Below are 140,155 nucleotides of genomic sequence, written 5' to 3' on the forward strand. Positions count from 1 at the left end.
ATACAGATATTCATATATTTATACAGTATATATATGTGCCACTGCAGTCAGACAAACTGATCATATTTAATAAGGAACAAAAATAAAGAGAAATAGAATAAGAGAAACTTCAGAGGAATACAGTGAAGCATGTTGTCGTGGTAACAATGAGCAACAGGAATGACGAGGTAAACAGCCAGGCAGAGAAACTAAACAAAAACAAACGGGAAGTTCTACAGAGAGGCAGCACAGTGGCATGGACCTTTTACGTGTCAACTACATGGAGAGGTACGTGTGGACACCCAAATCTAAACACACACACGATCAGAAGCACTAAAATACAGTATCATACACACACACACTCAACGCAGGTACATACCAACGCCAGGAATCATACAGATAGACACGTTCCTGCGCACACACCAGCTGAAGGACATTCAGAGCTAGAGAGATGCAATGGGTGTGTGCTGGACCAGTGGGAATGGAGTATAAAGAGAGGACAGAAGGGCAAGAGCGCTAAAGGAGAGATGGAGGGCAGTGCTACAACTGTCAGCGTGGTTGTCCCCCCCTGCTGGTCACTCTGAGTCTCGCTGGACCTCGGAGGCATCAGCCCTACAGATGGGACACGTCCTGTTAGCCTGGAGAGAGACAATGTCAGTTAACCCGCAGGGATGACTTGATCATTACAGGGAAACAACTCCAGATTTGAGGGAACTAAGAATGAAGACGTTTCACAGCATCTAGGAAAGTATGTTTGCCAACTAGTTGATCCTGAATTGTGAAATACTGGAGCGAGAGAAACTCACCCTGAGCCACTTGTCCACACACTTTCCATGGAACTCATGACTGCAGGGTAGAACCCGCAGCAGCTGACGAGACTCAAAGTCACTCATACACACCACACACCTGCAAATCAACAGTACAATGTTATTACAACAGAAACACCAACAGTATGATCCGATTGATAAATGCGGAGGATAATATCCTCATATTCCATTCTGATAGGGGAAGTACTCACAGCGTCTGTTCTGATTGGTGGTTGTTGGGGTTGAACCTATAGGAAGGCAGCTGTTCAATGTCTCCCTTGGTCAGTCCTCTGAGTTTGGCCTCTCCAAGACGCTCAGCCAGGTTGAGAAGGGCCTCATAGTTCTCCACCTCTCCGTCATCTACGTCCAGCTCCAGGCTGATGGCAGGGCCTGTTGGCTGGACTGGCAGCATGGAGCTGACAGAGGGAGAGAAACCCACTTACCTACAGACACTGTGTGCCTACACAGCGCATTAGAACTGAGGAGAGTGGCAGATACATGCTGTACATGAAAGCTCAGCAGTATTTACACATATATGCTGTGCCACAAGGGTAGGTTTCTTCCACACAATATGGCAGCGTCTCCAGATTCTCTAAACTACAACTCCCATGATGTCGAGCTAGAGGCGGATGGTGGACTTACAGGAAGTAAGGCAGGAAACTGGGGTGGTAAGGCGAGGGTGGCAGTGGCTGCTGGGAGCGGTAGCGTCGTCCTGGGATACGTCGTGGCATGAAGCTGGGATACGACTGAGAGAAGAGATGTGGCATCGTCAACGTCGCTGGCAATTCCAGATTTTAAAATAAAGCCAACAGGCTTTTAAAATGGCTTAAAAGATAATGATGCAACCATCACCCTGATGTGTGATAAAGGTGGTTTGAAGAGAATGGCAGCGAGAGACACTCACCACACCAAAGAACTCCTGTGGCAGTGGATCATGGGAAAGGAAGTGGAGCTGTGTGGAGTGGGGGGGCAGGCCGGGGTGGGCTGCGGGGGGGTAGTGGAGACCCGCCCCTAAGGACAAGTGTTCCCCCAACAGCTCCACGTCATTCTCTATCCTCTGTAACGGCTAGGAGAGAGGGAGAGAGGGGGGGTTGATTACATGAGAGCAAGTGGAGCTACCCAAATAGTTAAATGATTACCTACAGCTTCAATTACTAACTGAAATACTGCTTTAAGTTGCTAATGGAGGTTCAAATTGCTAATGCCACTCACCGATCTGGCCTGCTGTGTGGGGTAGGGTCCAAACTGTCCAGGCTGGGGGAGGTGAGGGGGATGGTGGGGGAGGTGAGGGGGATGGTGGGGGAGGTGGGGAGGGGGCAGGAGAAAGGTGGGGTCACTGGACAGCAGGGAGGGGAATGGGTAGGGCATGGGCAGGTGCTGCACAGAGCATGTCTGCAGAACCTGAGACCGAGATGGAGCCATTTAAAATACACGATTCTATTACAATATAGATTACAGATAATGACGCATTATATACACATGAAAATACATGCTGATGGAAAACGGAGGGAATTAGACCCATATGAAGTAGGCATACCGTGCAAACTATATCAGACAAACACAGGGTAGTTGAACTCACCGATGGAGGAACACTGCAGACAGGGTAGTGTTGTCCACTGAAGACCACCGAGCATGCTGGGAGCTGCGGGGGGGCAGAGCGGGGAGACAGGCCAGGGGGTGCACCAGGGGGAGAGACCGGGTACGACACCTGAGAAGAACCCTGGGAGCAGAAGTCAAAAGGTCAGAATTCAAACCACCACGTCCCCCGAACGCCCACAGAAGGATAAAGATGCCTCTAATCACATTCAATAATGTTTGATTGGCAACTATAGAAACAATATGGCTTCTTGTTGCCCCACTGACCTGGTCATGAAGGTCCAGCACCACACTGCTCTGCTGCTGAGGGGGGTGCTGGGGGTGGGCGGCAGGGTGCATCAGCCTGGGGGACAGGTTAGGAGGGTGGTGGAGGGGGCGTGGGGATAGGTTGGGGGGGTGGTAGGGGCGCTCCTCTGGCCCCCGGGGGGGTTGCTGGTTGTAGGGGTAACTCTGAGGGGGGACGGGGTGGCGGTAGTTCTCATCCTGAGGCCCTGCTGAGAGGCCGTGGTGGGGGTGAGAATGATGATGGTGCGGGTTGTGGTGATGGTGGTGGTAGTGGTGATGATGATGTTGTTGTTGTTGTTGGGGGTGAGAGTTGTGATGAGGGTGGGAGGTGAGACGGTCACGGCGGCCACGCTGGCGTCTCATTGGAGGACTGGGGAGAGAGGACACTTGACTTTATCACATCACAATTTATACCAAACATCCTCATCCTATCATAACAGATAATGCCCCAAGGAAAAATTACTACACACGGATTCTGTGTCATTGACACACACACACACACACACAAACATACCTGCGGCGGTTGCGAACAGGAGTGTGGCATCGCTCTGGCAGGTAGTGGGGGTGTGGCCTGCGACTGGGTGGGGGTGTGGCCCAGGTAGTGGGGGTGTGGGGTAGCTCCCAGGGACGAATGGGAGAGGATGGGGTGGAGGGAGGGGCAGAGCTCAGATCTAACATAGACTGCTGGGAAAGACGCTGTCGCTTTGGGCTAGGACTGTCCTCCATCTATAGATGAGACAGAGAGAGAGAGACAGCCACAGAAAGAGATAAGGGAGTAGAAAGACAGCATGGTGTTAAATAAGGCTACAGCATTCCTACTGCTGTGTTGGTACAACAGGGAGAGGTTAATATCCTCACCTTGTCCCGCTCATCACTGCAGATGTTATCAGGGTGGAAGTGCAGGACACCTACAGGCCACAGAGAATAACAGGAGGGTCAAGCCAGGCTATAGGCCCCACAAAACCTCAAAGCTCAGACTTGGGTGGGCCTGGCTAACAGGTACACACCAGTAGTCATGCTCCTTTAAACCATGTCTGCAAGTACCATTTGTAGAGAAAGTAGCAGCCCAAATTGTCTACAAATATGCACGTATTATAGCTGGATAAAGTCTGCTCTGTCTAGGGCAGGGTTTCCCCAAACTCATGTTTTTTCTCTAGCACTACACAGATGCTTCAAATCTACACGTTTTGATCATTTGAATCAGCTGCGTAGTGCTAGGGAAAAAAACAAAAAGTGCACCCCTTGGGGACCCGAGGATGAGTATGGGAAACTGGTGTAGGGCTTCAAATTGCCTGGTTCAGTCAGTGTCTGCCACTGACAAGAGGGAGAACCACTAAGACGTAACAATAATCTTGCTGTTCTCAAATATAAAAACTACCCGCTCTGCTACCTCAATCTTACACAGACACAATCCCCTCCAATCACCAACAGGCAGAGATGCCCTTGAACTGTGCGGATGGAGTTTGCTTTAAAACAGTCCTCTGAAAACACCTCCCTCCCCAGCCTCCCATCTCCAAACTAGCCCCCTCCCTCCCTCCCTCAGTCGCTTCAGAAACAACAGATCTGAGAGCAATCCCATCGCTCCTCTCTGCTGCTCTGTGAAGTCAGGAGAGAGTGACAGCTCAAAGACGCCCCGCCAGCAAAACAGAACAGAGCAGCCAGGCGACTGGCGCTCAGCTCCGACAGGGAGGGACAGAGATCCAGACATTGGGCTGGGTGAGGATTGCCAGGTTATAAGGCGTAGTCCTAGTATCTGGGCCTCAGCACAGAGCCAGCAGCTGCATACAACCCTGGTTCCAGGATTGAGCCACTAGTCTAAGCTGCTCTTCCACGAGCCCAAAACACACAGTTTATCTGTTTGAGCTCAGAGAGGGAGAGAAACTGTGGAAAAATGCACAGACATATTTTCAACACCTCCAAATCCAGTCCTAACACATTCCCCTGAAAGTGATGTTCAGAGGCGTGACATGCTGAGAGCTCTGCTCACAGAACACACAGACCAAAAATCACACACAGGGTATTCAAGTAGAGGCCTCTGCAGCTGCTTAGAGCAGGGAGTGTGTGCAGCTGCTTAGAGCAGGGAGTGTGTGCCACACAAGCATGTTCAAAAGTGTGCGTATGCGCAAGTGTTATTTTCGGTCTGGATGGCAAACATGCTATTACAAAAGCTCTCCATTAAAAGCTTGCATTCATAGGCCTTTCTGCCTCTAGGGAATCCACTCTTATAACTTTAACCCGTTTCTTTAGAGGTTAGTGGAAGCCACGAAAGACTACTGGGTAAACACAGACCGACGTCACTGTTGAAAGCATGACAGAGTAACCATTACTGTTTGAACATGCCATTATGGCTCACATGGGAATCTCTTCAGTGTGTGTTCCATCCCACCATAGGTGGCAGTATTCTCATAGCTCATTGACATCTGCCTCAGTGGTTGGCGATATCCAGATGTTCATAGTCATACCATTTCTGTACCACACCAGTGTATATGGTATTACCGAATGTGCACACAAGGGGCACCATTTTAAAAAAATGAAATGCAAATGCAGGCACAAAATAATTTAGGCAACAGGGATGTTGATCCAGGTGGTGCTTGAATGTCTCTGCTGTAACCAAGAAGCTTGATCTAGACATCTAGCCACTTCGCTAGCAAACTAAATGCATAGCTGGAACCCTGAGCTGGATATCATCTGACACGTCTTAGATTTCTTATATAATTACTGAAATTATAAAACGCAACAAGTAACAATTTCAAAGACTTTGCTGAGTTAGAGTTCATAAGGAAATCAGTCAATTGAAATATATTAATTAGGCCCTAATCTATGGATTTCACATGCCTGGGCAGGGGTGCAGGCATTGGTGGGCCTGGGATGACATAGGCCCACCCACTTGGCAGCCAGGCCCACCCACTGGGGGTAAAACATGGGACCAACACTTTACATTGAACAAAAATATAAAACACAACATAGGCAGTATTATGAAAAACCCTGGTGTACAGTATATCTCCCAGGCCTACTGCCTCAGACGTATATTACTACAACATAGAAATTGTGTAGCACAAACCATGAGTATTTTATTTTCTGGAAAACAATTTAGGTTATCAAGCCATAACACATTCTGCACACCTCCATATGCTAATTTACCTTGTCCACAACTGTCCTGTCCAGCTCCCTCACTCGCCATTTGTTCAAAGCTCCCTTAAATGCTCTGAGAATGTGTTCATGTTGTTTGGAAATCTAAGCAATTTATAGGTCAGGCAGACTGGATGGACGGGCCATTCGCATAAAGCAGTGAGGAAACTACTAACTGAGTCACAGCCCATTCCTTGCATAGCCACCTGACTACAGACAACACTAGAGGTTCAAATATGGTTGTTGGCATCTTATCTTTTTAGACAAAAAGCTAGAACATTGCACTGACGAGGAGGAAGACTGCACTGTTTACATGTCAAGCCTGGCACATGCTAAATCACAAAAGGTACACTAATGTATGCACGGGGTGTGCTACATCTAGATTCGTATGGAAAGGGAGCCTTGAAGCTTACCGGTGCCGGGGTGTCTGTGTGCTCCGTGGGAAGGGTGGCGTTGCGCCCCACCGGTCAGGTAGTTCCCCTGGGTGTGCTGGTTCTCCGAATAGCTACCGCGCGCTCCGTGCGGAACCCAGCCGGGGTTGTTCTGTTGAGGGTAATTCACCCCGATCCCTCCGCTGGCATTCATCATGTTCCCATTGTTGATTGTGTTATTGCCGTTGCCACCACCGTTCATGCCATAATGAAAGAAACCTGAACGTGACCGAGTCCTCGGCGGATCCATGGCTGAAGGAGGCGGTGGTAGGTGGGCGTAATGGAGGTATATCTGGGAGAGATGGTTTGCCGTAGCCTCCCTCTCGCCTGGCCGCCACTCCTTGCTATCTTCCTAATCGGCCTGTTCTAGAGAGTATCTTCCTTCGCATGAACCGCTTGGTTTGGGGCGAAGGTAAAACGGAAAGCGGCGGGTGTACTACGAGTAGTCCTCTACTGTCGTTCGTACACCATCAGCAGCGATGGGTATTTCCTGCCAGCTCCCCCCTCTGCCGGTGTTGCGCGTCACTGTCAGTCAACACTCCAAAAACGTCTTTATTTGTATCCCTAGAGGTCGATTTGGTATGTTAGTTTGTTCTGTCATTGCAATACACCGTGTGCAATCGAAACAAAACAAACAATACAGATAGGTACATAACAAAAACTTTAGTGAATGTATCTGGGCTGTACCCCTTCGGGTTTTTTCTATTGTCTCATCAGCTATGAAGCTTGGTTGGCGACTAACGTTACTGGCTTTCTACTTTTCCTGGTGAAATGGCACGCAAGCTAGCCAGAGTTCACATTCAGTTAGCTAGTTAGAGTATTTGCTAGTTTGATAACGTTAACACACAGCTGGCGTTGTAATAATATTAACTGTCGCTAGCTAGTCAAAACTTAGCTTGCTGCTGTTTAGCATATTATAGCTAGCTGGATCGCGGGCTAGCTTACGTAAGCTAACAAAACCACGGTTCAGAAGTGCTAAATTCCTACATAAAACCTTCCTGTAATATTTCTGATTCTACATTACTAACTACGCTTTGTTACTACTAAGATTTTAACTCAACCCGTCGTTAACGAATTTATTGCTAACATGAAAGCTATCTTGGCTAGCAGGAGGAAAACAATTTCGCTGCCGACATTACCAAGCCTTACAGAGAGTTAGCAAGAATGTCTGCTCATTGGCATGCATGCTGCTAACCTTTTTAGACGATGTTGGTTGATCCGAGATAGGCGCGGTCGAATGCCTTGCCTGATCTTCAAATAATGTTGTTCTTCATACGATTTAAATCCCCACCACGAAATGTACATTCACGGCTGAAGCTAGTGGTGTTTTCTCTGGAGATGTCAGTGGGGAGCGTAAATGGAGATCAATCATTGGGATTTTCAGATCTCTGGTCAGACCGATCTAATCGAGTACATACATCTCTGACGACACATTTGTTACATTGTGCAAAAATCCTCAAAGACATACCACACCTAGAATATATTTATTAGTGCATTTGTTTTATTTAAAACCAGTGGTGTCTTTTTCAGGACATATTGTTGATTATCCCGATAACAAAAGATCACTGCATTGATTCGCTCTGTCTGGTAAACGACTGGGAAGAATCAACCTAATTAATAATTCAGTAGTCTTGTTTCAGTACTAAGGAATTGGGTTTGGCATCAGCCAGTCAAAAGTTTGGACACACCTACTGTAAGGCCTTTTCTTTATTTGTACTATTTTCTACATTGTAGAATAGTGAAGACATCAAAACTATGAAATAACACATATGGAATCATGTAGAAAGCAAAAAAGTGTTAAACAAATCAAAATATATTTTATATTTGAGATTCTTCAAAGTAGCCACCCTTTGCCTTGACAGATTTGCGCACTCTTGGCATTCTCTCAACCAGCTTCATGAGGTCACCTGGAATGCATTTCAATTAACAGATGTGCCTTGTTAAGTCAATGTGTGGAATTTCTTTCCTTCTTAATGCGTTTGAGCCAATCAAATCAAATTTATTTATATAGCCCTTCGTACATCAGCTGATATCTCAAAGTGCTGTACAGAAACCCAGCCTAAAACCCCAAACAGCAAGCAATGCAGGTGTAGAAGCACGGTGGCTAGGAAAAACTCCCTAGAAAGGCCAAAACCTATGAAGAAACCTAGAGAGGAACCAGGCTATGTGGGGTGGCCAGTCCTCTTCTGGCTGTGCCGGGTGGAGATTATAACAGAACATGGCCAAGATGTTCAAGTGTTCATAAATGACCAGCATGGTCGAATAATAATAAGGCAGAACAGTTGAAACTGGAGCAGCAGCACGGTCAGGTGGACTGGGGACAGCAAGGAGTCATCATGTCAGGTAGTCTTGGGGCATGGTCCTAGGGCTCAGGTCCTCCGAGAGAGAGAAAGAAAGAGAGAAGGAGAGGATTAGAGAACGCACACTTAGATTCACACAGGACACCGAATAGGACAGGAGAAGTACTCCAGATATAACAAACTGGCCCTAGCCCCCCGACACAAACTACTGCAGCATAAATACTGGAGGCTGAGACAGGAGGGGTCAGGAGACACTGTGGCCCCATCCGAGGACACCCCCGGACAGGGCCAAACAGGAAGGATATAACCCCACCCACTTTGCCAAAGCACAGCCCCCACACCACTAGAGGGATATCTTCAACCACCAACTTACCATCCTGAGACAAGGCTGAGTATAGCCCACAAAGACCTCCGCCACGGCACAACCCAAGGGGGGGGGGGGGGGGGGCGCCAACCCAGACAGGATGACCACATCAGTGAATCAACCCACTCAGGTGACGCACCCCCTCCAGGGACGGCATGAGAGAGCCCCAGTAAGCCAGTGACTCAGCCCCTGTAATAGGGTTAGAGGCAGAGAATCCCAGTGGAAAGAGGGGAACCGGCCAGGCAGAGACAGCAAGGGCGGTTCGTTGCTCCAGAGCCTTTCCGTTCACCTTCCCACTCCTGGGCCAGACTACACTCAATCATATGACCCACTGAAGAGATGAGTCTTCAGTAGAGACTTAAAGGTTGAGACCGAGTTTGCGTCTCTGACATGGGTAGGCAGACCGTTCCATAAAAATGGAGCTCTATAGGAGAAAGCCCTGCCTCCAGCTGTTTGCTTAGAAATTCTAGGGACAATTAGGAGGCCTGCGTCTGGTGACCGTAGCGTACGTGTAGGTATGTACGGCAGGACCAAATCAGAGAGATAGGTAGGAGCAAGCCCATGTAATGCTTTGTAGGTTAGCAGTAAAACCTTGAAATCAGCCCTTGCTTTGACAGGAAGCCAGTGTAGAGAGGCTAGCACTGGAGTAATATGATAAATTTTTTTGGTTCTAGTCAGGATTCTAGCAGCCGTATTTAGCACTAACTGAAGTTTATTTAGTGCTTTATCCGGGTAGCCGGAAAGTAGAGCATTGCAGTAGTCCAACCTAGAAGTGACAAAAGCATGGATAAATTTTTCTGCATCATTTTTGGACAGAAAGTTTCTGATTTTTGCAATGTTACGTAGATGGAAAAAAAGCTGTCCTTGAAATGGTCTTGATATGTTCTTCAAAAGAGAGATCAGGGTCCAGAGTAACGCCGAGGTCCTTCACAGTTTTATTTGAGACGACTGTACAACCATTAAGATTAATTGTCAGATTCAACAGAAGATCTGTTTCTTGGGACCTAGAACAAGCATCTCTGTTTTGTCCGAGTTTAAAAGTAGAAAGTTTGCAGCCATCCACTTCCTTATGTCTGAAACACATGCTTCTAGCAAGGGCTATTTTGGGGCTTCACCATGTTTCATTGAAATGTACAGCTGTGTGTCATCCGCATAGCAGTGAAAGTTAACATTATGTTTTCGAATAACATCCCCAAGAGGTAAAATATATAGTGAAAACAATAGTGGTCCTAAAACGGAACCTTGAGGAACACCGAAATTTACAGTTGATTTGTCAGAGGACAAACCATTCACAGAGACAAACTGATATCTTTCCGACAGATAAGATCTAAACCAGGCCAGAACTTGTCCGTGTAGACCAATTTGGGTTTCCAATCTCTCCAAAAGAATGTGGTGATCGATGGTATCAAAAGCAGCACTAAGGTCTAGGAGCACGAGGACAGATGCAGAGCCTCGGTCCGATGCCATTAAAATGTCATTTACCACCTTCACAAGTGCCGTCTCAGTGCTATGATGGGGTCTAAAACCAGACTGAAGCATTTCGTATACATTGTTTGTCTTCAGGAAGGCAGAGAGTTGTTGCGCAACAGCCTTTTCTAAAATTTTTGAGAGGAATGGAAGATTCGATATAGGCCGATAGTTTTTTATATTTTCTGGGTCAAGGTTTGGCTTTTTCAAGAGAGGCTTAATTACTGCCACCTTTAGTGAGTTTGGTACACATCCGGTGGATAGAGAGCCGTTTATTATGTTCAACATAGGAGGGCCAAGCACAGGAAGCAGCTCTTTCAGTAGTTTAGTTGGAATAGGGTCCAGTATGCAGCTTGAAGGTTTAGAGGCCTTGATTATTTTCATCATTGTGTCAAGAGATATAGTACTAAAACACTTGAGCGTCTCTCTTGATCCTAGGTCCTGGCAGAGTTGTGCAGACTCAGGACAACTGAGCTTTGAAGGAATACACAGATTTAAGGAGGAGTCCGTAATTTGCTTTCTAATAATCATAATCTTTTCCTCAAAGAAGTTCATGAATTTATCACTGCTAAAGTGAAAGTCATCCTCTCTTGGGGAATGCTGCTTTTTAGTTAGCTTTGCGACAGTATCAAAAAGGAATTTCGGATTGTTCTTATTTTCCTCAATTAAGTTAGAAAAATAGGATGATCGAGCAGCAGTAAGGGCTCTTCGGTACTGCACAGTACTGTCTTTCCAAGCTAGTCGGAAGACTTCCAGTTTGGTGTGGCGCCATTTCCGTTCCAATTTTCTGGAAGCTTGCTTCAGAGCTTGGGTATTTTCTGTGTACCAGGGAGCTAGTTTCTTATGAGAAATGTTTTTAGTTTTTAGGGGTGCAACTGCATCTAGGGTATTGCGCAAGGTTAAATTGAGTTCCTCAGTTAGGTGGTTAACTGATTTTTGTCCTCTGGCGTCCTTGGGTAGACAGAGGGAATCTAGAAGGACATCAAGGAATCTTTGTGTTGTCTGTGAATTTATAGCACAACTTTTGATGATCCTTGGTTGTGGTCTGAGCAGATTATTTGTTGCAATTGCAAACGTAATAAAATGGTGGTCCGATAGTCCAGGATTATGAGGAAAAACATTAAGATCCACAACATTTATTCCATGGGACAAAACTAGGTCCAGCGTATGACTGTGACAGTGAATGGGTCCAGAGACATGTTGGACAAAACCCACTGAGTCGATGATGGCTCCGAAAGCCTTTTGGAGTGGGTCTGTGGACTTTTCCATGTGAATATTAAAGTCACCAAAGATTAGAATATTATCTGCTATGACTACAAGGTCCGATAGGAATTCAGGGAACTCAGTGAGGAACACTGTATATGGCCCAGGATGCCTGTAAACAGTAGCTATAAAAAGTGATTGAGTAGGCTGCATAGATTTCATGACTAGAAGCTCAAAAGACGAAAACGTCATTTTTTTTTTGTAAATTGAAATTTGCTATCATAAATGTTAGCAACACCTCCGCCTTTGCGGGATGCACGGGGGATATGGTCACTAGTGTAGCCAGGAGGTGAGGCCTCATTTAACACAGTGAATTCATCAGGCTTAAGCCATGTTTCAGTCAGGCCAATCACATCAAGATTATGATCAGTGATTAGTTAATTGACTATGATTGCCTTTGAAGTAAGGGATCTAACATTAAGAAGCCCTATTTTGAGATGTGAGGTATCATGATCTCTTTCAATAATGACAGGAATGGATGTGGTCTTTATCCTAGTGAGATTGCTAAGGCGAACACCGCCATGTTTAGTTTTGCCCAACCTAGGTCGAGGCACAGACACGGTCTCAATGGTGATAGCTGAGCTGACTACACTGACTGTGCTAGTGGCAGACTCCACTATGCTGGCAGGCTGGGTAACAGCCTGCTGCCTGGCCTGCACCCTATTTCATTGTGGAGCTAGAGGAGTTAGAGCCCTGTCTATGTTGGTAGATAAAATGAGAGCACCCCTCCAGCTAGGATGCAGTCCGTCATTCCTCAGCAGGTCAGGCTTGGTCCTGTTTGTGGGTGAGTCCCAGAAAGAGGGCCAATTATCTACAAATTCTATCTTTTGGGAGGGGCAGAAAACAGTTTTCAACCAGCGATTGAGTTGTGAGACTGCTGTAGAGCTCATCACTCCCCCTAACTGGGAGGGGGCCAGAGACAATTACTCGATGCCGACACATCTTTCTAGCTGATTTATACGCAGAAGCTATGTTGCGCTTGGTGATCTCTGACTGTTTTATCCTAACATCGTTGGTGCCGACGTGGATAACAATATCTCTATACTCTCTACACTCGCCAGTTTTAGCTTTAGCCAGCACCATCTTCAGATTAGCCTTAACGTCGGTAGCCCTGCCCCCCGGTAAACAGTGTATGATCGCTGGATGATTCGTTTTAAGTCTAATACTGCGGGTAATGGAGTCGCCAATGACTAGAGTTTTCAATTTGTCAGAGCTAATGGTGGGAAGCTTCGGCGTCTCAGACCCCGTAACGGGAGGAGTAGAGAACAGAGAAGACTCGGCCTCTGACTCCGACCCGCTACTTAATGGGGAAAACCGGTTGGAAGTTTGTCGGCTGAATGAGCGACACCGGTTGAGCGTTCCTACAGCATTTCCTTCCAGAAACCGTGAGAAAGTTGTCCGGCTGCGGGGACTGTGCCAGGGGATTTATACTACTATCTGTACTTACTGGTGGCACAGACGCTGTTTCATCCTTTCCTACACTGAAATTACCCTTGCCTAGCGATTGCGTCTGAAGCTGGGCTTGTAGCACAGCTATCCTCGCCGTAAGGCGAATACAGCGACTGCAATTAGAAGGCATCATGTTAATGTTACTACTTAGCTTCGGCTGTTGGAGGTCCTGACGAATCGTGTCCAGATAAAGCGTCCGGAGTGAAAAAGTTGAGGAAAAAAAACAAAAATATAAACGGTAATTAAAAAGTAAAAACCGTAAATTTGTCAGGGAGCAAAACAGGTTGGCAACAAAACGCACAGCAACTCAAAAACAAGTCTGCAAGTTGTGACCGGACCAATACAGTAGACCGGACCTGACTCTCCGCCAATAATTACATATAGAGGATTCTAAATTCAAACCAAAAGCCACCTCATGGGTGGCGGCCTGCACGGGTATCGAACCTGCCAATCAGTTGTGTTGTGATAATGTAGGGGTGGTATACAGAAGATAGCCCTATTTGGTAAAATACCATATTATGGCAAGCTTTGCACACTCTTCACATTCTCTCAACCAGCTTCACCTGGAATTATTTTCAACATTCTTGTAGGAGTTCCCAGATATGTATATTTATTATGGATCCCCATTAGCTCTTCCTGGGGTCCGGCTAAATTAAGGCAGTTATACAATTACAATACATTCATTACAGAATTCACAACACACTAAGTGTGTTCCCTCAGGCCCATACTCCACATCTACAACGCAAAATCCATGTGTATGTGTGTGTATGTTATTGTTACGTACACCTCTAGGAAGAGGGAACGCAACACTCTGCTACAACTCAACTCCCCCTGGAGTGAAAGAGGTATGGGACTGTAGGTGCGAGTAAGGATGACAAAGGCAGACAAGGATACCGTTTACAGGGAATTTATTCCGTCACACAGTAATTTTGGGGAAAGGGGGCTGGACGGAACCAAATCAAAGAAAGTAAGTGTCAAAGCCCCCTCTCCTACCTTACCTGCCTATCCACTACTTACCTATCTTAGCACCACCTGGTGCGCTAACCAAAATACAGGGGGTGGTCCGCCCAGGTCTTACCTAGTGTGCATAGACAGTAAATACTACGGGTTATGTATGCCCACAGGCCTCTTGCCTAAGCACTCCCTAGGTGCCTTCCTTTTCCCGCCTGGGAACAAAAACAGAATAACAAGAATTGAAATAATCAAAACACTGTGTCCTATTTACACACAGGACATACTAACCACTCTCTCTGCAACAACCAACATAGGACATACAAATCAGCTCTCTCAACAACAACCAACTCAGGACACACTCATCTCCTTTCTGAGCAACAGAACACTGGCTTATATAGCTTCAGAAAGAGTTGGTAATTGAAGACAGCTGCATCCTCTGATGAGAGGGCGGGGTCAGCTCCAATTTGCCATGGAGTCGACAAATCAGTTGCTTGGGGGATTTCAGGAAGCCATTTCCTGAAATACATACATACGAATACACAAACCACAACACAGAAACTGTGAAACGTAACAGTTATCATGTGTTTGTATGCATGTGTCTATGTTTGTGTTCCTTCACAGTCCCGCTGTTCTGTGGTTTTTACATCTGATTCTACTGCTTGCGTCAGTTACCTGATGTAGAATAGTGTTCCATGTAGTCATGGCTCAATGAAGTACTGTGCACCTCCCATAGTCTGTTCTGGACTTGGGGACTGTGAAGAGACCTCTGTTGGAATGTCTTGTGGGGTATGCATGGGTGTCCGAGCTGTGTGCTAGTATTTTAAACAGATAACTTGGTACCTTCAGCTTGCCAACAACTCTTACAAAAACAAGTAATGAGGAAGTCAGTCTCTCTTCTACTTTGAGCAATGAGAGATTGACATGCATGTCATTAATGTTAGCTCTCTGTGTACTTTTAAGGGCCAGCAGTTCTGCCATGTTTTGAGCCAACCTCAATTTTCCCAAGTCCCTCTTTGCACCTGACCACCCGACTGAACAGTAATCCAGGTGCGACAAAACCAGGGCCTGTAGGACCTGCCTTGTTGATAGTGTTGTTAAGAAGGCAGACAGCGCTTTATTATGGACATACTTCTCCCCATCTTAGCTACTGTTGTATCAAAATGTTTTGACCATGACAGTTTACAATCCAGGGTTACTCTAAACAGTCTAGTCACCTCAACTTGCTCAATGTCTACATTATTCATTATGATATGGAGTTAAGGTTTAGGGTTTAGTGAATAATTTGTCTCAAATACAATGCTTTTACTTTTGGAAATATTTAGGACTAACTTATTCCTTGCTACCCATTCTGGAACTAACTGCAGCTCTTTAAGTGTTTTCATCATTTCAACTGCTGTAGTAGCTGACATGTATAGTGTTGAGTCATCAGCATACATAGACACACTGGCCTTACTCAAAGCCAGTGACATGTCATTAAAGATTGAAAAAAGCAAGGGGCCTAAACAGCTACCCTGGGGAATTCCTGCTTCTACTTGGATTATGTTTGAAAGGTTTCCATTAAAGAACACCCTCTGTGTTCTGTTAGACAAGTAACTCTTTATCCACATTATAGCAGGGGTGGTGTAAAGCCATAACACATACGTTTTTACAGCTGCAGACCATGACTGATAATGTCAAAACCTGCACTGAAGTCTCTAACAAGACAGCCCCCACAATAATTGTATCATCAATTTCTCTCAGCCAAATATCAGTCATTTGTGTAAGTGCCATGCTTGTTGAGTGTCATTCCCTATATGTGTGCTGAAAGTCTGTGTTGAGCACTTGTTGGCTGCTTTTCCTTCCCTCTAAGGTCCATCTCATCCCAAACCATCTCAATTGGGTTGAGCTCCGATGATTGTGGAGGTCTGGTCATCTGATACAGCACTACATCACTCTCCTTCTTGGTAAAATATCCCTTACACAGCCTGGAGGTGTGTTGGGTCATTGTCCTGTTGAAAAACAAATGATAGTCCCACTAAGAGCTAACCAGATGGGATGGTGTATTCCTGCAGAATGCTGGTTAAGTGTGCCTTGAATTCTAAATAAATCACAGACAGTGTCACCAGTAAAGCACCATCACACTTCCTCCTCCATGCTTCACAGTGGGAATCACATATGCAGAGATCATCCGTTCACCTACTCTGTGATATCTCACAAAAACATGGCATAGACATAAACATAGAAATAACACATTCTATATTGTTACCTCAATCAAAAGTGTACAACATTGGGCAGCTAAAACCATGATTTGGTAAACCAGTAAGTGCATTATTCTCATGATTCCTGTAATGAAAGTATGTGCCTGCTGCTGTAATGAGCGAACCACTCTCCTCTCCCCCATGCGCTCAAGAGAAAAATGTGTTCTGATAGTATATAATTCAAATATGCAATTGTGGAAAAAAACACAGCTTTGGAGGCATCGTCCACTTGTCGCTGTTGAAGAGGAGGGACTTAGCTTCATGTAGGTATTACACTGAACAAAAATATAAACAGAATATGTAAAGTGTTGGTCTCATATTTCATGAGCTGAAATGAAAAATCCCAGACATTTTCCATATGCACAAAAATATAATTTCTCTCAAATTGTGCACACATTTGTTTACATCCCTGTTAATGAGCATTTCTCCTTTGCCAAGATAATCATCCACCTGAGAGTTGTGGAATATCAAGAAGCTCATTAAACAGCATGATCCTTACACAGGTGCACCTTGTGCTGGGGACAATTAAAGCACACTCTAAAATGTGCAGTTTTGTCACACAACAACACAATGCCACAGATGTCTCAAGTTTTGAGGGAGCGTGCAATTGGCATGCTGACTGCAGGAATGTCCACTACAGTTGTTGCCTGAGAATTGAATGTTAATTTCTCTACCATAAGCTGCCTCCAACGTTGTTTTAGAGAATTTGGCAGTATGTCCAACCGGCCTCACAACCACAGGAGTAACCACGCCAGCCCAGGACCTCAACAACCGGCTTCTTCACCTGTGGGATCGTCTGGGTGCTAAGGAGTATTTGTGTCTGTAATAAAGCCCTTATGTGGGGAAAAACTGGCTCCACAGTGAGTAGGCCTGGCTGCCAAGTGGGTGGGCCTATGCCCCCCCAGGCACACCCAAGGCTGCGCCCATGCCCAGTCATGTGAAATCCATAAATTATGGCCTAAATTATTTATTTCAATTGACTGATTTCTTCATCTGAACTGTGACTCAGCAAAATCTTTGCGTTTATATTTCTCAGTGTATTTCTCAACTCTCAATTTTCAGCTCAATAGCAACTATTTTACAACCAATATATTTGATAAGGCTGTGAGATATGGAGCGACGCACGTGCAAAATGCTTACTGGCCATTGCGAGACATATTTGTTTCCATGTGTAGTAGCCTACAACTACATGTTTTTTTTTAGGACATTACATTTATTGTTGGATGATTACATGGCTACTAGAAGTGGATCATTTTTGTTGCCATATATAAAAAATTAAAAAATAAACTCAGCAAAAAAAGAAACGTCCTCTCACTGTCAACTGCGTTTATTTTCAACAAACTTAACATGTGTAAATATTTGTATGAACATCACAAGATTCAACAACTGAGATATAAACTGAACAAGTTCCACAGACATGTGACTAACAGAAATTGAATAATGTGTCCCTGAACAAGGGGGGGGTCAAAAGTAATAGCCCTCTCCCTCTGATCCAACAGGTCCCAGACATGCTCAATGGGAGTAAGATCCAGGCTCTTCGCTGGCCATGGCAGAACACTGACATTCCTGTCTTGCAGGAAATCACGCACAGAAAGAGCAGTATGGCTGGTGGCATTGTCATGCTGGAGTGTCATGTCAGGATGAGCCTGCAGGAAGGGTTCCACATGAGGGAGGAGGATGTCTTCCCTGTAACTCACAGCGATTGATTGATTGATAGATTGCCTGCAATGACAACAAGCTCAGTCTGATGATGCTGTGACACACTGCCCCAGACCATGATGGACCCTCCACCTCCAAATCGATCCTGCTCCAGAGTACAGGCCTCGGTGTAACGCTCATTCCTTCGACAATAAACGCGAATATGACCATCACCCCTGGTGAGACAAAACCGCAACTTGTCAGCGAAGAGCACTTTTTGCAAGTCCTGACTGGTCCAGCGACAGTGGGTTTGTGCCCATAGGCGACGTTGTTGCCGGTGATGTCTGGTGAGGACCTGCCTTACAAAAGGCCTACAAGCCCTCAGTCCAGCCTCTCTCAGCCTATTGCGGACAGTCTGAGCACTGATGGAGGGATTGTGCGTTCCTGGTGAAACTCGGGCAGTTGTTGTTGCCATCCTGTACCTGTCCCGCAGGTGTGATGTTCGGATGTACCGATCCTGTGCAGGTGTTGTTACACATGGTCTGCCACTGTGAGGACGATCAGCTGCCTGTCCTGTCTCCCTGTAGCGCTGTCTTAGGCGTCTCACAGTATGGATGTTGCAATTTATTGCCCTGGCCATATCTGCAGTCCTCATGCCTCCTTGCAGCATGCCTAAGGCACTTTCACGCAGATGAGCAGGGACCCTGGGCATCTTTCTTTTGGTGTTTTTCAGAGTCAGTAGAAAGGCCTCTTTAGTGTCCTAAGTTTTCATAACTGTGACCTCAATTGCATACCGTCTGTAAGCTGTTAGTGTCTTAGCGACCGTTCCACAGGTGCATGTTCATTAATTGTTTATGGATCTGTAACGGCTGTCCTCTTCATCTGAGGAGGAGTAGGAAGGATCGGACCAATATGCAGCGTGGTATTTATTAAACTCAGAACACTAAGACCAAAATAACAAAAATCTGGTGAAGACACAGAGACAGAAAACAACTACCCACACCCATAGTGGGAAAACAGGCTGACTGAGTATGGTTCTCAATCAGAAACAACGATTGACAGGAACCATACCAGGCCTAAACATAGAAACCCAACACTTAGACATACAACATAGAATACCCACCCACATCACACCCTGACCAAACGAAAAATACAGTGCCTTGCGAAAGTATTCGGCCCCCTTGAACTTTGCGACCTTTTGCCACATTTCAGGCTTCAAACATAAAGATATAAAACTGTATTGTTATTCAGCCCCTTTACTTTCAGTGCAGCAAACTCTCTCCAGAAGTTCAGTGAGGATCTCTGAATGATCCAATGTTGACCTAAATGACTAATGATGATAAATACAATCCACCTGTGTGTAATCAAGTCTCCGTATAAATGCACCTGCACTGTGATAGTCTCAGAGGTCCGTTAAAAGCGCAGAGAGCATCATGAAGAACAAGGAACACACCAGGCAGGTCCGAGATACTGTTGTGAAGAAGTTTAAAGCCGGATTTGGATACAAAAAGATTTCCCAAGCTTTAAACATCCCAAGGAGCACTGTGCAAGCGATAATATTGAAATGGAAGGAGTATCAGACCACTGCAAATCTACCAAGACCTGGCCGTCCCTCTAAACTTTCAGCTCATACAAGGAGAAGACTGATCAGAGATGCAGCCAAGAGGCCCATGATCACTCTGGATGAACTGCAGAGATCTACAGCTGAGGTGGGAGACTCTGTCCATAGGACAACAATCAGTCGTATATTGCACACATCTGGCCTTTATGGAAGAGTGGCAAGAAGAAAGCCATTTCTTAAAGATATCCATAAAAAGTGTTGTTTAAAGTTTGCCACAAGCCACCTGGGAGACACACCAAACATGTGGAAGAAGGTGCTCTGGTCAGATGAAACCAAAATTGAACTTTTTGGCAACAATACAAAATGTTATGTTTGGCGTAAAAGCAACACAGCTCATCACCCTGAACACACCATCCCCACTGTCAAACATGGTGGTGGCAGCATCATGGTTTGAGCCTGCTTTTCTTCAGCAGGGACAGGGAAGATGGTTAAAATTGATGGGAAGATGGATGGAGCCAAGTACAGGACCATTCTGGAAGAAAACCTGATGGAGTCTGCAAAAGACCTGAGACTGGGACGGAGATTTGTCTTCCAACAAGACAATGATCCAAAACATAAAGCAAAATCTACAATGAAATGGTTCAAAAATAAACATATCCAGGTGTTAGAATGGCCAAGTCAAAGTCCAGACCTGAATCCAATCGAGAATCTGTGGAAAGAACTGAAAACTGCTGTTCACAAATGCTCTCCATCCAACCTCACTGAGCTCGAGCAGTTTTGCAAGGAGGAATGGGAAAAAATTTCAGTCTCTCGATGTGCAAAACTGATAGAGACATACCCCAAGCAACTTACAGCTGTAATCGCAGCAAAAGGTGGCGCTACAAAGTATTAACTTAAGGGGGCTGAATAATTTTGCACGCCCAATTTTTCAGTTTTTGATTTGTTAAAAAAGTTTGAAATATCCAATAAATGTCGTTCCACTTCATGATTGTGTCCCACTTGTTGTTGATTCTTCACAAAAAAATACAGTTTCATATCTTTATGTTTGAAGCCTGAAATGTGGCAAAAGGTCGCAAAGTTCAAGGGGGCCGAATACTTTCGCAAGGCACTGTAGAAACATACAAAGCAATCTAGGGTCAGGGCGTGACAGGATCATTGAACAAGCATGGGAAACAGTGTTTAAACCCTTAACAATGAAGATCTGTGAAGTTATTTGGATTTTTACTAATTATCTTTGAAAAACAGGGTACTGAAAAAGGGACGTTTGTTTTTTTGCTGAGTTTATTCAGAACCCGTGACTTTTTCCACATTATGTTACAGTCTTATTCTAAAATGGATTTAATTGTTTTTTTCTTCATCAATCTACACACAATACCCCATAATGACAAAGCAAAAACTGTTTTTTCAAAATCTTTGCCAATTAATATTTTTAAAAACAAGCTTGGCACACCTGTATTTGGGAAGTTCTCCCATTCTTTTCAGGTCTCTCCAGAGATGTTCGATCAAGTCTGGGCTCTGGCTGGACCACTCAAGGATATTCAGAGACTTGTCCTGAAGCCAATCCTGTGTTGTCTTGGCTGTGTGCTTAAGGTCGTTGTCCTGTTGGAAGGTGAACCTTTGTCCCAGTCTGAGGTCCTGAGAGCTCTAGAGCAGGTTTTCATCAAGTATCTCTCTTTACTTTGCTCCGTTCATCTTTCCCTCGATCCTGACTAGTCTCCCAGTCCCTTCCTCACAGCATGATGCTGCCAACACCATGCTTCACCGTAAGCATGGTGCCAGGTTTCTTCCAGATGTGACACTTGGCATTCAGACCAGTGAGTTAAATCTTGGTTTCATCAGACCAGAGAATCTTGTTTCTCATGGTCAGAGTCCTTTAGGTGCCTTTTGGCAAACTCCAAGTGGGCTGTCATGTGCCTTTTACTGAGGAGTGGCTTCTGTCTGGCCACTCTACCATAAAGGCCTGATTGGTGTTGTGTTGCAGAGATGGTTGTCCTTTTGGAAGGTTCTCCCATCTCCACAGAGGAACTCTGGAGCTCTGTCAGAGTGACCATCGGGTTCTTAGTCACCTCCCTGACCAAGGCCCTTCTCCCCCGATTGATCAGTTTGGCCGAGCTGCCAGCTCTAGGATGAGTGGTTCCAAACTTCTTCCATTTAAGAATGATGGAGACCACTGTGTTCTTGGGGACCTTCAATGCTGCCGACATTTTTTGGTACCCTTCCCCAGATCTGTGCCTTGACACAAACCTGTCTCGGAACTCTACGTACAATTCCTTCGACCTCATGGCTTGGTTTTTGCACTGACATGCACTGTCAGCTGTGGGACCTTACATAGATAGACAGGTGTGTGCCTTTCCAAATCATGTCCAATCAAATAAATTTACCACAGGTGGACTCAAACCAAGTCATAGAAACCTCTCAAGGATGATCAATGGAAACAGGATGCACCTGAGCTCAATTTCGAATCTCATAGTAAACAGTCTGAATACTTATGGTATTATGGTATAAGGTATTTCAGTTTTTTGTAGTGTAGAAAATAGTAAAAAATAGTAAATATAAAGAAAAACCTGTGAATTAGTAGGTGTCCAAACTTTTTGACTGGTACTGTATATATTTATTTATTTACATCTTTCAAAATCTTCCTTGACCCAAATTTTGGTCAGTAGTGGAGTATCGCTGGATTAAAGCATTCTGTGGGCTACTTTTCATGTTAGGATACTTCACGTAGGCCTACCCTCCCTACCATGCCTGGTGTCAACAAACAAATTCAGAATGCAAACAATACCACAAACATACACAAGGACATTGAATGTAAAACATGTAGCATTGCATAACCAAGCAAAAACCTGTAAGAGGCAAGACATGATAAACTCCACACACAAACATATCAGCCACAATAGTGTGGAGGCAAACCACCACAACACCCATAGGGGGAGCCAAAGGATCTGGAGGAGCAGGGAGAGTAGTGTCCAGATCACTCTTGGCAGAAAGAGACCATCATGCTGGGTAACCTTGAAGAGAAACAAAGATAGGATTATGAAACAACCAAGACATACTTCCATTCTTTTGTTATTTTCGTTCTCTCTGAACCCAAAACACACAGTGTAACACAGCAACAAAAAAGTGTTTTTTACTGCTCTGGACTGAATGTGGTATGTGGCTGGAGAGGGGACCAAACCTGGTTTGGGAGGTCTGAAGGGTGGACTTCCAGCTGCATCTGATAATCTTCGTCTGCGATCTTCCAAAGGGAGTACACTTTTACTGGGGAAAGAGTACGAAGAACAGAGTAAAGAGTACAGTCAGTACTGTGCTCTTACATCTACATAATAATTTATCTATCTTTCCATTTGTATATTTCCCCCAACTGTTTAAATACTATTCTTCGCTGTGGGGAGTATTGGAAACCATCATATCTTTGGTATTGGTTATTGTGTACTCACAGAGGGCAATAATTGTTAGGAGTATGATCATCAGCTGTAACCAGCTCACATCAGACGTCTGATAGGAAAGAGGGAGAAGTTCAGCAAACTACTGTTGGATACCAACATTTAAGAATTATTCATTGGAATTTTCATACAAATAAAATAAACCTGACTTTCAAGGCAACTCTCTCTGTCACATCACACCAGATATTCTTGAGTCCCGCATGTAAAGAAAGAGCAACCAAAGGTTTGGTGTCACCTCAGACCCGGACTCACCTCAGAGGCCCCTGTAACAGTTTTACCCTCAGTCCTCTGTTGATGTTTGCGGAATGTGTTGGCAATGTTAGCCAGCCTATAGTTTCTGACGATATCACTGTTGTCTGTGAATTCTCTTCGACATTCAGGACAGCTGTAATTGTTGTGGCGCCTCATGCTGTGGATGCAGGGCAGGCAGTAGCTGTGTCCACATGGGAACTGGTGGGGATCATTTAGTATCTCAAGGCAGACAAGACAAGTCAACTCTGGCAGAACACTGTCCATTTTGACAGAGTCAAGTATCTAATCCAACACCGACTTTAACACTTCACACAGCAATTTGACAGAGAAAAGATGCACATAAAGAAGCAAGAGCAACTACTGCAAGCAGTCTTAAAAAACGAAAGCAAAAGGAAAGTTATTGAGTTATTTCCTGTGTGGGAGTGGCCTGTGTGCGCCTGTGTGTGTGTGTGTTTAGGATTTAAGCAGATTCCAAGTCAACCTAATACAGGGACGGGCAACTTTTATGAGGGGGGGGGGACAACAAAAAAAACAGAATTCATTATGAGGGGCCGCAGTGGCTCGTGGGTCTGCGTAAAACCATTATAGTAAAACCACTATATTAAAAACCATTATAGTAAAACCATTATAGTTAAACCATTATAGTAAAACCATTATAGTTAAACCATTATAGTAAAACCATGTGCAATCATGTAATTGTCATGAGAAGGGAATGCAAAACGCAATAATTATTTAATAACTTTGTCCAATGAACGCTGCAATGCTTAAGTTACAAATGTTTAACAAGCATTACAATGTATTATTCTAGACATGATCAGAGGGAGAGAGAAAGCATAGCCTGAAAGGCCACGCCCCAAGAGTCCCTGGGGAGGAGAGAAACAGAAAGAGAGAGAGTATATCTCACCAGTGTCAGGAGCCAAATAGAAAGAGACAATTAATCTACGAGCATTTTATAGGCATCTGACATGTTTGGATTCAAAATCTGACTTGTTGACTAATGGCATTACTACTGAGTTAATCCGTTTTGCATGGGCTGCATCTCAATCGGTGGAAAGTGGCAGAGCTACAGCACTGCTTGTCAGACTAGGAGACATCACAAAAATCGGTCTTTTCCCGAAAAAGTATGTAGCATCTGACCGGTTTGGCCTACAAAACTAATATAATTATATGGAAAGATGAGACTCTCACGAACAAGATGGTCTTCTCCGTTTTGCTCCACGTTCCCCAGGGGGAACCCACGGGACTTTTCGGTACCGCCAATGTGTCAACTTCTGTCTGTAGCGTCTGAACCGTTTGGGCTACCAACCACACTGAACTAAAATATAAACACAACATGGAAAGTGTTGGTCCCATGTTTCATGAGCTGAAATGAAATCTCAGAAATGTTTTACACGCACAAAAAGCTTATTTATGTCAAATTTGTGCACAAATTTGTTTACACCCTTGTTACACAGGTGCACCTTGTGCTGGGGGCAATAAAGGGCCAGTCTAAAATGTGCAGTTTTGTCACACAACACAATACCACAGATGTCTCAGGTTGAGGGAGCGTGCAATTGTCATGCTGACTGCAAGAATGTCCACCAGAGCTGTTGCCAGAGAATTGAATGTTAATATCTCTACCATCGTTTTAGAGAATTTGGCAGTACGACCAACCGGACTCACAATCGCAGACCATGTGTAACCACTCCAGCCAAGGACCTTCACATCCAGCTTCTTCATCTGGGGAATGGTTTGAGATCAGCCACCCGGACAGCTGATGAAGCCGTAGGATTGCTCTACCAAAACATTTCTGCACAAACTGTCAGAAACCGTCTCATGGAAGCTCATCTGCGTGCTCGTCGTCCTCACCTGGGTCTTGACCTGACTGCAGTTCGGCGTCATAATCTACTTCAGTAGGCAAAAGTTCACCTTCCATGGCCACTGGCAACTGTACCAGACAGATGGCATTGTGTGGGCGAGAGGTTTGCTGATATCAACGTTGTGAACAGAGTGCCCCATGGTGGCGGTGGGGTTATGGTATGGACAGGCTTAAGCTACGAACAACAAACACAATTGCATTTTATCAATGGCAATTTGAATGCACAGAAATACAAGGATGAGCCCCTGAGGCCCATTGTCGTGCCATTCATCCGCCGCCGCCACCACCTCATGTTTCAGCATGATAATACATGTCACAAGGAAATGTACACAACTCCTAGAAGCTGAAAATGTCCCAATTCCTCCATGGCCTGCATACTCACCAGACATGTCACGGATTGAGCATGTTTGGGGCGCAATTTTTTTTTTCCCTTCCTATATATTTATATGACCAAAATTATATGGACACCTGCTCGTCGATCATCTCATTCCAAAATCATATGCATTAATATGGAGTTGGTCGCCCCTTTGCTGCTATAACAACCTCCACTCTTCTGGGAAGGCTTACCACTAGATGTTGGAACATTGCTGCCGGGACTTGCATCCATTCAGCCACAAGAGCATTAGTGAGGTCGGGCGCTGATGTTGGGCGAATAGGCCTGGCTCGCAGTCGACGTTCCAATTCACCCCAAAGGTGTTCGATGGGGTTGAGGTCAGGGCTCTGTGCAAGCCACAGAGCCCTGACTAAGGGGCATTCGTCAAACCCAGATTTGTCTGTCGGACTGCCAAGCCTGACGCTTGGCATTGCACATGGTGATCTTAGGCTTTTGCGCGGCTGCTCGGCCATGGAAACCCATTTCATGAAGCTACTAGCTTCAGCACTCGCCGGTCCCGTTCTGTGATCTTGTGTGGCCTACCACATTGCGGCCAAGCTGTTGTTGCTCCTAGATGTTTCCACTTCACAATAACAGCACTTACAGTTGACGAGTGCAGCTCTAGCAGGGCGAAAATTGTACGAAAAATTGTACGAATATATTGAAAGTCACTGAGCTCTTCAATAAGGCCATTCTACTGCCAATGCTTGTGTATGGAGATTACATGGCTGTGTGCTCGATGTTATACACCTGTCAGCAATGGGTGTGGCTGAAATAGCCAAATCCACTCATTGGAAGGGGTGTCCATATACTTTTGTATATATAGTGTCTCCCCTTGATATGAGAGACACTTCAAAACCCTATTCTTTATGATTACAATTTCTTTACTTGCGGTTTTGCCATTAATTAACGTGTTATTCTATTACATTTTTTATATATTGTATTTTATACCTACAGGTGTCCTAAAATTACAAATAAAATCACTAAATGATACACGGTATGGCCATTTAAAACAATTCCAAATGTTAGTTTAGTAGAACCCCCCTCGCAAAGGCTAGACAGTGTGGCTAGACGGTATGGCTAGATGGTACACTGACCCTCTCTCAGCACATATCAAATCTGCAGGCTAAAGTTAAATCTAATCTATCTTAATTTCCTCTATCGTAATCGCTACTCTTTCACCCCAGCTGCCAAACTAACCCTGATTCAGATGACCATCCTACCCGTGCTAGATTACGGAGACATAATTTATAGATCGGCAGGTAAGGGTCTCGGAGTGCTCTCGGAGTGCCTAGATGTTCTTTACCAATCGGCCATCAGATTTGCCACCAATGCTCCTTATATGACACATCACTGCACTCTATACTCCTCTGTAAACTGGTCATCTCTGTATACCCGTCGCAAGACCCTCTGGTTGATGCTTATTTATTAAACCCTCTAAGGACTCAGTCCTACCTGTCTGAGATATCTACTGCAGCCCTCATCCTCAACATACAACCCCCATTCTGCCAGTCACATTCTGCTAAAGGTCCCCAAAGCATACACATCCTTGGGTCGCTCTTCTTTTCAGTTTGCTGCAGCTAGCGACAGGAATGAGCTGCAACAAGCACTCAAACTGGACACTTTTATCTCAATCTCTTCATTCAAAGACTCAATCATGGACACTCTTACTGACAGTTGTGTCTGCTTTGTGTGATGTACACACTGTACATAGATTTTTCTATTTTTCTTTTCTTTTGTGTTATTGACTCAACGTTTGTTTATGTGTAACTCTGTGTTGTTGTTTTTGTCGCACTGCTTTGCTTTATCTTGGCCAGGTCGCAGTTGTAAATGAGAACTTGTTCTCAACTGGCCTATCTGGTTAAATTAAGGTTAAAGAAAATAAATAAAAAATAAAAAGGCTTAAACTTTTCGGGGTTAACTTCCAATCAGATACAGTATCAGACCTACAGGATGTAAAGACAACAGGGCCTCTGCTACCCAGACGTGTGACAAAAAAATGGATGTTGGAGAGATAATGCAGCATTCCTGAGACAACACAAAGGAAAACCTTCCATACAGTTGATAAGAGTCACTTCGGAGGTTGGTCACAGTACCGAGTCATGTGAAGGTGGCAGTTGTGCCAGTTCCAGGTCTAAAGTGCTAAAGGACGCCCTAGTACCTCGAGGTTCTACTTTACACTCTGTAAATCACTGCACTGCTTCCTCATTCCCTAAGTTCAACCAGCCTTATACTGACCAAGGACTGAGAAGACGATAAGCTAAGTCAATGACTCACACAGACAGATAAAACAACACTAAAAGTTCTGAGGTAATTAGATCAAGTGGTGGACAGAGCCACAGGGATCTGGATCTATATATATAGTGGTTTAAACTTAAGTCAAACTTAAAGTTTATGTGAACTGAATTGGGCTAAACAACACAGAGTTGAGCTAAGCAGGACCAGGACAAAGTGGAAACATGACAGCAACCACTAGACGGGTTTACAAGAGGAGGGAGACCATCACAGCCCTTCCTCTGTATTACTCAGGACAGCTGCTGAAGAAATACACTGGAGAGAAGGTAACGAACAGGAGACAGAGAATGGGGGATAGGCCAATAAGGACTGGCAGAGAGAAAATTACAGAGTGACCCTTACGAAAATAAAGTCAAAAATCAATATATTTAACATCACGTAATACATGTAAATGCAATTAGCATTTTTGTAATGCCTGACAATATTCCTGAAATGCATGGCTATGACATCTAGTCTACCTGGTGGCCAAAGTGGTTCCTAATGCAGCTTCTTCAATTACTCTTTACGTATTGATCAATGGAGACATGAATTTAAACGTTTTATTTAACCTTTATTTAACTATGCAATTCAGTTAAGAACAAAAATCTTATTTACAATGAGGCTACCAGAAAGCAAAAGGCCTCCTGCGGGTACGGGTGTCAAGCCGACCTTAGAGAGCCGTTTTATTTCTCTATTTGGTTAGGTCAGGGTGTGATTTGGGGTGGGCATTCTATGTTATGTTTCTTTGTTTTTGGCCGAGTGGGGTTCCCAATCAGAGGCAGCTGTCCATCGTTGTCTCGGATTGGGAATCATACTTAGGCAGTCCTTTTTCCCTCTTTCATTTGTATAATCTTATTTTTGCATTGGTTGTTATTTTGCCCTGCAAAACGTCACGTTCGTATTTTGTTTTGTTGTTGTCGGCGTTCATTATAAAATAAATAGAATGAACACGTACCACGCTGCGCTTTGGTCCACTTCTTCCCTTGATGATCGTGACAACGGGGGGCTTGGTTTAAAAATTAAAAATAAATAAAAATATAGGACAAAACACACATCACGACAAGAGAGACTCCACAACACTACATAAAGAGACCTAAAACAACAACATAGCATGGCAGCAACACATGAAAACACAGCATGGTAGCAACACAACACGATAGCAACATGGTAGCAACACAACATGTCAGCAGCACAACATGGTAGCAGCACAAAAATAATGTGCAAACATTATTGGGCACAGACAACAGCACAAAAGGCAAGAAGGTAAAGACAACAATACATCACACAAAGCAGCCACAGCTGTCAGTAAGAGTGTCCATGATTAAGTCGTTGAATTAAGATATTGAGATAAAACTGTTCAGTTTGAGTGTTTGTTGCAGCTCGTTCCTGCGCTAGCTGCAGCGAACTGAAAAGAGGAGTGACCCAGGGATGTGTGTGCTTTGGCAACCTTTAGCAGAATGTGACTGGCAGAACGGGTGTTGTATGTGGAGGATGAGGGCTGCAGTAGGTATCTTAGATAGGAGGGAGTGAGGCCTAAGAGTATTTTATAAATAAGCATCAACCAGTGGAGATAATTGTTTTGCCCACCAAACAAAACTTTGGCAGTGATATAATTTAAATTGTACGTTTTTAGGGGGAGATTTCAACTAATTTAAACATTCTGTCATAAAGAGCACATGTTTAACTTCATAAAAAACATCTTGAGAGGGGAAAAATATTATAGTAAGTGCCTCTCCAGTTTAATGAAGTAATGAAATCGGGCATTAGGCTGTTTAAAAAGTATATATAAAAATATATTTTTATGGATTTAGGCTGTTTAAAAAATATATATAAAAATATATTTTTATGGATTTAAACATGAACTATACATTGTACAACACTTCACAATAAAGTGCCTTCAGAAAGTATTCACACCAGTTGACTTTTTCCACATTTTTCTTTGTTGCGAAATGGGATTAAAATTGATTTGATTGTTTGTTTTTTCAACGATATACACAAAGTACTCTGTCAAAGTGGAAGAAAAAAAAATTATATTTTGAAAAATATTAATGAAAAATAAAACACAAATATATGCTGATTAGATAACTATTCAACCCCCTCGGTCAATACATGCAAGATCACCTTTTGCCAGCGATTACAGAAAAAAAAGAGTATTTTTGAGTAAGTCTCCAGAGCTTTGCACACCTGGATTGTACAATGCTTGCCAATTATCATTTTTACGCTCTTCAAGCTCTATCAAGATGGTTGGTGATCATTACTAGACAGCCATTTTCAAGTCTTTCCATAGATTTTCAAGCCGATTTAAGTCCGAACTGTAACTAGGCCACACAGGAACATTTAATGTCGTCTTGGTAAGCAACTCCAGTGTATATTTGGCCCTGAATTTAACTTCTTGTCCTGCTGAAAGGTGAATTTGTCTCCCAGTGCTGGAAAGCATACTGAACCAGGTTTTCCTCCAGAATTTTGCATGTGCTTAGCTCTATTCCGTTTCTTTTTATCATCAACAAAAAACTCCCTAGTCCTTGCCGATGACGAGCATATCCATAACATGATGCAGCCACCACCATCCTTGAAAATATGAAGACTGATACTCAGTGATGTGTTGTGTTGTATTTGCCCTAAACAACACTTTCTATTCAGGACAAAAAGTTAATTTCTTTGACATTTTTTGGGCAGTATTACTTTAGTGCTTTATTGCAAACAGAATGCATGTTTTTGATTTTTTAAATTCTGTACAGACTTCCTCCTTTTCACTCTGTTAATTAGGTTAGTAGTGTGGAGTAGCTACAATATGGTTGAGCCATCCTCAGTTTTCTCTTATCACAGCCATTAAACTCTGTAACTGTTGGCCTAATGGTGAAATCACTGAGCGGTTTCCTTCCTCTCCAGCAACTGAGTTAGGAAGGACACCTGTATCTTTGTAGTGACTGGGTGTATTGATATACCATCCAGAGTGTAATTAATAACTTCACCATGCTCAACTGGATATTCAGTGTCTGTTTTTTTTTTTTTACCCATCTACCAATAGGTGCCTTCTTCTTTGCGAAGCATTGGACAACCTCACTGGTCTTTCTGGTGAATCTGTGCTTGAAATTCACTACTCGGCTGATGTGTGGGGTACAGAGATGGGGCAATGATTTTAAAAAAATGTCATCGATATTATTGCACACAGAGTGAGTCCATGCAACTTATGTGACTTGTTAAGAAAATGTTTACGTTTGGATGTATTTAGTCTTCCATAACAAAGGAGTTAAATAGTTATTGTGGCAGGTAGCCTCTAGTGGTTAGAGCGTTGGGCCAGTAACCGAAAGAGTTGCTAGAGCGAATCCCTGAGCTGACAAGGTATAAATCTGTCTTTCTGCCCCTGAACAAGGCAGTTAACCCACTGTTCCTAGGCTGTCATTGTAAACAATAATTTGTTCTTAACTGAATTGCCTAGTTACAATTTTTTTTTAATAGACAAGATATTTCAGCTTTAAATGTGTATAAATTTCAACAACAAAAAATATAAATTTAAATTCAGGTTGTAACAACAAAGTGTGGAAAAAGTTAAGGGGTGCGAATACTTTCTGAAGGCACTGTATTTCAAAGTGTAGGTCTAGGTTTTGTGCATCCAATGAGCGGTATGATACGGCTCTACAGTGTTGGGTTAGCAGTGTTATGGTGCTGGGTTAGCAGTGTTATGGTGCGTTAGTAACCAAGTGAGAAGTGGGAATTTACCACATCTGGGAAAAATCCACTTGGGCGGCCCTCCAACTGGTAATTACTAGTTAAATCAGCCATGAATCCTCATGACAAGGAGAATGGAAGGTTGTTGTGTATTACAGGGAGGGGCAATTGAATGCAAGTTTCACAAAAAACTTGCATTCAATTGTCTTCAACTGTCTATCTATGCGTGACAGGTCACACATCCTGAGTGTTATGCTGTACCTGCTCAGTTTTTCCCCACAAAACACCAGAAAATGCCCTAAAAGAGTAGAACCAGCTCACCTGGTTTTATACTATGATTTCACTATTAGATGTTCAATGTTTCTTTTGAAATAAATGTTTAAAAAGGAATAGTTTCACCATATTAAAATGAGAGTTCAGTTCACATAACATAACTGGGTTGACCTTCAAATGAGGGACAGAAGTAAATTAATCATTAAATCACATAATCTTTCATAAATAACTTTGTCAAAGCAACAAAATAACTAGGGTTTTACAGTGATGGTGAAAACTTGGACACACATATTCAATCAATGGATTTTCTTTATTCTTACTATTTTCTACATTGTGACTACATCGAGACTATGAAAAAACGCATATGGAATCATGTAGTAACCAAAAATGTGTTAAACAAATTAAAATAGATTTTATCTTTGAGACTCTTCAAAGTAGCCACCCTTTGCCCTGATGACAACTTTACACATTCTTGGCATTCTCTCAACCAGCTTCACCTGGAACGCTTTTGAAACAGTTTTGAAGGAGTTCCCACATATGCTTTTTTCACCTTTATTTAACAAGGTAGGCTAGTTGAGAACAAGTTCTCATTTACAACTGCAACCTGGCCAAGATAAAGCAAAGCAGTTCGACACATACAACAACACAGATTTACACATGGAATAAACAAACATGCAGATAATAATACAGTAGAAAAAGTATATATACAGTGTGTGCAAATAAGGTAAGATAAGGGAGTTAAGGCAATAAATAGGCCATGGTGGAGAAGTAATTATAACATAGCAATTAAACACTGGAGTGATAGATGTGCAAAAGATGAATGTGCAAGTAGAGATACTGGGGTGTAAAGGAGCTAGATAAATAAATAAAAATACAGTATGGGGATGCGGTAGTTGGATGGGCTATTTACAGATGGGCTATGTACAGGTGCAGTGATCTGTGAGCTGCTCTGACAGCTGGTGCTTAAAGCTAGAGAGGGAGATACGAGTCTCCAGCTTGCAGTTTGTTCCAGTCATTTGCAGTGGAGAACTGGAAGGAATGGTGGCCAAAGGAAGAATCGGCTTTGGGGGTGACCAGTGAAATATATCTGCTGGAGCGCGTGCTACGGGTGGGTGCTGCTATGGTGACCAGTGAGCTGAGAAAAGGTGGGGTTTTACCTAGCAGAGACCTGTAGATGACCTGGAGCCAGTGGGTTTGGCGACGAGTCTGAAGCGAGGGCCAGCCAACGAGAGCGTACAGGTCGCAGTGGTGATTAGTGTATGGGGCTTTGGTGACAAAACGGATGGCACTGTGATAGACTGCATCCAGTTTGTTGAGTAGAGTGTCGGAGGCTATTTTGTAAATGACATCGCCAAAGTCGAGGATCGGTAGGATGGTCAGTTTTACAATGCTATGTTTGGCAGCATGAGTGAAGGATGCTTTGTTGCGAATTAGGAAGCCGATTCTAGATTTAATTTTGGATTGGAGATGCTTAATGTGAGTCTTGAAGGAGAGTTTACAGTCTAACCAGACACCTAGGTATTTGTAGTTGTCCACATATTCTATGTCAGAACGGTCCAAAGTAGTGATGCTGGACGGGCGGGCAGGTGTGGGCAGCAATCAGTTGAAGAGCATGCATTTTGTTTAACTTGCATTTAAGAGCAGTTGGAGGCCACGGAACGAGAGCTGTATGGCATTGAAGCTCATCTGGAGGTCAGTTAACACAGTGTCCAAAGAAGGGCCAGATGTATACAGAATGGTGTCGTTTGCATAGAGGTGGATCAGAGAATCACCAGCAGCAAGAGCGACATCATTGATAAAAACAGAGAAAAGTGTCGGCCCAAGAATTGAACTCTGTGGCACCCCCATAGAGACTGCCAGAGGTCCGGACAACAGGCCCTCCGATTTGACACACTGAACTCTATCAGAGAAGTAGTTGGTAAACCAGGCGAGGCAGTCATCTGAGAAACCAAGGCTGTTGAGCCTGCCGATAAGAATGTGGTGATTGACAGAGTCGAAAGCCTTGAACAGATCGATGAATACGGTTGCACAGTAGTCTCTTATCAATGGTGGTTATGATATCGTTTAGGACCTTGAGCGTGGCTGAGGTACACCCATGACCAGCTCTGAAACCAGATTGCATAGTGGAGAAGGTGCGGTGGGATTCGAAATGGTCGGTAATCTGTTTGTTAACTTGGCTTTCGAAGACCTTAGAAGGCAGGGTAGGATAGATACAGGTCTGTAGCAGTTTGGGTCTAGAGTGTCTCCCCCTTTGAAGAGGGGGATGACCGCAACAGCTTTCCAATCTCAGACGATACGAAAGAGAGGTTCAACAGGTTAGTAATAGGGGTTGCAACAATTTTGTCAGATAATTTTAGAAAGAGAAGGTCCAGATTGTCTAGCCCGGCTAATTTGTAGGGGTCCAGATTTTGCAGCTCTTTCAGAACATCAGCTATCTGGATTTGGGTGAAGGAAAAATGGGGGAGGCTTGGGCGAGATGCTGTGGGGGGTGCAGGTCTGTTGACCGGGGTAGGGGTAACCAGGTGGAAAGCATGGCCAGCCGTTGAAAAATGCTTATTGAAATTCTCAATTATAATGGATTTATCAGTGGTGACAGTGTTGCCTAGCCTCAGTGCAGTGGACAGCTGGGAGAAGGTGTTCTTATTCTTCATGGACTTTAATGTCCAATAACCTTTTTGAGTTTGTGCTAGAGGATGCAAATTTCTGTTTGAAAAATAGTCTTAGCTTTCCTAACTGCCTGTGTACTGTATATTGGTTCCTAACTTCCCTGAAAAGATAATGCTAATGAAGTACGCCACAGGATGTTTTTGTGCTGGTCAAGGGCAGTCAGGTCTGGAGTGAACCAAGGGCTATATCTGTTCCTGGTTCCTGTTCCTGTTCCTGGTTCTACATTTTTTGAATGTGGCATGCTTATTTAAGATGGTGAGGAAGGCACTTTTAAAGAATAACCAGGCGTCCTCTACTGACGGGATGAGGTCAATATCCTTCCAGGATATCCGGAAGGAAAGGCCTGTTCGCTGAAGTGTTTTGGGGAGCGTTTGACAGTGCTGAGCACTTGTTGGCTGCTTTTCCTTCACTCTGCGGTCTAGCTCATCCCAAACCATCTCAATTGGGTTGAGGTTGGGTGATTGTGGAAGGCAGGTCATCTGATGCAGCACCATCACTCTCCTTCTTGGTCAAATAGCCCTTACACAGCCTGGAGATGTGTTGGGTCATTGTCCTGTTGAAAAACAAATGGTAATCCCACTAAGCACAAACCAGATGTGATGGCGTATCGCTGCTGAATGCTGTGGTAGCCTTGTTAAGTGTGCCTTGAATTCTAAATAAATCGGTCTAATGTCCATTGCTTGTGTTTCTTGACCCAAGCAAGTCTCTTCTTGTTATTGGTGTCCTTTAGTAGTGGTTTCTTGTCAGCAGTTCGACCATGAAGACCTGATTCACTCACTCTTCTGAACAGTTGATGTTGAGATGTGTCTGTTACTTGAACACTGTGAAGCTGTATATAGACTTTTGTTTCTACTGTGTTATTAACTGTATGTTTGTTTATTCCATGTGTAACTCTGTGTTGTTGTTTGTGTCGCACTGCTTTGCTTTATCTTGGCCAGGTCGCAGTTGTAAATGAAAGCTTGTTCTCAACTATCTTACCTTGTTAAATAAAGGTGAAATAAAAAATAAATAAAATAATTTATTTGGACTGCAATCTGAGTTGCAGTTAACTCCAATGAATGTATCCTCTGTAGCAGAGGTAACTCTGGGTCTTCCTTTCCTGTGGCGGTCCCCGTGAGAGCCAGTTTCATCATAGCGCTTGATGGTTTTTGCGACTGCACTTGAAGAAACTTCTTGAAAGTTCTTGAAATGTTCCTGATTGACTGACCTTCATGTCTTAAAGTAATGATGGATAATCCTTTCTCTTTGATTATTTGAGCTGTTCTTGCCATAATATGGACTTGGTCTTTCACCAAATAAGGCTATCGTCTGTACACCACCCCTACCTTGTCACAACACAGCTGATTGGCTCAAATGCATAAAAGAAGGAAATCAATTCCACAAATTAACTTTTAAACTTCTTAGGGCTGAAATCCCGTTAACGGGATCGATATGACAACAGCCAGTGAGAGTGCAGGGCGTCAAATTCAAAACAACAGAACTCTCATAATTAAAATTCCTCAAACATACAAGTACCTTATACCATTTTAAAGGTAATATTGTTGTTAATCCCACCACAGTGTCCGATTTCAAATAGGCTTTACAGCGAAAGCACCACAAACAAGGTCAGAGCCAAGCCACAGAAAAACACAGCCATTTTTTCAGTCAAAGATAGGAGTCACAAAAAGCAGAAATAGAGATAGAATTAATCACTAACCTTTGATGATCTTCATCAGATGACACTCATAGGACTTCATGTTACACAATACATGTATGTTTTGTTTGATAAAGTTCCTATATAAAAAAAATCTCAGTATACATTGGGCGCTTTATGTTCAGTAGTTCCAAAAACATCCAGTGATTTTGCAGAGCCACATAAATTTACAGAAATACTCATTATAAATGTTGAGTGAAAATACAAGTGTTCTGCATGGAATTAAAGATATACTTCTCCTTAATGCAACCGCTGTGTCAGATTTCAAAAAAGCTTTACGGAAAAAGCAAACCATGCAATTATCTGAGTACTGCAATCCGACAACAAATACATATATCCGTCATGTTGGAGTCAACAGAAGTCAGAAATAACATTATAAATATTCAGTTACATTTGATGATCTTCATCAGAATGCACTCCCAGGAAACTCAGTTCCACAATAAATGTTTGATTTGTTCGACAATGTCCATCATTTATGTCCAAATAGCTACTTTTGTTAGCGCATTTGGTAAACAAATCAAAACTCACGAAGCGCGTTCACTAGTTGCAGACGAAATGTCAAAAATCTTCAGAAAAGCAAAGGAACGGGAGATACCTCTCATGTGAAATGTGCGTGACCAGCATGTGACTGCTGGCAGACCTCTGACTCATTCAGCCCCCCTTCATAGTAGAAGCATCAATCAAGTTTCTAAAGATGGTTGACATCTAGTGGAAGCCTTAGGAAGTGCAAGATGACCAATATCCAACTGTATCTTCTATAGGGGCTAAGTTGAAAATCGACCAACTTCAGATTTCCCACTTCCTGGTTGGACTTTTTCTCAGGTTTTTGCCTGCCATATGAGTTCTGTTACACTCACAGACATAATTCAAACAGTTTAAGAAACGTTAGAGTGTTTTCTATCCAAATGTACTAATAATATGCATATATTAGCAACTGGGACTGAGGAGCAGGCAGTTTACTCTGGGCACCTCAGTCATATTGCCCCCCAGCCATAAGAAGTGTTTAACAAGACACCTGTTAATTGAAATGCATTCAAAGCTACAAAGCTATGTACAAAGCTGTCATAAACACAAAGGGTGGCTACTTTGAAGAATCTCAAAGTTAAAATATATTTTGATTTGTTTAACACTTTTTTTGGTTACAACATGATTCCGAATGTGTTATTTCACAGTATTGATGTCTTCAGTATTATTCTACAATGTTGAACCTTTTGACTGGTAAAGTATACTTATCAAAGTAAATCAATTAATTTGGGCATGTTTCTGCAAGTGTAGAGCAATGGACTTCATGTTGAATCTGGTTTGGCCTTTTCCAGGAATTTAAGAACTTTTATGCAGAGCTCCGTGGATCAACACTCTTTCTGTACCCAGACGAGATGCATGACACAGTAAGAGAAAGGCTGCACTCATCTAATCTCTTGGTTGTATTGTATCAAGATTTTTTATCTATCTATGGCTTGACTAATCAGATACGTAATTTCCTATCAGTACTCAGAGAAACTGGACCTTCAGATGTGGAAGTCGATGTCGATGGATTCTCCTTATCAAAACAACAGGTCAACCATCTACACTCTCACCCTGACCAATGAGGAAGTGCAGCTAAAGGTCATTTATGTTACATTCAGTCAAGTTATTGCCACTCCTAATCAGAACGTGTTACTGGCAAATAGCCATAAAGTGGTTGCACAATCCTGCAGATTTACGAGACAGGTATCTGTTGATATCTGATCTAGGTGGATAACCCCAACACAGGAGAGGAGTGGAGAGGCTTCATCATGACTGTGGCCACTGTATGTAACACACTCATACACATTGGGCTGTCAGGGTTAAATACTCATTCTGACTCATTTTCCTGAGAGTTAAGTGACAACAGAGAACTTCTAGATTAAACTAAAGAGCAAAGTAAATATAAGCTTGCAATTTCTTTGACGATGTGCCCTGTAGAAGGAGATCCCCAGTAAACTGCAGCTGCTCCCAGGTCAGATGCTGAGGCTGGAAGAGGTTCTGTCTGAGGAGAAGAAGAGACAGGCCCCATGTCCTCCCCTGCCTTACACCCCCTACCATATCCATCCCTCCTCAGACGACACATATGACGATGCCCTCTCTGGAACCCCCCTGTGAGAATTGCCATGTTTCTATTCATTATTTTGATACAAAATGTATTTCTATCTCGTCTCCTCTCACCCTCCTTTTCTTCTCCTCTCTCCAGCTGTTTCTTTCCTGTGTCTCGACAGAAGGCAGAGAAGATGTTGAAGGAGAACACAGAGTACGGCAGCATCATTCTCCGCCCCTCGACTGACAACACTAACTACGCCATCACCTTGAGACAGGACTACCCCAGGTCTTGAACTTAAACATCTCACCCCTGACCTTTAACCCTGAACTCCAACACCCTGTAACTTACACGCCTCAAGTTTCTCCCCCCTTCACAAAACAAGCCTTTATTGACAACAGCACCCTAGCCCTATCATGCAAGTGTCTCTGGCTGAGGGAGTAGAGAGGAGACCGAGTACTCTTGAGATTTACCAGACTCTATCTTTCAGTGGCCCAGTGATGAAGAACTACAAAGTGCTTTCCATAGACACAGGCTTCGTCATTGAACTAGATGCCCCGGTGAGTCCTGCTCCTGCAGCCTGATTCCTGTACTGAATGTCTGACTCTCATCCCATCAGAATGGACTCAAAACACAGCACTGATATGAGACGACACTCTGTATATGCTTAGTGTCTTGACAGCCCTTCAAGTTTGTCCGATATCTGCTTTTGATAGGAGGTAACATCCTAATGTCTGTCCGTTTCATCAGGTGACTGTCCCTTCCCTGGGGGCAGTGCTAGATCACTTCCTGAAGGCAACAGAGTTCCGTCTGCACCCATACCTGGTTCCCCAGACCTACGACACCTGCATTGGTGAGAGAGCGTCACACCACCACAAATAAGTTGACTCACCACTGAAGGCTAAACTTATCCCCATAACAATCATATCATTACTCCTGTATCGTACAAGGTGTGTAACTTATGACCTGTGCCAATCAGATTTACCACTCCCATTGCCCTGTTTTCCCCCGAAAACGGTCCCCCGGGCGAGAGTGGCACCGATGATCCACACAAAGTCCCCGAAAGGGAGCACCCCTCCCTCCTTTCCCAAACTCCCAATCAAAGACACAGATACAGGAAAAGAATATCAAGACGCAGATGAAGTATTAAACCCAGGTGTGTGGGTCACAATCAACTTCAGAGCATCAGTGTGTTTACAATAGACGTGGGTGAAGTCTCAGGCTTGTAAGTTCTCTTCAGTCCGTCTACTCTGTTTTCGTCTCTCCAGACCGCAGACCTGAAGACCTGAATTAGGAGCTCCGCACAGCAGTACCGAAAGGGGATGAAACAGACCTACACAGGGGAACAGTTCACACACTACACAAATCACACACACACACAGAGCAACAATGTCACGAATGAACACACTTGATCTATAGCATCTATAGCATTTTTTACCCAAATGTCACGTTGGCGAGGAAACATCCTGTCAATCATCCTTGTAAAGATGTGTACACTATAGTAAATGCACTTTTTTTTTTTTGAGCTCATGCTTGGCTCCAGTTAAAAATTTGCCAATGAGATGTAGATTTGAAATAATACAATGGTGCATAAAGATTACTACTGGCCTAGATATCTGAATTGTCCGCTTCTGACCTTTGCACACACACACACACACACGGAAATAAACTACCACACAAATGCTTCAGGATACATTTATTTTCCAAGTCACACGCAGGAGTCAACCAGCATAATATATTTTTTATCAATAATTATCTTATATATATCAGTATTTTATAAATCATATCACTATTATCAGTTTGTATCATAGGTGAAAGGTTAAAGGACTTATCACTCAATGACAGCTGGGTTGTGAAAAATAAAGCAAAATAAAAGTGTTCTCTCCATCCATTCAGGGCCTGAAGAGCGCTCTTACAGCAGCACTGCTAGTTTGACCATCTTTCCCTCCCAGTACCCCTCATCTCTCAAAACAACCCTTCCCACTGGACAGGTGACAACAAATACAGCAGGTGCCCACTGGTGAATGGAAAGTAGTTTCCAACATATTGCTTTTACCCACCTTGAGGACAGTACCATCTCTACCTCCCTCCCTGCAGTCTGGTCCCATACTCTAATGCCCCATTATTAAGACATCATAAATTAAAACTAAATAATAATAATTTAACATTGCAGGATAAAAAAACTAAAACAATAAGTTAACATGTTTGTTACCCAATCAAGACACGTGGCTACTTCTCTAAAAGTGACAGCTGAAGGATCCTTTCCAGCTCATCCTCTTCCTCCTGCCTTGCCCTGTAACAGGAAACATAATTAAGTCATTAGATCCCAAAAACTGGCAATCAAGCTCCCCAAATCCTTTCCTCATCCATCCTTATAATCCCACTCTGCATGGCTGTGTTCAAATACTCTAGAACGGGTTCCTCTCCTCATCCCTTTCCCTGGTCAGAAAACAATGGATGAGTCACAAGAAGGACTTCAGATCAAACTCTACGTTGAGACCAAAGGGAGCAAGGGCTTTCAAACTCGATATAAACGAGTGACCCACCGTGTTTGTCATTATACCCTGATGAAGACCGCTTGGCTGTCGAAACGTTGTTACATTATTGCGTCTGAGTGTGCGGCTCTCATTTTTTAACATTTTTAATTTGACTGCTGAACAGAGAAAGAAACCCTACAAGCACTCATCCCTCTCACACCTGTCCATCTCTTCCTGTTCCCTGCACGAGAGGTCCATGGCGATGCGTAGCTGCTCGTCAAAGCTGTTTCCCCCGGGAAATGGCCCCGGCAACCGCGGCTCAGCCACTGAGCTGTAGGAGGGAGGGGAGTAGGCTCCGGGGTGCGACGGCGAGACTGACAGGGGAAGGGCAGGATCTGCAGGCTCTCCTTCCTTACCACCAGCCAATGAGATCGACAGGGACTCCTGGATGGCCCTATCAGAGAGAGGTAGCGGGATGACGGTTTAAAAGCTAATGCCAGAGAGTGAAAGCCTTATAATATATTATCCGACATGAACAAGGTGAAAAGGATGGACGCTTCTCACCTCTCCAGCTGAGAGTCGTCCTCATACAGGGGTGACTGTATTTGCCCAGAAACAGGACGACTGTTAGTCAGAGCCTCCCATATAGTCACCTACAGAGAGATAGATTTTACTGAACTTCCGTGGCAATCGTCATGAAAACCTAAAGCTGATAAATATTTAATTTGTGGATCAATGACTTCTATTAAGAGTAAACCATGATTATTTCCTGTCTCACCTGGTCGCTCTCTGTCCCTGCGTCCAATAGGCTCTGCTGGATGGCAAACTGCAGCAAGTTATCATCCTCATCTCTCATTGGCTCGCTGCGGCCTGGACCAAGCGTGGTGTAGTCTGGGGGTGGTTCAAATACGGAGGGGTCCACCTCGCAGTTAAATGGATGCAGGGCCTGCCCTGGGAGCAGAGGGACAGGGAGATACGTTTCCACACCTTTTGGTAACACGATACCTCACCCATCCAGACTCCCAAATAGCAACATTCACAAGGGGGCAACAGAAGTTCTTGTCTTCTCATTTGTTGTGAAAGCAAAAGAAGAGTCTTGTCTTCCCTAGCTAGCAAGTTGGCGAAACACTGCAAGATAGCTAGCCTTTTAGCTCCCCACATTGTTTCACATGGCATTTGATGTAATAATAAATCTGATTGACCTGGCAAATACTCTCAAAACTTGCCGGTGTAACCTACAACGTTATCGAAATGTCCTATGCTGCTCCTATGTATTCACTCAGCTAAAAATAGAATGTCGTGTTTTGGTCACAGAGAAAATAGTTATTACTTCTAAACAAAATACATTCTAATTAAGGCTACAATGTTGTTTGGTTAATTGTCTGAACAGTTGCTGAGATTATATACACAACACTTCCCCCATGGCTACGCAAGGAATGATACGGCACGTTAAAAGCATTCATGGGGCACAGGACTACGTAGAACATCGGCGCGCACTACAAGGAGCTGCCCTTTTTGGGGACGATAAACGTCACTTTGACAGTGCACTACACTCCGTAGGGTCCGTCTCCGGAGGGTATATATAGCCCTTTAGTATCTGTTGCGTGTGGTTACCAGCCTCGGGGGCCTCCTCAGGTGTGTGTACAGTAACCGAGCTGACAGGCTCATCACAGCCACACAGGTTACTGAAGGTCACTCTGGCATTCAACACATGGAACAGAGGGATCTCTGAGAAAGAGAGAGAGAGAAAGGGGAGATCTTCAAACTCTTGTCACTTTGTTTAAGCTTAAATTGTAAAGCGTGTCCTTTTTCTTCTGAAAGCACCTGCTCATCTCCATGTCTTCAGACCCTGCCTAGAAGGTAGGGACTAGGGGTCAGTTTGGGATTAAGCCTCACCTATTTTGACCGGGAAGCCGGGGGGCAGGCTCAGAGTGATGAAGTCACGTAGTTTGGCAAAATGGGCGTTGGAGATGGCCATGAGGTCAATGATGGGCGTGACCTGCTCAGCCAATGACAGAGGGTGAGCCTCACTCAACCACAGATGGGCCTTAAACCTAGAGAGAGCGAGAGAGCGAGAGAGAGAGAGAGCGAGCGAGAGACAGAGACAGAGAGAGCAAGAGAGAAAAATAAAGACACTTGCATTAAACATGGCAGTGATCTTGTGCTTCTCCAAGCTTGACTTTGCGTTGCTACGGTGATCCCGGCTATATGTTGCCATGGCAACAGCGGTACCTCTGGACTTTGCTGGTGAGCTCCACGGGGCGTCCGATGTCTCGCTCATTGAGTTGGAACTCTGGGTCAAAGTATTCCTCAGCTGTGATGGCTGTGGGGTTATGGGGGCTGGCACACTGAGAAACATTACTCTGAGAGACATGGGAAGAGAGACACATCATTGACCACATCCAGTCAGTCAGTCCATCAAAGCATCTATCCACCACATATAATATGAGGTGGAGGTGTCTTTCTGAAACTCACCCCATTAGGAGCTGTATGCTGCTCAGCTATCCCCAGGAAGGACTGAAGAGGAGTCTTGGTGCCTGGGAGGACAGGAGGGATTGAACCATGCTGTGCCTGTACGTACACTATAACCAAATAAAACATAAGTGTTCTGTGTGTACCTTTGCTCTTTGACTTGTCCTGGTCCGACAGGTGCTCTGTTCTTGATCGAGTCACCAGCTCCACATTAGTGGCGCTGTACACCTGAAAACAAACCAAAGGGAAAAAAACATGATTCAATAAAAAAATAATACAAAAATTAAACGCCAAGAAACACTTTCTATTAGAAACATTTTCCAAGTCCAATGGTGCCTCTGGGCACACCTTTGCCTCGTAGCCACTGACTGCCTCACTCTTCTCAGAGCGCCAGCCCCAAATGCCAGACTTGTTCCTGTGCAGCAAAGAGCAGGAGAGAAGAATTAGAAGACAGACCAGGTAGGTGAGTATGTTGTGTGTGAAGTAGCTACCTTTCGAAGGCGAAGTTGAGTGTGTTGAGGTGTGGGAAGACGATGCGTGTGTGGGTTACCTCTCGAAGGCGATGTTGCGTGTGTTGAGGTGTGTGGAGACGATAGGGGAGGTGAGTCTCTGGGCGGTGTTCTCCTGGGTGGGCAGCATGGCAGCCAGGAGAGACGGAGCGTCCCGCAGGGAGAGAGACAGAGGCTCTGTGTACACCACCTGCTTGTCATGGTCCACCTCCATCACCACAGCGCCATTCTCTATAGAAACACACACATTACCATGGAGACAACACACATTCACCATTCAACCACTCTATGGAAACCATACCACCAGTTATACCTTCGCCCTTAAAGATGTAGCTGCGACGGCCCTTGAGCCAGGTCATGTGCTCAAATCCCAGTAGAGTGGTGTCCACCCGCAGACACGAGCCACTCTTCCACACGCGGTACACATCACTGGGACACACCTTGGAGACCAGGGGGACTGAGAGTTTGGGGGGGGGGGGGGTTAACCACCATAAACACTTCAGTGCATCACAGTGACAGTATAACTGGGAGCTGTTCATCTGGTGCTGAAACCGACCACAGTGAGCAGATATGATCCCTTCACGATCACACACACACTCACCCCAACTGGTGAACTCCCATTTCATCTCCACGTAAAAATCCCGGGCCTGAAAGAGGTGACACAGCATCGTGAGTTTCAGATATGTGATTGACAGGTGTGCTACCGGTGTTTGTTATATGGCTGAAGCGAAGGCTGCAAAGCGTTACCTTACCCGTCTTAGCTTGCTGAGCAGTTCTGGGATGCCGGCCAGTCTCTCTGTGGCTCGCTTGAAGTCTCTATACTGCAGCACCAGCTGACAAAGCTCAGGGTCCCCTGTGCTCACTGCCTCCTGCAAAACTGGACATAGACATGCCATCAACCCACACACAGTGCCTATAGAAAGTCTGCACTCAATTGAAATTCTCTCACATTTTGTTACATTACAAAGTGGGAGTGAAATATTTGAATTGTAATGTTTTGTCATTGACCTACACAAAATACTCCATAATAACAAAGTGAAAATACATTTGACAAAATAATAAAAATGTTACAAAATAATTAGTTGCATAAGTATTCACCCGCTTTGTTTTGGGATGTTCAGCAGTCAAATTAAACATTTAAAAAAATGAGAGCCGCACACTCAGACGCAATAATGTAACAACGTTTCGACAGCCAAGCGGTCTTCATCAGGGTATAATGACAAACACGGTGGGTCACTCGTTTATATCGAGTTTAAAAGCCCTTGCTCCCTTTGATCTCAACGTAGAGTTTGATCTGAAGTCCTTCTTGTGACTGTTTTCGCTATCCATAGTAAATAATGTTGTAGGCCTACGTAGCCACATTGGATAGGATCATAGATACATTCATGCTTTTTTCCCCGTTCTATATATATATATATCTGAAAATCGACCAATGAAGTCAAGCCACAGCTGGCCATGAGTTTTAACCGCCTCCAGATTGAACACAGAAGTCAAATTTGGCGGCAGGGTAGCCTAGTGGAAGGTTGTGAGTTCAAACCCCCGAGCTGACAAGGTACAAATCTGTCGTTCTGCCCCTGAACAGGCAGTTAACCCACTGTTCCCAGGCCGTCATTGAAAATAAGAATTTGTTCTTAACTGACTTGCCTGGTTAAATAAAGGTAAAATAAAAAATAAAAAAATAAAAATAACAAATCAGATAAATTATATGGAAATAATAAGAGTTGGCATGATTTTTCAATGACTACCCCCTTCCTCTGTCGTCCATACAAACAGTGCCTTCGGAAAGTTGTCACACCCCTAGACTTTATCCACATTTTGTTGTCAGACTGAATTTAAAATGGATTACATTTAGATGTCAATGGCCTACACACAATAACCTATAATAACAGTGGAATTATGTTTTTAGTAATACCTTAATAATGAAAAGGCTAAATGTCTTGAATCAATAAGTATTCAATCCGTTTGTTACGGTAAGCCTAAATAAGTTCAGGAGTAAAAATGTGCTTAAAAAGCCACATAAGTTACATGGACTCACTCTGTGCAATAATAGTGTTTAACATGATTTTTGAATGATTACCTCATCGCTTTACCCCACAAGTAAAATTATCTTTAAGTTCCTTCAGACGAACAGTGAATTTCAAACACAATTTCAACCAAAGACCAGGGAGGAAGGAAATCGCTCAGGGATTTCACCATGAGGCCAATGGCGACTTTAAAACAGTTACAGAGTTGAATGGCTGTGACAGGAGAAAATTGAGGATGGATCAACATTGTAGTTACTCCACAATACTAAGCTAAATGACAGCATTAAAGCAAGGAAGCCTGTACAGAATAACAAATATTCCAAAACATGCATCCTGTTTGCAATAAGGCACTAAAGTAAAACTGCAAATTATGTAGCAAGGAAGCTTTATAAACGGTATGTCCTGAATACAAAAGTGATATGTTTGGGGCAAATCTAACACAACGTTACTGAGTACCACTCTTCACATTTTCAAGCATGGTGGTGGCTGCATCATGTTATGGGTATGCTTGTCATCAGCATGGACTAGGGAGTTTTTTAGGATAGAAAGAAACGGAAGAGCTTAGCACAGTCAAAATCCTAGAGGAAAACCTGGTTCAACTTCAGTCTGCTTTCCAACAGACACAGAGACAAAGTCACCTTTCAGTAGGAAAATAACCTAAAACACAAGGCCAAATAGTGGTTAGAGCGTTGGGTCGGTAACCGAAAGGTTGCTGGATCGAATCCCCGAGCTGACAAGGTAAAAATCTGTCGTTCTGCCCGAGCAAGGCAGTTAACTCACTGTTCTCTGGGAGCCGAAGACGCGGATGTCGATTAAGGCAGCCCCCCGCACCTCTCTAATTCAGAGGGGTTGGGTTAAATGTGGAAGACACATTTCAATTGAAGACATTCAGTTGTACAGCTGACTAAGTATCCCCCTTTCCCTTATATACATTGGAGTTTCTTACCAAGACGACATTGAATGTTCCTTTAGTGGGCTCATTACAGTTTTGACCTTAATTGCCTTAAAATCGATGGCAAGACTTGAAAATGGTATTGATCAACAACCAACTTGACACAGCTTGAATAATATTTTAAAGAATAATGTGCAAATATTGCACAATACAGTTGTGCAAAGCACTTATGAGATGTACCCAAGAAGACGCCAAAGGTGTTTCTAACATGTATTGACTCGGGTGGGGTGAATACTAATCTAATCAAGGTTTACAATGCATTTGGAAAGTTTTCAGACTTTTTACCGCATTTTGTTACGTTACAGCCTTATTTTAAAACGGATCAATTAAAAATGTTTCCTCATCAACCTACACACAATACCTTATAATGACGTAGTAAAAACAGGTTTAAATGTTTGCAAATGTTTATAAATAAATAACATTTACATAAGTATTCAGACTCTTTACTCAGTTGACAGTTCATGTCAGCTCAAAAACCAAGCCATGAGGTCGAAGGAATTGTTCGAAGAGCTCCGAGACAGGATTGTGTTGAGGCATAGATCTGCAGCATTGAAGGTCCCCAAGAAAACAGCGGCCTCCATCATTCTTAAATGGAGGAAGTTTTGGAACCACCAACACTCTTCCTAGAGCTGGCAGCCTGGCCAAACTGAGCAATCGGGGGACAAGGGCATAGGTCAGGGAGGTGACCAAAACCCGATGGTCACTGACAGAGCTCCAGAGTTCCTCTGTGGAGATGGGAAAACTTTCCAGAAGGACAAAAATCCTGCAGCACTCCACCAATCAGACCTCTAAAGTAGTGGCCAGACGGAAGCCACTGCTCAGTAAAAAACACGACAGCTAGCTTGGAGTTTTCCGAAAGGCACCTAAAGGACTCTCAGACCATGAGAAATAAGTTCCTTTAGTCTGATGAAACCAATATTGAACTCTTGACCTGAATGACAAGCATCACGTCTGGAGGAAACCTGGCACCATCCCTACGTTGAGCCATGGTAGTGTTAGCATCATGCTGTGGCAATGTTTTTCAGCAGCAGGGATTGGGAGACACGTCAGGATCGAGGGAAAGAGAAACAGAGCAAAGTACAAAGTGATCCTTGATGAAAACCTGCTCCAGAGCACACATGGACCTCAGACTGGGGCGAAGGTTCACCTTTCAACAGGACAAAGACCTTAAGCTCACAGCCAAGACAACACAGAAGTGGCTTCGGGACAAGTCTCTGAATGTCCTTGAGTGGCCCTGCCAGAGCCTGGACTTGAATCTGATCGAACATCTCAGGAAAGACCTGAAAATAGCTGTGCAGCAACGCTCCCCATCCAACCTGACAGAGTTTAAGAGGATTTGCAGAGAAGAGTGGGAGAAACTCCACCATAACGATAAAGCTGGGTATTGTGTGTAGATTGATGAGGGGGGAAAAACTATTTAATCAATTTTAGAATAAGGCTGTAACATAACAAAATATGGAAAAGGTCAAGGGGTCTGAATACTTTCCGAATGCTCCGTATTAGAGTTTTATTCTTCATTAATCTTAACATTAAAAAAAAATCCACTGAGTTGTGTGTAGGTAGATCCTTGACAAAAGAAATTAAAAAATGCATTTGAATTCCACTTTGTAACTTATGAAAATATTCAAGGGGGTGTGGACTTTCTACAGGCACTGTATCCTTCAAAACATTTACAACAATATGTTTTAGGAAACAGGTGATTTGTATTCTTCCCATCCATTCCTCTGTGTATCCACTCACCAGTCCAGCTCTGAGCGTTGCAGTGCGTTGGGTCTGCGGAGTGTCTGAGCAGCACACGGGTTGATTCCAGGTGGCCCAGACACACAGCCAGCTCTAGCGGGGTGCGCCCCCGCGGGTCCAAGCGATCCACATTCTCCTGTGGAAGAACAGCACTGGTGTGTCATGAAAGCCGGGGCGCGCCTTCTGAGCGATGCGGTATGGGACGCAAAGCTGTCAAACTCAAAACGTGAACGGTTGAAAAGAGAGAAACGTATGTTGCTACCCCAGGTTGACCTACCTCGTTTTTCTGTAGTTGCCGTTCAAGCTCAAGGTATTGGTTGTTCCAAACCAGAAAATGAAAAGGAAACGCCTCTTGAGCCATTGTTTATCAAATGTAGCAGCTTTCACCGTTTATCTTCCAGCAGCAGCAAAAATGTTCTCTCTCAAGAGACGTGTGAGGACGCGTGCACAAAAAAATCCCGCAAGGTAGCAAGATTCTACTTTATAAAACGGGTAATAGTTAGCAAAGTAATTAGCAATAGGATAGGTGTAGGTGCCGATTAAAATACATAGCTAGCTAGCCCTCGTCTACCCATTAGCCAGGAAAGCGGCTAACTGGCTAAGAACATATGACCGCACTTATTTTCCATTCCATCTTGCTTGTTAGCTAGCTGGCTAACATTGCACGTCTAACCATGTCCATTTCTAGTCTAGCAATGCCGTTTGTTTAACTAACGACGGTATCATGTCCTGCTGATGTGCTAACAAGCAAACAACTCCCTATCATCACCCACTCGCTTTCGCGATGTTTTTTTTTCTGATCCTGTGCAGTCAAAATAATAGACCGAGATACGGCCTATTTCGAATACACATCCAGGTCACTCGAGTATATAATACGTCCGATGATAGCGATGTCAATTCGGATGCTGTCAATATACCTTGTCGGTGTTCATATTCCAATCACCAACATTCTGGAAACAACAAACCACTATTACACAGTCCGGTATTCTTAACAATAACAGACTGCAGCAGCTGAGACAATTTACACACCCCAGTTTGCATTATTTATTTATATTTCACGTCATTTTCAGCGTCGCTTTAGTTCCAGGTTATTGCTAGCAGCTGGAGTGGGTGAGGAAGATAGGGCGCGTAATGCATGTTGCCATACAATCATTGATGGGTAAACAACTGTTCTATCCCCACTTCTAATGCCAATGTCAAGTAGAGTTGTGGGGCAATGGTGAGAATCTCCAGTTTATGACCACGGGCTCTTTGCGCCCAAAAAAAAAAAAAAGGTATTACATGTACACAGCGAATCACCTGACACCGTAACAAAAGCCTGCACAACCCGTAGATAAGATCCCAAGGATCAGATTTGTAAAACACTGGGCTAAGACAAGAAGCCGAGTACCATATTACTCAATTATTCTTTATCAATTAATCAATTGTGAAATTAGGTTCTGCAGAGTGCACATTTGTGGTCCCGTTCTCACAATCTCAGCACTCAGCAGTCAAACAACCCAAAAAACACATACATCTGGAACAGTTAACCTTTCATTTTCTCTTTTTAATTTATTTAATAACAAATTAAGTGAAAAAGCTTCTGAAAATAATTACAATGCTACAGGATTTTTTTTTTGTCATCTAAAAGAGGGAAACACATTTACACAAAAGTATATATTTATATTATTTTTTAGATGTGGCAAGGTGGGAAGGAAAGAAGGATCCCTCAGAAGCACTAGACCGAAGGGTAACAGGACAGAATAATGACAGCAAATTTTACATTTATACACTGAGTCTTATCAAGTAAAAATAAACTGTAAAGGGAACTCACATTTTATCCATGGGAAACAGAAAATGCATCAAAGTAGGCTGAAGGGTATTTCCTAGAATAGAGACGGTTGTCATAGATTGATATTTGTACAAAACAGGGAGTTTTGGGAGTGATAGCACCTGAATTCTAACGGTTGTTTGAGATCGCGCCATTTACCCTGTCTCCACCCCTTCCACCCCATTTCATTCATACCCCGTCCTTATTTAGGAGTGGTCTGGTCACCATGTCGATTGCCCTCGCACCTTCCCCGAATCCCTTGTCTGCGCCCCTCTGTCTCAGGGTGGGGCGACCTGACCAGAGTACTCCTGGAGGAGTTAGTTAGTCCACAGCCAACACCTTTGGTTAAAGACAGCCTTAGAACTCCCAGGGTGAAGAGAAGAACCCAATCTGGGATGACTGACCCACTCCACAATCTCCTGCCACCCTCACAAGAACCCGTCTAACCTCTCCCCTCCACATATCATGGAGTCCACTTCCCACTCCAACTAAATCATGCAGCGTAGGCGCCTAAACTCAAACTCCTGAGTCTCTTGTCTGGTTTAGTAAAATATATATATATATATATATTTACACACACACACACACACACACACACACGCAACTGGAAAGAAATCCCGCTCCCACTAAGTGCGCAGTAACTAAGTGCTTTCCATTCCTGCTCCCTTCAGAGGCAGCAGGTGCTTTTAAGCCTCCCTGTCCTACAGTCTTTTGTCACACAGATGTCCCCAACCTCTCCCTGTATCCCCTGTCCCAGACAGAGGAGGCGGGCTCTAGGATATCCTCTGGATCAGTTTGTCTTCAGATAGGCAGTAGAGAGTGTTGACAGACAGCTCAGAGATGAAGGCCTCGCAGGCTTTGCGGGACACACTCTTGCATTCCCGCAGGTCCAGCAGGGAGAGGCAGGAAAGCCGGCGGAGGTACCGCAGACACGAGTCTGTCAGCTTACTGCAGCCTGGGAGATAGAGAGACCGGGGCTCAACACTAACAACAACTCAATATCAAGTACTAGTCACAATCGTGTGTGCACACTGCTCCAAGTCTCAGCTATGGCTGTGTATGCGTGAGTTAAAGTCTTACCCCCCAGGTTGAGCTCGGTGAGTGTGTTGCGTGTGGAGGAGCCCACAGCAGTGAGCAGGTTGATGGACTGGTCAGTGAGGCCTCCACAGTGGGACAGGTCCAGACGGGTCAGCAGGGGCATGTGTCTGATCACCAGCCTCAGAGTAGAGTCACTGATCTCCAGCCCCGCCAGACGGAAAGACTGCATGTTCCTCAGCTGACTGCGGTTATCACAACCTAGAGAGAGATGGGGTAAACAGTAATTAGGGCGAGAAGAGGGGGGAGAGGCAGAGGAGAAAGAGAGGTGACAGGAGGAAGGCGGTGGAAGGGAAAAAAAATAGAAAATATCTGTCTGCTGTGGACTCCAGCGGGACGCCGCTAATTCATTTGGTATGACAAGGGATTTATCCAAACAGTATTTAACTCAAAACAGAAAACGGTGGAGGAAAGGGGCAGGATGTGTTGTCTCACCTGGTGGGTTGAGCAGGTCCCTGATCTGTCCATCTTTGATCCCGTCGGCCCATCGAAGGTCCAGCGTGCGCAGGAGGGGGCAACCGGGCGAGCTAAGAGCCGAAATTGAAGACCAGGAACAGCCAGACAACATGAGATCCTTCAACCCTGAGTCGGAGAGAGAATAAGTTACATCTCCAGAGTGAGTAGTTGTCCAAGTGTGTGAGGACATGTTTGGTGGCATGACTGTGTGTGTGTGTATTGTGTGTACCAGGCAGGCGGTTGATGAGCCAGGTGAGTTGTTTCTTGGAGATGGAGGTCCAGGAGAGGTCCAGGGTGACTGGTTGGCGTTTGATGATACCTGACAGAGCTTGAGGACTGATGGATTTAGACACGCTCAGATCGACCCGCATCCACAGCCTCTTATCCAAGCTCCTACACGAGAACACACACACACACGTTTTAATTGGTTATCGAGCTCCTATACACTCTTGTGCATGCAGACACGTTCATAGTGTGTGTGTGTATAAAATGCATTCTAAATAGTTGTCTCTTACCATTTGTGCCAGTTCTTGCAGACGGCCATGCAGACACAGAGCTCGGCACGAGTCAGGTAACGGAAGACAGATACCCACACCTCCCTCTCACAGCCCGGCTCGCTCCCTCCATTCGCCACTTCCCTCCCCCCATCCTGTAAAGCCGACAGAGGGAGGCGTAGAGGAGGAACAGGAGAGGAGGAGGAAGCGCTGTTGTCTGTTCTCTCTGGTCTGCCTGGCCTCATTCTCCTCTCGTCTGGATGGGAGCCCCGTGTGTGTGTGCTGCTGCCCCGGGTGTGTGTGTCTGAGTGCGAGGGTGCAGTGTAAGGGTCTGGGGCGTGGTTCCTGAGGGGTGGTCGGGCCAGGTTCTTACGTTGGATGCAACTCTGGCCGGGAGGGGCAGGGCGGGGGGCGACTGCAGCCTCCAGTTTTGGGACAATGGCCCCCGGATCACGTTTGGCCCTCGACGGCTGTAGGGTTACTGTGAGATACGAGCCCTTCATGAGCTCGTCGCTAAGGTCCGACACTACGAGGACTGGTGGCTCCGTCTGTGCCTGTCCTCCTTCCCCCCCGTCTTCATCCATCTCTTCTTCTCCGTTTTGGTTGGACTCCTCACTCTGTTCCTCTTCCTCATCTTCTTTGGCTGCTCCTCTTCCTCGTCTCTGTGGTCGGTTCTCTTTGTTCCGTCTGGCCCGCACGCCGTTCTCCCTCTCCTCATCACTACCACTACTACTACTACTACTACTGCTGCTGGTGCTGCTGCTGCTGCTACTACTGCTGCTATCACTCTCTTCCTCTGCTCCTCCGTGTCTCTGTCCTCTTCTTCCTCTCCCTGCTGCTCCTCCTCTGAGCCGTACTCCTCTCCCACTCCCTCGCTCCCTGTTACCCTCACCCCTGCCTGCAGGGGCCAGGCTGAGGGAGGGTTGGTGGGGCTGGAGGCGAGCCCCTGTAGGGGAGCGGAAAGGGGAGCCTCTGAAGGACCCACGGCCCCGGGACAGTCTGCCAACAGGGGAGCGGAGGCGAGAGGACACCCCTCTCTGGAGGTGGGCTAGACCCTGGGAGCACAGGAGCTTAGGAGAACGCTCCAGAGACAACGTCTGCTTCTGTAGAGGATAATGGGTAAATGGATTACACAGTGCTTTGGTTTGAATAATCATGCACTGGTTTGGAGAATTACTGTGCTTTATAATAGGACTGCATGTGCTTACCGATTGTAAGATTTTGCTGCGCTCCAGTTTGATCTGCAACAAAGAGTAGGAAGAGATTTAAGAGATTACTTTGTGGTGAGGAATGATTGTACAATAGATGTAGAGCTTTAACACAGACCTCTAACCAAAAAGCACTCTAGCAACCCCCCCTCACCCTCTTCCTGAGTCGTAGCTCCAGCGCTCCGGCTCTCTTCCTGTTTTGTTGTTGCTGCAGTAACAGCCTCTGAGAGGGAGGGGGCGCTCTCCGCTGGGACAGAGAGGATGTCAGGGGGGGTCTGCCACGTCGTCCTTTCCTCACCCCACTGCCTGCCTCCCCATCTCCTATCCCCTCTCGGTGGGCATGATTTGACGTAGAGAGAGAACCTGTAGACGCCGTGCTGTCCTCACTGCTGGACGACTGAGACCGAGAGGGAGAGTGATCACTAAACGGGTATCAATAGAGTAGATGGGTATTGTCTTATAGGGACATAGAGGAAGAGAGAGAGAGACACAGACCGAGAAATGGAGAGGAAGAGTAAGAGTTGGGGTACCTCCGATGAGGAGCCTTCTTTGCCCTGGTAACATTTGGGACACTCCCAGCAGCTGGGCAGGTCCTTGTTGATCCTGCCCTCCCCAGGAACCTGAGAGAGAATTAACAACAGTTATAACACCTGCCATACACACAGAGGACTATTATATACAGCCATAACACCTCAAATCATCACATCAGTAAGGGCCATTTGAGTTTTGTGGGATACATACATTGTTAAGAAAATGTGTAATGGAAGTATGTTGCTATACATGTATCTGCTAGTGCGAGGCCTGGTCACCTTGATGCAGTCGGGGTGGGCGATCTGAGCACAGTTGGAGCATTCCATGAGGGTTGTGGAGGAGGGGCTTTCGTCTGAACACTCCTGTTTCCCCTGGCCCGCTCCACACAGAGCACACACCGCTGAGTTAGGCAGGCCAGGCTGGAGACGGGGAGAGACCAGGGTCAATATACTACACACACCTCTCTCTGAGTAGGAAGGTACTGCACTGGCTACTCACAGCGAGACACTGCCTCATCATGCAGCCCTTCTTCATACGCCCGGGTCCTCCGAACCTCCTCATATCTTTGCAGAAGTTGCATTCGCCGCACTCCTTCCTCTGGCAGGCTGCACAGTGTTTGCAGCGCACGCGCCTCCGTCTCAGAGCCGAGATAGAGGTGGGCTTGGCAGGGCGCGGGACCACGGCCTTGTGGGGCATGGCGAGACGAGGACGGTATACCACTGAGGGGGGAGGGGGCTGGTACCACGAGGGCTGTGGAGGGGGGAGAGGAGACTGGAAAGTTAGTCTGTCTCTGTGTTGTTGAGACGTTGACTCTGGTGAGTAAATGTATGACACCTGTATGTTAGGTGGATATTTGAATGTGTGTATGAGAGGCATGTGCTCTCTGGCTCACCCTCTTGGGCCACTTGACAATGGGCTTTCCGGTGTAAGACAGCATGGGGTCATCGTTGCAGTGTTCCTCCAGAAGAGCCTGAAAACAGCAGAACATTAGCCATGTCAGGATCATGTCTCACTGTATCACAACCAGCCATGATCGGGAGTCCCATTGGATGGCGCACATTTGGCCCAGTGTCGTCCGGGTTAGGGGAGAGTTTGGCCGGGGTAGGCCGTCATTGTAAAATCAGAATTTATTCTTAACCGACTTGCCTAGTTAAATAAAAAAACATGCAAGACTTGACTGAGCAGATTACAAATGGATGCAGACAGCTGGATACTAATAGGTACCATTCCAAAATCTACAGTAGCATACCATTTAGAATGAAGCTATTGGCCATGCACAGGAAGTTGTATGCTAGTGTGGATATTGAAACGTAGCAATAGACTGATGTAAATAGCTAGTGCAGCCATAGACACATCCTGTGTAGCTCAGTTGGTAACGCATGGCTCTTGCAACCTCAGGATCATGGGTTTGATTCCTGCTGGGGCTAAGCATACAATGTATGCATGCACTACTGAAAGTGGCTATAGATGAAAGCAACTGCTAAATAATATATTATTAATATATTCTAGACGGGTGTATTGTACCCACCCGTATGTCATGGAGCAGGGCGGGGGCATTACGGATGCCTGCGGGGACACACTTTTTGTGGGTCGGCAGCTCCTCCAGCTTCCCCAGCAGGTTCCACAGCCCCTCCAGCTCCAGGGGAGTCAGGTTTACTCTCACCCCCGGCTTAGTGGCACCAGGAAGGGGGAAGGAATCGTCATCAGACTCTTCCATTTTGACCTTGGTCTCACTTTCCTCCTTTTCTTCCTTATCATTGTCTCCCTCTTTCTTTTCCTCTGTGCCATTTTTCACGTGGCCGTTGAGTTTGTTCTCAGAGTCTTCACGGGTCAGACCTGACAGAAGGATAAACTCACAGGAATTAATATTGAGAGAAAAGATAAGGAGGGGAAACAAATGGTGTACTCACCAACACCAAGTGAGTGCTTCTGGAAGTCGGGGGTGAGGTGGGAGGTGTTGGTCAGGCAGTAGAGGTATCTTTCCAACACGTACCAGCACATCTCATAGTAGAAGGGGTATCGGAACTTAGCCGGGACCTGGAGAGGGGACAAGGACAGCAGTACACATGAGATATTGGAAGTCAACAATTCCTTTTCCCCCTATTCAAGTAGTACTCATCCAAACTCATGGATCTGCAATACAGTAGTGCGTTACCATACGGTACAGTAGTGCGGTACGGTAGTGTTACAGTGTGCAGTAGGGTACAGTACTCACTCGTGTGCGGTCCTCAATGTTGTAGATGTTGAGCTGCATGGGGATGTTGAAGCTGTGGAGGAAGTTTCCTCCAAACACCAGTGTGTCCTCGGGGGTGTACACAGCATGGATCCAGCCTAGACAGTTGGGGAGGTTAGATTATGTTTGTGTTGGAATGTCTGTGTCCGGGTGTGTCTGAGGGTACGTCTCAGTGTGTGTGTGTACATACCGGAGGGGATCATGAAGGTGTATCCCTGCTTCAGTTCTATCCTCTGACAGTCCTGGGCCTTGTCCCCGAGGAAAATGTCTCCCTGTTTCCCTGACAACACCCAGTTCTCATACAGCTCCAAGTTCTGGGGTGTGGGCGGGATAAGCCAAAACACCTATAGGAGGTCAGAGTTGAAGAGTGAGATAGACAGAGATACAATAAAATACTAAATTGGCATATGTCTTAAACATTCATAACTCTAGAATGTGCTGATAATGGCAGCCATCTTGGTCAGGGATAAATTATGTTCTATTAAATTCTGTGGTGATTCAAATGTGACACATCAAGGCTCTACTTCTCCTGGGTGTTGTCTCACCTTTCCCCCCCGCAGGATGTGGTACCAGACCGACGTACCGCCAAAGTCAACGTGGAAGTCTGTGAAGCAGCCCTGAACACTCATCAGACAGTACCTGAAAGAGAGAGATAGAGGGAAGAAAATACATCTTTACATCCAACATCAACCAGCACTGAAACAATGTAATAAAGATATTATATTCAATCAACTCATGCTTCCACCCACAAACACTGCATGGGGTAGAATTAATCAGTGTGGTTGAGTACATGAGGAAGGAAGGCCATGTAAAGGCACGGGACTCACTTCTGCACTTTGGGATACTGCATTTCTATTATGGAGTTGGTTGAGTCTCTCTGTCTCTCCTTTAGGTGCCTTGGCCACATGTTGTCCACCCAGTCTATCAAATCCACCTGGGGAGAAAAGGTCAGTAAAGACATACATCACTGACTGTCCAGGGCTCTGTGGAAGTGATAGCCCAGAGTTTACAATGGTCAGACTCCCAAGCTTGCCATGTGATAGTTTGGTGTTATGTGTGTATATCTTCCAAGCTGAGGTGTCTGACAAGGTTTTCTGGTTTGCGTGTGTGTCTTACCGAGGCGGGTCGTTTCACCAGGTTCTCCAGCTTGGTGTGACTGAACTCCAGGCTGATGACGTTATAGAGCTTATCTCGCTCCGAGGGCGGGGTCTCGTAGTACCGCCGCCATTGGGCCATGGACATCTCGATGCCCTTCTGAGTGGTCACATCCATAACGTCAACCATCCTCCGACTGCCTATGAGAGAGGGAGACAGGCAAGGGGCAGGGAATATTGTTCACAGGGGCTGCAGCACTGTTAAATCAGTTGAAATCAGCAACTGAGTTCATAGTGTTCATAGTTTGGACCTTACCTACAAACAGCTTGACATCACTCACACTGAAATCGGAGTCTGGCATCCTGAAAGAATGAGAGCGAGAGGGCGTGAGAGAGCGAAAGAGAGAGGTTATTAAATACATCTGGAAAATCAGAGTGAACCAACTGTTATATTTCTATCCAGGCACAGATATGCAGTGAGGAAGGTCAGTTAGATAATTAGAAAGAAGCGTGACCTACTCTAATCCGAGGCCGTCTTTTTTCTCAAAGACGATAGGGTCTCTCAGCCCCTCCCTCTGGATGTACTCGAATGTGAAGTCTACAGAGAAACACGTTATAGACAATGCAGGGTAGGCACACCAAGAGTAATCAAAAAAATAGAATACACCATAATTAGGGATATGATTTTTTGCCCAGATAAAAAAAACTACATTTTTCCAGATCAAGATCATCACAACATAAGAGAAACATGGTTAATGCCTCTTAGGGATATTACAGCGTGGTTTGACCTGACCTTTTCCATCCATGTGTTTAACCAGGTAAGAGTTGAACCTGTCACTCTGCAGCTTCTCATCCAGGTCAAACGTCCTCTTCCCCTCAATCTCATCGTCCGAGATCCCGTCATCCTGGTAGCGCCGCCGCGTCCCTGTACGCTAGTGACACAAGGCAGAAACTCAACTTGTTGTATCATTTTGAATTAGTTTTCTCCTGAGACCATGCATATGTAAAATCTTGCAGTTTTTTGACCGTTCACTCTTTGGTCTGCATGGTCAATGCAGCAGATGCAACAATATGCAGGGTTTTTTCTGGATCAAAAAAGGGCTTAGGTGGTGGGCGAGCAATGGACCCAATCAGTCCAGCTGGACTTTAGAGACAATTTTAGAGGTCCCCATCTTGGTGGTGTAGAGACATTTTTAATACTTATGCAAATGTCCTTAAATTCTACAAATTTCTCCATGTAACAGAGAAATTGATTCAGTTTGAAAGCGAATTTCCTGTATTCTACACATTTTGCCATAGAGCTGAGAGAAAATCTTGCAGTTTTTAAGCTAATATTCTGCAATTGTAAATATGTCATTGAAGCTGAGAGAACTTAGCAGTTTTTAAGCTAATTTCAAGGAATTCTATGCATGTGGCCATGGCTAATGCTGTGTTATTTTGCTGTGTTATAATGTTCAAACATTATTTTGTTCAAACATTGTTCAAACGAGACAATATTCCATTATTATCTATAATTCTATGGATTGTTTTTAATGACAGCAGATGTTATTTTGTTAAAACATAATAACAAAAATACTGCTAAATTAATTGTTTTGGGAAGTTTCGATTCTCCCCGACTTTCTTAGCTTTTATTTAGCTGATTGTTCATTTCATTGTTCAGTTCATTTCCACTCTGTACTTAATATAAATCCACAAAGGTTCTATAATTACACTATTAGTTTGTGTATCTTTCTGTCTCCAAGCAGCTAGTTGACCTTTTCTTAGCAAGTTGTGACTAAAATAAAATGTGTTAGCTAGCTAATAAATTTAGTCAGTCAGCGCAAACATAGCTAGCTAATACACCCCAATACCAGTGCTGGTGTAGGCCTATATCAGCATGTTGTTTGTACAACAGTATCTTCTAAATCTGATACGAATAAGTGAAGAGAAAACATTTAATGTAGCCAAAGATTATAGGGTGCCACCCCTCTGGTAAACACTTTGGTTCCTACCCTGTCACAATTACACCTCCATAGAGATCCTGATAGTATTATAATTCTTAATCATACAAACGCCTCCCTGGCTTTTTCATTTGTCAAACACTGTATTCGAAGTGCCCACTATTACATTCTAACTATAGAATTAGAATAATCCTTCTAGTTCCATGATTTCAACAGTTCACCCAAGTGTTTTGATTTAAACAGCAATTGCAATATTTGGTTAAAAATAAGGCCTCATTTTTTGCCCATATCATGCAGCCCAACATGGCAGTGTGGAAATTAACTCAAATGAGATCAACTTTTGGTTGAAGTTTGATTGAACAGCATAACCCAATCAGAATGGTGAAAGCCCCATTGAAATCACTTACAATGTATGTGTTGCCAACCTAAGTTGGGTCATGCACAACTCGAAGCAAATTTTGAACTTTTATTATTCAAAAACATTTAAAAAATGTGTAACATTGTGATATTTTTTGCCCATATCACCCAGCCCTATATAGATTCATAACAGAAAGATTTGCAGATGAGTCATTCGGTCACTTAATGGTCCGTGTGCGCATCACAGGAGGGGCTTATCCTACTACGACCCCATTCCCCCTATGCTCTCATAGTTTGGCTTGACAGATGGGTCCAGCACAACAACCCCAACAACCCCAACCCCCCCCCCCCCCCCCCCCCCCTCCCAACCATATCTCTACTCAAAACACCAAGCATGCTGTTTCCTACTCAGCTGGACTGATCCATTCTCATATATTGATTTAACCACAGTTTGAAAGACACAAGACAACATTCCATTATCTATAATTCTATGGATTGTTTTTAATGACAGCAGATAAAACAAAATCACACCCCTTAGAATGGCCTAATGGTACTACAAAGGATAGCTGTGTCTGTGGGTTGTCACAATTGAATACATGTCCTTGGCCCTTGGGGTTTTATGCTGGGCATCTGGATAAGCACTTTGTGACAACTGCGGATGTAAAAAGGATTTATAAAATACATTTTACTGAATTATGTCCTCTGCTCTAAATTAGTCACTGCACGAGGACAAAAAAGTTAAACGTAATTTAAGGTACACGAGTAAGCATTTTCAAGTAGGACAACACTAACGAACTTGAACCTACTGACACACATTCAGTATTTCGTCATGCCAACAAATAAGCATCACTATCTATTGATTGAGCTAGTTAACGATGCAAATGTGGTTTTGATTAAGGAAACTATCATTTTCTTATTGTACACTTGCAAAATAATGCAACTTGGCCAACTCCAGAAGGATATTGGTTAAGTAAGTATGCCTAAACATATCTGGTAAAACGAACGTTAACTACTTACCAAGCGCTTGCTGTAACGAGGGTTTTGGTCTTCCATAACCTAGGTATGCAATGAGACAGGTTTAGGAATATGAAGATAAAATACCGGTAAGAGTTCTGGCACTTGGATTGACAGTTTGCCAGATAATATAGGACCAATAATGATATAGTTCTATAGTTGGCGACAAAATTATCGATGAATAGCGTAACTCCTAACTAGCTGGTTATCAGCTACTAACGTTCATTTGGCTACATTGCTAATATAGGCTAGCTAGGGTTTTTGTATTTCACTAGGCAAGTCAGTTAAAAACAAATTCTTATTTACAATGACGGCCTACTGGGGACCAGTGGGTTAACTGCCTTGTTCAAGGGCAGAACGACATATGTTTACCTTGTCAGCTCAGGGATTCGATCCAGCAAACTTTAGGTAACTGGCCCAAAGCACTAACCTACCTAACCCTAAGAACAACCGATAACGTTGATAGCCAACTAACGTTATTATTTTACCTAAAACAGCTAAAAATATTTAGCAACAAATTTGAATTTTATTTGCAACAAAACCAGTGAGTTCGATGGTTGTGCTTGGCTTATGGTACAGAAACTGACCGACTTGCAGCAGACGCTGTTGTTAGCTGGCTGGCTAGCTAGTGAATCTTAGCTGCCAGAACGTTGCTGGCTAACGTTAACTAGCTAACTGTCGCGAATACATGTGTGTCTGGTTGTCTCCTGTTCGAACGCAATAGCCATGTTAGGCTACATTTATGTGGGGCATTTCTTTAAAATATGTACAATAACTAGCCACTTCATTCACGGAACGTTAGCCCGCTAGCTAGCTACCGTTAGCTAGCCATGTAACTTACATTATCTAGCTTACTATTGGGAAAATGCTATTATTTTCACTGTACCACTGAAATAACTCCTGGGGTTGTTGTGGTCTATACGTTGTCCTGTAGAACTGCTTTTATGGGTTATCCTTGAAGTTGGTATCCATTTTATATAATTTTAGCTGTGTAGTTTGTTATCCGTGTTATTGTGCGATAAGTTAAAGCGATCGCTTCGGGACGCCATTTTCATCTGAGCACAAAACACACAGGGCGGATTCTATTAATCTGAGCGGCTGGGCACCGGTCTATGGCCGGTGACGTCAACGGGCAAAAGCGGTGAAGGGAGGAGCGCAATTCAACTCGAACAGTAATCTGAGCTGCTCAGTCATGTTGTCAACCAGGCAGCATGGTGCTTCGTTCAGAAACATACCACATATCCTTTCCATTAAATATATGTTAGAATGTTGTTTGGGAAAGAAGATAAAGCGTTTTTATCTAAATCAATCCTACTCATTACTCCACGTCCTAATTACGTGACGTGAGTTTTGAGACGATTTTGAACGGGGCTCCTTGCTCATGCCCGGTTCCAAAAAGAATGTAATCAACGTTCATCCATTCAAAACACGTCTACCCTGACGCCCGGGACAAATTGATCGAATCCCCTCACACGCACACCCCTTCCCGATCGAGAACGATCCGCCTCCAATTTACACTGACCTCCAATAGTAAATTGATAAATCAACATACGAATGTTGTAATTGGGCAAACGTTATGTAATTCCGTGAAGCAGGAGGAGACCACGTGGTGTGTAAACCTATGGCCGTAGAGACCACTTGACGTAGGCAAAACATCTATTCGCTGGAGTGTCCAAATTGGGTCAACAAGAGAGCCTATCATCAGACCAGTATGGGGAACAATTTACGTACATAAACCAATCATATCGGACTCGGACTTTATTGAGACTGAAAACTCCCAGTAAAGACCGATAGATTCAAGGACAAGGGGACAATAGTTGCCCCATTCAACTCGTCTGAATAGCACCTGCCAACGGAAAAAAATCCATATTATTTCAGATGAGTACAAAGAAAGAATCAAAGACAAAGACAAGAGGCGCACTAATACGATGCACACACAATATTTTATTACGTAACAGATTTTACTAGGCTGACCCACAACCACACTGACTGAAACCCCTCATCACCGAAAATACCATCACTAACAATTCAGCACAATACATGACACAGCATACCGTGAAAAATTGTATGACTGACAACCTTACGAAACAAATACACATTCAATAAAAGATATGCCTGGAGAAATGAAGGATTTTGACCATGAATCACGGCTATAACTGTATTTAAAACTTGGAATTTTGTGCTAAAATATAATATAATCTATATTTTATTATGCACATATTTCATTGATACCTTTAATTGCATCATTGATACCTTTAACCAAATATACCCCCAACATATGTTGCATACAGATGATACTCCTACAACGTCCTACTGTCATGGCCAGGGGCGAAAATCTCAGTTCATAGGTCTACGGGATTTTCATTTGAGTCCTAGGATGGAATATCACACTGACCCTATGTCATCTGAATGAGAAATTGAAGCAGTGAGCTAAATAAATACACATTTAAATAACAATAAGACATTTTACTACAGCAAGAGGACAGAGAGAACCAGGTCAGGGCGCATGGGAGGCAGAGTTAAGTAAAGGTTATTTTTACATTTATTTTTTGATTTCGAGTAATAAGGAAGAAACGGACACCAGTCAAAAAGGTTCTATGGGAAACGCAGGCCATTCTTCTATTCATCTGAAAGCAAGGGAAAGGAAATATAATGAAAAAAAAGTGGAAACAGAGTTTTCCATTGATAGTCATGTGGACCATAATCTAAATGATGCTAGATGGATAACCATGTGTGTCCTTTACCTGCTGTAAACCTCTATGAGAAGAAACTATACAAATAGGAAAACCCAACGATCCCGATAATGGCACAGCACAATGTGATCATCATCTTCTTCTGTAGATTAAAAAAACCAACAGAGCAAAAGAAGTGAGAAACAAAAAAAAAGAGGATAGGAACCCATCATAGCACAGTTAAAATATAACAGAACGGATTGCTGGTCCCTATTGGACTTAATCAAAAACACTTAAAGTATTTAACAAATTCGTTATGTACAACCTACAGTATACGCTACCGGTCAAAAGTTTGAGAACACCTACTCATTCAAGGGTTTATCTTTATTTTTACTATTTTCTACATTTTAGAATAATAGTGAAGACATCAAAACTGTGAAATAACACTTATGGAATCATGTAGTAACCAAAAAAAGTGTTAAACAAATATATTTTATATTTGAGATTCTTCAAATAGCCACACTTTGCCTTGATGACAGATTTGCGCACTCTTGGCATTCTCTCAACCAGCTTCACGAGGTAGTCACCTGGAATGCATTTCAATTAACAGGTGTGCCTTCTTAAAAGTTCATTTGTGGAATTTTTTTCCTTAATGCGTTTGAGCCAATCAGTTGTGTTGTGACAAGTTAGGGGGGTATACAGAAGGTAGCCATACTTGGTACCTTCTGTATACCCCCCATACCCCCCGTTTTCTAAAATAAGCAAAGAGAAACGACAGTCCATCATTACTAACACATAAAGGTCAGTCAATGTGGAACATTTCTAGAACTTTGAAAGTTTCTTCAAGTGCAGTTGCAAAAACCATCAAGCACTATGATTAAACTGGCTCTCATGAGGACCGCCACAGGAATGGAAGACATAGAGTTACCTCTGCTGCAGAGGATAAGTTCATTAGAGTTACAAGCCTCAGAAATTGCAGCCCAAATAAATGCTTCACCGAGTTCAATTAACAGACATCTCAACATCAACTGTTCAGAGAAGACTGTGTGAATCAGGCCTTCATGGTCAAATTGCTGCAAAGAAACCACTACTAAAGGATACTAATAAGAAGAGACTTGCTTGGGCCAAGAAACACAAGCAATGGACATTAGACTGGTGGAAATTTGTCCTTTGGTCTGTAGTCCAAGTTGGAGATTTTTGGCTCCAATCGCTGTGTCTTTGTGAGACGCGGTGTGGGTGAACGGATGATCTCCGCATGTGTATTTCCCACCGTTAAGCATGGAGGTGGTGTTATGGTGTGGGGGTGCTTTGCTGGTGACACGGTCTGCGATTTATTTAGAATTCAAGGGACACTTAACCAGCATGGCTACCACAGCATTCTGCAGCAATACAAGATCCCATCTGGTTTGGGCTTAGCGGGACTATAATTTGTTTTTCAACAGGACAATGACCCAACACACCTCCAGGCTGTGTAAGGGATATTTTACCAAGAAGGAGAGTGATGGAGTGCTGTATCAGATGACCAGACCTCCACAATCACCCGACCTCAACCAAATTGAGATGGTTTGGGATGAGTCTGACCACAGAGTGAAGGAAAAGCAGCCAACAAGTGCTCAGCATATGTGGGAACTCCTTCAAGACTGTTGGAAAAGCATTCCAGGTGAAGCTGGTTGAGAGAATGCCAAGAGTGTGCAAAGCTGTCATCAAGGCAAAGGCTGGCTATTATAAGATTCTCAAATATAAAATATATTTTGATTTGTTTAACACTTCTTTGGTTAAAAGATGTCTTTACTATTATTCTACAACACAAAAATAATGTAAAACCCTTGAATGAGTCTGTTCTAAAACTTTTGACCGGTAGTGTATCATTTTGAAAATGTGAAATTTTATCATCAGTAATAGACATTCTGTGCAAAACAAGGTAGATAGGACTGTAAACATCTCATCAAAACTCCAATGGAAGGAGACAGTAACCCATAGGAGGATGACATACGAAGGACCATGCTAACATGGGAGAGCAGGGGGGAGGGTGTGTGTCTGGGTCAGTATGGCCTGTTTTTGTGTGTGTGTGTGTGTGTGTGTGTGTGTGTGTGTGTGTGTGTGTGTGTGTGTGTGTGTGTGTGTGTGTGTGTGTGAGAGAGAGAGAGAGAGTGAGTGAGACAGAGAGAGAGAGACACACACATACCTGCTCTTGATTGCTTCGATCACGTGGACTGGGATATGTTCCGCATTGCGTCAAACATTGACGAATACGCTGAGTCGGTGAGCGAGTTTATTAGCAAGTGCATCGGACATGTCGTACCCACAGCAACTATTAAAACATTCCCAAACCAGAAACCGTGGATTGATGGCAGCATTCGCGCAAACCACTGTTTTTAATCAGAGCAAGGTGACCGGAAACATGACCGAATACAAACAGTGTAGCTATTCCCTCTGCAAGGCAATCAAACCAGCTAAGCGTTAGTATAGAGACAAAGTAGAGTCGCAATTCAACGGCTCAGACACAAGAGGTATGTGGCAGGGTCTACAGTCAATCACGCATTACAAAAAGAAAACCAGCACCGTCGCGGAACAGGATGTCTTGCTCCCAGACAGACTAAACAACTTCTTTGCTCGCTTTGAGGACAATACAGTGCCACTGACGCGGCCCGCTACCAAAACCTGCGGACTCTCCTTTACTGCAGCCGACGTGAGTAAAACATTTAAACGTGCTAACCCTCGCAAGGCTGCAGGCCCAGACGGCATCCCCAGCCGCTTCCTCAGAGCATGCGCAGACCAGCTGGCTGGCTGGTGTTTACGGACATATTCAATCAATCCTTATCCCAGTCTGCTGTTCCCACATGCTTCAAGAGGGCCACCATAGGTTTCTTGGGTACAGGAACAAAGGTAACTGAGCTAAACAACTACCGCCCCGTAGCACTCACTTCCGTCATCATGAAGTGCTTTGAGAGACTAGTCAAGGACCATATCACCTCCACCCTACCTGACACCCTAGACCCACTACAATTTGCTTACCGCCCCCAATAGGTCCACAGACGACGCAATCGCAACCACACTGCCCTAACCCATCTGGACAAGAGGAATACCTATGTGAGAATGCTGTTCATCGACTACAGCTCAGCATTTAACACCATAGTACCCTCCAAACTCATCATCAAGCTCAAGACCCTGGGTCTCGATCTCGCCTTGTGCAACTGGGTACTGGACTTCCTGACGGGCCGCCCCCAGGTGGTGAGGGTAGGTAACAACATCTCCACCCCGCTGATCCTCAACACTGGGGCATCACAAGGGTGCGTTCTGAGCCCTCTCCTGCACTCCCTGTTCACCCACGACTGCATGGCCATGCATGCCTCCAACTCAATCATCAAGTTTTCAGACGACACTACAATGGTAGGCTTGATTACCAACAACGAGGAGACGGCCTACAGGGAGGAGGTGAGGGCCCTCGGAGTGTGGTGTCAGGAAAATAACCTCACACTCAACAAAACAAAGGAGATGATTGTGGACTTCAGGAAACAGCAGAGGGAGCACCCCCCTATCCACATCGACGGGACAGTAGAGGGTAGTAAGTTAAGTTCCTCGGCGTACACATCACGGACAAACTGAATTGGTCCACCCACAGACAGCATGGTGAAGAAGGCGCAGTAGCGCCTCTACAACCTCAGGAGGCTGAAAAAATTCAGCTTGTCACCAAAAGCACTCACAAACTTCTACAGATGCACAATCGAGAGCATCCTGTCAGGCTGTATCACCGCCTGGTATGGCAACTGCTCCGCCCACAATCGTAAGGCTCTCCAGAGGGAAGTGAGGTCTGCACAACGCATCACCGGGGGCAAACTATGTATATACTGTACCCGATACCATCTACTGCATCTTGCCTATGCCGTTCTGTACCATCACTCATTCATATATTTTTTATGTACATATTCTTCATTCCTTTACACTTGTGTGTATAAGGTAGTTGTTGTGAAATTGTTAGGTTAGATTACTCATTGGTTATTACTGCATTGTCGGAACTAGAAGCACAAGCATTTCGCTACACTCGCATTAACATCTGCTAACCATGTGTATGTGACAAATCAAATGTAATTTGACTTCACAGTACCTTTAACCCAGACTCTAGGTTAGGGTTCCCCAACTAGCAGCCCCCTGGCCAAATTTGGCCTGCGGGTGATTTTATTTGGCCCCCAATGTTCAGAGAAAAAAACCTGTTTAGGCTTCTTGCATTCCATTTGCAGTCTACAAATTATGTTACTGCTCCATGACCATCCGCTCAAGAAAAACAGCCCACAGCTAATTCTAGTTGATGATCCCTGCTCTAGGTGCAGCCATTGCCGTAAGAGATCTCATTCGCCACTTGCTGTATTACAATACAGCAGATTGATAATTACCTATCACCATCAATACACATTTCTTCAGAGAAACACATGCACTTAGTCAAACAAGATTCCCTCTGCTAACTCAGTATTGCACAGCGCAAATTTCAGCAGCATAAATCACAAAACATAGAAAAACAAAGCAGTCTCAACCAAACCATTAAAAAACGAAATATTTTATTCCTTCATTAAAATCTCTGGAATCCATCATAATACTACAGTGAAGATTACATTTAAAATGTTCAGCTTGAAATGTCCAGACCCTCAATGTCCCATTTAGAGCCTCGTCATTGGCTACTGCATCTGAGGTGCATGAAATGAATTTTATTGGACAGATTGTAAAGGAAGGCATAAGAAGCAAATCAGATGTTCGACGAAGATCTCTCCCAAACGCTCAGAGGTAAGGTGTGCTTTAGGAATTTTTTTAAACTATTCAAGTGGCACCAAACATGCACAGAGTCATTGCTTTCACATAGACTGAAGTGAAATCCACTCGTGTCCCTCAATACAAGAATCATAGGGGAGTTAAACAATGCACCATTCCTCTGTGGGCTGGAGGAGGCTACTTTTCAGCTTGGAGGTTCAGAATGGCAAGACAACAAGGCAAGGGTGGTGGCGGGGGTCATTAGGTTTCTGTAACGGGGAAAGGAGTGTCAGGTTCCCTTAAGTGCGGATCAAGATCAATCAAATTATTAACATTATTGGAAAAATAGAAAGCAGTTCAGAGAATTTAAATGAAATGTTGCACGGTGTCCATTTAGTTGTGTGTGAGGGTGAAGATTTCCACTTCTTCAGATTCCCTTTTTTTGTTTAGCTTTATCAGGGGCTAATAACCAGTCTCAGCTTTGGTCCCCTTGTTTCTCTCCCACCTGGTGCTCATCCTCTCAGCCACCCCAAGGGGAATACCAGCCTGCTCCAACTAGGAAGTCCCACTGGCTGGGCCTTTTTCTATAGTTACAGTAAGAGAGGGGGAGTGTCCAAGGGCAAGGGAAGGGATAGGTTAAGTCTTCATCCCCCTCTTTGGCTTCACAGCTCGAGGAGGGCAAGATTGAGTGATGAAGATGAATGAAGAGGGTGAGGTTAGGGGGCGTGGTCCCTCTATTACCCTACTGTCTGTGATAGGATGATGGCGAGGATGAGGACAGCGAGCACAGCACAGACCACTGCTATAATGATTGTCTTCTACAGAGGGGGAGAAAAAAAGGGGAGAACAAATACATGTATTTACGGTAACAAATGAGATGGTGTTAGACAGACAGAGGTACTGAGGGAAATGAAGCTCTTAACATGATGGGCGGGAATCTCATGCACTGTTAGCCATCATCAGGTCATTCTGACCAATGGAGGCTCTTTGATGCAGAGTATGCAGAGCTTTTATTGTCCGATACGGGTCAGTGATTGACAGCAAATGAAGATCCCGCCCATCATAACACAGTGAATCATCATCACATGTATAGTCAAACAGGACACACTACACAGCCCAAAGACCCCAATGAGAAACTGAAACCCGCATATACAATCCCACACATCCCAAAGACACCATTGAGACGGACACACACCGTGCCAATCAGTGACCAGGCCATAGAGCTAAATAATATAATTTCTATGGACCCAGCCCTTAACATAAGCAACAAGAGCACTTGTGTTATGCTTAGCAGGAACTCCTGATAAGACATGCAGTACCCAGAGATAGTCCAAACGCACCCCATAAACAGACCAAGGAGCATGAACACATACACATTTTACCACCACCACACACACACACAGCCGAAGGCAAGGAAAATGTAAAACGTTGCCAAAGTTCCAGATCCCACTACACCCACTAACACTCCAGAGTCCCTCCAACTTTACTCACCCTTTACACAACTCTTAATCGCACATGTCTCATTTCTCCTTCAATCCCACCGACAACCCAATAATCAGAGCCACTATAGCCAGCACGATAACCAGAACTGCCACTATTATCACCATTTTCTGTGGGGAACAATTAAGTGTCTGCTATGAAGACCATTTATTGTGGGCAACAACCTTAATAACAATTGAAAAGGACAAAGCAACAACAAACATCTCTTTCGAACATTTTTAAACATCCTAAAACATACATGCATGCATGACTCAGAGCAAAATGTTACATAAAGTGACCATAAATCACTCTAAAACACGCAAATCTACAGTCAACCACCAAATCAAGGGGTCCCGAGTGGCGCAGCAATTTCAGGCACTGCATCTCAGTGCTAGAGGAGTCACTACAGACCCTGGCTCGATTCTAGGCTGTATCACACAACCGGCCGTGATTAGGAGTCCCATAGGTAAGCGCACAATTGGCCCAGCATCATTAGGGTTTGGCCAGGGTAGGCCGTCATTGTAAATAAAAATTTGTTCTTAACTGACTTAACTAGTTAAATAAAACTAGAAAGGAAGCGGAAAATGAAGAGAGAGAAGGAGAAAGAGGTGTGTGTGTGTGTGTCCTCTGTTGAGGGGTATTGGTCCAGATCTGGAGAAGGAGGGTTCAAGGTTTGGGATGGGGATCGTTGGGTACCAGGGTGCCAGCCCAATAGATGCTGGTCAACGGATCAGGAGGAAAGGCCAGGGGGTGGGACTTGGGCCTTTTTATTGCCACTCACACGACGGGCCTCCTGCTGAAACTTGGCGGCTTTCTTAGTGTCAGCTACCGCCCGCTCCACGAAGCCCACCGATTGGTCCATGTTGCTCTCAATCCTTTCAATCATTCCACCCTGGCAGAGGGCAGGACATTGTAGGAAAGAGATGTGCAGAGGAAGTGACAGAGAGAGACGGGTGCAGAGAAAAGCAGAAAAGACGACAAACGTAGATTGTTTTACGGTGGCGTGTGTGTGATCAACAGTGTGTGAGGGGAGTGTATACAGTCCTTAGAGTGCACGTGGTTTACTAATGTGAAGGTGTGTGAAAATGTTGATGTGCTTCAGAAATTGCTGCATACTGTACAGAAGCTTCCTAGAAACAGGGACAGTTACCTCAGTAGATTCAGGTTAAGGTAGTTAGTAAGACGGGTGTACTTGATGATTCATATCAGGGTGTTGGATGGAGTGCAGTACCTTGCGTGCTTTGCTCTGGTACCTGATGGCTTTTTTGGTCTCAGTCTTAGCCACTGCTATGTGGTCCTGCGCTTTACACACTTGAGCTTCTATATTGTTTACAATGTCACCCTGAAACAAACAAAACACACACAGTGAGTATACAGACAAAGAAAAAAACAATAAGAAAGCAGGAGTATCTATTCAACTCCATGGTAACAGAGAGAATCAGACAAAAAACAAAGAGGAATATGTTAGGAAGTGGTAAGATGCTTACCTCGCACACGACTTCCCCTCAGACAGCATAGGATAACCAACAAGATACATGTGGTTACATAGAGTATATGTAGCTGTGGTGACTATACAGTATGGGGTTGTGTCGATTCCAATGTGGCTACGTTAAATGTGACTCTTACTAAGAATGGAGACTCGCACTGAAGATGAATGAGTTATGGGAGGGAGAGAGATGGACACAGAAACAAGGGGAACTCTGTCCCAAAACATGGGGAAAGGAAAGCACAGCAGAAGAAGCGGGGGAAGGAACAGAGAACGACCAGGAGAAAGTGAGAGGTTACTGGGAAAGAGAAGGTAAAAACAGCACGGTTGACAGACAAAGAGGGAGCGAACAGGAGAAAACAACGTTAGACACAGTGGGGTTAAAATGTAGGGTAGAGATCTGAGATAATGATGGATGGATGACTGAATAGATGGCTGAGACAGAGGAGGAGTGTACCTGGCTCTCCACTAGCATGGCGATGTCCACGAACATGTCATGTAGCTCTTTGATGCTGCTCTCCAGACGCACAATGTCTTTGTGTCGCGCCTCGATCTCACTGAGAGCCTGCTTCGAGATCCCAGAGTCCATGATCTAAAGAAAGGAGACCCTTAGTACACGCACTCGCGCGCACACACACACACAATTTCTTACCCCTGAAGTGAAAACGGCTGAGTTTCCACCCTCTAACATCTCTTCAAGCTCCTCGTCTGTCGTAGCTTTACCAGCTGAGAAACAGAGAATCATTTTAGTACATACATGAGGTTATGGTCCACTTGTGTGCATATAAAACAGTGTGTAAGACTGTGGGTAACTCACTGATCTCTAGTTGTCTCTGGATGCGTCCTTTACTCCTCTCCCTGAAGTCCAGCTGGGCCTCGTTGTACTTGGTCATCACGTCTACAAACTTCCTGGACAGCACTGCATGCTGGGAGGACATGAAACAGACAGGGCCACAAGCTTTAACAATCCAATAGTTATTCATTTCTATAGTAACATTGACGGTTAGGCACCGGGTTACGTAAACGGTTAGGGGAGAATTTTCAGAAGCTGACCTGTGATTTGCGTATCCGCATGTCGGCTGAAATCCTCTCCTCTTCCTCAGACTCCAGATTCCTCTCGATGGCTGAGAACCAATCAACATGATTCACCAATCAGTATTCACCCATACCCGAATTAACCAATCAGCATTTAGTCTGTCTGTGATTCGTATCATGTGTGAGGGTCTTACTTTTGAGTTTGTTGCGGGCGTTGTTAGCCATCTTCTTGATGTCGTTGGTGACAGCCTCCAAGTCATCCTGCGTTTCTGGAGGAAAAAACACAAATGAAAACAGACACACTGACAGTAACAGGCAAAAGGTAGAAAAGATGGGTGGGGAGGGGTTCATAGAGAGTAGCAGAGGCAGTATGTTTTACTCTGGTCTGATGTGGGGGCAGACAGTATGACTGAGTAGAGCTTCTTGACTTCAGAGACATTCTCATCAATTTTATCAATACTGTTCCTGATGTCCTCGATCTGAAACAGAGTAAAAAAATTGTTACACACACACACACACCACCACCACCCCCCCCCCACCCCCCACCACCCATTTCAAAAACACTCACCTGAGAGAAGAACTCATCCATAAAAGCTGCATTGTCAATAGCAATTTCCACTTCCTCATCGTCATTGTCGCATGTCTATGAGGAAAAGCAGAAGGCAGCATGAGTAGATTACGTAATGTATTCAAACACAGTGGATCAACCGCATATGTACACTGACGTCATAACTGTAAATAGAGAGCATAAGTACAGAGACCACAAGGCTTGGTGATACCGACACTGAGAAGGGCGAGGAGGGCTGAGGAAACAGAACCAGTTTTTAGCTGACCACTCCTGCATGAATAAACGTCAGACAAAACGAGTAAAACAGACAACACCACCATGTCTGTATTGTCAGCTGACCTGAAAGGGGGGAAGGGGGGGGGGGGGCAAGACATAATATTTAAGTGCCTTTGAACAGGGTATGGTAGTAGGTGCCAGGAGTACTGGTTTGAGTGTGTCAAGAACTGCAACACTGCTGTTTTTTTGAACGCTCAACAATTCCCTGTGTCTATCTACCTGTGCCCATCACCCAAAGGGTCTATCCAGTCAACTTGACACAAAAGTGGGAAGCATTGGAGTCAACACGGGCCAGCGTCCCTGTGGAACGCTTTCGACACCTTGTGGAGTCCATGACCCAACGAATTGAGGCTTTTCTGAGGGCAAAAGGGGGTGCAATTCAATATTAGGAAGGTGTTTTGTACATGCAGAGTATGTACACACACTTATTACATACATACATACACGCTCAAAAGTTTGGGGTCACTTAGAAATGTCTTTGTTTTTGAAAGAAAAAACACCAGAGTGTAGATTAAAATACCAGAGTGTAGATTAAAATACCAGAGTGTAGATTAAAATACCAGAGTGTAGATTAAAATACCAGAGTGTAGATTAAAATACCAGAGTGTAGACATTGTTAATGTTGTAAATTACTATTGTAGCTGGAAACGGCTGATTTTTAATCGAATATCTACATAGGGGTACAGAGGCCCATTATCAGCAACCATCACTCCTGTGTTCCAATGGCATGTTGTGTTACTAATCCAAGTTTATCATTTTAAAAGGCAAATTGATCATTAGAAAACCCTTTTGCAATTATGATAGCACAGCTGAAAACTGTTGTTCTTATTAAATAAGCAATAAAACTGGCCTTCTTTAGACTAGTTGAGTATCTGGAGCATCAGCATTTGTGAGTTCGATTACAGGCTCAATATGGCCTGAAAAAAAAAGCACTTTCTTCTGAAACTCGTCAGTCTATTCTTGTTCTGAGTAATGATGGCTATTCCATATGACAAATTGCCAAGAAACTGAAGATCTCGTACAACGCTGTGTACTACTCCCTTCACAGAACAGTGCAAACTGTCTTTAACCAGAATAGAAAGAGGAGTGGGAGGCCCTGGTGCACAACTGAACAAGAGGACAAGTACATTAGAGTGTCTAGTATGAGAAACAGACGCCTCACAAGTCCTCAACTGGCAGCTTCATTCAATAGTACCCGTAAAACACCAGCCTCAACGTCAACAGGTAACTTCGGGATGCTGGCCTTCTAGGCAGAGTTGCAAAGAAAAATCCATCTCTCAGACTGGCCAATAAAAATAAGAGATTAAGATGGACAAAAGAACACAGACACTGGACAGAGGAACTCTGCCTAGAAGGCAAGCATCCCAGAGTTGCCTCATCACTGTTGACATTGGGACTGGTGTTTTGCGGGTACTGTTGTGAGCATGCCTGCTCCATTCTGTGCTCTCGATGACAACAGGCCATGAATTGTATCAACATTGCGCGCTGCTCCAATGTAACAAATGTACAAATTTAACTGAACAGAAGACTCATCAGGGTCACTGCTAAATTCTATATATTTTTTTAACTGATGTTGGTAGTATCGTATGAGACGTTTTGGTACCAGTACACCGTGCAACACTACTCTGTACCGGACATTATTACTAAGTAGCATTAGTCTGAAGTCCACTCAGTGTTCTCCTTGTTCAATGTAAAAGGGTTATCCATTTCATGTCAACCAACATCTGTTATGATGCATGTAAATGTAATTCAGAATGACTATTTAGTCTTGTGATTCAGGAAGGCTATTAGCTTTTGCTCTATAGGCCTTTGCCTTTAATCCAACATGCCTTTTAGGCATTTTGCTCTTTAGCCACCATGCTTTCAGCCGCTGTTAGCCACTAGGGCTAAAACACCAGCATGTTTAGCCTCTGGTGCTATTAGCCTTTTCATTTTGACATGATTAGCTACCTGTAGACTGGAAGCTCTTTTTACTTCAAATTTGACTCAAGTCTTGTCTCCTCTTTACCTTTAAAAATAGTCAACTATGCCATTGCAGAATTCAATCTACACCTCTCTGCATGTTGTCTTTTTTTCCCCCTCAGCTAACAACTAAAATCTCAAACTGAATGTCAGTGTTTGTCTTAGAGTGCTACTGTATGACTTGAGTCCAAAGTCCGAGTGCTTTACGTTCCTTGTCAAAAAGCAAGATCAAAGTCGAGACAAAGATGTGGCACGGCACCTCTTGTTTTTCTCCTCATTCCCAGTCCCTCCCTCCCCCTTGCTCACTCATTCCACAAATGCATCAGCTGAGTTCAAGGTCTCGGAGTCAGCTGATTCCCCTGTCAGTCACACTGCATACAGGTTGGACACACCAATACAGTACTTTTTAAATCATAAAACTGGAAAGGAGAGCACTTCCAAGATAAGGATTGTTGGTGGGGAATTAAATTCACCAGGATATATTTTCTCATCATGAGACTAAGGGGGGTATAAAGATTTACTCATGATTTACACTAGCAAAAGCTCTATACATGTAAAGACATACCTATGGACACTCACATGCCTAGTTAGACACAGACACACAAACAGTCTCACTCTCTTACAGTGGTAATGCTGCGGCAGTGAGATGAGACTATGCACTCTTTTCCTTCCTGTGTACTCACTCAAGTCTCTCAACAAAAACGAGGGAGGGGGAATAAAATATGTGAAAGAGTTGGGTTTGTGATGAAGTGTGTCAATTTAACACGGAGACCACTCGGTTACAAGGGTGGCTCAATCTCTCTCTTTAGTCATCTGTCGGTTATAGAACCTTCTCAACCAGGCTCACAAATGTAGCTAACTCATCTTGTGATTTATGACTCCACTGCCCTTGAGAGGATTCTGAACATGCAACTCGAGACATACAATACCAGTCAAAAGTTTGGACACACCTACTCATTCAAGGGTTTTTCTTTATTTTTACTATTTTCTACATTGTAGAATAATAGTGAAGATATCAAAACTATGAAATAACCCATGTAATGTAGTAACCAAAAAAATAGTGTTAAACAAATCAAAATATATTTCATATTTGAGATTCTTCAAAGTAGCCACCCGTTGCCTTGACGCTTGGCATTCTCTCAACCAGCTTCATGAGGTCACCTGTAATGCATTTTAATTAACAGGTGTGCCTTCTTAAAAGTTAATTTGTGGAATTTCTTTCCTTCTTAATTAGTTTGAGCCGATCAGTTGTGTCGTGACAAGGTAGGGGTGGTACACATGAAAACATTTGATGAAGATGGTGAATAATCACTGCAAGACGAATAGGTAGAGGAGAGCCTCATTCTGGTCCAAATATGAAAAATCAGGACCCTCAAGAAAACCAGGCATTAAAATAAAATTCAACAATATTCAGAAATGTATTGACCTTAGCTGGGAATCAAATAAATATTTTAAAAAACGAACGAATTTGCCCATGTTTATCATATTTCCAGCAACGTTCTGTGGAGGCAATGAGAATACCCATCTGTGTGTGTGTGCGGTGCGCACGTCTAGCACTTTGTGTGGCCGTTAGCAATGATGCTTATTCTTCTGGTAGATGGAAAGGAGTCCCCAAAACCCAGCATGTTAACGACAAAGTAGCCTGTTTCCCTGGCAGAATGATATCACGATTATTCATCAATCCAGTGGGTATTTGTTTTGCAAACTCTACCATCACATGTACGATACAAAAACACAGCTAAAGAGAAGCCTCTTGCTAGGTGTGCACAAAATATCTCAGATTATTCCCAGACATCTAAAGTCGTCTCCTGATGTGGTTTAAGCATTGTGGACTTGAAAACAACAAAATAGGATGTTCAATTTTTTTTAACTATGATTTTGAGAGCAAATACCTGAATAAAAAAATGATAATCTGGGCTATTTACTTCATGTTTCAGTTTGAATAAAACACATCATTTGAAGAACAAACATGGCGGCATAGCAATTAATATATTGCAGTAAATCTGTAAATAAAACTTTAATATTCAAGAGTTAAAAGATGCTCAAAGTTTGTTCATACCTCACCATGAGACATCCATGTCTTTCTCATTGGAAAAGATAAACGGTTGAGATATAATTCTAAAGCTTAGAAACAGGGTTATCAAACTTTTATAATTTCAGGAATAAAATAAGTATAATATATTCTGTCTTTCTTCCCCCATCTTAAACAGCAATGATATAAAAACACGTAATGTTGATATCATTTTCAAAGCTTAGACCTTATTTTACATTATGTCGAGGTGTGCGTTGTGCCTGCCATCAGCTGAGACACAACATGGTCTTGAATACAGACATGGTGGGTTGGGTTGGGCGATATCCAAAATGTGGGAGCCAGATTTTTATACAGTTACTGTACCACACACACAAGGGGCCCTACTAAAATATATATATATACACAGTGGGGCAAAAAAGTATTTAGTCAGCCACCAATTGTGCAAGTTCTCCTACTTAAAAAGATGAGGCCTGTAATTTTCATCATATGTACACTTCAACTATGACAGACAAAATGAGAAAAAAAATCCAGAAAATCACATTGTAGGATTTTTAATGAATTTATTTGCAAATTAAGGTGGAAATAAGTATTTGGTCACCTACAAACAAGCAAGATTTCTGGCTCTCACAGACCTGTAACTTCTTTAAGAGGCTCCTCTGTCATCCACTCGTTACCTGTATTAATGGCACCTGTTTGAACTTGTTATCAGTATAAAAGACACCTGTCCACAACCTCAAACAGTCACACTCCGAACTCCACTATGGCCAAGACCAAAGAGTTGTCAAAGGACACCAGAAACAAAATTGTAGACCTGCACAAGGCTGGGAAGACTGAATCTGCAATAGGTAAGCAGCTTGGTTTGAAGAAATCAACTGTGGGAGCAATTATTAGGAAATGGAAGACATACAAGACCACTGATAATCTCCCTCGATCTGGGGCTCCATGCAAGATCTCACCCCGTGGGGTCAAAATGATCACAATAACGGTGAGCAAAAATCACAGAACCACACGGGGGGACCTAGTGAATGACCTGCAGAGATCTGGGACCAAAGGAACAAAGCCTACCATCAGTAACACACTACGCCGCCAGGGACTCAAATCCTGCAGTGCCAGACGTGTCCCCCTGCTTAAGCCAGTACATGTCCAGGCCCGTCTGAAGTTTGCTAGAGAGCATTTGGATGATCCAGAAGAAGATTGGGAGAATGTCATATGGTCAGATGAAACCAAAATAGACCTTCTTGGTAAAAACTAAACTCGTCGTGTTTGGAGGACAAATAATGCTGAGTTGCATCCAAAGAACACCATACCTACTGTGAAGCATAGGGGTGGAAACATCATGCTTTGGGGCTGTTTTTCTGCAAAGGGACCAGGACGACTGATCCATGTAAAGGAAAGAATGAATGGGGCCATGTATCGTGAGATTTTGAGTGAAAACCTCCTTCCATCAGCAAGGGCATTGAAGATGAAACGTGGCTGGGTCTTTCAGCATGACAATGATCCCAAACACACCGCCCGGGCAACGAAGAAGTGGCTTCGTAAGAAGCATTTCAAGGTCCTGGAGTGGCCTAGCCAGTCTCCAGATCTCAACCCCATAGAAAATCTTTGGAGGGAGTTGAAAGTCTGTGTTGCCCAGCAACAGCCCCAAAACATCACTGCTCTAGAGGAGATCTGCGTGGAGGAATGGGCCAAAATACCAGCAACAGTGTGCGAAAACCTTGTGAAGACTTACAGAAAACGTTTGACCTCTGTTATATACCCTTTGTTGGCAATGACAAAGTATTGAGAAACTTTTGTTATTGATCAAATACTTATTTTCCACCATAATTTGCAAATAGGTCCCTACAATGTGATTTTCTGGATTTTTTTTTCTCATTTTGTCTGTCATAGTTGAAGTGTACCTATGATGAAAATTACAGGCCTCTCATCTTTTTAAGTGGGAGAACTTACACAATTGGTGGCTGACTAAATACTTTTTTTTGCCCCACTGTACACACACACACACATATTTTATAGGTACAAAACAAATTTAGGCAACAGGAATCTTGATCCAGGAGGCAATTCAATGTCTCTGCTGTAACCTAGAAACTTGATTCTGACATCTAGTCCCTTAGATAGCACGTTAACAAACAAATTGCATAGCTGGAGCCCTGAGCTGGATATAATTTTAGATTTGATAGTTATACTTAACATGCAGTTAGTTATAAGCAGTGGCGTAGAACTTACCCACAAACACCTCCCATCAGTATTTTCAAAATACCCCGGTATACCACAGGAGGCTGGTGGTACCTTAATTGGGGAGGATGGGCTCGTAGTAATGGCTGGAGAGGAATAGGTGGATTGTTATCAAATACATCAAAGACATGGTTTCCATGTGTTTGGTGACATTCCATTCACTACATTTCAGCCATTATTCTGAGCCGTTCTTCCCTCAGCAGCCTCCTGTGCGTTAATACAGTATAAATTGTTATATCGCCTAAGGGTGGGTGTCATGTTTTGGCAGATAAATGTATTAAAATTGACATTTCAACTTTCAAATGGTATCACAAAGATGGTTGGAGGGTCCACACATCAGAAAAATGTTGACTTGAATGGGAAATTATACTGCCAAGCCTCCATAGGAAACCTATTGAAATCATAGAGATAAACGGTTAGACAATCATTTAAGTTCACATTTGAAAAGGTGGTTGAACCGGTGGCCATATTTATGGTATTTCAATTCAAAATTGCAGTGGTCTGAAGGGATAGGCTAATTCTATGAATTAAACTGAACAAAAATATAAAAATGCAACATGTAAAGTGTTGGGCCCATGTTTCCTGAGCTGAAATAAAATATCCCAGAAATGTTCCATATGCACAAAATGTTCTCTCAAATTTTGTGCACACATTTGTTTCCATCCCTGTTAGTGAGCATTTCTCTTTTGTCAAGATAACCCATCCATATGACAGATGTGACATATCAAGAAGCTGATTAAACAACATGATCATTACACAGGTGCACCTTGTGCTGGGGACATTAAAAGGCCACTAAAATGTGCAGTTGTGTCACAACACAATGCCACAGATGTCTCAAGTTGAGGGAGCATGCAAATTGGAATGCTGACTGCAGGAATGTCCACTAGACCTGTTACAAGGGAATTTAAATGTTAATTTCTCTACCATAAGCTGCTTCCAACGTTGTTTTAGAGAATTTGGCAGTACGTCCAACTGGCTTCATAACCCCAGACCATGTGTAACCACACTAAGGTCCTCCAAATCAGTCTTCACCTGCAGGATGGTCTGAGACCAGCCACCCAGACAGCTGATGAAACTGTGGGTTTGCACAACCCAAAAATGTCTGCAAACTGTCAAACTTCTCAGGGAATATCATCTGCATGCTCACCGTCCTCACCGGGGTATTGACCTGACTGCAGTTTGGCGTTGTGACTGACTTCAGTGGGCAAATGCTCACCTTCAATGGCCACTTACACACCGGAGAAGTGTGCTCTTCACAGATGAATCCTGGTTTCAACTGTACCGGGCAGATGTAGGACAGCTTGTGTGGGCGAGCGATTGGCTGATATCAACGTTGTGAAGAGAGTGCCCCATGGTGGCAGTGGGGTTATGGTATGTGCATGCATAAGCAACGGACAACAAAGAGAATTTAATTTTATAGATGGCAATTTGAATGCAGAGATACCGTGGCAAGATCCTGAGGGCCACTGTCGTGCCATTCATCCGCCACCATCACCTCATGTTTCAGCATGATCATGCATGGCCCCATGTCACAAGGAAGCTTAAAAATGTCCCAGTTCTTCCATGGCTTGCATACTCAGACATATCACCCATTAAAGCTGTTTGGGGGTGCTCTGGATTGACTTGTACGACAGCGTGTTCCAGTTCCCCCCAAATGTCCAGCAACTTCGCACAGCCATTGAAGAGGAGTGGAACAACATTCCACAATCATCAGCCTGATCAACTATGTGAATGACATCGCTGCATGAGGCAAATGGTGGTCACACCAGATACTGACTAGTTTTCTGATCCACACCCTTACATTTTTATTTTAAAAGGGTACCTGTGACCAACTGATGCATATCTGTATTCCCAGTCATATGAAATCCATAGATTAGGGCCTAATGAATATTTCAATTGACTGATTTCCTTATATGAACTGTAAATTATTGCATGTTGCGTTTATATATATATATATATATATTGATATTTCTATGATTGAAATGACACCCACCCTGTATTCAAGAGCATGCGTCTCAACCGATGGCAGCACAACACTAACACCTCATACACTCAGTGGCATGTTTATGTGTGCCAAGAAAACATTCCCCCACCAGCCTGTACTGTTGACGCGAGGCAGGATGGGGCCATTTTTAGATAATTGATGTTAAAGATATTTTTAAAAGTCAATCTTTAGAAATGTAAAATAATCAAGACATTATCAAATAAAAACTCTAGTTTATATTTTCCAGTGATGAAGACATAGATGTCTCATGGTATGTTGGGGTATGCAAAATGGGTCAGCTTTGAATACCTCTATCTCCTGAATGTTTTGGCATTCAGATCCAAAAAGTCCACTTTCTGACCGCTTCTTCAATGGCCAAACATGTACGGAAAGTTGTTTACGTTAAAAGGGATGCTTTCAAAAAAGTGATTGAATTCAAATGGATTTCCCGAATACTATGGGAGACAGCCTAGTACTTTGAGTGTCACCGAGTACCCAAGGGATGCGTGTCTGAACCCTCTCTGGTCTTCACAGTTCAGTACAGAATGCTGTACAACAACAAAAAAGCCAATCTATGGAGAGATCAAGCTAGTTACTACAGAAACCAGACTGAATATAATATGGTGTTCTCAAGAGACATTATCCTCGGTTTCCTGTTGTAGTCTGTTCTCCTGTCTACTGCACCAGTCAGGTGGTCTGATTATGCACGGTGCATGAACAACAATACAGCCCCACCAATTTAACATTAAGGAAAACAGCAGAGAGATAGAAAACGATGCAGAGGTCTACTACTGCCTCCACAGTCTTGTTTTATGTAAATAGCCATCCCATAAAAAAACATCCCTAAACAAACTGCCACACCATTTTGACTTTACTTCCCTTCCCAGTAGAAACCCATTGTACCTGCGAGATTGTCAATTGCTGCGCCGAGGCATTGGTAAACTAAACATGGCAAATATTTGGCCAACAGTAAGGGGTGGCCATGGTAACAGATCCTGACGCGGCTGGATTGGATCAGCAGCGCCTCACCCAAAGGGGAACCTTACATTCTTCAACAGGACAGAACATCCTGGTTCTCTAGTGTTAGAAACTAAGCTATTAAGAGAGATAATATCTTAAAATACCCAATAAAAGGTTTTAGGCTAGTAGGTCCACTCCAAGAGAGGAGTAGACAGACCAAAGACATAGTGGAAAGAGATCGGCGATGTAGAACAATCTCACCATCATAGGCCTTGCATTACGCTACTGACTTAATTAGTATAGGTGTCAGTTACACCTGCAGTTTAATTACAGGAAACAGATGTATAAATAGATGTGGGAGTTAAATAGCCTACAACCGTGTCTGCCTAGGTGCTTTTAGCAACAAAGGTGTATTTACATATACTAGCGTTGATTTTTCCAATCAATACCTTCATGAAATGCTTACCTTGCAGGCCATAACCAACATTGTGATTTTTAAGTTAAAAAAAAAAAATAGGTATTAGGAGAACAATAGATAAGTAAAGAAATAAAAAACAACAGTAAAAAGATAGTGAAAAATAACAGTAGCGAGGCTATCTACAGGCACCGGTTAGTCGGGCTAATTGAGGTAGTCTGTGGGAAAACAGAAGTTAAACGGGGGGAATTTTAAACAAAATATCTAAAAGGATTATATGATTAAAAATACTTTCCAAACATGGGTCTGTTGTAGACCAACTTCCTGTCTGCTTACCTCATGTCAAAATAAAAGTTAAATTTTTTTTGTGTCCATATATGGCCCACTTGCAGGACTTTTATTTTGGAATGAGGTAAGCAGGGAGAAAATGGGTTTATGGCAGACCTACGTTTGGAAAGTCTGTTAATAATACGATCCTTTAGATATTGTCTCAAATTCCCCTTGTCATAATAACCAACAGTCCTGCCCACCGGCACAATAAGTTGAAATGGAATTGTATTTAACTTCTGGCTTCCCACTGTACAACCCAAAACCATTGAAAGCAGTGCTAGTGCATGTAAATAGGGTTGCTAGGACATTCTGTTTAATTCCATTAGATGTTTTCTCCTCAAAGCCCTCCTGCATAAGGACCAAGCCTACAGACAATCGACAGAGTAAGATGAAATTGAAGTTGATTTAACTTCTGGCTTCCAGCGGACTATTGTGTTTTTATGCAAGCTAATTCCCAGCAACACTAGTGTGTAAATAGTTGTGCTGTCAAGTGACCTAGCTGCTTTTAGCAACACATCCCCCCTTGAACATCCCATTGGTTCCTGCTTGAGTGCCACTGAGTATCCAAGTCCTCTTTGCTAGCTGGCGTCATTCGCTCCTGCCTGCCTAACACAGAACCCAAACCGGCTGCGCGTGTGCACCATAGTGCATACATTTATTTTGTACCCCCACACCAAACGCGATCACGACACGCAGGTTAAAATATCAAAACATATATCAATATCAAAACTCTGAACCAATGACATTAATTTGGGGACAGGTCGAAAAGCATTAAACCTTTATGACAATTTAGCTAGCTAGCTTGCAATTGCTAGCTAATTTGTCCTATTTAGCTAGCTGTTGCTAGCTAATTTGTCCTGGGATATAAACATTGAGTTGTTATTTTACCTGAAATGCACAACGTCCTCAACTCCGACAATTAATCCACACATAAAACGGTCAACCAATTCGTTTCTAGTCATCTCTCCTCCTAGGCTTTTTCTTCTCTTGACTTTATATTGTGATTGGCAACATTCATAAATTAGGTGCATTACCGCCACTGACCTCGTTCGTCTTTCAGTCACCACACGTGGGTATAACCAATGAGGAGATGGCACGTGGGTACCTGCTTCTATAAACCAATGAGGAGATGGGAGAGGCAGGACTTGCAGCGCGATCTGCTTCAGAAATAGAACTTACTTTATTTTACAGGCTGACTACACCGCTCGCGTCGCAAAATAAATGTATAAATATATATTATTAAATTATTGCACACGCCAGCGAGCATCTGCGTTGCCAAGGGCTGAAATAGAAGTCAGTTCTATTTGGGAAGCAGATCGCACTGCAATGCTTTTCGACCTGTCCCCAAATTAATATAATTGGTTCAGAGCTTGTTTTGATATTTTAACCTTTGTGTCGTGATCGCGTTTGGTGTGGGGAAACAAAATACATTATGCACGATGGCGCACGCGTGCAGCCGGTTTGGGTTCCGTGTTAGCCCTTGGCAACGCAGACGCTCGTTGGCGCACACGAGCAGTGTGGGTGCAATAATTGAATATAGATTTCTAAATTTATTTTGCGATGCGAGCGGTGTAGTCCGCCTGTAACACCTGCCCTCAGCATTGTTAACAGAAATGTGGGGAAACAGTGACTAACAGGCAGGGCTAAGGACACTGTGCCATTCACCCCCGTCTCCTCCTAGCACAGCAGACGGGAGCGACACCATGTGCTAACGAGCTAGCTATCACACGGTCTCCCCAGCCTCCCGCCAGCTGTGTACTGGAGAAAAATGCTAGCTACTCCGGTACACAGCAGGTGAGAACGACACCATGTGCTAGCGACACTGTGTGCTCGCTAGCTAGCACACGTGCCACCCACACATTGCGCCTTCTGTGTACCGGAGTCCTCCTTAGCACTAGCTGGCTAAGCTAGCACAGTGTCCTTCGCTCCCTCCTGCCAAATACCTGCCCTCACCATCGTTAACAGAACTGCGGGAATATAGTGTCCGACAGGCAGGGGCAAAGGTCACTACTGGTGTGTACTACCTATAGCTAGCTACCATTGTCACCCTCACCTCTTCTTCTGTGGGGTTTATGGACAGTTGGCATCCAACGTTATTGTGCATTACCACCTACTGTTCTGTAGTGCCCCTGCCTATGTACTGGAGTCATAGCTTAAAAATGTGCCAATAGACGTATAAAGAGGGGTTCCTGTAGGTGCAAGAGTGCCCACATGCAAGAACGCCCCGAATTGCGGGATGCAGTTGCACCTTTCTCCCACATTCTCCAATCCCCTGAGCGTGCAAGGACACACTGTATGACACCTGTGGTCCCTTTACCTTGTCCTCAAACCCAACCCCCACTGTCTGACTGCCGCAGAGAACCCAAACATGTCCCCAAGAGACACACAGCAAAAACATATCCAAGTTGATCAAGTTCATACAACCTTAAACTATTATCTTTGCATCGCCTCTCATTTAGGCAATCTCTTGATTTTTAAATTAAGGCGACTAATTTGTAATCAAATAGCGTCAGTCGACCACAGGCCTTCGGATAGGATGTTGACTAGTTTGTACACTACCAAACAAGACCAATAATGAGGTAAAACATAGTTGTGTCGAATTACAGACACTCGTTTTTTTGCATAGACCATTTGTAATTTGCATGCTGCACAGGAGGTAATAACATCTGTCTAGCTCTGTGAAAGGTGCCTCTGTGTAACACATCCCAGACCCCACTTACAGCTTTGAGTTGTTCCAATCGGTCCTTCATCTTGCCGACTGTTAATAAAACAATCTAAAAGTAAATATAGTGATGTATAATTTTTTTTTTTAAATACGATCCCCAATCTGTGAAATTCGTCAACCAGCTGGACTGCTGGCTATTGAACGGAATCCCACCACCAGTGAGTTGAAAATCAACTATCTCAAAGTCTTGGCAAGGTTCTTCTTGAAAGTGTTTTTTTCCTTCTGCTTTTTCCACCAAATGTCCATACAATATGGCTGCTAGAGGGGAGAAACCCGTGGTTTTTTTGCTAAATCTCTTCGCTCTGCGGATTAAAACAACAGTTGTGTACAGCCCACATAATCTCTTTCGCTCGCTCGCCCCCAGTAATCATCCTAAAACGCACTTTCTCGCTCACGCATGCGTAAACGCCTTCTCGTATACGGGGCCACGCCCTGGCCAGTGTGATACCTGTGTGTTTTGGCCGACCTGCCATGCCATTTAAAGGGGACGCACAGTCGCTGTAAAGTTCATGATTTCATGTTGACAGGGTGAATATGATGAAGCCTACATTATTCTCGAATAAACAGCCGACCCGTATGAGAATGCGCACCAGTCTCCGCGTATTTACGCACGGGTATGTGCGTGTATTTGTTTGGTAAATACACAGGATCGATGTTTCTGCCTACCCTCCAATCCAGAGGGATTTAACATTCATTAACAAATCCCCCTCTCCATCCCCCTCCTCTCTCACACATTCATTCACAGTCTCACACAGATCATCTGTCATCTCTCTCTCTAATAGGAAACGGTTTATTACGGCGAACCTTGACCGATAGCTTGACAGCTGTTGTTGTTTGGCACCCCTACGAATGAGAGTAGGCAAAAAAAAAAAAGCAAGTCTCGGTCATAGACAGACACGCACGCACGCATGCATAGCCAATCAACACAAATCCTATTCAAGTGAATTTGAGGAACTGTGGAACATTCGTTTATGTTAACCACTGACTGTCATGAGTCCACACTATAGACCAGGGGTGTCAAACTCATTCCATGGAGGGCCGAGTGTCATCTGGTTTTTGTTTTTTCATTTAAACGAAGACAACCAGGTGAGGGGAGTTCCTTTCTAATTAATGACCATAATTCATCATCACGTATAAGGGAGGAGTGAAACCCCGCAGACACTCGGCCCTCGGTGGAATGAGTTTGGCACGTGCCATAGACTATATACAGTACCAGTCAAAACTTTGGACACACTTACTCATTCAAGGGTTTTTCTTTATTTAGACTATTTTCTACATTGTAGCATAATAGTGAAGACATCAGACTATGAAATAATACATAAGGAATCATGTAGTAACCAAAAGTGTTAAACTAATACAAATGTATTTTATATTTATCCACCCTTTGCCTTGGACAGCTTTGCACACTTTTGGCATTCTCTCAACCAGCTTCATGAGGAATGCATTTTAATTACCAGGTGTGCCTGGTTAAAAGTTCAATTGTGGAATTTCATTCATTCTTAATGCGTTGCGTTGTGACAAGGTAGGGGTGGTATACATAAGTTAGCCCTATTTGTTAAAAGACAAAGTCCATATTATGGCAAGAACAACTCAAATAAGCAAAGAGAAACGACATTCTGTAACCAATCCCTCTTCATATCAGGGCTGATTGGAAAAAGCTGTTCAAAAGAGGACATTGTATTATCATTTCTTTGTACTCCCCGATGAAGGCCATGCAGCCGAATGGGGTCGTGTGATTGTGGAGGCCAGGTCATCTGATGCAGCACTCTATCACTCTCCTTCTTGGTCAAATAGCCCTTAGACAAGCCTGAAGGTGTGTTGGGTCATTGTCCTGTTGAAAAACAAATGATAGTCCCACTAAGTGCAAACCAGAAAGGATGGCGGTATCGCTGCAGAATGCTGTGCTAGCCATGCTGGTTAAGTGTGCCTTCTAAATAAATCACTGACAGTGTCACCCGCAACGCATCCCCACACCTTCTCCTCCATGCTTCACGTTGGGAACCACACATGCGGAGATCATCCATTCACCTACTCTGCGTCTCACAAAGACACAGTGGTTGGAACCAAAACTCTCTAATTTGGAATTGCCAGACCAAAGGACAGATTTACACCGGTCTAATGTCTATTTCCCGTGTTTCTTGGCCCAAGCAAGTCTCTTCTTATTGGTGTCCTTTAGTAGTGGTTTCTTTGCTGCAATTTGAACACGAAGGCCTGATTCACATGATGTTGGGATGTGTCTGTTTCTTGAACTCTGAAGCATTTATTTGGGCTGCAATTTCTGAGGTTGGTAACTCTAATGAACTTATTTTCTGCAGCAGAGGTAACTCTGGGTCTTCCTCTCCTGTGGCGGTCCTCATGAGAGCCAGTTTCATCATAGTGCTTGATGGTTTTTGCAACTGCACTTGAAGAAACTTTCAAAGTTCTTGAAATGTTCCGTATTGACTGACATTAATGTCTTAAAGTAATGATGGACTGTTGTTTCTCTTTGCTTATTTGAGCTGTTCTTGCCATAATATTTAACCAAATGGGGCTATCTACTGTATACCCCCCTACCTTGTCACAACACAACTAATGCTCAAACACATTAAGAATGAAAGAAAGCTGGTTGAGAGAATGCCAAGAGTGTGCAAAGCTGTCATCAAGGCAAAGGGTGGCTACTTTGAAGAATCTCAAATATATAATATATTTTGGTTTGTTCTAACACTTTTTGGGTTACTACATAATTCCATATGTGTTGTTACATAGTTTTGATGTCTTCACTATTATTTTACAATGTGGAAAATAGTCTTGAATGAGTAGGTGTGTCCAAACTTTTGAGTGGAACTGTATATACACTGCTCAAAAAAATAAAGGGAACAATAAAATAACACATCCTAGATCTGAATTAATGAAATTTTCTTATTAAATACTTTTTTCTTTAAATAGTTGAATGTGCTGACAACAAAATCACACAAAAATTATCAATGGAAATCAAATGTATCAACCCATGGAGGTCTGGATTTGGAGTCACACTCAAAATTAAAGTGGAAAACCACACTACAGGCTGATCCAACTTTGATGTAATGTCCTTAAAACAAGTCAAAATGAGGCTCAGTAGTGTGTGTGGCCTCCACGTGATGACCTCCCTACAACGCCTGGGCATGCTCCTGATGAAGTGGCGGATGGTCTCCTGAGTGATCTCCTCCCAGACCTGGACTAAAGCATCCGCCAACTCCTGGACAGTCTGTGGTGCAACGTCGCATTGGTGGATGGAGCGAGACATGATGTCCCAGATGTGCTCAATTGGATTCAGGTCTGGGGAACGGGAGGGCCAATCCATAGCATCAATGCCTTCCTCTTGCAGAACTGCTGAGACACTCCAGCCACATGAGGTCTAGCATTGTCTTGCATTATGAGGAACCCAGGGCCAACCGCACCAGCATATGGTCTCACAAGGGGTCTGAGGATCTCATCTCAGTACCTAATGGCAGTCAGGCTACCTCTGGCGAGCACATGGAGGGCTGTGCGGCCCCCCAAAGAAATGCCACCCCACACCATGACTGACCCACCGCCAAACCGGTCATGCTGGAGGATGTTGCAGGCAGCAGAACGTTCTCCACGGCGTCTCCAGACTGTCACGTCTGTCACATGTGCTCAGTGTGAACCTGCTTTCATCTGTGAAAAGCACAGGACGCCAGTGGCGAATTTGCCAATCTTGGTGTTCTCTGGCAAATGCCAAACATCCTGCACGGTGTTGGGCTGTAAGCACAACCCCCACCTGTGGACGTCAGGCCCTCATACCACCCTCATGGAGTCTGTTTCTGACCATTTGAGCAGACACAGGCACATGTGTCTGGAGGTCATTTTGCAGGGCTCTGGCAGTGCTCCTCCTGCTCCTCATTGCACAAAGGTGGAGGTAGCGGTGCTGCTGCTGGGTTGTTGCCATCCTATGGCCTCCTCCACGTCTCCTGATGTACTGGCCTGTCTCCTGGTAGCGCCTCCATGCTCTGGACACTACGCTGACAGACACAGCAAACCTTCTTGCCACAGCTCGCCTTGATGTGCCATCCTGGATGAGCTGCACTACCTGAGCCACTTGTGTGGGTTGTAGACTCCGTCTCATGCCACCACTAGAGTGAAAGCACCGCCAGCATTCAAAAGTGACCAAAACATCAGCCAGGAAGCATAGGAACTAAGAAGTGGTCTGTGGTCACCACCTGCTGAACCACTCCTTTATTGGGGGTGTCTTGCTAATTGCCTAGAATTTCCACCTGTTGTCTATTCCATTTGCACAACAGCATGTGAAATGTATTGTTAATCAGTGTTGCTTCCTAAGTGGACAGTTTGATTTCACAGAAGTGTGATTGACTTGGAGTTACGTTGTGTTATTTAAGTGTTCCCTTTATTTTTTTGAGCAGTGTATATATACTGAACAAAAATATAAACGTAACATTTAAAGTGTTGGTCCCATGTTTCATGAGCTGAAATAAAAGGTCCCAGAAATGTTCCATACGCACATTTCTCTAAAATGTTGTGCACAAGATAATTTACATCCCTGTTAGGTGAGCATTTTTTCATCCACCTGACAGGTGTGGCATATCAAGAAGCTGATTAAACAGCATTACACAGGTGCACCTTCTTCTGGGGACAATATCAGGCCTCTGTCAAATGTTGTCACACAACACAATGCCACAGATGTCTCAAGTTTTGAGAAAGTTTGCAATTGGCATGCTGACTGCAGGAATGTCCACCAGAGGTGTTGCCAGAGAATTTAATTTGAATTTCTCTATCATAAGCCGCCTCCAATTTGGCAGTACGTTCAACCGTCCTCACAATCGCAGACCTTGATAACCACGCCAGCCCAGGCACTCTATATTCAGCTTCTTCACCTGCGGGATGGTCTGAGACGAGTCACCCAGACAGCTGATGAATCGGTGGGTTTGCACAACCTAAGAATTTTGGCACAAACTGTCCAAAACCATCTGTGTGCTCATTGTCCTCACCAGGGTCTTAACCTGACTGCAGTTCGGCCTCAAAACTGACTTCAGTGGGCAAATAGTCATCTTCAATGGCCACTGGCACGCTGGAGAAGTGTGCTCTTCACAGATGAAGTCGAGTATCAACTGTACCGTGCAGGTGGCAGACTTCATGTATTGCGTTAAGTGGGCGAGTGGTTTGCTGATGTCAACGTTGCAAAGAGCGTGCCCCTGGTGCAGTGGGGTTATGGTATGGGCAACTTGAATGCACAGAGATAACGTGACGAGATCCTGAGGCCCATTGTCGTGCCATTTCTGCCGCCATCACCTAATTTTTCAGCATGATAATGCACAGCCCCATGTCGTCAGGATCTGTACACAATTCATGGAAGCTGAAAATGTCCTAGTGCTTCAATGGCCTGCATACTCACCAGACATGTCAACCCTTGAGCATGTTTAGAATGCTCTGGATCTATGTGTGCGACAGCATGTTCCAGTTCCCGCCAATATCCAGCAACTTCACACAGCAGAAGAAGAGCGGGACAGCATTCTACAGGCCACAATCAACAGCCTGATCAACTCTATGCGAATGAGATGTGTCACGCTCCATGAGGCAAATGGTGGTCCCACCAGATACTGACTGGTTATCTGATGCACGCCCCTACCTTTCTGTAGGGTCATGCATCAGATTTCTGTGACCAACAGATTAATATCTGTATTCCCAGTCGTGAAAGCCATAGATTAGGGCCTAATGAATATATTTCAATTGACTGATTTCCTTATAACTGTAACTGTATGAACTGTAACTCAGTAACATCTTTGAAATTGTTACATTTATATTTTTGTTCATATATCCACACTCAGAGCCTTGTGGGGATAGTTACATATGTTGATTACTCTGAGACGCAACAAGGCTGACACTAGGTGGTCTTTGAGACAAACTGCAACCTAATATAGTTGTGTGGCGACAACACAGCTTCAGGCCTGTGTTGGTAGTAGCACTAGCACCTCATACAGGGTGTCTCAAGAAAGACCTGCCAGGAGTCTGCAATGCAGCCATCCTCCGCAAACTGGATGTGCTAAATGTCCTCACATGTTTGAGTAGCACCATTTAATACAATAGGGGTGGCAGGTAGCCTAGTGGTTAGAGCGTTGGACTAGTAACCAAAAGGTTGCTAGATCGAATCCCCGAGCTGACAAGGTAAACATATGTCTTTCTGCCCCTGAACAAGGCAGTTAACCCACTGTTCCTAGGTTGAAAAAAGAATTTGTTCTTAACTGACATTCCTAGTAAAATGATTTAGTTCACCTGCTTTTATCCTTAGCTTTATCTTACCAGATGGTAGATATTCCCACTAGGACTTGTACATCAGTATACAGTATTTCTTAGATCAGGGATATTCAACCGAGGGGCCACGGTCCCCTAGGGGTCTGTGGTGGCACTGCATGGGAAAGAAATATATATATATTTACACTGAACAAAAATATACCGAGTACCGAGTCAATGTGCGGGGATACATGTTAGTCAAGGTAATTTGTACATGTACGTAGGGGTAAAGTGACTATGCATAGATAATAAACAGAGAGTAGCAGCAGTGAAAAAACAATGGGGGGTGTCATTGCAAATAGTCCGGATGGCCATTTGATTAATTGTTCAGCAGTCTTATGGCTTGGGGGTAGAAGCTGTTAAGTAGCCTTTTGGACCTAGAATTGACACTGGTTCCCGCTTGCTGTGCGGTAGCAGAGAGAAAAGTCTATGACTTGGGTGACTGGACTCAATGCCAATTTTTTGGGCCTTTCTCTGACACCATCTAGTATATACAGTGCCTTGCGAAAGTATTCGGCCCCCTTGAACTTTGCGACCTTTTGCCACATTTCAGGCTTCAAACATAAAGATATAAAACTGTATTTTTTTGTGAAGAATCAACAACAAGTGGGTCACAATCATGAAGTGGAACGACATTTATTGGATATTTCAAACTTTTTTAACAAATCAAAAACTGAAAAATTGGGCGTGCAAAATTATTCAGCCCCTTTACTTTCAGTGCAGCAAACTCTCTCCAGAAGTTCAGTGAGGATCTCTGAATGATCCAATGTTGACCTAAATGACTAATGATGATAAATACAATCCACCTGTGTGTAATCAAGTCTCCGTATAAATGCAGCTGCACTGTGATAGTCTCAGAGGTCCGTTAAAAGCGCAGAGAGCATCATGAAGAACAAGGAACACACCAGGCAGGTCAGAGATACTGTTGTGAAGAAGTTTAAAGCCGGATTTGGATACAAAAAGATTTCCCAAGCTTTAAACATCCCAAGGAGCACTGTGCAAGCGATAATATTGAAATGGCAGGAGTATCAGACCACTGCAAATCTACCAAGACCTGGCCGTCCCTCTAAACTTTCAGCTCATACAAGGAGAAGACTGATCAGAGATGCAGCCAAGAGGCCCATGATCACTCTGGATGAACTGCAGAGATCTACAGCTGAGGTGGGAGACTCTGTCCATAGGACAACAATCAGTCGTATATTGCACAAATCTGGCCTTTATGGAAGAGTGGCAAGAAGAAAGCCATTTCTTAAAGATATCCATAAAAAGTGTCATTTAAAGTTTGCCACAAGCCACCTGGGAGACACACCAAACATGTGGAAGAAGGTGCTCTGGTCAGATGAAACCAAAATTGAACTTTTTGGCAACAATACAAAATGTTATGTTTGGCGTAAAAGCAACACAGCTCATCACCCTTAACACACCATCCCGACTGTCAAACATGGTGGTGGCAGCATCATGGTTTGAGCCTGCTTTTCTTCAGCAGGGACAGGGAAGATGGTTAAAATTGATGGGAAGATGGATGGAGCCAAATACAGGACCATTCTGGAAGAAAACCTGATGGAGTCTGCAAAAGACCTGAGACTGGGACGGAGATTTGTCTTCCAACAAGACAATGATCCAAAACATAAAGCAAAATCTACAATGAAATGGTTCAAAAATAAACATATCCAGGTGTTAGAATGGCCAAGTCAAAGTCCAGACCTGAATCCAATCGAGAATCTGTGGAAAGAACTGAAAACTGCTGTTCACAAATGCTCTCCATCCAACCAAACTGAGCTCGAGCTGTTTTGCAAGGAGGAATGGGAAAAAATGTCAGTCTCTCGATGTGCAAAACTGATAGAGACATACCCCAAGCAACTTACAGCTGTAATCGCAGCAAAAGGTGGCGCTACAAAGTATTTTCAGTTTTTGATTTGTTAAAAAAGTTTGAAATATCCAATAAATGTCGTTCCACTTCATGATTGTGTCCCACTTGTTGTTGATTCTTCACAAAAAAATACAGTTTTATATCTTTATGTTTGAAGCCTGAAATGTGGCAAAAGGTTGCAAAGTTCAAGGGGGCCGAATACTTTCGCAAGGCACTGTAGGTCCTGGATGGCAGGAAGCTTGGCCCCAGTGATGTACTGGGCTGTACGCACTACCCTCTGTAGCGCCATACGGTCGGATGCCATAAACGGCGATGATGCAACCGGTCAGGGTGCTCTCAATGGTGCAGCTGTTGAATTTTTTTAGGATCTCGGGACCCATGCCAAATGTTTTCAGTCTCCTGAGGGGGAAAAGGCATTGTCGTGCCCTCTTCGCGACTTTCTTGGTGTGTTTGGACCATGATAGTTCGTTGGTGATGTGGACACCAAGGAACTTGAAACCCTCAACCCTCTCCACTACTTCCCTGTCGATGTGAATGGGGGCGTGTTCGGCCCTCCTTTTCCTGTAGTCCATTATAATCTCCTTTGTATTGCTCACGTTGAGGGAGAGTTTGTCGTCCTGGCACCACACTGCCAGGTCTCTGACCTCCTCCCTATAGGCTGTCTCATCGTTGTCGGTGATCAGGCCTACCACCATTGTGTCGTCAGCAAACTTAATGATGGTGTTGGAGTCGTGCTTGTCCACGCAGTCGTGGGTGAACAGCGAACTAAGCACGCTTATGACCTTATATAGCTCGTTGGGTGCGATCTTAGTACCAGCGTCGGTTTGTGGTGGTAAAGAGACGGCCACGAAAAATCTAGATGAGAACTCTCTTGGTAGATAGTGTGGTCTACAGCTTATCATGATTTACTCTACCGCAATACCTTGAGACTACCTTAATATTAGACATCGTATACCAGCTGTTATTGACAAATAGACACACACCCCCACCCCTCGTCTTACCGGATGTAGCTGTTCTGTCCAGCTGATGCACGGAAAATCCAGCTAACTGTTTATTATCCGTGTTGTCGTTCAGCCACGACACAGTGGAATATAAGATATTACAGTTTTTAATATCCCATTAGTTGAATAGTCTCGAATGGATCTCATCCAGTTTATTCTCTAGTGATTCTCACAAGGCACCCTGATCTCTGCCCCCTGCATTTTCTTCATGCGAATGACGGGGATTTGGGCCTTGTCTGGGAGCAACATTATATCCTTCGCGTCAGACTCATTAAAGAAAAAATCTTTGTCCAGTCCGAGATGAGTAATCACTGTTCTGATATCCATGAGCTCTTTCTCGTCATTAGAGACGGTAGCATCGACATTACGTGCAAAATATGTTAAAACAATGTGAAAATACACACAAAATAGCACAATTGGTTAGGAGCCCGTAAAACGGCAGCCATCCCCTCCGGCGCCATTATCATACATGCAACAATTTCATAGATTTTAGTTACAGTTCACATAAGGAAATCAGTCAATTGAAATATATTCATTAGGCCCTAATCTATCGATATCACATGACTGTGAATACAGATATACATCTGTTGGTCACAGATAACTTAAAATAAAGGTAGGGGCGTGGATCAGAAAGCCAGTCAGTATCTGGTGTGACCACCATTTGCCTCATGCAGCGCGACACCTCCTTCGCAGAGTTGATCAGGCTGTTGATTGTGGCCTGTGGAATGTTGTCCCACTCCTCTTCAGTGGCTTTGCGAAGTCGCTGGATATTTGCAGGAACTGGAATATGCTGTCCTACACACTGATCCAGAGCATCCCAAAAATGCTCAATGGGTGAAATGTCTGGTGAGTATGCAGGCCATGGAAGAAATGGGACATTTTCAGCTTCCAGGAATTGCGTACAGATCCTTGCAACATGGGGTCATGCATTATCATGTTGAAACATGAGGTGATGGTGGCGGATGAATGGCACGACAATGGGCCTCAGGATCATGTCACTATCTTTGTGCATTCAAATTGTCATCGATAAAATGCAATTGTCTTCATTGTCCATAGCTTATGCCTGCCCATACCATAACCCCACCACCACCATGGGGCACTCTGTTCACAACGTTGACATCAGCAATTCGCTCGCCCACACAATGCCATCTGCCCGGTACAGTTGAAACCAGGATTCATCAGTGAAGAGCACACTTCTCCAGTGTGTCAGTAGCCATCGAAGGTGAGCATATGCCCACTGAAGTCAGTTATGACGCCGAACTGCAGTCAGGTCAAGACCCTGGTGAGTACGGCGAGAACACAGAGGAGCTTCCCTGAGACATTTCTGACAGTTCTTTGCTTGTGCAAGCCCACAGTTTCATCAGCTGTCCGTGTGGCTGGTCTCAGGTGATCTCGCAGGTGTAGAAGCTGGATGGTGAGGTCTTGGGCTGGTGTGGTAACACGTGGGCTACAGTTGTGAGGCCGGTTGGACATACTGCCAAATTCTCTAAAACAACAGCTTATGGTAGAGAAATAAACATAAAAATCTCCGGCAACAGTGTGCCAGGCTGTATGACAACCGGCCGTGATTGGGATTCCCATAAGGCAGCGTACAATTGTCCCAGCGTCTTCCTTGTTCTGGCTGGTGTAGGCCGTCATTGTATATAAGAATTAGTTCTTAACTTACTTGGCTAATTAAATAAAGTTTAAATTTAAAAAGCAGCTCTGCTGGACCTTCCTGCAGTCAGCATGCCAATTGCACATTCCCTAAAAATTTGATAATACCCAATAATAGGTTGAGAGACTGGGATGTCACCAAAGCTGTGTTGTACAGGGCCAAAGACCCCTCAGCCACCAATACTCCTTAGCCGGCTCACAATAATGGAATGTTCTACAGTATCAAAAGCTTCGGCCAAGTCAAAAATTGCAGCACAACACTGCTTAAAATCAAGGGCGATGGTGACATCATTGAGCACCTTTAAGGTTGCAGTGACACATCCATAACCTGAGCGGAAACCAGATTGCATACCCGAGAGAATACTATAGACATCAAGAAAGTCAGTCAGATAATTATTGACAAGTTTTCCAACACTTTTGATAAACAGGGCAAAATAGAAATAGGCCTAGAACAGTTAGGATCAGCTTGATCTTCCTCTTTAAAATAGCAAGGACGCACCGAGGCTGCCTTCCAAGCAATGGGAACCTCCCCAGAGAGGAGAGACAGGCTTGGCGATGAGGGACAGCAACCATAAAGAATAAAGGATCTAAACCAGATGTTTTTTGGTGTCAAGTTTGAGCTCCTTTAGCACCTTGGACTCAGTGACCACCTTCAGGGAGAACCTTTGTAGAGGGGTAACGGGGGAGAGGGAGGAGCATCAGGGATAGTCATATTAGAAGACTTGGGAGATGAGGAAATACTGGATGGGCAAGGAGGCATGGCAGTCAAATAGGAATCCTGACTTTATGAAGTGGTGATTAGAGCTCAGCCATGTGCTCCTTTTCAGTAACAACCACAACAACATTAAGGGACATAGGCAGCTTTGAGGGTTTATTCTCATGGTGGCAGCATCATGCTGTGGGGATTTTTTTTCAGCGGCAGACTGGGAGACTAGTCAGGATCAAGAGAAAGATGAACAGAGCAAAGTAGAAAGATCCTTGATGAAAACCTGTTCCAGAGTGCTCAGGACCTCAGACTGGGGCGAAAGTTCACCTTTCAACAGGACAACGACCCTAAGCACACAGCCAAGACAACGCAGGAGTGGCATTGGAACAAGTGTCCTTGAGTGGCCCAGCCAGAGCCCAGACTTGTACCCAAGCAAACATCTCTGGAGACCTAAAAATAGCTGTGCAGCGACACTCCCCATCCAACCTGAAGAGAATGGGATCAACTCCTCAAATTGCACCAAGCTTGTAGGGTCATACCCAAGACCTGAGGATGTAATAGCTGCTTCAATAAATTACTGAGTAAAGGGTCTGAATACTTAAATGTGATATACATTTAACATTTCTAAAACCTGTTTTTGTTCTGTCATTATGGGGTATTGTCTAGATTGAGTGGAAAACTTTTATTCATTTTAGAATTAGGCTTTAACAAAATTCTAAGTCAATGGGTCTGAATACTTTCAGAATGCACTGTATTAATTAGGTATGTCGTAGTTGCAATGCATCTTGGAAAGACGGCGCCTAATGAATACAAGCAAACTTTTTTAAAATGGCAATTATGACAACTGGTTATTTGCATGACAATGACCAGTTAGTTACCCATAATTCCATACAATCTTCACAGCCCCAGTTTAGGCTCCGTTTACACTTCTTCCAATTATGTGGAGGTCAAAATAATGAAAAGTGCATATCCATTTTAAAATGTTGATTACTAGTCCTTGCTATTATCATTCACCGTAGGATTAAGACAAGGGAACATGAGGGGGTCCCTGTGAAAGAAAAGGATTTAGACCGGTCTTGCATCAAATCGCTTAATTCTCCAGTCTAATTGGTAAGTCATTTATGAAGGAACCTGCAGTAATTTACTCACTGACTTTAAAATGGAATTGACCCCAACCCTGGCCTCTTATCAGCTACTTAAGATTTGCGCCTACCGTGCCTAACGTCTACCCCTTAGCCACACGTTAAAACATTTAGCAAAACAATGAATCACAACTGCATGTTATATTGAGAATGTTTTTATTCAAAGTTTATTCCCCCCCCAAGTGCTTCCGGTCAGTCGGCCTTAGCCCAGCGTGTGTGCCGGGGAAGGGCAGAGGATGGTGCTTGATGATGGTGAGTAACATTGCCATGCCAACACTAGGGCGGTGTGTCTTACAGTGAAACTAGAGAACCACACGACTTCACCATGTTTGTATTTCTTTCCGTTTTAAAACACAAGCAAAACAAAAAAATAGAGTTCAAAAATAAATCTGCAACGGGATTTTACAGTAAAGGGGCCAAACTCAGACAACTTCCTGCCACGCGGGGGTAGGGGGGGTCATAGGTAACAGGTTAAAGGTCATCATCTTCATCTGGGAGCGCTGTTTCTGATGCAACCTGGAGGGCGGAGAAAGTGAATAACTTATGACGATCTGATCCAATTTCATCTGATAATATTTTAGTTTGGTCTCTATGCAGTCCATATACCCGTGCTGGGCCACTATGGTTCTACTCACTTTGAGGTCGTGCTCGTACTGCGCAGCGAGGGAGGGGTCCATGAGGATCTCTGGGGGGGCGAGGGCGGGCATGGCCACAAACTCCAGGTTGGGGTCTCCAATCAGCTTCCGTGCTAGCCACAGGAAGGGCTTCTCAAAGTTGTAATTACTCTTAGCAGAGATGTCATAGTACTGAGAGAGAGGGGGTGAGAGAATGAGAAGAGAGGATTATCATCACCTTGCAGTGGTGCACACAGTCACAAATGTTGCTTGTTTACCCATTATTTCCATCAGGGCTAGTCTTTCAGTTTGCACAGAAACACGCTGCATAAGAACAGTCTACTGTAATAAAGTGTGTAATAATTACCTGGAGGTTCTTCTTGCGATGGAATACGATGCTCTTGGCTTTGACTTTACGGTCTTTGATGTCCACCTTGTTGCCGCAGAGGACTATGGGAATGTTCTCACAGACACGCACCAGGTCACGATGCCAGTTGGGTACGTTCTTGTAGGTGACTCGAGACGTGACATCAAACATGATGATCGCACACTGGGCTGGAGAGTGGAAAGTGAGAGTACAAAGTAGGAGTGGAGAGAAAAGCAGATGGAGTGAAGAGTCAAAGAAAGCGAGAGAAGGATGTAGAGAGGGAGAGTCACAACATGAATCTTCTCAACACAGCATCCTTAGAGGGGGAAGTGGTTACTAGAGATCAACCGATTAATCGGAATGGCCAATTAATTAGGGCCGATTTCAAGTTCTCAAATCGATAATCAGCATTTTTGGACGCCGATTATATTGCAGTCCACGAGGAGACTGCGTGGCAGGCTAACCACCTGTTATGCAAGTGCAGGCAGCGAGGAGCCATGGTAAGTTGCTTGCTAGCATTAAGCTTATATGAAAAACAATCAAACTACATATGTTGGTGATATTACTTGTTTAACTAGCTTGTCCTGCGTTGCATATAATCAAAATGCCTGAAATTGTGTCACTTCTCGTTGCGAACTGTGTGAAGACCATTTCTTCCTAACAAAGATGAATTAATTTGCCAGAATTTTACATAATTGTAACGGATGTGAAATGGCTAGCTAGTTAGCGGTGGTGCGCGCTAATCGCATTTCAATCGGCGACGTCACTCGCTTTGAGACCTTGAAGTAGTGGTTCCCCTTGCTCTGCAAGGGCCGCGGCTTTTGTGGAGCGATGGTAACAACGCTTCGAGGGTGACTGTTGATGTGTGCAGAGGGTCCCTGGTTCGCGCCCGGGTATGGGCGAGGGTACGGATTAAATGTTGTTACTGTTACATAATTATGACATAACATTGAAGGATGTGCAATGTAACAGAAATATTTAGACTTTGGGTTGCCACCCGTTCAATAAAATATGGAACGGCTCCGTGTTTCACCAAAATAATAAACTTTTTAAATTATTATACATTTCCGGGTTTGACCATTAGTGACTTATGGCATGTATTTCTGTGTTTATTATAATTAAGTCTGATTTGATATTTGATAGAGCAGTCTGACTGAGCGGTGGTTGGCAGCAGCAGGATCGTTAGCATTCATTCAATCAGCACGTTCCTGCATTTGCCAGCAGCTCTTCGCAATGCTTGAAGCACAGCTCTGTTTATGACTTCAAGTCCATCAACTCCCAAGATTAGGCTGGCAATACTTAAGTGCCTATAAGAACATCCAATAGTCTATGAAATACAAATGGTAGAGAGAAATAGTCCTATAACTACAACCTAAAACTTCTTTAACTGGGAATATTGAAGACTTATGTTAAAAGGAACCACCAGCTTTCATATGTTCTGAGCAAGGAACTTAAACTTGAGCTTTTTTACATGGCATATTGCACTTTTACTTTCTTCTCCAACACTGTTTTTGCATTATTTTAACCAAATTGAACACGTTCCATTATTTGAGACTAAATTGATTTTATTTAAGTACGTTTGTAATTGATTTTATTCAGTATTGTTGTAACTGTCATTACACACAAAAAATAATAATAAATCATATTTAAAAAGACTGATTAGTCGGTATATGCTTTTTTTGTTCCTCCAATAATCGGTATCGAAAAATCATATTCGGTCGACCTCTAGTGGTTACCCATTATGAACTATTGTCATTCATTAGTTCCTGGTTGTAAGAACTGGCCAGTGACCTTCCATACAAAGCTCTGTATCCAAGTATTTTTTGTTGAGCAGGGAGTTATTTTTAGTAACTAGAGTTAGAGTTATTCCTCCTAGTCATGAAAAACTCTAGAATAAGCTAATAAGTACCGTTTTATACCATACCTTGGATGTAGTAGCCGTCTCGGAGCCCTCCAAACTTCTCCTGCCCGGCTGTGTCCCACACGTTGTATTTGATGGCCCCTCTGTTAGTGTGGAAGACCAGCGGGTGCACCTCCACTCCCAGAGTGGCTAGAAGGAAGGAAAGGGGAGAATAGAGGGGAAACCCAAAAGGAGAAAAGACGGGAGAGATAGCAAGAAATAAGGGAGAGAAAGGTGGGGTGCAAAGGAGAAATGGTGAGAGGAGGAAGACAGTTTAGTAAAACTGCCGAGATTAGAAGATGCTAGAATGGTGGCTGTTTGTTTCATTCAGTGTCACACCCTTGCTGCACATTGCCATCTGGTGCCTCCATGTATCCTCTCATATTGGAGGCCTCTGCATTCTGACAGTTGAATCTGCCAACACGGCCCCCTCCCAATGACAAATTCTGATTAAGCATTCTACTATTACAGGCTGTGTGCAGAGGCCTAACACCCATTTATCATCCCATGTGGCTGTGTTCTCGCTTTAAAAACGGTGTGTTGTTGTTTAAGTAATTACATGCCGATGGGAGTGACTTACCAACATATTTCTTCTCAAACTCTCCCGTCAAATGTCTTTTGACGAAAGTAGTCTTTCCCGTTCCTCCATCGCCAACCAACACAAGCTGAGAGAGGAAGAGGGATAGAAGTTGAAACATAGGTGAAAACAGCAGCTAACTACTCATGACCAAACATATAATCCAATTTCACGCTCTAAAACCGTTGACGTCTGAGATATAAGTAATAGCCCTCACCTTGAACTGGACCTGTGGCTCGCCTTCTGCCATTGTTAATAAATGTGTCGTGGATTTTGATGTTCTCCTAAAAACAGGACAAGGCGCCGGAATGGTTACGTTAACTAGTTACATAGCCCGTGTAGATGGGTTAACTATCTACAGAGTTAACTGGTTTGCTAACTATTTTCTGATGATGGGATCGCTAAACTACAACAACCTAACTTTCGACATATCGAGACAACAGCACGCGCCCAGGAACTAGCTGCTAGCTAACCAACAAGTAACCTCGCTAGCTAACGCTTGTTTTTGGGCGGTTTTAATTCTATCAACTTCTTCCAAATACATTGCATATTTTCAGACATCTGACATGATATTTAAACGTGTAAACAATCAGAAGTATTACAACCTAATTGCAGGAATATATGCTTTCTAAATAAAAGTTTTATTTGTACCTAGCACAGCATGCATCCTCAACGCAGAGAATGGCTAGCTAACAGTTAGCATTTGATGAGTGCGCCATTGATTCAGCAGGCTGAGGCTGCCGCACTTTTCTAGTTTCGACTGGAACAATGTCTGTGCAGCGCTAAAATCTGTCCCCCGTTTAGCTAAAAGACTAACGTCAGTTTGTTAGACAACAAACTCCGTCTCAAAGCACACAACTAGACAAATGTTATTTGGATTGACAATAACCATAGTTCGCTTCAATTGCAGAAACAAATTAAGGAAAGTCTCGCAATCCAGTTAGCTAGCATTTCGCCAACAGAACCACTTATCACAAAGCTAACGTTCGCTACTAACATGGTAGCTAACGTTCGCTAGCATAGGCTTGGAAATCAATAAAATTGTCTAATAACTTCGCATACTATTAACATAACTACGAAACTGAGTGTATAAGTACACCAACAACGTACTTTAGTGTCTCCGATTAAACCAATTTTTATTCACAATGATTAAAATTTGAATGTAGACAAGCATCACATCAGGAAAAATGTTCAGACTCACCAGCGTTGAAACGAAGAGAAAAAGAGTAAATGGCTGCGTTCGCGGGAGATTCAGCGTGGAATTGAGTCAGTTTCCGCCCATGTCATGTGACCAATGCCAGCAATACAATGCTTTTTGTTACAACTCCCGATGATATCATACAGGTACAGATGTAGGATCTTAATTTGAGCCAGTATGCTAGAACAGAAAAATAATCCTGCAGCAACAGGAAATGCATATTAGTATATCGATTATAATTAATGGATATTTTTGTAGGGGTTGATACATTTTTCATTAGTGCAAATCAAGCTACAGTATCTACAGTGCCAAGATATCCCTTTTAAACTTCTTCCAAAAGTGGATGAAAAGATACACAAAAAGAGGCCGTCAAAAAACATGTATTTTCTTCATACAAATACATAACCTACAATTTCATCTACAGTTATAATATTTTAAAGATTTTGTTAATGACAAAATGTGCATGAGGTATACATACGGTCATCAAATAATGATTAATGTACAATTTGTGTGTGCACTTTCACACTTGTGTTTTTTTTCCCTCTGACAATAGGCCTACTGGCTCTCCATGTTAAAAGTATGATCGAAGGCTTTGTTTGTGTATTATTCATTGACATTAGATTGTCTTAGTGTTTACGGTATGCATAGTATATGTAGTTAGGTTGGTTTTCCAGTACGATGGTCTATCTATAGAGGTAGTCTGCCTGTATGTTGGCAGCAATCTCCAACTCCCACTGATCTCCATTGTTCAGTAGCTTCTCTTTGTTGTACAGCAACTCCTCGTAGGTCTCTGTGGCAAACTCAAAGTTTGGACCCTGAGGGACATAAAGAGAGAAATAAGTCCAAAAACCCTTAGCCCTAGAATAATCCAGAAGTTCTGGAATAGGCTGCTGAATTTTCTGTTATAGAATTTGACAAACTGAGAGAGAGTGATATTTCCCTCAGATTACAGAGACCCATAAAGAATTTGAAAACAAATCCAATTTCAATAAACTCCCATATCTATTAGGTGAAATACCACAGTGTGCCATCACAGCAGCAAGATTTGTGACCTGTTGTCACAAGAAAAGGGCAACCAGTGAAGAACACACACCATTGTAAATACAACCCATATTTATTTTGTTTATTCTCCTTTTTGCAATTTAATTGTATGTACATCATTACAACACAGTACATAGCCATAATATGACATTTGAAATGTCTCTATTCCTTTGAAACTTTTGTGAGTGTAATGTTTACTGTACAATTTTATTATTTATTTAACTTTTGTTTATTATCTATTTCACTTGCTTTGGCAATGTAAACATGTTTCCCATGCCAATAAAGTCCATTGAATTGAAAAAAAAGAAAGAAAGATGGGTTGTCAGCTGTTTACCTCCACAATAGTATCAACAGGACAGGCCTCCTGGCAGAAGCCACAGTAGATGCACTTGGTCATGTCGATGTCGTAGCGAGTGGTCCTCCTGCTGCCGTCTGCACGTGTCTCAGCCTCAATGGTAATGGCCTGTGGCAGACACAAGAAGCAGCAGAGAGAGGACTTAATGAACAGGAGGAGGGAATGTAAACTCTATGGGGCTCTATTGAGCTGTGCGGGAGGGTAGGAAATGACCTGGGTGGGGACTTACCTGGGCTTTATAGGGGTTACCTGGTTGGGGTAGCATTCCATAGTAAAGTATATGAAGTTATCTATACCCTGGGTAATGTTGTGGACTGCAGGTACATACAATCAAGTATTGGTGATATATAGGCCTATATACAGTAGTTTGTAGTACCAGTGTGTATAGTGATCAGGGCATTGAAGGCAGTGTGTGTATAGGGTACAGTAGGTGTGTATAGGGTCACTTGGGCCTATACAAAATAAAATTTAAAAAATGTACATTTTATTTAGGCCTATGGTGTGGGTGTGTGTGTGCTCGGTCCACAGGAGAGCCTGAGCAGCTCGGTCAGTGATTGACCTCATATCAAGGGGCAGCTTTTTGGCATTCACATACTCTACACAGACAGACAGAGAAAGAGAGAGAGAGAGAGAAGAGAGGCAGATGATGTGAAAGGGAAGGGAAGGGGGGGATGCCTAGTCAGTTGCACAACTGAATGCATTCTACCGAAATGTGTCTTCCACATTTAACCCAAACCGTCTGAATCAGAGAGTTGCGGGGGGCTGCCTTAAATCAGAAGCACAATCAATTGTGTTATTGCTCTTAAATATCAACATTTGTGTTACTTACTGTACATCCCTCTCCCTTACACTGCGGCTGAAGTGTCGAAACCAAGGCAGGGCTGTTGACTCCAAAGGCACAGAGAGGACAGTGACACAGGTATCCATCACCCCCAAATTAAGGCAGACTGTCATAAGGATGCAATGCAAGTCCACAATTCACTAACATTGGAAGCTTCAGGGCAATTAGATTTAGAGGTGTCTGGTGTTACCTGGCCTGGAGCAGTAAAGCAAACACAATGCAGTAGACATCACAGAAAGAAGAAACTGGAGAGAGAGAGAGAGAGAGAGAGAGTGAAAGAGAGAGAGAAAGTGCATTTGTTGAAAAATAAATGAGTCAAATAGACCAAAATATTGGATTCTGACCGCAAATGTCCAGCAGCAGGAAAACCCCCTTCTATTTGACCTCCAGTGAGCACATCCTAAACACAGACGCTATTTGTGAGTGTGTAAAGCGGTGAACAGACTGCCAGGCAGCTGATTTACCCTGCACTTTCCTAATCTCCCGTCCCCAATCTGGCCCTTACATCCTACTGAATTTACAAATAAATGCCATAAAATTGTAGCCGCACGAACATTCAGGCCTGCAGCATAGGTTACTACTGTAGCAATAAATATGGTTAATGTCACTGGCAAAAAAGTTGAAAGAAAAAGCGTGCAGATCCTCGTAAATCACGCACAGTGGATATAACATTAACTGGCTATGATTTGATGAATAAACCTTAAGGAAAAACGGTTATAGAAGAAAAAAAACGTTGAATAATAAGGCACGGTTGTCTAATAAGGCACGGTTGTCTATATGAGCGGTCTGTAGCCTATGACAGGGGAAGCGGGTCAGGTCAATAAAAATGACATGCTGCGCACTTGAATATCGCTGTTCAAACCGGATAGATAACTTCCCAAGTATCCGACAGGCGGCGCTCAGTATATCCTTATATTTTCTGAGCACTGATAGTAAATATCAGGAAATACAGGAATACCGATTAAAAAACGAAATAAACATGAAAAATTACTACTTTGTAATATATAACTGCAAACAGCATCAATCATTGTAAATATATATAAATAAACCCACCTGCTCCGACAACGTGCCTGGGCTGTGCAGACTCGAGGGGCAGCAGTCACAACTCGATCACACAGACATTGTTTTACGCGAAATATTATGCAGCATCATCTGGTTATGTATGCAACGAAAGTTCAACATTCACCTTCAAGCTGTCTACTTATACAGTTTGACGCATACGTTCGATAAATCCAACATATGCACTGCAACTGCCTCTGCAACGCAATGCTGCAAGGCAAACGCAGCTTTTCATTGGAAATGAATGTAATGCTGGTGTACCAAAATGAAATGACCCTGTCGGTGTGGTATATGCATCAAACTGTATGCGTAGACGGCTTGACATAAAGGGTAGCAAAAGGTGAATGTTGAACTTTTGTTGCACACACAGTACCAGTCAAAAGTTTGGACACACCAACTGTTTCAAGGGTTTTTCTTTATTTTTACTATCTTCTACATTGTAGAATAATAGTGAAGACATAAAAACGATTAAATAAACATTGGCAACCCATCATTCAGGGCAATTAGGGCAGAGCACTTTTTTTTGCATGTTATTCTTGCATTAATATGTGTCGCATATATCAGTTTGCAAACTATGTAGAAAAAAAAGTATATAATTGAATTAATAAAGCCGTATACGAACATGGTCTCTTTTTGGTTTTATTGAGTAAGTCAGCTCCAAAATGCAGGTGTTTCAGCCTAGCTGTGGTGGTGGGGCGAGCCAGCAGCAGAAAATAGAAGCATTGCTCCTGATTGGCTCAGCGTTCTGTCACTCATGGGGACACTACCTCACAGGCCAAGTCTAAGTGCTGAGTAAGAGCAGACATCCGAAAATGTCAGCCCTTTGAGTCCTGCCATAGAGTTATATTATAAGTGCCCTTCCAAAAGAAGGCTCAATGTCATTGGCCACAGATAAAATGACATTAAATCACGTTATATGTACAGTAGCTTTGATTGGACTGATCATGTCAACATCTTACTTTCAAAAGCTAGCATTCATCATCATGAATCAAGTCTACGATCTATTGGCAAATTATTTTTATTCTTTGTCATATGAAGAGAAATAATGAAGAGAATTTATAGATAAAACGTATCCTACGTATTTTGTGAGTAAAATCCTTTTTCCAAAATTGATTTAGGTACATTTTTGTGAAGACCCTGCTGGACAGACAGGACAGCTCTGTCACTTTCAGACACGCACAGAGCAGACTTTAACCACAGGGGTTCTCTGTAAAGAGATAGTAATCCAAAAGGCACAGACACACCCCTTGACTTTCAATTGGCACCGTTGACCTGTATGTATTCTCTCCTGATTGGCTCTGTGGTGCACAGTCTGGCAGTCTGACTAAAGTCTGGCAGTCTGACAAATATTTTCTAACACTTCGGATCCTATTCTTGGACAGTTAGAAGACACAATGCATCAATGCAACAACAAATAAATGTAGTACTAATTACTGTCCATGAGTAACCTCAACCTTGTGAGGAGAGAGACAGATAGGAGAGAGACAGATAATATCTCCTTTCGTCGTTAATATCAACCATAAAATGAATAAAAATTGAATATTGACAAATTAAACAGAAATTGTAGACCTTTAATCTTTTCCAACATGTCAACAGACACTTAACTTCAAATAAGAATGAAACATTTCACAGTGTTAACTTTCTCTTAATCCCTGGTTGATGTACATTTCAGAGCCTCTTCAGTGTGGATGGGGTATAGCATACATTTTCAACAACAAAGACTGGACTTCCAGTTTGTGTTCTTCGTTCTGTTGAACTCGTTTCTCTTCATTCCTTGGCACAGCACATGGAACCACCGTTGGCATGCAAAACATTCAATCTAAAACAAAACAAAGCGTAACATGTTTTAAAGAATATCAAATATAAATTATCGAATTAGCCATCCATTGTGTTATATCATAAAATGTCTTACATGCCGTCACTGTTGTCAAAATATTATAAAAATGTTAAATAAAGTTACTAACCCAGTCAGTCTTTGGGCCACATCCAGGTTCTTTATCAGTGGCCCACACGAAGCAGTTGTTGGCTTTGCTGAACTCTGAAATCATAGGCATGAACTGAACATATGGCTGTCCCACACAACTACATAAAAATAAAGAATTTACATTTACTTTGAATTAAATGTCGTTACATACAAGACATATTTATTATATCCTCAGCCATTTCTTTTCGCAGTTGTTCCATGTGTTTTTGAAGGTTCCATATCAATTTGGGAAGGGATGTTGGGGAATTTCTGTGCAACGTCCTTGGCCAAATAAAACTATATAACTATCAAACCTGCATTACAAAGACCCCACAGCTGAAGGTGTCCTGCTGCATGGTGTGAGTTATTTCCCCTCCTTTCCACTTTATGTCCGCCCAGTCGTCTTTTCCATGGCAGGATCTTCTCATTTCGAAGTATTCTCTTTTTTGTGTAAAAATAATGGAATTCTGAGTAGTTATAGGCAAATGAATACACAAGCCAAATTTGTATGCTGTTTTCCTTATCACTATAATCTAGTAGTAATTTATTAGTAGAGGTAATTTCCTTTATGCCCATCCACACAGCCTAAATTATAGGCACTGAACCATTTACAGGACATTAATAAAAGTAGCATATAGGATCCAACCCTATTACAGAGCGAATAAATGTAGAGCGTTTGTAGACTTTAAGAAAAAAATATGAAGTGACCGTTTCATCAGTACGTGCTTAAAGAAAGTCATATCACAAAGATCACAGATGACAGTGCCCACCAAATCTATGACAATAGAGAATGAATTGTAAGCACCAAAGTGTGTTTGTCAAAATAATATCTGAAAATGTCAGTTGTTGAACGTAATACTTCTATTTGCAATAGCAATCTATGATATATGCAGTTGAGGAATATTCCATGTACCAACACTACATGTAGGACGGACATAAGACATTCCCACATACAGTATTTTATTATTTCACCTTTATTGAACCAGGTAGGCCAGTTGAGAACAAGCTCTCATTTACAACTGTGACCTGGCCAAGATAAAGCATAGCAATGTGACACAAACAACAACACAGAGTTACATATGGAATAAAACAAACGTACAGTCAATAACACAATACAAAAGTCTATATACAGTGTGTGCAAATGAAGTAACACGGAACCCAAACCGGCTGCTAGCGTGCGCCATTGTGCGCTATCGTGCGCCATCGTGCGCTATCGTGCGCCATCGTGCGCTATCGTGCATACATTTATTTTGTCCCCCCACACCAAACGCGATCACGACACGCAGGTTAAAATATCAAAACAAACTCTGAACCAATTACATTAATTTGGGGACTGTTCGAAAAGCATTAAACGTGTATGGCAATTTAACTAGTTAGCTTGTAGTTGCTAGCTGATTTGTCCTGAGATATAAACATTGAGTTGTTATTTTACCTGAACTACACAAGGTCCTCTACTCCAACAAATTAATCTACACATAAAATGGCCAACCGAATTGTTTCTAGTCATCTCTCCTCCTTCCAGGCTTTTTCATCGTTGAACTTATATGGTGATCGACATCTAAACTTTCATAGTATTACCACAACTACCGGCAAAACAGTTGGTCTTTCAATCACCCACGTGGGTATAACCAATGAGGAGATGGCACATGGGTACCTGCTTCTATAAACCAATGAGGACATGGGAGAAGCAGGACTTTCAGCGCAATCTGCGTCAGAAATAGGAAGAAGTTCTATTTTAGCCCTTGGCATCGCAGACGCTTGTTGGCGAGAGCGAGCAGTGTGGGTGCAATAATTGAATAACATGGATTTCTAAATGTATTTTGCGACGCCTGCGCACGCGACGTGTCCGGTCTGGTCAGCATGTAAGATTAGGGAGGTAAGGCAATAAATAGGCCGTAGTGGCGAAACAATTAAATTTTCGCAAACAAACACTGGAGTGAGATGTGCAGAAGATGAATGTGCAAGTAGAGATACTATGGTGCAAAGGAGCAAAGAAAAATAATATATATAAATAACAATATGGGGATGAGGTAGTTGGATCGGCTATTTACAGATGGGCTACGTACAGGTGCAATGATCTGTAAGCTGCTCTGATAGCTGATGCTTAAAGATAGTGAGGGAGATCTTCAGCTTCAGTGATTTTTGCTATTCGTTCCAGTCATTGGCAGCAGAGAACTGTAAGGAAAGGCGGCCAAAGGAGGAATTGGCTTTGGGGGTGACCAGTGAAATATACCTACTGGAGCGCGTTCTACGGGTGGGTGCTGCTATGGTGACCAGTGAGCTGAGATAAGGCGGGGCTTTACCTAGCAAGGACTTACAGATGACCTGGACCAATGAGTTTTGTGACAAATATGAAGCGGGGGCCAGCCAACGAGAGCATACAAGTCGGAGTGGTGGGTAGTATATGGGGCTTTGGTGACGAAACGGATGGCACTGTGATAGACTGCATCCAATTTGCTAAGTAGAGTGTTGGAGGCTATTTTGTAAATGATATCGCCAAAGTCAAGGATTGGTAGGATAGTCAGTTTTACGAGGGTATGTTTGGCAGCATGAGTGAAGGATGCTTTGTTGCGAAATAGGAAGCCGATTCTAGATTTCATTTTGGATTGGAGATGCTTAATATGAGTCTAGAAGGAGAGTTTACAGTCTAGCCAGAAACCTAGGTATTTGTAGTTGTCCACATATTCTAAGTCAGAACCGTCCAGGGTAGTGATGCTAGGCGGGTGAGCAGATGCGGGCAGTGATCGGTTGAAGAACATGCATTTAGTTTTACTTGCATTTAGGAGCAGTTGGAGGCCACGGAAGGAGAGTTGTATGGCATTGAAGCTCATCTGGAGATTAGTTGATTTTTATTCCCTGCATTTTGTGTGTCCAAAGAAGTGCCAGACGTATACAGAATGGTGTCGTCTGCGTAGAGGTGGATCAGAGAATCACCAGCCGCAAGAGCAACAAAAGAGTCGGCCCGAGAATTGAACCCTGTGGCACCCCCATAGAGACTGGCAGAGGTCCGGACAACAGGCCCTCCCATTTGACACACTGAACTCTATATGAGAATTGCATAGCGGAGAGGGTACGGTGGGATTCGAAATGGTCTGTGATCTTTTTGTTAACTTGGCTTTCGAAGACCTTAGAAAGGCAGGGTAGGATAGATATAGGTCTGTAACAATTTGGGTCTAAAGTGTCTCCCCCTTTGAAGAGGGGGATGACCGGAGCAGCTTTCCAATCTTTGGGGATCTCAGACGATACGAAAGAGAGGTTGAACATGCTAGTAATAGGGGTTGCAACAATTGCGGCGGAAAATTTTAGAAAGAGAGGGTCCAAATTGTCTAGCCTGGCTGATTTGTAGGGGTCCAGATTTTGCAGCTTTTTCAGAACATCAGCTATCTGGATTTGGGTGAAGGAGAAATGGTGGAGGCTCGGGCAAGTTGCTGTGAGGGGTTCAGAGCTGTTGACCAGGGTAGGCGTAGCCAGGAAAGCAAGGCCAGACGTAGAAAAATGCTTATTGATATTCACGATAATCGTAGATTTATCGGTGGTGACAGTGTTTCATAGCCTCAGTGCAGTGGGCAGCTGGGAGGAGGTGCTCTTATTCTCCATGGACTTTATACTGTCCCAGAACTTTTGGGAGTTTGTGCTACAGGATGCAAAATTCTGTTTGAAAAAGCTAGCCTTTGCTTTCCTAACTGCCTGTGTATATTGGTTCCTAACTTGCCTGAAAAGTTGCATATCGCGGGGGCTATTCGATGCTAATGCAGTACGCCACAGGATGTTTTTGTGTTGGTCGAGGGCAGTCAGGTCTGGAGTGAACCAAGGGCTATATCTGTTCCTGGTTCTACATTTTTTGAATGGGGCATGCTTATTTAAGATGGTGAGGAAAGCACTTTTAAAGAATAACCAGGCATCCTCTACTGACGGAATGAGGTCAATATCTTTCCAGGATACCCGGGCCAGGTTGATAAGAAAGGCCTGCCCGCTGAAGTGTTTTAGGGAGCGTTTGACTGTGATGAGGTGTGGTCGTTTGACCGCGGACCCATTACAGACGCAGGAAATGAGGCAGAGATCGCTGAGATCCTGGTTGAAGACAGCAGAGGTGTATTTAGAGGACAGGTTGGTCAGGATGATGTCTATGAGGGTACCCAAGTTTACAGATTTGAGGTTGTACCTGGTAGGTTCCGTGATCATTTGTGTGAGATTGAGGGCATGTAGCTTAGATTGTAGGACGGCCGGGGTGTTAAGCATATCCCAGTTTATTTCACCTAACAGTACAAACTCTGAAGATAAATGGGGGACAATTAATTCACATATGGTGTCCAGGGCACAGCTGGGGGTTGAGGGGGGTCTGTAACAAGCGGCAAAAGTGAGAGACTTATTTCTGGAAAGGTGGATTTTTAAAAGTAGAAGCTCGAACTGTTTGGGCACAGACCTGGATAGCATGACAGAACTCTGCAGGCTGTCTCTGCAGTAGATTGCAACTCCACCCCCTTTGGCAGTTCTGTCTTGGCGGAAAATGAATACACATACATAAAGGCATTTTTCAGCTATGATTTTACCACTCAGAATCCAGAATGGATATGACAATGGGGCCAGCACAGGATGTAATACACCCTTACAACAATCTACTTTTTGATCTTCTTGACTTATCTGGTAAACTGCTACTATGTGTCAAGAAAAGAGCCACAATTAGGGGGTAGTGTACTCCAGTAAAAAGGTCTGGTTAGATTAAAAACTATTGCCCTGTGTCCCCGTTCATAGGGGAATGAGAGACTAGTCAGTGGTAGAATTGAGTTGGCACTTTATTGGCCCAAACACCCATAGACCCACAAGGTTGAGGTTACTCATGGACAGTAATTAGTTAAAAAAAATTGTTGTTGCATTGATGCATTGTGTCTTCTAAATGTCCAAGAATAGGATCCAAAGTGTTAGGAAATATTTGTCAGACTGCCAGACTTTAGTCAGACTGCCAGACTGTGCACCACAGAGCCAATCAGGAGAGAATACATACAGGTCAACGGTGCCAATTGAAAGTCAAGGGGTGTGTCTGTGCCTTTTGGATTACTATCTCTTTACAGAGAACCCCTGTGGTTCAAGTCTGCTCTGCGTGTGTCTGAAAGTGACAGAGCCAGCAGCCAGGAGTGTTTATCACAGTATGTCATAAAATAGTATTACACTTATGAATGTATGTAAAATGATAATATGTATTAGATCCAGTATAATGGAATAACTAAGACATGAATTTGAATGCAGCGTGTTCCGATTCCCCCTTCTCTTTCTGTCCAGCAGGGTCTTCACAAAAATGTACCTAAACCAACTTTGGAAAAAGGATTTTACTCACAAAAGACGTACAAATTTATTTTTCCAGTTAGAAATAGTAGGCCATGCATCAAATAACTATTTTAATCAGAAAAACAAACCCTCAAATGCACTATTGCATTTTGTAAGTTGTGTGCAGGTGGCTTGTTGTGAATGCACTCAAATATCAAGTCATTATCAGGTTATGTAAACTGGGTTCTAATACTCAACATAGAAGGATTTGTCTTAATGTCCAGTATATGAAAGTGATGCTATGAAAAGGATTCTTTCACGTTATCAAGCTCACTGTGACTGACAAATCACTGCCTATTACTGTGATTAAAAAGAGCATATGAAACACTGTTTTTTACGAGGCCTACCTGTGCGCCTTCCTTTAAGCACCTCTGTATGAACACCTCTCCTGTCCTTGATCCATACCATATACAGCCATTTGTGGATCTTTTCAGTGTCCATGTGAAAGATAGTTATTGCGAGGATGGAACATTTGTGTACTTTAAAAAAAATGTTTTTAAATGAAGGCCTGCAAAGCTTACAAATTTAAGTTTAATTAATAGCATGAGATGAAAGTAGACAAACATCAGAGTGTGCGATATGAAGGTATAGTCAGTGGACATTCTGAACCTTGTTTGAATTCAGCAGGTCACATGACCAAGGAGCTATTGAAACTTTACATTTTGAAAAATGTATGTAAAGGTATGTGAGATGAAAATGGACAAACTAAAGGGTGTCCAGTGGACATTCTGAACCTTATTTGAAGTCATTAGGTCACATGACCAACGAGCTATTGAAATTTCACATTTTGAAAAAATATATATATATCTTGAGATGAAAATGGATAAACTAAAGGGTGTGAAATGTGTAGGCCCACGGAGTGGACATTCTGAACCTTGTTTGAAGTCACTAGGTCACATGACCAAGGAGCTATTGAAATTCAAAATGCTGAAAAATTCATGTAAAACCATGTGAGATGAAAATGGACAAACTAAAGGGTGTGCAATATAGAAGGGTAGTCAGTGGACATTCTGAACCTTATTTGAAGTTATTAGGTCACATGACCAAGGTGCTATTGAAGTTTTACATTTGGAAAAATTAATGTAAATATGTGTGAGATGAAAATGGACAAACTAAAGGGTGTGTAATATGTAAGCCCACTCAGTGGACATTCTGAACCTTGTTTGAAGTCACTAGGTCACATGACCAAGGAGCTATTGAAATTTGAATGTAAGATAAGTTTGTACTTTGTTTACGCTCCCTAACTAATTCAACTAGGAACACAAAATGCTGCTGACATTTCCACATGTTTATTAGCTTTGGAAAGCAAATTTACGTCCAAATTGTGAAAATAAGAACTGTGCAATGTTGTGCGTAATTTTTCCAACATCATGACACTTATTTGGAGTCTGTGGCTCAAGTGGTTTGAAAGCTATTAAGGTTTGAAAGCGCGAGTATCCTTTGAATATCCAACTTGAAACTGTCTTTACCTCGGTGAGTGACCATGTGTTTTTTTTGAGTTCCCACCATAAATCTAGAGAATGCGAGACTTTGATGACAAAGTTTGATGACAAAATATGCCAACACAGGACCATCGTGCCACCTTCCTGTTTAAGTGAGCAATGTGAGTCCAAAAATGTCTTGTATGCTGCTGCATATGTAATATGCCAGGGAGATATGTATACTGTAGCTAAGAAAGTAATACTAAGTGTATGATGTGTAGTAAGCTGTTAGTAGCCCATGTGCCTCACTCTCATAATTTGGTCTATTTTCACCAACGCTGTATTGTAAACACATCGTTTGTGGCCGGTGTTTCCTTTTTTTCAGACTTTTTTTTTGTACAGCTTTGACAGTGCTACTGATAGTAGTGCGTCGTCGCTCGTTCATTAATGTCTTCATCTAAATTACGGATTACCTCTCATCCACTTGTTGTCCACTTATGCCATAGTTTGTACATCTCAATTGTCAGTAGCAACCACATTTGTTTAAGCAAGTCAGCCACATCAGCTATGTTTTTTTAAAAGGCAGTAGATGAGGCCGAATTAACTTTTTTCGCTGCCAGACAAGGCTCCGCTGATAGCAGGTGTAGCATTGGTAAGGTGTCGGGACAGCTTTATGTAGGCCCTAACAGTTTGTCGGCACCGTTTGTCACCGTTATAGTGCAATTCATGTATTGTTTAGTGTTTTGTTATGTAGTGGCTTTGCTGGCATGCATCCCATTTTTTGGGGGGTTTGCCCCACCAAGATTTACATGTAAAATAACACATGGAAATAACACATATGGAATCATGTAGTAACCAAAAAAGTGTTAAACAAATAAAAACATATTTTATATTTAGCCACCCTTTGCCTTGATGACAGCTTTGCACACTCTTGGCATTCTCTCAACCAGCTTCATGAGGTATTCACCTGGAATGCATTTCAATTAACCTTGCTAAAAGTTCAATTGTGGAATTTCTTTCATTCTTAATGCGTTTGAGCCAATCAGGTGTGTTGCGACAAGGTAGTGGTGGTATACATAAGTTAGCCCTATTTGTTAAAAGACAAAGTTCATATTATGGCAAGAACAGCTCAAATAAGCGAAGAGAAATTATATTCTGTAACCACTCCCTCTTCAAATCAGGGCTGATTGGAAAAAGCTGCTCAAAAGAGGACATTGTATTATCATTTCTTTGTACTCCTTAACGAAGACTATGCAGCCGAAACGCGTCTGAGTTTTTAAACTTTGTTTCCATTGAACATGCCATACATATAAAGGCATTTTAATTAATTATATGAAGAGTGCCTTGGTTCTTTTTGATGACAGTCCATCAATACACGAAGACATGAAGGTCGGTCAATGTGGATAATTTCAAGAACTTCAAAAGTTTCTTCAAGTGCAATCACAAAAACCATCAAGCGCTATGATAAAACTGGCTCTCATGAGGACCAACACAGGTTAGAAATACCCAGAGTTACCTCTGCTGCAGAGGATAAGTTCATTAGAGTTAACTGCACCTCAGATTGTTTCCCAAATAAATGCTTCACAGAGTTCAAGTAACAGACACATCTCAACATCAACTGTTCAGAGGAGACTGTGTGAATCACATTGTTGAATTGCTGCCATGAAACCACTACTAAAGGACACCAATAAGAAGAGACTTGCTTGGGCCAAGAAACACGAGCAATGGACATTAGATCGATGGAAATCTGTCCTTTTAGTCGAATGAGTCCAAATTTGAGATTTTTGGTTTCAACCGCATGTGTCTTTGTGAGACGCACAGTAGGTTAAAGGATGATCTTCGCATGTGTGGTTCCCACAGTGAAGCATGGAGGAGGAGGTGTGATGGTGTGGGGGTGCTTTGCTGGTGACACAGCCAGTGATTTATTTAGAATTTAAGGTACACTTAACGAGCATGGCTACCACAGCATTCTGCAGCATTACACCATCCCATCTGATTTGCACTTAGTCCCACTATCATTTGTTATTCAACAGGACAATGACCCAACACACCTTCAGGCTGTGTAAGGGCTATTTGACAAAGAAGGAGAGTGATGGAGTGCTGCAGCAAATAACCTGGCCTCCACAATCACCCGACCTCAACCCAATTGAGATGGTTTGTGAAGAATTGGACCGCAGAGGGAAGGAAAAGCAGCCAACAAGTGCTCAGCATATGTGGGAACTCCTTCAAGACTGTTGGGAAAGCATTCCAGGTGATGCTGGTTGAGAGAATGTCAAGAGTGTGCAACGCTGTCATTAAGGCAAAGGGTGGCTACTTTGAAGAATCTCAAATATATATTTTTATTTGATTTGTTTAACACTTTTTTTTGGTTACTACATGATTCCATATGTTTTTTTCCTAGTTTTGATGTCTTAATTATTATTCTACAATGTAGAAAATAGTAAAAATAAAGAAAATCCCTTGAATGAGTAGGTGTGTCCAAACTTTTGACTGGTACTGTATATCCAGATGATGCTGCTTACCATTTTGCGCAAAAGCACTGTAGGTGTGGTCAAGGCAATAAATTTGATACCGGAGTTGCCATGCATGCATCAAATTCGTAAGCAGCGAAGCAGTGTGCTGAGACATGTCACTTAATCAGAAGTGACTTGCAAAGCTGCTGCTTCTTCTTCTATGGTATAATGGCAATCACACAATGTTGTCACGTATTAACAAGGTAGGTGGAATCAAGCGCAGAGAGCAGGTGCAGTGAGTCGATAGTTATTCTCCGGAACAAACACTGAAAACCCGAAAACAGGGTGAAATAATCCAACACAGGATTAAGATATATCGGAGCAAATAACACAATACGTATTCACTAAAATACATGAAACCAAAACAATCCCGCACGAAACAAGGGCGGGACAACCTACTATAAATAAGGACGTCAATAAACTAAAATACACACAGGTGAAACTAATAAGACAAAACCAACAGACAAACGAAAAAGGGATCGATGGTGGCTAGTAGGACGGTGACGACGACCGCCGAGCACCGCCCGAACAGGCAGGAGAGCCAACTTCGGCGGAAGTCGTGACAGTACCCCCCCCCTGACGCGCGGCCCCCGCAGCGCGCCGCCACCGTCCTCGAGGACGACCCGGAGGACGAGGTGCTGGGCGATCCGGGTGGAGGCGGTGGAAATCACTCAGGAGAGAAGGGTCCAAAATGTCCCTCACCGGAACCCAGCATCTCTCCTCCGGACCGTACCCCTCCCAGTCCACAAGGTACTGTAGGCCCCCCACCCGGCGTCTCGAATCCAGAATGCCCCGAACTGTGTACGCCGGGGACCCCTCGATGTCCAGGGGGGGCGGAGGGACCTCAGGCACCTCACCTTCTTGCAGGGGACCAGCCACCACCGGCCTGAGGAGAGACACATGAAACGAGGGGTTAATACGGTAATACCTAGGAAGTTGTAACCTGTAACACACCTCGTTTATTCTCCTCAGGACTTTAAACGGCCCCACACACTGCGGCCCCAGCTTCCGACAGGGCAGGCGGAGGGGCAGGTTCCGGGTCGAGAGCCAGACCCTGTCCCCCGGTGCAAACACGGGGGCCTCACTGCGGTGTTGGTCAGCGCTCCTCTTCTGCCGTTCGCCCGCTACCCGTAGTGAGTCCTGAACGGCTTTCCATGTGTCCTTGGAGCGCTGTACCCATTCCTCCACCGCAGGAGCCTCGGTCTGGCTCTGATGCCATGGAGCCAGGACCGGCTGGTAACCTAACACACACTCAAAAGGAGACAAGTTAGTTGAGGAGTGGCGTAGGGAGTTCTGAGCTAGTTCAGCCCAGGGAACATACCTTGCCCACTCACCAGGCCGGTCCCGGCAATAGGACCGCAGAAACCTGCCCACCTCTTGATTTACGCGCTCCACCTGCCCATTACTCTCGGGGTGAAAACCTGAGGTTAAGCTGACCGAGACCCCCAGTCTCTCCATAAACGCCCTCCATACTCTGGACGTGAATTGGGGACCCCGATCAGAAACGATGTCCTCAGGCACCCCATAGTGCCGGAAGACATGGGTAAACAAGGCCTCAGCAGTCTGCAGGGCCGTAGGGAGACCGGGCAACGGGATGAGACGACAGGACTTAGAAAACCGATCCACAACGACCAGGATTGTAGTACTTCCCTGGGACGGGGGAAGGTCGGTAAGAAAGTCCACCGATAAGTGTGTCCACGGCCGTTGTGGAACGGGGAGGGGTTGTAATTTCCCTCTAGGCAAGTGCCGAGGAGCCTTGCTCTGAGCACACACGGAGCAGGAGGAGACATAAAATCTCACGTCTTTAGCTAGCGTGGGCCACCAGTATCTCCCTCTCAGACTCCGCACTGTCCTCTCGATGCCAGGATGACCCGAGGAGGGGAGAGTATGAGCCCACCGAATCAGCTTGTCCCGGACCCCCCTCGGTACGTACTGGGTTCCTACTGGACAGTTGGGAGGGGCCGGCTCTGACCGTGAGGCCCCCTCTATCTCTGCGTCCACCTCCCATACCACCGGTGCCACGAGACATGACGGTGAAATGATGGGAGTTGGCTCAACGGGCCGCTCCTCGGTATCATAGAGGCGGGACAGCGCGTCGGCCTTGGTGTTTTGGGAGCCGGGCCGGTATGAGAGGGTAAACCGGAATCTGGTAAAAAACATGGCCCATCTAGCCTGACGTGGATTCATTCTCTTCGCTGCCCGGATATACTCGAGATTACGATGGTCAGTCCAGATGAGAAAGGGGTGTTTAGCCCCCTCAAGCCAATGTCTCCACACCTTCAGAGCCTTGACTACAGCTAACAACTCCCGGTCCCCCACATCATAGTTTCGCTCCGCTGGGCTGAGCTTGCTCGAAAAGAAAGCACAAGGGCGAAGTTTCTCCACTATGAACGCTAAAGAGGGGTCCGGATGCGCCAACACGGGTGCATTGGTGAACAGCTCCTTCAAACGAGTGAATGCTCTGCCCGCCTCTGCTGACCAGCGCAAGCGCACCGGTCCTCCCTTCAGCAGCGAGGTGATGGGAGCAGCTACCTGACCAAAACCCCGGATAAACCTCCGGTAGTAATTGGCAAACCCTAAAAACCGCTGCACCTCTTTCACCGTGGTCGGAGTCGGCCAATTACGCACGGCTGTAACGCGGTCATCCTCCATCACCACCCCAGAGGTGGAAATACGATATCCCAGGAAGGAAACGGACTGTTTGAAAAACTCACATTTCTCCGCCTTGCAATACAGATCATGCTCCAGCAGTCGCCCAAGTACCTTACGCACCAGAGACACATGCGCCGCGCGTGTGGCAGAATAGATCAAGATGTCATCGATGTACACTACCACTCCCTGCCCGAGCAGGTCTCGGAGAATCTCGTCTACGAAGGATTGGAAAACGGCTGGAGCATTCTTCAACCCGTATGGCATGACGCGGTACTCATAATGACCAGATGTAGTACTGAATGCAGTTTTCCACTCATCCCCTCCCCGGATACGCACCAGATTATACGCGCTCCTCAGGTCCAGTTTTGTGAAGAAGCGCGCCCCGTGAAATGATTCCACCGCCGTGGCGATGAGAGGTAGTGGGTAACTAAACCCCACTGTGATGGAATTTAGACCTCTATAATCAATGCACGGACGCAGACCTCCATCCTTCTTCTTCACAAAAAAGAAGCTCGAGGAGACGGGTGATGCGGAGGGCCGAATGTACCCCTGTCTCAGTGATTCAGTAACGTATGTTTCCATCGCTACCGTCTCCTCCTGGGACAATGGATACACGTGACTCCTAGGAAGTGCAGCGTTCTCCAGAAGGTTTATCACGCAGTCCTCTCGACGATGAGGTGGTAATTGGGTCGCCTTCTTTTTACTGAAGGCGATAGCCAAATCGGCATATTCAGAGGGAATGCGCACGGTGGAAACTTGGTCTGGACTCTCCACCGTAGTCGCACCAACGGCAACTCCTCTACACCTACCTGAACACTCCTCTGACCACCCCTTAAGAGCCCCCTGTCGCCAGGAAATCACCGGGTTGTGTTGAGCTAACCAGGGAATCCCCCAACACCACCGGAAACGCAGGTGAATCTATAAGGAACAGACTAATCTGCTCCTTATGATCCCCCTGCGTTACCATGTCCAGTGGCACCGTAGCCTCCCTAATCACTCCTGACCCTAATGGTCGGCTATCTAATGAGTGCACGGGGAAAGGTTGATCTACCGACACCAGGGGAATCCCTAGCCTTAACGCAAGCCCACGATCCATGAAATTCCCAGCTGCGCCTGAATCGACTAGCGCCTTATGCTGTAGAGAGGGAAAAAACCCAGGGAAAGAAATCAAAACATACACATGACCGACAGGAGGCTCTGGGTGAGTCTGGTGCTTACTCACCTGGGGTGATCGAGCAGTGCTCCGCCTGCCCTCCCGACTCCCAGACGAGTTCCTCCAGCACCGGTCTGACGTGTGCCCTCGTCGACCACAACTGGTGCAGGAGGACACTCCTCCTCCGGTCTCCCTCGAAGCTGCCCCTCCTAATTCCATAGGGATAGGGGCAGGAGGGCTGGGAAGTGGAAACGACAGGGCCTGATCCGAACGCCCGCGAGCAGCCAGCAGATTGTCGAGACGGATAGCCAAGTCAATGAGCTCATCCAGTGTGCAGGTGGTGTCCCGACATGCCAGCTCCCTGCGGACGTCCTCCCTGAGACTGAATCTGAAATGGTCGACCAAGGCCCTGTCGTTCCATCCTGCTCCTGCGGCCAAGGTCCTGAACTCCAGAGCAAAGTCCTGAGCGCTCCTCGTCTCCTGCCGCAGGTGGAACAGCCGTTCACCCGCCGCCCGACCCTCTGGTGGATGGTCAAAAACAGCTCGGAATCGGCGGGTGAACTCTGGGTAATTATCCCTCGCCGAGTCCGGGCCATTCCATACTGCGTTGGCCCACTCGAGGGCTCGCCCAGTCAAGCAGGAGACGAGGGCGCTCACGCTCTCCTCTCCAGAGGGAGCAGGACGCACGGTAGCCAGGTATAGCTCCAGTTGAAGGAGGAAACCCTGGCACCCAGCCGCCGTTCCGTCATACTCCCGTGGGAGTGTCAACCGCAGAGCCCCGGAGCCAGATGTGGTCGTAGGAACAGGAGGTGCTGGAGAAGGGGGTGCTAGCGATGATGTGGGAAGACCACTCCTCTCCCATCGATCCATCCTCTCCATCATTTGGTCCATGGCAGAACCAATCCGATGGAGCACGCTGGTGTGGTGGAGGACTCTCTCCTCCATCGATGGGAGAGGAGACGCGGCTGCTCCTGCTGATTCCATGGGTGGTGCGGGATTCTGTCACGTATTAACAAGGTAGGTGGAATCAAGCGCAGAGAGCAGGTGCAGTGAGTCGATAGTTATTCTCCGGAACAAACACTGAAAACCCGAAAACAGGGTGAAATAATCCAACACAGGATTAAGATATATCGGAGCAAATAACACAATACGTATTCACTAAAATACATGAAACCAAAACAATCCCGCACGAAACAAGGGCGGGACAACCTACTATAAATAAGGACGTCAATAAACTAAAATACACACAGGTGAAACTAATAAGACAAAACCAACAGACAAACGAAAAAGGGATCGATGGTGGCTAGTAGGACGGTGACGACGACCGCCGAGCACCGCCCGAACAGGCAGGAGAGCCAACTTCGGCGGAAGTCGTGACAAATGTAATGTACATCCCGCCATCTACCATGCGGTGATGGAAACAGGATTCCCCCAAAAAACGGAACTACCAAAAAAACAAGCAAAAAATGTACTAAATAAGATAACTTTTTAGTTCAAAATAAATAAATAAAACAGATCAGATCCCTACACAGGCACAAGGGGAAACTAGGAGGGCGGGTCTTTCGGTGCCAGTACCCCTTGCAAGTCTTCAGATGTAAAATCAAAAACGTTTCTGCCGCAGCCACAATAATGTCCCGTTTCTTTGACTTCTTTAAGACTTGTGCTGTACAGTTTATAACTGTGGCAATGAATGCAACAAAAATCCATATTTTTAACACACTTTTGTCTGGCAGCAAACCTTTTACTACAGGCTGGGGTGTATCCACTAGCATATCTTCACTAGCATCACTTGTTTTCTCAGTTCTTATAATCGCCTCCACATAGGTAATTCGATTTACCGATCAAACTTTTGCCACCTCAATTTCCTTCACCCTTACAGGGCACTCCAGGAACTCAGGATCCTGATCCAAACCACGATTGCAACACAGTCATCCTTTCTACCCACTGTTCTTCAATATACTCTGTTCGTCTGCACACACTTGAAACATGACAAAATCCTTTACAATTCTTACACTGCAGTGGTTTGGGGACGAAAGGTCATACAGCGTATCTTACATAACCAAGCTGCGTAGGTATTTGCTCTTTATCAAAAAAACAACAGGACCAACAGACTTTCTTATTTTTCTCCATTCACCCAGTGGGTCAGACGCCGGGCAACAACCACACCAGGAATTATCTTCAGGAATTCAACTTGAACATCCGTCGTCACCCCTGTGATGACTCCTTTGACGGGTTCTCCACTCTGAAGTTCAGAACACAAAACTTTTGTTGTCTGCATTCTTTTAAGGCCCACTGCAATCTTTCTCTGCTCTTCAGAAATACAATTAATCAAAATAAGACCTCTCCTGGCCACTGTGACAGACTCCACTTTTCCAAGCGCATACTTCACCATTTTTGACACCTCAAACGGGTTTCCCACATATGGATCCTTACTCAACAAACGCATCCCAACAAAAATAAATTCATTATCATTTACACACGTATCCTCCACTCCAATTTTAGACAATTTCCTTTTTGTTCCAGTTTTCGATACTACTGTTGTCCAATCAGAACATTCATCTTAACCAAATTTGCTCAACGCGCTGCTTAATTCGAACTCAGCATCCACTTCCGCCATCTTTCTCTCATTCGCGAGATCATCTCTGTCACCCGTCCAAAGCTTTGTTTGATCACGTGCTTTTTCAAACAGGGTGTCGCAAAATCCCACTGAATTCGCCGTGGGGACAATAAAAGGTAACTCTTAAATGCCACTCAACAAAATGTTACACCACAATTGGCATGCTGACTGCAGGAATGTCCACCAGAGCTGTTGCCAGAGAATTAATATTAATTTCTCTACCATGAGCCACCTCCAACATTGTTTTTGACAATTTGGCAGTATGCCCAACTAGCCTCAAAACCACAGACCACGTGTAACCACGCCAGCCCATGATTTTTTTTAAAGAACATTTTATTTTTTAGGAACTCAGTCCGGCTCAGTCATTACATACCTTAGAGCTATTTATAACTTGCCAGAAATGTCCAGTTCAACTAGCCCATAACTGGTAATGTATTTTAGCTAGGTTTTTAAACCCTAAGATTATGTTATAATGTTTGAGTCACTTATATCATATGAATACACATTAGACATGGCAAAATATATACAATTGCAAGACAATTTGCTGTAAAACTGCAACATTTTCTCTGCACCCCATGACAAAATGTGTAGAAGTAACCATACAAAAAGTGTGGTGTGCAGATTGTTCCCCAATGCTGGAAGTGTGGCCTGAGTGAAAAAGTTTGGGAACCCCTGGTTTAGCAGGTTGAGTAGGGAATAATGGCATATTCAGGGACATGAGGGTAGGAGGTCGAAACCCATTGAAGGTACATTTGTTTTTGTTTTATGTGAAACCACACTTTCTGCACTGTTGTTCAAATAATTCGTTGTATTTAGTATAGTATAGAGGCGTCTGTTTAAGCACCCTAAATCATGCAATAGATATCGTTTTTGAAAAAGAGTAAACTTGAAGGCAAAAAAATGGAGAATGATGTAAGATGCAAATCTGGTATTCCAACTGATTATAGGCTACTAAAGCCAACGATTTACCGCTGCGCCACGGGGGTTTGAAGAAAACAACGGATGAAAAATGTTCATCTAATAATCACATGCGTCTATGTATTGCTGACCAGCAGATGTCACTCAGATGTCACTCATGTGCATTCTGTCGCTCCCAGAGGAACATAGAGAACTGGTGGGAAACAGCAGCATAGGCCTGGGTAGACCTTGTCGCCATTTTAAATGTGGCAAAGGTTCACTTACTTCATTTCTTATTCCTTACACAACATCACCCTCCTATAAAATGCTATTACACCGTAATTCGCACACGCGCATTATTGTAACGACTTCCTATGTGTGTGTGATAGAAAGAGCACGTGACAGTATTAATAGCGGAAGTTTCTCGCGTCCTCTCCAATCTCGTTCTAACCAAACACTTCTCTCCAGCAAGCATCCCATCCAGTGATCAAAGAGGAGAGAGAACTCAAAGGTATTTGATTTTTACATCGTTTTACATCATTACTACTTTATAACTACCAGGTGTGGTTACAGTCACGGTTGATGGCATGACAGGGAGTAGATAGGGTATCACTTCTGCTTCAAATTAAACAACTTCATCTGCTGATGCTGTGGCTATATTCTGTAGCACCACACTATGTATGTACAGTTGAATTCGGTAGTTTACATACACTTAGGTTGGAGTCATTTAAACTCGTTTTTCAACCACTTCACAAATGTCTTGTTAATAACAAACTACAGTTTGGCAAGTCAGTTAGGACATCCACTTTGTGGATGGCACAAATAAGTTTTCCAACAATTGTTTGTAGACAGATTATTTCACTTATTATTCACTGTATCACAATTCCAATGGGTCAAAAGTTTACATACACTAAATTGACTGTGCCTTTAAACAGCTTGGAAATTCCAGAAAATTATGTCATGGCTTTAGAAGCTTCTGATAGGCTAATTGACATCATTTGAGTCAATTGGAGGTGTACCCGTGGATGTATTTCAAGGCCTACCTTCAAACTCAGTGCCTCTTTGCTTGACATCATGGAAAAATCAAAAGAAATAAGCCAAGACCTCAGAATTTTTTTTTGTAGACCTCCACAAGCCTGGTTCATCCTTGGGAGCAATTTCCAAATGCCCGAAGATACCAAGTTCATCTGTACAAACAATAGTATGCAAGTATAAACACCATGGGACCACGCAGCCGTCATACCGCTCAGGAAGGAGACGCGTTCTGTCTCCTAGAGATGAACGTACTTTGGTGCGAAAAGTGCAAATCATCAAATCTGGGAACGTGATGGAAGAAATAAAAGCTGACATAAATCATTCTCTCTACTATTATTCTGACATTTCACATTCTTAAAATAAAGTGGGGATCCTAACTGACCAAAGACGGGGCATTTTTATGAGGATTAAATAACAAGAATTGTGAAAAACTGAGTTTAAATGTATTTGGCTAAGGTTTATGTAAAGTTCCGACTTCAACTATATGTATGTATGTAGCCTAGATTGTAAAAGGTTTTAAGCATCCTAATTTCTAATATACAGGATGAGTATTCTGTGTCACACTTGTACTTGCTTTCATTCTGAACACCAACAGTACAGACATACACACACGTGTGCACTATATTGTAACTGAGACCATTGTCTCTCCTCTCTTTGTTCTGTAGGGTAAGATGCTGAGTGCGTCCACCCCGACCCAGACGCCCCCCAGCGGAGAGGACAGTTCTGGTTCTGACAGGGGGTCAGAGGTCAGTGTTGGAGCTCCAGCCACAGAGACAGACCGCTTCGGCTTCATCCTGGGGAATGGATCCACTACTGGGTCAGTACTACACAGACCTTCTGGCTCAGCAGCACTGAAAACCTTTTTTTTTTACCACTCTCTCTCTCTTCTCTCTCTATTGATTAGTTACGATAAGAGAAACAAACAGAGAGAATGCATTTCTGGTGAATAAAATCCACTAAAGACATCCTATAGCTTGCAACTGAATGCAACAAAAACACAGTTATGGCAGGAAAGATGACCGTTCAGCATCAGACAGAATTGTTTTTCAATAGATGCAAGTACAAATGGGTCTTGACCCAGGTAGAATCAGAACACCAATATAACAATCACCTCCTACACACTCTCACTCACTCTGTCGTTGAACATCCTGACCCGTTGCCATGGAGACAGTCGCACCGCCACCTTGTGGTTTTCCTGTTTCCTGTGGGTGTTTATGGTGTTTTCGTTCTCTGTGACAAGAACTGAAGGTGCAGTTGACTCATCTCAGGAAATGTGCAGATCATTTTGTCCACAGAAACAGAATAGAGCGAGCCATAGTGAGGAGTTTACCTACCCGAGAAATATACTGCCTTGGAAATGTTATGACAGTTTTGTTTAAAGTGTTCACCATATTCTGCTGATGATATGTTGGTTAGGAGTGAAGGCCCGTCCCCTGAGCTCGTTAGACAGAGAGAGGCCAAGTGGATCAACATCATAAGCCAATGGGATCGTGTCTTACTAAAAAATTCCAGGAAGGTGTGTACTCTGCCTTTTAAATGTAACCTTTTCTGGAACACCAGACCCAGGTGTTTACTCTGGCATGACCGTTACACACCCTCCACCCGTCTCTCAGGTCAAAGAGCAGTGTCAGAAAGGCATCCCAGCATCCCTCAGGGCTAAATGTTGGCCACTGCTGTGTGGCGCCACAGACAGAATGCGCCACAACAAGGACCTCTATCAGGTTAGAGAGCAACCACCTCTACAGATGGAACCAACAATTAGAACCTTACTGTTCCATTTGCATGATATACTTACTGTAAATCTACAAATATAGCAGAGTAAAACCTAGTAATCAGGTAAATCTCTCCCCCTCTATCAGACTCTGGACTCCAGACCCGCACTACAGAGCTGGGTGGACATTATAGAGAGAGACTTAGACCGCCAGTTCCCCTTCCATGAGATGTTCCTCTCCAGAGACGGCCATGGGTAACAGAGCCTCATAATACTACATGTTCAATGATGACATACTAAACACATCTTTCCCCATCCCTCCTTCTTGTAGTTTTGTATAAATATTATCTAGAGTGTTACCCTGTCAATGTTTGATGCATCAGAGTGTTGTGCTGTTTGTGTGGGCAGACAGCGTGGTCTGTTCCGGGTGCTGAAGGCCTTCACTCAGCTGAAGCCTGAGGAGGGCTACTGCCAGGCCCAGGGACCTGTAGCAGCTGTACTGCTGATGAACATGCCTACTGAGGTACTGTTACAATCACCATGTTATCACCAGTGATCCTTCATCATCACATTGAAAAAACTGGACCTTCCATCTCTCTTAATACCTTTTGCTTTCCCCTCCTATAGCAGGCATTCTGGTGTCTGGTGCAGATCAGTGAACAGTACCTCCCTGGCTACTACAGTCCCCTTCTGGTAAGATGATTGCTCTACACACAGTTACTTTACTACACATGATCAATTTGTGATACAGCGTGCTCAACAGTGTAACGTGCATATATTTTTCATCAGTAAAGGGTTTGGATGTTGTAACATAGCTGAATAGCAGCTCTCCGGACACTTGTCCCTCTAATGTTGTCGTTAGGAGGGGGTTCTCTTTGACGCAGCCATGCTGACCAGGGTGCTGAAGAGGACGTGTCCCGCGGCTCACAAGCACCTGCAGAGACACGGCGTGGAGCCTCTGATGTTCGCCACCGATTGGTTGATGTGCCTGTTCACACGCCACCTACCCTTTAACACCCTGCTCAGGGTCTGGGACCTGTTCTTCTGCTACGGTCTGTACCTGAATAAGGGACTTTGTTAATCCATCATCTATGGTCATATTTATGCATTCTATCAAATCTACCTATTCTTATTTCTTGGCCCTTCCATCCACACAAGATTGAAAGAATCTCTCTAAGAGGAGATTTGATTCCTCTGTTTCCCTCCTTGTGTTGTTTTTATCCCCCCTCCATCAGGAGTGCGTGTGTTGTTCCAGGTGGCGGTGGTGTTGGTGCGCAGGGCTCTGGGCCGGGTGGAGCAGAGGGAGGCGTGCGAGGGCCAGATGGAGACTCTGGAGAGGCTGAGGGGTGTGAGGGAGCAGGTGCAGCAGGAGGACGATACCTTCATTGCAGAGGTCAGACACCTGGCCTCAGGACCGATACGCATGTACACAAGTTATACTTGAACTATCTTACCATGTATATAAATACACACACCTGTGCGATAGCAGATAAATCCCCACTTTTACCACCTCCCCCCGTATCTCCCTTTCACCCCCACCTACAGTGGGGAGAACAAGTATTTGATACACTGCCGATTTTGCAGGTTTTCCTACTTACAAAGCATGTAGAGGTCTGTCATTTTTTATCATAGGTACACTTCAGCTGTGAGAGACGGAATCTAAAACAAAAATCCAGAAAATCACATTGTATGATTTTTAAGTAATTAATTAGCATTTTATTGCATGACATAAGTATTTGATCACCTACCAACCAGTAAGAATTCCAGCCCTCACAGACCTTAGTTTTTCTTTAAGAAGCCCTCCTGTTCTCCACTCATTACCTGTTTGAACTCATTACCTGTATAAAAGACACCTGTCCACACACTCAATCGAACAGACTCCAACCTCTCCACAATGGCCAAGACCAGAGAGCTGTGTAAGGACATCAGGGATAAAATTGTAGACCTGCACAAGGCTGGGATGGGCTACAGGACAATAAGCAAGCAGCTTGGTGAGAAGGCAACAACTCTTGGCGCAATTATTAAGTTCAAGATGACGGTCAATCACCCTCGGTCTGGGGCTCCATGCAAGATCTCACCTCGTGGGGCATCAATGATCATGAGGAAGGTGAGGGATCAGCCCAGAACTCCACGGCAGGACCTGGTCAATGACCGGAAGAGAGCTGGGACCACAGTCTCAGAGAAAATCATTAGTAACACCCTACGCCGTCATGGATTAAAATCCTGCAGCGCACGCAAGGTCCCCCTGCTTAAGCCAGCGCATGTCCAGGCCTGTCTGAAGTTTGCCAATGACCATCTGGATGATCCAGAGGAGGAATGGGAGAAGGTCATGTGGTCTGATGAGACAAAAATAAAGCTTTTTGGTCTAAACTCCACTCGCCGTGTTTGGAGGATGAAGAAGGATGAGTACAACCCCAAGAACACCATCCCAACCGTGAAGCATGGAGGTGGAAACATCATTCTTTGGGGATGCTTTTCTGCAAAGGGGACAGGACGACTGCACCGTATTGAGGGGAGGATGGATGGGGCCATGTATCGTGAGATCTTGGCCAACAACCTCCTTCCCTCAGTAAGAGCATTGAAGATGGGTCGTGGCTGGGTCTTCCAGCATGACAACGACCCGAAACACACAGCCAGGGCAACTAAAGAGTGGCTCCGTAAGAAGCATCTCAAGGTCCTGGAGTGGCCTAGCCAGTCTCCAGACCTGAACCCAATAGAAAATCTTTGGAGGGAGCTGAAACTCCATATTGCCCAGCAACAGCCCCGAAACCTGAAGGATCTGGAGAAGGTCTGTATGGAGGAGTTGGCCAAAATCCCTGCTGCAGTGTGTGCAAACCTGGTCAACAACTACAGGAAACATATGATCTCTGTAATTGCAAACAAAGGTTTCTGTACCAAATATTAAGTTCTGCTTTTCTGATGTATCAAATACTTATGTCATGCAATAAAATGCTAATTAATTACTTAAAAATCATACAATGTGCTTTTCTGGATTTCTGTTTTAGATTCCGTCTCACACAGTTGAAGTGTACCTGTGATAAAAATGACAGACTTCTACAGGCTTTATAAGTAGGAAACACTGCCGATTTTGCAGGTTATCAAATACTTGTTCTCCCCACTGTAGGTGTGTTCTGTCCCCCTGTCGAGTAAGGATCTGGAGAGGCAGACGGAGAGAGAGCTGGAGGAGTGGAGAATGGAACGGCCCGCCTCCACCTTTGATCCCCGGGGTCGTTGCCACGGATATCGGATGGCGTGGACGAGGGTTCGAGAGAGGGAGGAGGAGAGGAACAGGAAGGAGAGGGAGAAAGGGAACCTGTCCCTCCCTCTGATTCGCTCGCCCTCCCTCCTCTCTCTCTCTCCCTCGCTCCTCCGCAAGAAGTGGATAAGAGGGAGTAGGACAGACATTGGGGAGTGGGAGGGAGAAGGCAGAGAGGTGAGGAAGGTTTCACAGGAGGAGAGAAGCGAGGGAGGGAATCTGAGAAGAAGAAGTGAGATGGATGGTAGTCCAGTGAAGGCTCCGGGTGTTCCATGTCCAGCTACAGAGGACAGGGCCCCAGTGGAAACGAGAGAACCGTTAGAACACAAAGAACCCTTAGAACAGGAGGACAGAAGACAGAAAACCCAGCTGACCCCAGAACCTTCCCAGCAGCGTCAGCTCACCTCGGACCACAGCGTCACTTCACAGGGCCAGGGAGAGGAGCATGGGGGTCTCAGCCAGACACCGGTCTCTGAGCAGCACAGCGACAGCCAGACACAGGAAACTGACCACAGTAAAGACACCATGCAAACACAGGAAGTACTGAACAAACAGTCAACAGCGAGTGCAAATTTCATCACAGTGCATATAGTGACAGAGACAAAGGGTGAGGCAGAGAAAAGCAAGGAGACAGAGACATGTGCAGGAGCAATGACAGAGGAAACTGCTCCACACACAGACCTGAAGACATACACAGAAGAGGAAACTGCTCCAGACACAGAACTGAAGACATACATAGAAGAGGAAACTGCTCCAGACACAGAACTGAAGACATACACAGAGGAGGAAACTGCTCCAGACACAGAACTGAAGACACACCCAGAGGAGGAAACTGCTCCAGACACAGAACTGAAGACATACACAGAGGAGGAAACTGCTCCAGACACAGATCTGAAGACATACCCAGAGGAGGAAACTGCTCCAGACACAGAACTGAAGACATACACAGAGGAGGAAACTGCTCCAGACACAGAACTGAAGACATACATTGAAGCAAAGACAGAGGAGGAAAGAGTGACAGAGACCTACACAGATGTAGAGATTCAGATAAGAGCAGAAGCCAAGACAGAGGGGGAAATGGAGGTACAGAAAGGACTACACACAGATAAAAGTGTAGAGACCGAGACGGACATGGGGTCAAAAGAGACAGCGACTCAAACAGATGTGAATACAGACTCGGAGACAGACACACAACAAGAGGCAGATGTTAACTTGGAGGCAGAAACAGACACAGGCTCACTGACCGAGAGAGACAAAGGCACTGGCACAGAGACACACACCGACAAGGAGATACAGGCTCGTACAGAGATCCAGTCACACAAAGGGACGGAGACACACACAGATGAAAAATCTGAGGCAGAGAGAGAAACGGCGTTAGAGGCACATACAGAACCAGAGACGCAGGAAGAAAATGAGTCAGCGATGCACATAGAGGCAGACACAAGAGTAGAGGCAGAGTTGGGGTCACAGATTGAGGCAGAAACACAGACGGACAAAGAATCAGAGATACGGGTAGCTGTATACATAGGGATTGAGACGCGCACGGAGAAAGCCACTGACACAAACACAGGGACAGAGACGACCATGGAGTCTCCACATGACATTCAGAGACGCACAGAGACAGAGGTACAGTACACAGAGCCCTCTAGCACAATAGCAGCCAATCAGAGCCAGGTTTCTCCAGAGTTGACATCCACTACTGAGCCTGTGGAGGAGAGGAACTCATCAGAACAGAAGCTTCCTGAAAAACCCCAGAGTCCAGTCACCATCCGTCCAGATCAGGAGACCCAGAAAGTCAGGGAGAGTGAAGGAGAGAAAGAAAAGAAAGCCTCAACTGACATCCTTCCACCATTACATCAGGGGGAATCACTGACAGGTGACTTCCCTCACATACCTGACAACCCAAAGTCACAAAGTCAGAGTGAGTCTCCCCCTCCTGCAGACTCAAAGGCTGACTCTGGCAACTCGGTGTCCACACAAATTGATGTCTCGTCCCAAAGGACTACGCCCTGTGATGGACCGTGGGCAACCCCTTCCGGAGACTTCCGGCTCTGCAAATCCTCCAGCTCCCGGAGGCTCACCCGCAGGCTCTCTGAGGATCTCTTCACTAAACCCAACCAATCACAACCCACCTTCACACAATCCAATCAATCAAATATAGGCTTCATTCAGTCCAATCAACCACAACCCACATCTCCCATTCAGGTACCAAAGTGCCCAGAATCATCCAAACGGGTGACAGGGAGCAACCCGGACACTGTCCCACCTCAGACTGGGCCGACCGACACCCCCAGGCTATTTGGTCTCTTCCGCAGGCTCAAAGGGGAGCAACCAAGGCAGGACAAGGAGAAAGGGGAGCACAAAGTCCCCATTCCCCAAATCCTGATCCAGGACTTCAGTGATGGGACGGGTGAGGGGAGCACGGTCAGGGGGGAGGAAGAGGAGAACCTGAGCTCCAGAGAGAGGAGGAGGAGACGGAGGGAGCAGGAGAGGAGGGAGAAAGAGGAGGAGAAGTTACAGAAGAAGAGGGAGAAGGAGTTAGAGAAAGAGAGAAAGAGGGAGAGGAGGAAGCCTCAGACGAGGGGGAAGAGTTTTCAGGTGCTACACAGCAGTGTTCCCCTCCCTGGAAACAGTGGCTCACAGACATTTGGTTCCAAAAGAAACTCAACTCCATCTATGGAGACATACTTTTAACAAGCAAGGAAAGAAATCGACATTCTAAAAGTTTTTACAAAAATTACCCATAAAACATCTCATCCAAGTGTAGACTTGAATTTAAAAAAATAAATAAAACCATTTATATTTTCAAACTCAGGGGAGAAAAAAAGTGTTTTTTTATTCTAGAGCTTGTGTACATTGATCATTGACATGCAGGAAGTACTTGTCCATTTCCTCATAATTCCAGAGTCCCCCAGTGTGATGATATGGTCCAATAAAAAGTCTGAATGTCCCATCACTGTCCCTCAGAGGACCTACTGAGTGCAGACTTTCTTCTCAAGGCTGCAACGGTAATTAGAACTAGAAAGGTCTGGATTTGTTCAAATCCATATTCTAAAAAATTATCCCAAGGGTAAGACTCCACATCTAACGTGATTAGTCTTCAGATTAGATGCAAACCTTTTTTCATCTTTTTAAATATCTCTTCGCAGGGATTCTATAAGTGGGTTTCTCCAAAACACACACACACACACACACACACACAAACACACGTGGCTTCAACTCCACCACCCCAGGTCACGGCAATGATGCTTGGGTGTCGTCCTCGCTGTCACTGGCCAGCACTTCCTGGCTCTTGATCGTCTGATTGGTCAGTTGAGAATCAGAGGGACAGACTGACCCGAAAAAGAGCGAGCGGAACTGAGCGGGAATAAAGAAAGAGAGGGGGAGAGGGGTTAGTTTTACATTGATCCCAGGAGTTGTGTAAGTAACAGCAAGCCCTTTGACAACAAAGCTCACCTTTTTATTTGGAGGTCTTTCAGTGTCCTCGGTATCTTCCTCCTCCTCTTCCTCTCCTCTCTCTAGCCTGCGCATGGCTACAGATGGCGGAGTTGTAAGTGTGTGATTGGGCGAGGGGGACCGGGGCGCAAGGGCATCGGAGGGACCCGCTAATTCACTGGTCTCCATGGCGATGAGATAAGAGTCAATGTCGTCAGTCATAAAGTCGTCAGGAGGTGGCGGCGAGCGAGCTCTGGGGAGAACGGAGAGGATTCTGGGTAAAGAACAGGGTCCTGTACAAAGAGGCATGACTGTTCTGAATGTTTGACAGTTAATGTTCAATTACCGTTTTGTGTTGTTGTTATGGTTACAGAGGTTGGAGTCATCAGACAGAGTGGCAAGCACGAAGTTCACCTCCAGAACACTGTCTGTTACACTTAACACCACAGGACTGACAAAAACAGACATGAATGCTACACGGGAAACAATATATACTTATACCTTCATATTGGTATGTGTGAGTGGTGAATATGTATCCTTACCTGCCTGACTCATCAAAATACATTGAGACTGGGAGTCCTGTGGATTCTGCAAACACCAGCAAGCCCTGAAAGACAACGCAACGCTTCATTAAGTGGCCTGCTATGATGCCTTCAAATCACTTATGACATACCACGTCAGATTATAACAACAGTAATAACCTATTTGTCAAGTAACAGAACCCTACATACCCTCAGCTCCTTTAGACAGAATGTGATGCTGGTCTGAGCTCCGACAGCAAAGTGGTCAAACTCATCAGAACTCAAACACAGTTCAGTCAGCATGGCTTTGGATTGCTCTACGAGAGAGAGAGAGAGAGAGCAAAAAGGAGAAGGGGGATTAAAGATATTACTATCATTTTGCTATACAGGGTTATTGACTTGTTGAAAAATAGCTAATAAACACTACACCGCCAACACTTCAATAGTATAGAAAAACAAAACGGGTTTCTCCTCACCTGCCTCGTCATCTACATGGTTCCTGAACCACACTCGTTCTCCACTTACTGACACACTCACCTCTTCCAGAGAGGGAGGGAAGTGCAGCACCGTGTCAACCAGCAACCTGGAGGAAAGAAAGAAGGAAAAATCAAAGTGATGCATAGGAGGTACAGTGCCTTGCGAAAGTATTCAGCCCCCTTGAACTTTGCGACCTTTTGCCACATTTCAGGCTTCAAACATAAAGATATAAAACTGTATTTTTTTGTGAAGAATCAACAACAAGTGGGACACAATCATGAAGTGGAACGACATTTATTGGATATTTCAAACTTTTTTAACAAATCAAAAACTGAAAAATTGGGCGTGCAAAATTATTCAGCCCCTTTACTTTCAGTGCAGCAAACTCTCTCCAGAAGTTCAGTGAGGATCTCTGAATGATCAAATGTTGACCTAAATGACTAATGATGATAAATACAATCCACCTGTGTGTAATCAAGTCTCCGTATAAATGCACCTGCACTGTGATAGTCTCAGAGGTCCGTTAAAAGCGCAGAGAGCATCATGAAGAACAAGGAACACACCAGGCAGGTCTGAGATACTGTTGTGAAGAAGTTTAAAGCCGGATTTGGATACAAAAAGATTTCCCAAGCTTTAAACATCCCAAGGAGCACTGTGCAAGCGATAATATTGAAATGGAAGGAGTATCAGACCACTGCAAATCTACCAAGACCTGGCCGTCCCTCTAAACTTTCAGCTCATACAAGGAGAAGACTGATCAGAGATGCAGCCAAGAGGCCCATGATCACTCTGGATGAACTGCAGAGATCTACAGCTGAGGTGGGAGACTCTGTCCATAGGACAACAATCAGTCGTATATTGCACAAATCTGGCCTTTATGGAAGAGTGGCAAGAAGAAAGCCATTTCTTAAAGATATCCATAAAAAGTGTTGTTTAAAATTTGCCACAAGCCACCTGGGAGACACACCAAACATGTGGAAGAAGGTGCTCTGGTCAGATGAAACCAAAATTGAACTTTTTGGCAACAATGCAAAACGTTATATTTGGCGTAAAAGCAACACAGCTGAACACACCATCCCCACTGTCAAACATGGTGGTGGCAGCATCATGGTTTGGGCCTGCTTTTCTTCAGCAGGGACAGGGAAGATGGTTAAAATTGATGGGAAGATGGATGGAGCCAAATACCGGACCATTCTGGAAGAAAACCTGATGGACTCTGCAAAAGACCTGAGACTGGGACGGAGATTTGTCTTCCAACAAGACAATGATCCAAAACATAAAGCAAAATCTACAATGGAATGGTTCAAAAATAAACATATCCAGGTGTTAGAATGGCCAAGTCAAAGTCCAGACCTGAATCCATTCGAGAATCTGTGGAAAGAACTGAAAACTGCTGTTCACAAATGCTCTCCATCCAACCTCACTGAGCTCGAGCTGTTTTGCAAGGAGGAATGGGAAAACATTTCAGTCTCTCGATGTGCAAAACTGATAGAGACATACCCCAAGCAACTTACAGCTGTAATCGCAGCAAAAGGTGGCGCTACAAAGTATTAACTTAAGGGGGCTGAATAATTTTGCACGCCCAATTTTTCAGTTTTTGATTTGTTAAAAAAGTTTGAAATATCCAATAAATGTCGTTCCACTTCATGAGTGTGTCCCACTTGTTGTTGATTCTTCACAAAAAAATACAGTTTTATATCTTTATGTTTGAAGCCTGAAATGTGGCAAAAGGTCGCAAAGTTCAAGGGGGCCGAATACTTTCGCAAGGCACTGTAAGATGACAGGAGAGGAACACTGAAAGAGAGAGAGAGAATGTGCTGACCTGGGCTGGGCTCGAAGCATGTTGGCACAGCTCTCTTTATCAAACACGGCCTGCAGACTCTCACTGTCCTGGAATGACAGGTTGTGTGTCTTCAGCAGACCTACAGAACGCAAACACACACACTTAATATGCCTTGATTAGGGTGTGAGGAGGTTTAAAGTGGTTACAACTCCAGATAAAACTGTTCTGTGGTTATTTTATGGCACTTTAACGGTATGTACCATGTTTGCAGTGCAGGGTGAAGGTGAGACGACTCTTCTCTCCATCCAGTTCAATGTGACACTTCTCTACTGTCTTCTCCAGAGACGACAGGGACCTGAACACGGCCTGCACACACTGAGAGAGAGAGGCAGAGAGGGACGAGAATAAGTAGACATTACAGATATAACAGAAGAGTATTAAACTGTAGATAACAGAAATGTGTCAAATAGGGTTGGCTCAATTCAAATTGAAGGCAGTCAATTCAGGAAGTGGTTAGAATGAAAACTGAAGATTAAAATTAAATCATTTTTTATAAATAGCTTATACTTTTCAGTTTATTGTGAAAGTAATTAAAAATAAATGCATTTTTTTTATGATTGAATGAACTGGATTGACTGCCTTCAATTTAAATTGCGCCCAACCCTGGGGTCAAAGCAATGTGTCTCTGTACCTTGATAGCCATCTTGCAGCGAAAAGCATGTCCTAAGGGAATGGTGTACCTGTAAAAGAATGGAAGCAGCCATAGGTAGTGTACCCTTTCTTTCTTTCGCATTCTCTCACACACACACACACACACGCCCCATACCTGCTGAAGAAGAGTGGGGAGAAAAGGAAGCACGCGTAGGCTGAGCGGGATGAGTTCACTGAACGCAGAGCCAGCTGTGAGACAGGAAATAGTAACTTGACAACTGCAGCCCAATCCCTGGGCCTCAATGATGTCTTGGCAACAATATTATAGAATTTAGTGAGAATGAGTGTCAATGTATTTTGGTATGCATATTAAAGTGTGCTTGTGTGTGTATCATGGTAACTCACCCCATCCTCCTGTGGCTCCAGGTACAACTCATCACCTATCCTGGACAGAGAGTGGATGGCCTTGGCCAGCACTGTAAAACACAGACACACAAATCATCCCAATTTCATTCAATAAAAAGGCATGTAGCTAGCTAGCTACAGTACCAGTCAAAAGTTTGGACACACCTACTCATTCAAGGGTTTTTCTTCATTTTTACTATTTTCTACATTGTAAACTAATAGTGAAGACATTAGCCAGTGATTTATTTAGAATTCAAGGTACACTTAACCAGCATGGCTACCACAGCATCCTGCAGCGAAACGCCATCCCATCTGGTTTGCGCTTACTGGGACTATCATTTGTTTTTCAACAGGACAATGACCAAAAACACACCTCCAGGCTTGTGTATGGGCTATTTGACCAAGAAGGAGAGTGATGGAGTGCTGCATCAGATGACCTGGCCTCCACAATCACCCGACCCCAACCCAATTTAGATGGTTTGGGATAAGTTGGACTGCAGAGTGAAGCAAAAGCAGCCAAGAAGTCCTCAGCATTCATCCCCCTCCTCTCCCCTGTAACTGTTCCCCAGGTTGTTGCTGCAAATGAGAACGTGTTCTCAGTCAACTTACCTGGTAAAATAACGACTAAATACATATGTGGGAACTCCTTCAAGACTGTTGGAAAAGCATTCCAGGTGAAGCTGGTTGCGAGAATGCCAATGAGTGTGCAAAGCTGTCATCAAGGCAAAGGGTGGCTACTTTGAAGAATCTAAAATATATTTTGATTTGTTTAACAATGTTTTGGTTATTACATGATTCCATATGTGTTATTTCATAGTTTCGATGCCTTCACTATTTTTCTACAATGTCCAAAACCCTGGAATGAGTAGGTGTGTACAAACGTTTGACTGTTATTGTAGGTGGTGGTATAAAATGTCTTCTTCAATGTCTGATGGGATAAGTACCTTTCACGTTGCCCCCTGTCACAACACAGTCCATGTCAGGGAGATGACGGTACTTGTTTGAGTTACAATGCAGGTGTACAGATCACACTTTCATAGCGCCTGGACAATAAGGGCGTGTCAGTCAGAGACATATAGCTACAGTTACAATGGTTTTCCTGGCTACTCATCCCTCACAGAAAGCTGACAAATATCAACGTGACTCTCTGTTTGATAGCAAATGATCAGTGAGCAAAAGTTGCTCCAGTCACTTTTGAAATGGGTAGCACTTGTCAACATGATTGCAGAAGGAAGCTAGCCAGCTACAAATTTCATTCCAAAGGAGTAACGTTATATTACTGGCAAATTAGCAAAGTGATTTACTGACCAAAGATTGCTAGCGACATTATAACACCAGTTCACAATGTAGCTAGCTAAGGGTACTTGCTGTCTGGAAAGCTTGTTAGCTAACCAGCTAACAGGACCAGCTAACGTTAGCTAGTTGAGTAAAGTGAAATCTGTTTAGCTAGCCAGCATTTTAGTCAGAAACTATCATTCCTGCTCGATTGGCTATATTCAGAAGGCTTGTGCATTATATTGGCCATTAATACTATTCACTAACCTCCATAGCTAGCTATAAATATACACAGCAAAGTGTTGTAAATACTCACTTTATTTACTTCAAAGACGCCATAACGCGCGTCTTTTTGACCGACCAATGAGAGAAACGAATGGGCGTGTTCTTGGTGATTCAGCGCCTGCTCATGTCGTGATCTGTCTGGATCTTCAGACAGCTTCCAAACAATGCTGAGTATCAAGTCTAATCGGTCAATCCTTCATTAGAGAAACTGGTTCTATCAATTCACACACTCCACAGCTTTCAACTGTAGGTTGTAACTATACTAAACAAAAATATAAACGCAAAAAATGTCAATGATTTTTACTGAATTACAGTTCATATAATGAAATCAATCAACTGAAAAAAGGTATTAGTCCCTAATTATGGATTTCACATGACTGGGCAGGGGCGCAGCCATGGGTGGGCCTGGGAGGGCATAGGCCCACCCACTCACGAGCCTTCCCAGCAATTCAGAAGAGGTTTTTCCCCACTTAAGGGCTTTATTACAGACAGAAATACCTCTCAGTTTCATCAGCTGTCTGGGTGGCTGGTCTCAGACGATCCCGCAGGTGAGGAAGCCAGATTTGGTGGTCCTGGGCTGGCATGGTTACACGTGGTCTGTGGTTGTGAGTCCGTTTGGGTGTGCTGCCATATTCTCTAAAATGACGTTGGAGGCGGCTTATGGTAGAGAAATTAACATAAAATTATCTGGCAACACCTCTGGGTGACATTCCTGCATTCAGAATACCAATTGTACGCTCCTTCAAAACTTGAGACATCTGTGGCATTGTGTTGTGTAACAAAACTACACATTTTAGAGTGGCCTTTCGTTATACCCAGCACAAGGTGCACCTGTGCAATGATCATGCTCTTTAACCA

General features: G+C 44.0%; 10 protein-coding genes across 22 annotated transcripts in view; 2 read left to right on the forward strand and 8 right to left on the reverse strand.

Annotated features, from left to right (window-relative positions):
• LOC110488817 (E3 ubiquitin-protein ligase RNF38) overlaps nt 1–7,638 on the reverse strand; it is a 7,818-nt gene extending 180 nt beyond the window's left edge. Inside the window, exons 1-12 of one of the 3 annotated variants that reach the window (XM_021561223.2) lie at nt 7,422–7,636; nt 6,209–6,790; nt 3,525–3,574; nt 3,181–3,392; nt 2,649–3,036; nt 2,365–2,505; nt 1,998–2,186; nt 1,690–1,851; nt 1,428–1,531; nt 998–1,201; nt 786–885; nt 1–617 (exon numbers count right to left, since the gene is read on the reverse strand). The exon at nt 1–617 is cut by the window's left edge and continues 180 nt beyond it. In XM_021561223.2, coding sequence (XP_021416898.2) covers nt 555–617; nt 786–885; nt 998–1,201; nt 1,428–1,531; nt 1,690–1,851; nt 1,998–2,186; nt 2,365–2,505; nt 2,649–3,036; nt 3,181–3,392; nt 3,525–3,574; nt 6,209–6,476 — 1,881 coding nt within the window. In that variant the 5' untranslated portion in view covers nt 6,477–6,790; nt 7,422–7,636 and the 3' untranslated portion in view covers nt 1–554. Of the gene's footprint in view, nt 618–785; nt 886–997; nt 1,202–1,427; nt 1,532–1,689; nt 1,852–1,997; nt 2,187–2,364; nt 2,506–2,648; nt 3,037–3,180; nt 3,393–3,524; nt 3,575–6,208; nt 6,791–7,421 lie in introns of all 3 variants that reach the window. The other 2 variants (XM_021561225.2, XM_021561224.2) reach the window with 2 other exon arrangements.
• A 14,409-nt stretch (nt 7,639–22,047) lies between these two features.
• On the reverse strand, nt 22,048–23,596 carry LOC110488818. Its single transcript, XM_021561226.1, has 4 exons — nt 23,155–23,596; nt 22,897–22,954; nt 22,635–22,717; nt 22,048–22,467 (listed from the first exon to the last, which is right to left on the reverse strand). The coding sequence occupies exons 1-4, from the start codon at nt 23,416–23,418 to the stop codon at nt 22,177–22,179; spliced, it is 696 nt and encodes a 231-aa protein (XP_021416901.1). The 5' UTR covers nt 23,419–23,596; the 3' UTR covers nt 22,048–22,176.
• Nucleotides 23,597–27,581: 3,985 nt separating this feature from the next.
• On the forward strand, nt 27,582–39,649 carry LOC110488820 (signal-transducing adaptor protein 1). Of its 2 annotated transcripts, XM_021561228.2 has the most exons (10): nt 27,582–27,946; nt 37,278–37,349; nt 37,450–37,566; nt 37,695–37,751; nt 37,906–38,078; nt 38,171–38,302; nt 38,505–38,574; nt 38,765–38,867; nt 38,994–39,170; nt 39,283–39,649. In XM_021561228.2, exons 1-10 carry the CDS (start codon nt 27,845–27,847, stop codon nt 39,306–39,308), a joined length of 1,029 nt encoding a protein of 342 aa, XP_021416903.2. In that variant the 5' UTR covers nt 27,582–27,844; the 3' UTR covers nt 39,309–39,649. The 2 variants fall into 2 exon arrangements, with proteins under 2 accessions (XP_021416903.2, XP_021416904.2); XM_021561229.2 differs by lacking the exon at nt 38,994–39,170 and having other exon boundaries at nt 39,283–39,592.
• Nucleotides 39,650–39,695: 46 nt separating this feature from the next.
• ankrd13d (ankyrin repeat domain 13 family, member D) lies at nt 39,696–49,574 on the reverse strand. Its single transcript, XM_021561227.2, has 16 exons — nt 48,466–49,574; nt 48,189–48,324; nt 44,225–44,349; nt 44,074–44,119; nt 43,786–43,929; nt 43,514–43,703; nt 43,312–43,378; nt 43,110–43,191; nt 42,967–43,028; nt 42,724–42,854; nt 42,388–42,545; nt 42,106–42,219; nt 41,270–41,442; nt 41,056–41,144; nt 40,712–40,945; nt 39,696–40,307 (listed from the first exon to the last, which is right to left on the reverse strand). Exons 1-16 carry the CDS (start codon nt 48,547–48,549, stop codon nt 40,244–40,246), a joined length of 1,899 nt encoding a protein of 632 aa, XP_021416902.1. The 5' UTR covers nt 48,550–49,574; the 3' UTR covers nt 39,696–40,243.
• Nucleotides 49,575–49,713: 139 nt separating this feature from the next.
• kdm2ab (lysine (K)-specific demethylase 2Ab) lies at nt 49,714–61,499 on the reverse strand. Of its 3 annotated transcripts, none has more exons than XM_021561230.2 (23): nt 61,307–61,499; nt 60,424–60,462; nt 57,903–58,041; nt 57,629–57,707; nt 57,426–57,472; nt 57,132–57,310; nt 56,843–56,949; nt 56,561–56,654; nt 56,206–56,359; nt 55,998–56,113; nt 55,693–55,819; nt 55,311–55,618; nt 54,675–54,752; nt 54,281–54,532; nt 54,061–54,201; nt 53,782–53,871; nt 53,406–53,648; nt 53,252–53,284; nt 52,065–53,146; nt 51,779–51,942; nt 51,529–51,675; nt 51,079–51,294; nt 49,714–50,953 (listed from the first exon to the last, which is right to left on the reverse strand). In XM_021561230.2, the coding sequence occupies exons 2-23, from the start codon at nt 60,457–60,459 to the stop codon at nt 50,772–50,774; spliced, it is 4,014 nt and encodes a 1,337-aa protein (XP_021416905.2). In that variant the 5' UTR covers nt 60,460–60,462; nt 61,307–61,499; the 3' UTR covers nt 49,714–50,771. The 3 variants fall into 3 exon arrangements, with proteins under 3 accessions (XP_021416905.2, XP_021416907.2, XP_021416908.2); XM_021561232.2 differs by having other exon boundaries at nt 61,262–61,499; XM_021561233.2 differs by lacking the exon at nt 61,307–61,499 and adding an exon at nt 60,793–61,247.
• A 6,129-nt stretch (nt 61,500–67,628) lies between these two features.
• stx3a (syntaxin 3A) lies at nt 67,629–85,765 on the reverse strand. Of its 2 annotated transcripts, XM_036942963.1 has the most exons (11): nt 85,312–85,763; nt 72,401–72,475; nt 72,212–72,311; nt 72,027–72,101; nt 71,851–71,921; nt 71,615–71,723; nt 71,450–71,523; nt 71,255–71,389; nt 70,543–70,653; nt 69,324–69,442; nt 67,629–68,650 (listed from the first exon to the last, which is right to left on the reverse strand). In XM_036942963.1, the coding sequence occupies exons 1-10, from the start codon at nt 85,339–85,341 to the stop codon at nt 69,353–69,355; spliced, it is 870 nt and encodes a 289-aa protein (XP_036798858.1). In that variant the 5' UTR covers nt 85,342–85,763; the 3' UTR covers nt 67,629–68,650; nt 69,324–69,352. The 2 variants fall into 2 exon arrangements, with proteins under 2 accessions (XP_036798858.1, XP_036798859.1); XM_036942964.1 differs by lacking the exon at nt 69,324–69,442 and having other exon boundaries at nt 85,312–85,765.
• Nucleotides 85,766–98,112: 12,347 nt separating this feature from the next.
• On the reverse strand, nt 98,113–102,737 carry ran (RAN, member RAS oncogene family). 2 transcript variants are annotated; one of them, XM_021561242.2, is made up of 7 exons: nt 102,633–102,737; nt 101,649–101,715; nt 101,435–101,519; nt 100,879–101,004; nt 98,955–99,142; nt 98,609–98,779; nt 98,113–98,489 (listed from the first exon to the last, which is right to left on the reverse strand). In XM_021561242.2, the coding sequence occupies exons 2-7, from the start codon at nt 101,679–101,681 to the stop codon at nt 98,445–98,447; spliced, it is 648 nt and encodes a 215-aa protein (XP_021416917.1). In that variant the 5' UTR covers nt 101,682–101,715; nt 102,633–102,737; the 3' UTR covers nt 98,113–98,444. The 2 variants fall into 2 exon arrangements, with proteins under 2 accessions (XP_021416917.1, XP_021416918.1); XM_021561243.2 differs by lacking the exon at nt 102,633–102,737 and adding an exon at nt 102,083–102,191.
• A 125-nt stretch (nt 102,738–102,862) lies between these two features.
• On the reverse strand, nt 102,863–106,174 carry LOC110488824 (NADH dehydrogenase [ubiquinone] iron-sulfur protein 8, mitochondrial-like). Of its 3 annotated transcripts, none has more exons than XM_021561246.2 (5): nt 105,920–106,174; nt 105,057–105,111; nt 104,855–104,913; nt 104,005–104,133; nt 102,863–103,444 (listed from the first exon to the last, which is right to left on the reverse strand). In XM_021561246.2, exons 2-5 carry the CDS (start codon nt 105,094–105,096, stop codon nt 103,313–103,315), a joined length of 360 nt encoding a protein of 119 aa, XP_021416921.2. In that variant the 5' UTR covers nt 105,097–105,111; nt 105,920–106,174; the 3' UTR covers nt 102,863–103,312. The 3 variants fall into 3 exon arrangements, 2 of the variants coding, with proteins under 2 accessions (XP_021416921.2, XP_021416919.2); XM_021561244.2 differs by having other exon boundaries at nt 105,057–105,266; XR_005035929.1 differs by lacking the exon at nt 102,863–103,444 and having other exon boundaries at nt 104,068–104,133; nt 104,855–105,266.
• Nucleotides 106,175–124,700: 18,526 nt separating this feature from the next.
• Nucleotides 124,701–133,279, forward strand: tbc1d10c (TBC1 domain family, member 10C). 3 transcript variants are annotated; one of them, XM_021561248.2, is made up of 10 exons: nt 124,701–124,974; nt 126,164–126,315; nt 126,915–127,014; nt 127,112–127,219; nt 127,358–127,464; nt 127,618–127,732; nt 127,840–127,902; nt 128,072–128,261; nt 128,445–128,602; nt 130,334–133,279. In XM_021561248.2, the coding sequence occupies exons 2-10, from the start codon at nt 126,170–126,172 to the stop codon at nt 133,157–133,159; spliced, it is 3,813 nt and encodes a 1,270-aa protein (XP_021416923.2). In that variant the 5' UTR covers nt 124,701–124,974; nt 126,164–126,169; the 3' UTR covers nt 133,160–133,279. The 3 variants fall into 3 exon arrangements, with proteins under 3 accessions (XP_021416923.2, XP_021416922.2, XP_021416924.2); XM_021561247.2 differs by having other exon boundaries at nt 124,702–124,974; nt 127,837–127,902; XM_021561249.2 differs by lacking the exons at nt 124,701–124,974; nt 126,915–127,014; nt 127,112–127,219 and having other exon boundaries at nt 126,196–126,315; nt 127,837–127,902.
• Nucleotides 133,277–139,449, reverse strand: rad9a (RAD9 checkpoint clamp component A). 2 transcript variants are annotated; one of them, XM_021561250.2, is made up of 13 exons: nt 139,329–139,449; nt 138,682–138,780; nt 137,738–137,808; nt 137,508–137,581; nt 137,373–137,421; nt 136,942–137,056; nt 136,721–136,820; nt 134,898–135,004; nt 134,632–134,738; nt 134,443–134,507; nt 134,247–134,351; nt 133,922–134,153; nt 133,277–133,822 (listed from the first exon to the last, which is right to left on the reverse strand). In XM_021561250.2, exons 2-13 carry the CDS (start codon nt 138,713–138,715, stop codon nt 133,700–133,702), a joined length of 1,182 nt encoding a protein of 393 aa, XP_021416925.2. In that variant the 5' UTR covers nt 138,716–138,780; nt 139,329–139,449; the 3' UTR covers nt 133,277–133,699. The 2 variants fall into 2 exon arrangements, with proteins under 2 accessions (XP_021416925.2, XP_036798862.1); XM_036942967.1 differs by lacking the exon at nt 139,329–139,449 and adding an exon at nt 139,280–139,298.
• Between the last annotated feature and the right edge of the window lie 706 nt (nt 139,450–140,155).

The sequence above is a fragment of the Oncorhynchus mykiss genome, chromosome 14, assembly GCF_013265735.2.
Source record: "Oncorhynchus mykiss isolate Arlee chromosome 14, USDA_OmykA_1.1, whole genome shotgun sequence".
Classification (NCBI taxonomy): domain Eukaryota; kingdom Metazoa; phylum Chordata; class Actinopteri; order Salmoniformes; family Salmonidae; genus Oncorhynchus; species Oncorhynchus mykiss.

Bases quoted from the DNA above. Each gene is read 5' to 3' on its own strand.
- LOC110488818 (XM_021561226.1), bottom strand. From the start codon at position 23,418: ATGGACAGTGTTCTGCCAGAGTTGACTTGTCTTGTCTGCCTTGAGATA. The intron at 22,955-23,154 runs GTGAGTCCGGGT...CTTTCCTATCAG, and splicing joins CTGTTACAGGGGCCTCTGAG to ACGTCTGATGTGAGCTGGTT. The intron at 22,468-22,634 runs GTTTGGTCCCCT...TTTCTCTTCAAG, and splicing joins CTTCAGACCTCCCAAACCAG to GTTACCCAGCATGATGGTCT.
- LOC110488820 (XM_021561228.2), top strand. From the start codon at position 27,845: ATGACAGCAACCACTAGACGGGTTTACAAGAGGAGGGAGACCATCACA. The intron at 38,868-38,993 runs GTGAGAGAGCGT...TGTGCCAATCAG, and splicing joins GACCTACGACACCTGCATTG to ATTTACCACTCCCATTGCCC. The intron at 39,171-39,282 runs GTGTGTGGGTCA...TCGTCTCTCCAG, and splicing joins AGATGAAGTATTAAACCCAG to ACCGCAGACCTGAAGACCTG.
- ankrd13d (XM_021561227.2), bottom strand. From the start codon at position 48,549: ATGGCTCAAGAGGCGTTTCCTTTTCATTTTCTGGTTTGGAACAACCAA. The intron at 44,120-44,224 runs GTAAGGTAACGC...CACCTCTTTCAG, and splicing joins TGCTCAGCAAGCTAAGACGG to GCCCGGGATTTTTACGTGGA. The intron at 40,308-40,711 runs GTGTGAGAGGGA...TTCCTGTTACAG, and splicing joins GAACAGGAAGAGATGGACAG to GGCAAGGCAGGAGGAAGAGG.
- kdm2ab (XM_021561230.2), bottom strand. From the start codon at position 60,459: ATGGAAGACCAAAACCCTCGTTACAGCAAGCGCTTG. The intron at 53,649-53,781 runs GTACCCCAACTC...TCTCGGTCTCAG, and splicing joins AAGAAGGCTCCTCATCGGAG to TCGTCCAGCAGTGAGGACAG. The intron at 51,295-51,528 runs GTGAGACAACAC...ATCTCTCTCTAG, and splicing joins GGACCTGCTCAACCCACCAG to GTTGTGATAACCGCAGTCAG.
- stx3a (XM_036942963.1), bottom strand. From the start codon at position 85,341: ATGAAGGACCGATTGGAACAACTCAAAGCT. The intron at 72,102-72,211 runs GTAAAACATACT...TTTTTCCTCCAG, and splicing joins TGCCCCCACATCAGACCAGA to AAACGCAGGATGACTTGGAG. The intron at 71,390-71,449 runs GTAAGAAATTGT...TCCTTTCTTTAG, and splicing joins CAGCCGTTTTCACTTCAGGG to ATCATGGACTCTGGGATCTC.
- ran (XM_021561242.2), bottom strand. From the start codon at position 101,681: ATGGCAGAAGGCGAGCCACAGGTCCAGTTCAAG. The intron at 99,143-100,878 runs GTATGGTATAAA...TCCACTCTCCAG, and splicing joins AGACGGCTACTACATCCAAG to CCCAGTGTGCGATCATCATG. The intron at 98,490-98,608 runs GTGAGTAGAACC...TCCGCCCTCCAG, and splicing joins AGTACGAGCACGACCTCAAA to GTTGCATCAGAAACAGCGCT.
- LOC110488824 (XM_021561244.2), bottom strand. From the start codon at position 105,162: ATGCACTTTCTCTCTCTCTTTCACTCTCTCTCTCTCTCTCTCTCTCTC. The intron at 104,914-105,056 runs GTAACACCAGAC...GTGCCTTTGGAG, and splicing joins GCTTTACTGCTCCAGGCCAG to TCAACAGCCCTGCCTTGGTT. The intron at 103,445-104,004 runs GTAAACAGCTGA...TATGTCCCTCAG, and splicing joins CTGTTGATACTATTGTGGAG to GGTCCAAACTTTGAGTTTGC.
- tbc1d10c (XM_021561247.2), top strand. From the start codon at position 126,170: ATGCTGAGTGCGTCCACCCCGACCCAGACGCCCCCCAGCGGAGAGGAC. The intron at 127,015-127,111 runs GTGTGTACTCTG...CCCGTCTCTCAG, and splicing joins TACTAAAAAATTCCAGGAAG to GTCAAAGAGCAGTGTCAGAA. The intron at 127,733-127,836 runs GTACTGTTACAA...CCCCTCCTATAG, and splicing joins TGATGAACATGCCTACTGAG to CAGGCATTCTGGTGTCTGGT.
- rad9a (XM_021561250.2), bottom strand. From the start codon at position 138,715: ATGGACTGTGTTGTGACAGGGGGCAACGTGAAAG. The intron at 134,739-134,897 runs GTGAGGAGAAAC...TCTCTCTCGTAG, and splicing joins CCATGTAGATGACGAGGCAG to AGCAATCCAAAGCCATGCTG. The intron at 134,508-134,631 runs GTATGTAGGGTT...GTTGTCTTTCAG, and splicing joins TCTGTCTAAAGGAGCTGAGG to GGCTTGCTGGTGTTTGCAGA.